This window comes from Canis lupus, chromosome 18, assembly GCF_048164855.1.
Source record: "Canis lupus baileyi chromosome 18, mCanLup2.hap1, whole genome shotgun sequence".
Classification (NCBI taxonomy): Eukaryota; Metazoa; Chordata; class Mammalia; order Carnivora; family Canidae; genus Canis; species Canis lupus.
In genome coordinates, this window is record NC_132855.1 from 26,100,271 (window position 1) to 26,244,449 (window position 144,179).

Genomic DNA, 144,179 nt, shown 5'->3' on the forward strand with positions numbered 1-144,179 from the left:
ACTCTCAGGATTAAAACAAATCTTTTATCTTTCAGATAGGGCTATTGAGAAAGAGAGTAATAAATAGACTTGTTAAAGGTGTTGAAATAGTAGCACACCAAGGGTTCTAACCCAGGCCTCTGAAGAATTAGTGTAGGGCTTTTTGTACTTTGTTCTTCAGTTGGTTAGGCATATACTCAGCTGCCTGTGGAGTAACTTGCAATTTTTAGCTTTTGAAAATTATAATCTTAGAGCTAGAAAAATGTTAAGAGTTATCTAATGCAAGCCCTCCATGCTATGTTAATAGTGTTTTTCCTACTGTGGACTATGATCATTAGTTGGTCAAGAAATTGATTTAGCAGGCAACAACCAGCATATATATCTTTTAAGATGAAAGAGAATAGGACAGAAAATATCAAAATGCATATTGTGTGGGATAAGACTTAAGAGTTTATATGTCATAAAACCTGTACATAAGTGTTTAAAATATATATATACACATGCATATATAAAAAAATTCACCAAAAATAAAAAAAATTCATACACAGATAAATACATATATATGTGTATACACACACACACACACACACATATATATATGTGTGGTCATAAATAAAATAAATGTATTTCTCACTATGGACATGGTCAAAAAAGTTCAAATATCACTGATACATAGGAACCCCTTTACCATTACTCTAAGATGAAGACTCCAATAACAGAGTCACAGAGCTCTCATTCCTTCATCAGGCAACCATTTCTAGTCCTATTAGATCAAGATAGCCATAAAACATTATCCCTTGATCATGTTATTATTATTATTATTATTGCCAATTAATCATTTCATATTTCCTCAGTACATCCCCCTGTGTTAATTTCCAGAACTGATTTCACACCCTGGATGTTGCCAACGGCTTTCTCAGAATGAGACATTCTTAATTCAAAATAATCCTTTTGCTCAAATCAGCTACATAACGAAAATAGGGAGCCTTCTGTTCAAAAATTCTTAAGACTTTTAGAACAGGGACTACAGAACATTAAGACAAGCATGGAGTCCTTATAGGCACTGGGCCCACAGGTAGCGTGTCTATGAAGTTGGCCCTGTCTAGAGACTACCTGCCTCTCACAAGGTAGCCTGGGTGTTTGTGGCTGGTGTTTCAAGACTCACTCCTCTATTATCACAGCTCTGACCACTGGAGCTTATTATTTCCAGAGTGAGCAGTGACTGTAAATGACCCTTGCCTACGAAACTCCAGCTAGTCTCCTAGCACACTGGGAAGAACTCAGCCTGCTTTGTGCATTCTCATTTGCCTTGGCCATACCACCCCCTTGCATCCCTGTTCCTCCAGCATGGAGGTCTTTGATGTGAAATTTCATGCTCAATCTCATGGTAGCCAGACCCATGAGTTATGCTGTGCTCAGGGTTCCAGAGACAGCAGTGTTTAGCATGCCTGGCTACCAAGATCAATTAAAAAATGCTCTGTTTAAGTACTGAGTTGCTCATTAAAATGCCCTAAGTTGATAAGATATCCTTAAAATAGATGTTGTGTAAAAAATCCCAGCAAATCTGTGAAAGCTGAATACTTAATGAAAACTAAATGTGATATTACTTAGAAAGATGGCTATGAGAAGTCTATCTCACATTAACAAACAAGCCAATTAAGATAATTTCATCCTAAGATAATGAAAGCAATCAGGTCTTTATTTTAGAAGGATATCATGAGTAAGAAGTCTCAATCTTTTATTTTAGAAATATTCTTCTAAATTGCAAATATTTTAAAACACAGGTCCTTTGAAATTTTAGGATAAATATTCATTGAATATCAAAATAGTATCTAGGGACCAAAGTTAAATTAACTATATTCTTTCAAAGTCATTATTATGAAATTTCCCTTATATCTCTTAAAGCGAGTAGAAATAAGTATTGACATATGCAATTTAATGTATTATAAGTATTGGCACACTTTTTAGAATGGACTGTTCTAGGTAAAGTAAGTCTCTCTTTAATATAAAATTCTGTTCTTGGGTCTGTAATTTTTTGCTTTTGTTCCACTCTCATTTAAACAGAGATTGTTCTAGGGATACCTGGGTGGTTCAGTTGGTTGAATGTTCAACTCTCCATTTTGGCTCTGGCCATGATCTTGTGATTCTGGAATCCAGCCCATGTGCATGAACTCTTTACTCACCTGGGAGTCTGCTTCAGGAGTCACATCCTCTCCCTCTGTCCCTCCCCCCATGCTCTTTCTTGCTCTCTAAAATAAATAGATAAATCTTTAAAACAAAAACAAAAACAAAAAACAGGGGGCAGCTGAGGTGGCTCAGCGGTTTAGCGCCACCTTCAGCCCAGGGTGTGATCCTGGAGACCTGGGATAAATAAATAAATAAAATCTTTAAAAAATAAAAAAATAAAAACATAAACAGGGACACCTGGGTGGCTCAGCAGTTGGGCTTCTGCCTTCAGCTCCTGGGTTCTGGGATGGAGTCCCACATCGGACTCCCTGTGGAGAGCCTGCTTCTCCCTCTGCTTGCGTTTCTGCCTCTCTCTCTCATGAATAAATAAATAAAACCTTTTAAAAAATAAACATAAAAAATAAACATAAAAAATAAAATAAAATTTAAAAATAAACATATTATTCTCATGTTAATTTGTTTAATTAAAAGAAATTCATTATTTTTTAAAGATTTTATTTATTTATTCATGAGAGACATACACACAGAGAGAGAGGCAGAGACACAGGCAGAGGGAGAAGCATGGTTCCTGCAGGGAACCTGGTGTGGGACTCGATCCCAGGACTTGGGATCAGGCCTGGAGCCGAAGGCAGACACTCAACTGCTGAGCCACCCAGGCGTCCCAAAAGAAAATTATTTTAACGCTGCATTCTAAAAGAAGTCTCTGTCATAGCTGACCCAATGCATGCCACCAGACTGTGAGGCTCTTAGAGAGGAGCTGTGACTCTCACTACATATCCCCGCAGTGTTGGACTTGCAAAAAATCATCAGCAAATATTTACTGAATGACTGAGATACTGAATGCATTCCTCCACCCAGGCCTCCACAATTTGGAGACTCTCCTTACTGAGAAATCATCACTCTGATTTACACACATTTTTTTCAGTGTAAGGAAAATAACTTTGCATTTTGGTTTTTGGAACTGCTTCCCAAATAGCTCAACATGAGTGGAGGGCATCTCAAACATTTGTCTCCTTCAAGATCTTCTTGTACAATACATATTAAATAGAATGAATGTCTGTATCATTCAGGAATTAGGCAGAAGTAGTAGGTTTAATTTGTTTTAGGCTCCATCTCCCTGGATTTTAACAGCCCTCTCCCTCCTGAGTCTTGCCATTTCTTTATCTGCTGCTCAGCTAACTGAAGATGAGCCCTTGAGAAATTCACCTTAAGGGGCACCTGGGTGCCTCAGTGGTTGAACATATGCCTTTGGCTCAGGTCATGATCCTGGATTTCTGTGATTGAGTCCCATATCAGAGTCTCTGCAGGGAGCCTGCTTCTCCCTCTGCCTATGTCTCTGCCTCTCTCTCTCTCTCTGTGTCTCTTGAATAAATAAATAAAATCTTAAAAAAAGAGAAATCCACCTTAAGAGAGAGAGAGGAGATATTTCTATGTACATGGCTCTATTAATAGCCTTTTCTTAGGTGGAAATCTGCTTATATCAAGATACCAGTACCATCTACTACACCATTATGTGAGTGACAATAATGCTTGTCACCCAGAAGGTGAAATGTAAGGAATCCTTCACTGATCAAGAGTCAACTGAAAAAAAATTGTAAAGACAAGAATTATACTGATTCCCAGGGAAGGACATACTTCTGTAAAAAATAATCTCACAGAAACCTATGGAGAATTCTGGAGGCACCTGCCTGGCTCAATTGGAAGAGCATGCAGCTCTTGATGTCAGAGTTATGAATTTAAGCCCCATGTTGGTTGAAGAGATTACTTTTAAGAAATAAATAATTTTTAAAAAGAAAAAAGAAAGAAATCTATGGAGAATTCTAAATCCTGTTGTGCATGATCAGACACTCAGGCTTTCCCTTCCTTTCCCTTTTCTTCCTTCCTCTCCCTTCCTCTTTTCCTCCCTCCCTCTTCCTTCTCATCGTCCTCCTCATTTAGTGGGAAGGCAATAATAACTTGCAGACTGTCCACGTTAGAATCTCAGATCCACCACTTACAAACCATCTGATTTTAGAAATCTTGCTTAATCTCTCTGAACCTCAGATTCCTCTTTTATTAAATGAGAGTGATAATAGTATCTACTCACACAGTTATTGGGACTATTCAATGGATTAATAATGTCAAAAAGTACAGTGCCTGGCTCATAATAAACCCTAAATAAGCATTAAACACTGTTTATTATTATTACAAGTATATCAAATACCTATATTCTCCCTCAAACAAACAGAGCCAACGAACTAACTCAGAATTGTCAATCCTGTTCCACAAATTTCATTAAGTCTTCTCTATGGCATACTATTTCCATCTGTTCTTAAATTATACAACCATCCTGAGGGTGAGCCACAGTGAAAAATTATCCATTAATTGGAAATTAGAGATGTGAACTATTTTTTGTGGCAATGTTCCACAGTTTATCTTCTTGTAGAGAAGGAATGAAGGCCAAGTGAACTCAGAGAATTTTCTGCTTCCTTAGGAGTATCATCAGTGGTGAAAGTGCATTGCATCATCATACAGGCTATAAAAAAAACAAAAACAAAAACCTTAGTCTCTATGAGGGGTCAGTTAGTACCACAGGGTTCATCTAGTTTATTCTTTATTCCTGTTTGGAGCGAATGGATGCTATCTGGTATAAGGAGTATGTGATGCAAGAGGATGAATGACCCCCAGGACTCAAAAGCCCACAGGAGTGCAAGGAATGGCTTGTGGTGGTGCTGCAGCACAAAAGGGCACATCGAAAGAGCTAGATTTCTAAGCTATAGAGCAGACTGAAAACTTTAAATACACTATTTTTTGTTCATAAATGAAAGAACATATTAAATCCACTCAGGATATTTACTAAAGATGTCATAAATTCTCAGGGAAATGACCCTTTCATATGGGGATATTCCCCACAACCAACCTCAAATCCTTTTATTCAGCTTTGTGGTAAATACAGAAATTGGTATATGAGTCTGTATAAAAGGGAATATAAGGTGCTCTCCAGCCTCTTGCTTTTTTCCCCACATTTTCCCCACATTTTGGTTATTGGGTCTTATAATATGAACCCTCAGAGATAGAACACATGGTTCATTGTCATTTAAAAGAATCAGGAATACACACAAGTGTCCACTAGCTACCCATGGCAGAGTGAGGATTGGGATATCAAGCAGGAAAACACCTAGGTTTTGCTTAAATCAGTGACACATGTCTCATATACAATCTCAAAAAACATTTCATTGTGGCTGTAATTTATTTGCAGATCACTTGAAGTGGAACCAACAACTCCTATTCCCCCAACCTTATTCCAGCCACTCCCCCAAGCCCCGCCCTGCTCATTACAGGAAGGAATCTGTTCATTATTCTTACTGCAATTACTTTGAAAGAGCTTTGGACTACAATGAGGTGGTTCCAACCATCAACGAACTCCAACAACAAACCCAAGAGTATATCATTTAACAGAGGAATGAGCTGGACTGGGTGGATATTTACTATACTTAGAGTGTTTAAGAGCCTTTCTATAGGAAGGAAGAAAAAAAAGGAGAAAGAGAAATAGCTGCCGGAGCCTTTGTGAGCATTGGCATTCATAAGAATTCTTCCTTCTGCAAGGAGAAGTTGAATTCGAACACTTGAGTTTATCTTAGAGTTTTGCATGTAAAACATGAACATCAGTACCAGAGCCTAATCATGTATAAAGAGATGAAAGAGTGAAAGATTCAGGGACTGTGGGGCACACTCCATCCAGTTCCTCAATAACTGCTTAAAATATTCTGGAAAATGCAAGGTGTCTGCTAGCCAACCAGCTTTGCCTCCACAGCTTGAGGAAGAAAAAGTAGAAGCTTGGAAACAAAGCTCTTCGGGTAGCAGGTCACAGGCTCCAGAGCTGGACAGCTAAGGTTCATATCCCAGATGCATCTCTGGTTCACTGCGTGCCCTTGTGTCAGCCTCTAAGTCTTCTCAGCCTCAGTATCCTCATCTATAAAATGGGAATACTAGCAGGACTGCTGGGAGGAATCAATGAGATGAGCCAGTTACAGTGATAAGCATACTACCTGGGAATTCATAAGCCTGAGCTACCTTAGCTGACGTAACTACCATCCATTTCACCATCATGAGAGTCAGTATTGGTTTAGAAAGATGAACGATGGGCAGCCCAGGTTGCTCAGCGGTTAGCGCTGCCTTCAGCCCAGGGCATGATTCTGGAGTTCCAGGATCGAGTCCCACGTCGGGCTCCCTGCATGGAGCCTGCTTCTCCCTCTGCCTGTGTCTCTGCCTCTCTCTCCTCTCTGTGTATTCTCATGAATAAATAAATAAAATCTTAAAAAAAAAAGAAAGATGAACGATGAGAATGATGGTTCACAACCAACCTCTGATGGTAACATTTCCAATAACTGCAGTGTGTGCTAACCCATGAGCTTTTCCCCTCTCATAAATCTCCACTGCCCCCCATCCAACAAAAGTAAAATCATCTTAAGGGTCTTTCACGATAGTTATTTAACAAAGTCCCTCCACAAGATGAAAATTTTTCTGGGTCCTGCACCCAATTAACGACACACTCATTTTTAAGTCCCATGGTTTAAAACCCAATAAAATACCCCAGCAAATGTCATTTTGTCATCTATAAACATGTGACTATGTTTAAAGTTAGGAAATCGAATCAGGGGTCTAATTGTTCCAAAAGAATATATGTTGCTGATAGAAAATAATAACTGTATTAGACCTCAATATCACAGTAAAATTGGTTGTTATGAACACTTTCAGAAGCAGCAGATAATAAACACATTTCTTTGCTTTCAAAGAATAAGATGCTGTGCTGTAAATAAATCATTACATTACATCAAAGGTACTAAAATCAACAATCACCTGATCATCATTGGCAAGCCTGGTCTGAACTCCATTTTTTTCCTAATTAAATGAGAGAAGAGAGTAAAAGAAATCTTTGCAAAATGTCCCTCACACAATAGAGTTTCTAACTGTAGGGGGTAGAACGATGCATCCATTTCCACTTACTGTATTAGAGAATGACTAAATTACTTGAAGCTCCCTTTCTGCACGTACGCCTAGGAGTAATGATATAATTTTCTAAATCACATAAAAATACGTAAACAGGATTCACTCCAGTTCCATGCCCCATCTTTATGAGAATCCATGTGGGCGTTAATTTTATAGGCTGTTTCTTAAGGGAACTTTAAAAAGAGGCTGTCTTAGTTCTGTTGCAATTCAGGCTACATGTCTGGATTGTACATATGTTAAGCTTTGCATGTGTAGAATGGTGGTGTTTTGCTGTGTTTTGGCATCTGTATGCAGAACCTGAGATCTTAAAAATTCACTATTTCTCAGCTCGCTTACCACTTTCTCTTATAAAATTAAGCTTTCATGCCAAGTTTTAATATTTGAGTTATTTCAAGCTCTTTTTTAAATGCTGAGTGACCATAAGACCAGCAATGTGAATTTCGTTTTAATTGATTTTGTATCTTCATCGCCACTCCTTAAAAAGAATCTTGTCTTATTACTAGAGATAATGTATGTGTCAAAAAAGAAGCCTCAAATGCACTTCCTGTGCACTTGACAGGGTGACAAAATATTTCTCCTATCCTTTCCTAATTGAGCTGCAGTACAAAGGAGGACATTATAATAATATTAATAATAGTTACATGGATATTTGTAGGTACTGTGTAACCCTTCAGTCCATTTTCCCAGACAATAGTGGCTACAAAGAGGCTTCAAAATAGAACATCGCACAATATGAATGCCACTTTTTTCTATCTTACATTTTAAAAACATCATTGAAATCAGAAAGTTCATTTACAAAGGACTGGCAGTTGCAATCACAGCAATAATGTAGTGCTGAGAAAAAAAGGGTAATTGGTTTGGTAAAGATCGCTTTCCATTACACCATAAAGCACTACACAATAGGAAAGGTCGCCAATTAAGCAATCATGAATACCAAGTACTGAAGCTGATGAAAATAGGGCAGTGGTTTAAATAGATTTGCAAGCAATTTACCTTTTCACAATGTTGGCAATCTGATGCAATTTGCTTGCAATTTTGTCTGCTTTCAGTAGCACTCGCCGCTGACACTACACAGACCAAATGGCAAAGAGGCCCTGCATAGAAAATGTAAAACTATCTTGGCTGCATCAGGAAACCAGAATGGTGGTTCATCAGGAAAATTACAACAATTAACATAAGTGCTGCAAAAATCAACACTTTAAATGTCACACTCACTAGTCTGTCCAAAGACTGTAAAAGTACCATCCCCATCGCCGGACTAACAGTAAATATGAAGCAATCACCACCAAACCTTGGGGCTGATGGCTTTACAATTGATGTGACATTCTCTGAGTGATAAAATAGCCTCTCATTTTACAAAAGTAAGTATTTTTCTTTTTTAGACTTAACCTGGATGATGTCAACACAAAATTTACGTTAGTTTTTTTTTTTTTTTCAACTTTTTCGACAAAGCCATTCTGTGCTAGTGTGGGTGTAGTTGGTCTTGACATTTAAAAAAATAACTTTATATTTCAGAGAATTAGAGCCAAGTTGATAAAAAATAATCCCTCCTCAACTATTGATCTGGTGCTTTCAAATGTAAATCATGTTCTAGATTTATGTCGAAAGCTGTTAGACTGTGTGAGGTACAGTGTGTCTGACCAGAGCCTGTTTTATTATCTTAGAGAGGACTCCAAAAAAGCGTCTGTGGATATTCCCATGAGGACTGGCTGGAATTACAGATGCCATCACATATCTATATCAATGTTCCCAGCTAAAAGTTAGACACCTTGAAAATAATTGATAACTTCTACTTTGGCATCCATGTTTTGAGAAGCTATAAATTTGTCAGGCTTCGAGGAGAATTGGCTTATAGTGTACACCTAATGATTTCTCAGTGAACTGGGAGGATCTAGTAGGGAGAAAACAAGAGTGAAGTGTCAGAAACTCTAAGTTTAATTTTCCTCTCTTTATTGGCTGACTCTGGGCCATGTCTACAGAGGGCCTATCTTCTATTTTGAGTGAATTGACTGATTATTCAGCTTAAGAACAAAGTTGGACTCTCCTCCCCACCCCCCAAGAACATCTCTGTCTTACTTGGGTTTAAACACCAGGATTTCCATGCCAGAAGAGAAAGAAGAGTATCACACATTCATGTGTGTGATATGCACACAATTAAGAGTAAATAATTTTATTATGAGCTTAGTGAAAAGGTCCATTGTGATAACACGCCATCCCCTGTTCACTTGCACTGCTCAGTGGGGCTCATCTTTTACTTCCTCTCAGTCTATAAAAAAATCATTCCTTAAAAGAGAATCCTGGCCTGTAGACCCCAGGTTTGTCCAAAACTATGGGATCTAACGTATTGTGGAACACCTATCTCCCCAGAAGACTCCTCTCATCATCACTAATAAGTTGTCTCATTCTGTCAAGAGTTACTTCACTCCAAACATCTTATTCCCTACTACTCTGTACTAAGCAACAGTGTCAACTCCAGGGAAAGGTTTTATCAGCTACCCCTTGCCATGATCATCTTAACGAACATCAATAAGCAGTACTCTGCTGACAGGGTCTCTGTCATCCAAGCTGCCCAATGAAGGCCAACCCCAGACACTGAGGGCATTGTCCAGAGGACTGGGGTTCAATGGTGCCATGCTAGCTCTTTATTGCTTGGCTGAAAGAGACGGCTGAGCCTCTGTAGGGAACTGCACAATTCTCTTAGAAGGGTTTACGGTTTCTGTGAAGTGAAGCTGGCAGAAGTAGGTAAGAGTTTCTTCCCCAGTTTTGGGTGGCCTGTGCGTAACCATTTTCTAAAAGTATGTATGTGTTTGACACCTATTCTCTGACAGATTCGGAGAATAAGTCACTCCAGAAAGGGAGTGACCTTCTGTTGCCATCCACAACACGACAGGGATGATTCTATGGAATGGTGGCATCAGTAGCCTCAAGAGTAAATTACAGGCTGGGAATAGCAGTAAGACATTTGCTATCTCACCAATCCAAAATACTCAGAACTTTGTAATATTGCTTCCAAAGAAACAGACATTGAGAAGAATTAGCTCCCCCCCACCGTGTGTGTGTGTGTGTGTGTGTGTGTGTGTGTGTGTGTGTAAAATGCAGCATGATCAAGAGAGTGGTATACAGGAGGGTGAGGAGAAACTATAGTTAATTTTGATAAATATAATGACCTGTGGGGTTTTTTTCTCAGCTGTTGATTGGTGCCACGAAAACAATTATTACTGGTTAATTTAGTTGCTGGCATAGTGCACAGTAAATATTTTTGTTGTATCACTCTTTATTAACTGCAGAAAAAGCATTTGGATTTTACTTATCAAGTTAGTTAAAAATCACACACAGCAACTATATGACCATAAAGCAGATAGTGTCAGAATTTTCAAAGCTATTTTCAAATCACTATTCTAGTTCCCATGGTCTATCTCAGAGAAGGATCTGAATTTAGTGTAATCATATCCTCAGAGACTTGAATCTAAAAGATAAGATTCGCTAAAGAGGAGGTTTAAAGATTTCAGAATCTTTACTAGTTTGGATTGAACTAAATACATTCATTGGTTAGACTTGCCCAATAAGTCATGTAAATTCTTATAAAACTACTCAGTGGGACTTGCCACCACCAAGCAAGCAAAATATATAAAAATCATCGCCCCTTTCAGGGAACAATGCCATTTATCCACGTAAAAATTTTTGGTCCTCAAAGTATTTTAGAAAACAATGAAAGTATTTCTAAATTTAAAAAGTATTTAAAATGTCAAAGAAGATTCCCTTGAATGGCAGTTACACAATCACTTAAAGGTTAGATATGGATTGAATTTTGGCTCTGCTACTTATTAGCTGTGGAGCCTTAGGCAAGTCACATAATCTCCCTGAGTCCAAATCTTGTCATCTGTAAAATGGAAAAAATAAACTTACAGAATCTGTGAGCAGAGACAGTACTGCATGAGATGTGTACATATTGGATATTTAATAAAGCTCTTCTGCTATTATGATTGTGATGGTTGTTTTTGTTGTGAATGCTGCTGCTGCTGGTTGGAAATCCAACCAGGTAAGCATTTAAAAGCTTCTATCTTAATGGGTTTTTTTTTTCTATGTATTTCAAATGCAGACAGTGTATCCTTGGATAAACGTGGATATAGCTACTATATTCAAATGAAGTAACCTATTAAAAATGTTTAAATGTGCAATAAAACTCAAGCAACATTGTACTATTTCTTTTTCATAAAGAGAAAAACTTTCTCAAAAGGTATTTTTCAAGTCAGAATAAAATCACATTTCAATTCTTTGTCTTTTGGTGAGTTGCTACAAGGTAGTTTTCAAGATAGAATGAACAAAATTCCAAAAGCTTGGCATATGTTTGAAAAATGTAAATTGTTTAGTTTCTCTAAAATCCACAAAGTTAAGCAGAGAGCTGTGTTCCTACAGTATTTTCTATCCTCTCGGTTCTTGATAAACCAAGAAACCAGTGCAGAAGGCTCTGTGGAATGTCAGTGGGAAGCATCTTGGGGAGAGAGGTGGAAGTGAGACAGGAAACCCACTGGGCTCCAGAGCATCTCTGAGCCTCCGAGCAAGGCTACCACAGAAATCCCAGTTCACAACAAACTGGGCCAGCCCTAGACAAGCAGGATCCCCAGTACTCTCCAGGTGTCACTGCTTTAGGGCAGTCAGACAATTCTCAATGCTTTGGGAACTCTGGTTATCATTGTTCAGAGAAGTCTGGCCACTCTTTTTTTTTTTTTTTTTTTTTTCTTTTAAAGATTTATTTATTTTAGAGGTAGGGCGAGGGACAGTGGTAGAGAATCTTCACGCAGACTCCTGGCTGACTGTGGCAGCCCAATGCAAGGCTGCATCTCACCCCCCTGAGATCATAACCTGAGCCAAAACCAAGAGTCAAACTCTTACTGGATGAGCCACTCAGGTGCCCCTGGCCATTCTTAACTTGAGTGGAATACTGGCAGATGTTTCTGACACTACCCCATACCACTCTGGGCTCCCGCCTGGCCTGTGGTAGTTGTCTCAAGGCAGCTGGAGATATCAGTCAATTCTCATCATTCATGAGTTTTTTAGTTGTAGCAGATACTTTAACCAAGAGACCTAACACTAGGTCTCTGAGCCAAATAATACAGACTCAGTAAACATTTACTAAGACCTTATTGTGAACTATACTTTATGGGATACAGAAATAATTCATTGTCCCTGTCTCCAGGGAGCTTACAGTCTAGTATAAGAGACGAAAGATATTTTATGGCATATAAATATTTTAAATAAGAGATAGAAATGGCAAGTACCATAAAAGAAATGCAGAATGCCAACTGTTGAGAAGAGGTAGATGATGTAAGTAAAGCTGTAGTATAGGATGTAGTTATTTCAGTAAATTTTGCCCTTTCTTTGAAACTAGATCAATGCTGTTATATAACAGTTAGTGCTTGAGATCACACTTAACTGCTTGACTAGGTAAGCTTTGGAAGGATAGGGGAGGTATTCCAAGGTAAAAGAAAGAGTAAGAAGGAAAGAAGGAAGAAGAGAGGGAAGGAAGGAAAGGGAGGGGGAAGGAAGGAGGAAGGAAAGGAGGGAGGGAGGGAGGAAGGAAGAAAGGAAGAAAAGAAGGAAGGAAGAAAGAAAGGAAAGAAGGAAGGAAGGAAGGAAGGAAGGAAGGAAGGAAGGAAGGAAGGAAGGAAAGAAGGAAGGAAGGAAGGAAGGAAGGAAGGAAGGAAGGAAGGAAGGAAGGAAGGAAAGACCTCGCTTAGTCCAGACAATTCAAGTCCAGTTTGGCTAGAGTGTTATAACAAGAGCATTCAGAATTCCTGTTTGAGTTCACCTGAAAAATTCTGAAGGCTCTGGGTAAATGAGTTTTCCCATTTATAACTTACACATCAAGCATTTCATAAAGCATGTCTTCAATTACAGAATTGCAGCATACATTGTAATTATACTTCACGTATGCTTGGGAATAATAATCCTGTACTTGAATTATCTTGAAAAGATGATACCAAGTTAGAAAAAAGGCTGATTTTTCATTCTTCCTAGGTCAAATCACACGCTAATAAAATCTGATGTTGTAATCTTATATATTCTTAATCTTTCAGGTTGAATCTGAACTTGGCCCCAGGCAAGCCAGCTCTTATATAAAAGGTTGTTGCAGAGCAAATGAGGATTTCACCAGCTCAGGAACAAACTGCACTTTCCAGTTTACTGCTAGTTTGAACAGGAAGTTATGATTTGTGCCCAGCCACAGGTCAATGGAAGTTTTTATTGACATTGGAAAACCCTCCATACACTGGACTAATAAATTTGATAAAATCAGAGCTTTTGATTTCACTTGCCTCCTGTAGCTGTCAATAGCCACAGGACTGGCAGGCAAATTCTGCTTTCAAAACACTCAGTTTCTTTTTTCTTGCCTCCTTTTTAATAGCCGATCCTCCAGTACCTCGACACTTTGACAGTACACTACCATGTTTCCAGATTAGCTGAGAGCTACTCCTACTTAAAACAAACAAAACAAAAATCAGTTTTTCAGAAGCTGTAGATTACCCTTCAGTCCCCCAGATGGATTCTAAGAGTCTTTCGGATGAAGATCTTGGAACCAGGATTATCAAATGTCACCGAGCTAACAGGTCTAACGGCCTCACTGCTGTTGAACTACTTGATCTCTCAGCTCCCAAGTTTGGTGGGAATAAAAATATTGCACAGATGGGACTATAAGTGACCGTAGCCTGCTCCATTGTATGTCCAACCATCTCTAATTACAGCAACACACGAGAGGAAGAGATTTGAAAGGGCAGGTGACGGGAGAGGAGAGGAACCTGGTCTGACTTAAACAGCACAGGATCCCTCACCATCAGGCCTGATGTACATCAGCCTGACAGCTAATTAGGGTAGACATGAATTTTTCCAATGTAACAGATGTTCGCTAATCAGGCCAGATTTGGAGCCCTTGCGCCAGCAACATTTCATGCACAATTTAACTATCTAAAAGGAATAAACTACTTAATGCATTGTACTGAAGGCACAGCTGTTTCACAATCAGAAAATTTGCTGTCAAAGATGTTCTCTTTAAAACTGACATGTTTTTATATAACTCTGATGGGGTGTTTATAATGTATTAATAGTTGTCAGCAAGAGCTGCTGTCATCATCAGAAGTAAAATATTTCTGAAGGTATATTAAAATGAACAGACTCCTTTCTCTTCCCCCAAAATCCATTCAGATAATTTAACTAGGTCGAATGTGGTCTGCTGGGTTCCAAAATGTATTTGAAACAAAGAACATCAACGTATTCTTTCAGTTTATTTTAAATTTAAGACAAAAATGCCTGTGCCTTGCTTTTTTGGTTAAAATGTTTAAAACAATCATAGGTCCACATTTGTTTATAAAGCCAGATTTTTTTTAAAAAATTGTTTTAGTTTAATGGAAATACACCAGGGGGAACATCATTACCACACCAAAAATGCTTTATTGGGTAAAGTGAAGGTTTGACATCTTCATAAGCACAAACTAATTTGGTTAAGAATGAAATGGGATTTCTCTTTCTCTCTCTCCCTCTCTCTTTGCACCTCCTGTGCTGACCCTCTATTATAAGAAAGGACTCCTAAATGTAAACTGGAAACTTTTTCCTTTTGACAGTTTAGTTTTGAAATTTGTTGTTTGTATTTTTTAAATGGTAAAGCTATTTGATACCTTAAGGATATTGAAAAGTTCACATCATTTATGGATTGCAAATCTTAGGAATCCATATTTGAAGTAGGTGTTATGTTGGTGACTTCAAATTCTACAATAAAGACCAGTTGTAGGGCTTTAGTAATCCATTTGTATTGCACGCATAATTTAGCAATTTGTTCATTTTTGTAACGTTTTTAGCAGGTTCCCTCACGATTTTATGATTTATAACTTGTGTGCATTATTTTCAACCAATAATGTTAACAGTATCATCAATTACGCTTTATCAGGCAAGAGAGCACTGAAAGGTAATGTAGTTTCTATGGTGACTACGTTACTACTGATCCTCGTTTTCATGTGCTGGCCCAAGAAGATCTGTGACTCCTGAAAGGTATTATATTGAATGAATAGCACCAGTAGCTCAGATCTTTTGGCAAATTCAGGGATAATATCTTTAGAATCCAGTCTCAGAGAACTCCTAGATAAAGCAGTCTAAGATTCTCTGCTGAGACTTGAGTATCCTATTTTTAGGATATGTTTTTCTGATGGGATGACTTATCCACTGGAAACTGGCTATAGACCAAATGTTTAAAAAGTCACATTTCCAGATGATGACAAATGATGCCATACCTAGAAATGAGAGTTTTCATATCTGTATTCCAAATCCAGTTAGCCCTGAGAGATATTAAAAATTAACTTCACAAAGGTTAAAAATGAGATGCCTTGACTCTGTCACTCTCTCTTTGGATGCTCTATGTAAGTAGGTTGTTTGCCATCTTCAATTCCAGTATCTTGAAGACATGAATCTTTCAATCTTTAAGCCAATTTCATAACTACCAGCAGTTCTTTCACATGGGGCACCTTTTCAACTAAATTGTAGATAAAGCTTTTAAAAATAATAAAGCTCCAGACTATCAGCCACTTCATCTTTAGGTAATTTAACTTTGCACTAAGTTTTATGGGATAATTAAATTCTTAAAAGATTATCTATAGACTTAGATTTCACTTAGAATAAAATCCATACCCTTTATCACAACCTACAAAACTCCACATCATCCAGTCTCTCCTATCTACCAACATCATTGTCTGTCACTTGCTCTATGATCTAACCATTGATCTTTCTGAGACTTCAATACACCAACGTCCTTCTCTTTCTAGGGCTGTTTTACTTGCTTCTTTCAGTCTAGAATGTCCTTTCCCCTCCTCTTGGCGTGTCTGACTCCTTATCTTCACTCAGGTGTCAGTTTAATGGAAACTATTCAGGGGTGCCTGCATGGCTCAGATGGTTGGGGTCTGCCTTCGGCTCACATTGTGACCCTAAGGTTCAGAGATTGAGCCCCATGTCCATGTCAGGCTCCCTGCTCAGTGGGGAGTCTGCTTCTCCCTCACCCTATACCCTTCCCCCTGCTTTTGTGCTCTCTCTCTCTCTCAAATGAATGAATAAAAAAAAATCTTTAAAAGATAAATAAATGGAACCTATTCAGTGAAAACTTCCCTGAAAATCCTAATTAATATTGTCACTCAACCATCCCATATATCCTGCTTATTTTTCCATAGCACTCATCAAAATAAAAAAATTAATTTGCTTATTTGTTTATTTTCTGTTTCCCCAAATCCTCAAACCCTCTAGAACTGTGAAGTCCAATACAGTAACCAGTAGCCACATATGGCTATTTAAATTAATTAAAATTTTTAAAAATTGCAAATTCCATTCCTTAGTTGGTCTCAATAGCACAGATAGAGAACATATCTCACAGAAAGTTCTATTAGACAATGTTAATCTAGAATACAATCTTTGAGAGCAAGAGAAAGCTCTGACCAGTGTCTGGAGTAGCAATAGATCAATAGTAGTTCTCAGTTAGTTAAATGGATGGATGGATGCAATGATAGGTGGTTTGAGGCATAGGTAGATGGATTGGTGGCTGTAATGGAACTTCCATTTACACATAATCACTGAGAAATATGATATTCCAGCTAATGTAATACTATGACTTCTACTCAATCTTCTATTCCTAATATGATTTCATTTCTTAAAAGATAAATTTTATTTATTTATTTATTTATTTATTTATTTATTTATTTATTTATGAGACAGAGAGTATGAATGGAGGGAGGGGCAGAGGGAAACAGTGAAAGAATCTCAAGCAAACTCCGCACCCAACACAGGGCTCAATCTCATAACTCTGAAATCATGACCTGATTTAAAAAACAAGAGTCAGATGCTCAATCGAATGAGACACTCAGGTGCCCCATATTCCTAATACTATTTTAATAGAGTGAGATAAAGTACATTGACTCTAAAGTGTATTTAATATGATTTCATCTTTTTTGAAAGTACTCTTGAAAGGAGGGGATCCCTGGGTGGCTCAGCTGTCTAGCGTCTGCCTTCGGCTCAGGTAGTGATCCTGGAGTCCTGGGATTGAGTCCTACATCGGGCTGTCTGCATGGAGTCTGCTTCTCCCTCTGCCTATATCTCTGCCTCTCTCTGTGTGTGTCTCTCATGAATAAATAAATAAAATCTTAAAAAAAAAAGAAAAGAAAGAAATTTGCATGACTTGAACTAGAACCAAGGATCATAAAGATCCCTTAGAAATAAAGAAGCCTTAAGCTTTTTTTTTTTTTTAAGATTTTATTATTTATTTGTGAGAATACACAGAGAGGAGACAGAGAGAGAGAGGCAGAAGTATAGGCGGAGGGAGAAGCAGGCTCCATGCAGGGAGCCCTAGGCGGGACTCGATCCAGAGTCTCCAGGGTCACGCCCTGGGATGAAGGCAGGCGCTAAACCGCTGAGCCACCCGGGCTGTCCAGCCTTAAGCTTTATATCACAGCTATGGCAAAAGTAGAAAGAGCAGGAGTTTGTACTTTGGTAAATGCAATCTCAAATCCTAATTCTTATAGTTACTAGTTGAGTTTTTTGTGTGTTTTGCTGTTGTTGTTATTTTGGAGAATTTACCTAGTCTCTCTGAACCCTATTTCCCTCATGTAAAATGGAAGGAGTACCAACTTCACAGGGTTATTCTGAGATTAGATGCTCTCAGTGTATAGTAGGCTCCTACTATCTGGTAAATGCCATTATAAATTTTCTTGAATTAATGGCATGAAGGTAATTAGAACTTTGGAAATCCTAGTCTATCTTGTATCACTTCTTCTCTGGCATTGTTCTTTGACTCCGAAATTTTAGAACTGAAGCCCTGCCCATAAACATAGTCATTAACTCTTGGAGCCTTGTCATAAGCATAGTACTAAGGATAGAATATAGAAAGTGTTAGGACTGTGGATTAAGGTTGTGGGCATAGGGGAATATGCTAAATCCAGAACACCTACTTACCAGACAGCTCTTGAAATGGACTGTCTTGTGTTTTAAATGTTATTAAAATCCCTGAAGGTATGGAAGGTTTCTAGGGCTCAATAAGTACATAATTATATGCAGTATCCACTGCATCACTTAGAGAGTTCAAGTAGCTATTGTTAAGCTTAGGAACCATGCAAAATGGATCCTAAGAGATCAAATGGCAGGAGATTCTAGTTGTATGTGTTTCTCTGTTTATAAAAACAAAAGGGTAATTTTATAATGTCATCAAAGACCATGAAAATCCACCACCCTTATTACATTTTCCCATAGGGAGAGGGCTTATAGAAGATCAACCTGAAGTTATCAGATTGTCCTCGTAAGCCTATAAAAAACAAAACGAAACAAAAAAGTAGATGGTACACACTTGGGAAGGACTATATTTTAAATCAGAATATGAGTATAAAATGAGAACTTTCACTACTAGTGTATTTAGCTGATTTTCTACATTTCCAAAAGGTAGCAAGGGGTGGGGGGTGTTTTTTTCTTTCTTTCTTTACAATTTCCATATTATCTTAGACCATGATCTTCTTTGAGGAAAAGAACAGGAGCGAATTCTGTCTTTAAACTCTAAAGTGATCATTCCTAACTACCTGGATTCTTGGGAATATTTGGAAGTTATTTAGTTTAGAACAAAAGTATAGGGATGCCTGGGTGGCTCAGTGATTGAGCGCCTGCCTTCAGCCCAGGGCGTGATCCTGGAGTCCCAGGATCAAGTCCCACATTGGGCCCCCTGCACAGAGCCTGCTTCTCCCTCTACCTATGTCTCTGCCTCTCTCTGTGTGTGTCTCTCATGAATAAATAAAATCTTTTCTTTAAAAAAAGAACAAAAGTACAGAGTGTTAAATATTTTCTTGAATGACAAGTGAGAATTCCTGTTCTTCCATGATGAGTACATCTTTTGGTTTTTGTTTGCTTGGTTTTTCTGAGAGTTAAGTCCAAAATAGAATGGTCTACATTGGAGGAATCAATTTTACTGTTAAGTCACACATGAAGGTTAAGAATATCTTTGTTGTAAACCTTGGTGTGATGTGGGTCCAAGAGCTGGGAGAGAGAACATATTCTTTTTAAAGATTTTATCCATTTATCTTAGAGAGAGACAGAAAGTGCACAAGCTGTGGGGGGAGCAGAGGGAGAGGGAGAAACACAGAACTGGTTCAATTCACACAGGTTCAATTCCATGACCCTGAGATCATGACCTTGAGATCACAACCTGAGCCAAAACCAAGAGTCGGAAGCTCAACAAACTAAGCCACCCAGGTGCCCGAAGAACATATTTTTGTACTAAGTGTGAGGAGGAAAGAGTTTACTAATGTTCTCCTGTTTCTGGAGTAAAATATTAAACGCTTCCTAGTCCACCACAGAGAAAAACACATAAGAAGAATAAACTGATTAAATAGCAATTTGGGGGAAGAACTCTGCCTTAAAAAAGAATATATTGAGAAAAAAAAAAGGAATATATTGAGGAATATTCTGGAAGAGTTTTTTGTTTTGTTATGTTTTGTGCGGTTACTTTTTTCTTTTTTGGTAAGATGCCTGCAGTAGAGTATATATAATATATTATAGACCTAGAGTTTCTGAGGATCTATAACACTGTATGTTAACTATGCTGGAATCAAAATAAAAGAAAAATAAAGACCCTAAGGGAGAATTCTTTCCTTTATGGCTTATAGACAATAAGAGATGATTTTTTAAAAATCTCTTGGCACCATTTTACAGAAAAGCCTTGCAATGAGAATAGTAGAGCCATGGTCACACAACTTTTGAACTTTGTTTCTCAGAACAAGCTTCTTTGGGCCTACTTCAGCACAAATAATATATTTTGTGTATGTTTATTTCATATGCATGCCCATTACTTGCTGGTATCATTTTACTTTCACTTACAAAATTAATCTCTCTCCCCACCCCCTCTTCCCTACCCTCCTCCTGTTTTGTAGAAATAGTCAACAATGATTACTCATGCTAAATGAGAACTTCCAAATGAAATAAAATGGAGAATTAGAAAGAGATACTACATGAAAATAAACAAGCAAGTAATGAACAAAACAAAACATAACAAGACGCTAGACTGGAAATCTCAGACATGTTTTTTGTAATCCTAGATTGATCTCTTCACAGTGCAAGGTCTTGTCTTCCTTTACTATAAAATGAGGACCTCTCAATATTGTGGCTTTAAGGCTTCTGCTCTACCTCTTGGGAATCTTTGGGATATTTCTCAGTCATGACCTCTAGACAAATCCATGTTAACAGTCTCATGTTATATGCATTTCCCTGATTATGAGTTATCTGCCTTTTCTTCTCCATTAGCCTTTGAGTAGATAGTTTCTTTGGACTTTCCTGGAACCTGTCTCTCTGCATGTGGGTGTTGATTTTACATATGGGTGCTAATTCTGGCATCTCTACCATCTGACTTCCTTCAAGTTTCCCTTTCTCTTTACTTCTCTTTTCCAATCCACTTTCAATGTTATTTCCCTGTACGTTTTCTAGGAATACTTTTCACCATTTTTAAAGCAAAAACATGTTGACCCTGAATAGGATCTCAATCATTTTTATGTCCTGGAACTTTCCCTCTACCCCAGCAAGGGTCAGGTTACCAAAAAGCATTGACCATAGTGCAAAGAGCACATCAAAAATGCCATTCCTCCTGTAATTTCCAATCCTATTTGGATTACAATGCATGAAACATGATATGGCAGAGGCTTTCTTAGTGATTTTACTCCAGGACTAAAGTTTACAAAGTTAACCACTGGTAAAAAAACAAACAAACAAAACAAAAAACAAACAAAAAAAAGAACCAAGTAAATGCAAATCCCCAATGGCTGAAATATGTTAATCACCATGCTAAATGAGGTGGGTAGACCCTTTGAAAAAATTCTTGGATGGCTAATATATCTTCATAATTTAAAAATCAACAAATGTTAAGACATACATGGTAAAAGCATTTGTTTCTACTGCTGTCTCCCTTTGGCAGTTCCTACAATCTTCCAAACAGTACAGTTTTATTAGTTTCTTTGTATAATTATTTGTATAAATAATGTTTTATGCAAGACAAATATACATCTCCATTTTCTCTCCCAGAATAAAAGGTAGCATATTATATGCACTGTTTGGCACATTGCACTTTTTTTCTTCATATATCTTAGAACTCTATCTATATTGATAAACAGAGAGACTGCTCAATTTATTTATTCAATTGCATAGATAGACCATGGTTAAACTCAAACAATCCCCTAGTGGTAGATATTTGGGTTGACACAGTCTTTTGCTATGAAAAACAATGCTGTAGTACATAACCTTGAACATATGTGACTTTGCATGTGTGCACGTTTATCAGTAAGTAGGAAAAACCCCTAGAAGCAGGATTGCTAAATCAAAGGACATATGCTTTTGTTACTTTGAAAGATAATGCCAAAGTTCCTTCCAGAGATGCTACATCAATTTACACTATCAGCAAAGTATGAAATGGCCTGTTTCCCCACAGCCTTGAAAACAAAATGTTAGTAAATTTCTGCATTTTGGAAAATCTGGAATTTTGATTACACACTCTGGTAAAATTGTGGTATCTTGGTGTGGTTTTACTTTGCTTTTCTTTTATATTGAGTGAGGCTGTGCATTTTTTCATGTTTAAGGGCTATTCCTTTTCTATAAAATGCTGTTCCAATCCTTTGCTTATTTTCCTGGTGGGGTTTTAATCACTTATAGGAATCTTTTTTCATATTAAGGCAATTAGCTATTTGGATGCCATGCAATCATTTTCCTGTTTTGTTATTTTTCTCTGAATTTGCTTATTGTTTTGTTTCCATTCAGAAGTTTAAAATTTATTCTTCTATAAATTTATTGAGTGTTTTTGTTACAGTCTTTAGACTTTAGTCATAATTATAAAGGTCTTTCTCAGTCCAAAGTCATAAGGGTTCTCTCATGTAATCCTCTCCTACTATTATGGCTTCATTTTTTAAATCTTTGAAATTTTTGGAGATAGTACTGGAGTAGGATAAAAAGAAGGAATTATACTTAACTTTTTTGGATGGCCTTACCATTGTCCAGCTTTATTTATTGAATAATATATCTTTCTCCCACCAATCTGAGATTCCACCTTTGGCCAATGCTAAGTTCCTTATATATACAGCTTTCTGTTTCACTGGTGTATACACTCACTTTGGATTTAGCTAGAGAGAGCTTTCTTGTTTTTTTTTTTTTTTTTCCAACCATCCATGCTCTAGCATTCAAAAGTACTCTTCCATTCCCAAGTCTTCAACAATGGAGCATCCCAGTTACATTTATGCCTTTGCACAGGCTGTTCACTCTGCATGGAATGTCCACCTTGCTCTTTTCTGTCTAGCAAACCTTGTTTGTCTGCTAAGACCCAGATAAATTATCACAGTTCCAAAGAAATGAGGAGCAGAAAATGCTTCTGTAATTATCAGGATGGGGAGAGGATATTATGTACATATGTAAACAAGAAATGATGAGAGTAGTTGCCTCTGGGAAGAGAAACTGTGACATTATATGAAAAGGAGATAGACTTTTCACTGAGTCTCCTCTGTACTGTTTGAATTTTTATCACATGAATGTATTAGGTTTTTGAATATATAGTATTTTTTCAAGAACAATTTCATGTTCTAGGAATGGCATGTAGACAGTTTATCTTTGCTGTCCAATAAAATGAACAGTGTAAAAATGTAATAAGTAAAAGACCATGAGAGAATTTTTTGTATCAGTAACATAATCTCCACTGTGAAGCACCCCTCACCATTACTCTATTCTCTACAGCAATTAAAGGCTCTGTCAGCTATGTTCCCAAAACACATCATACAAACTTCCAAATGGAAGCATATTGTGCATTTTGGTGCTATCATTTGCCTGTCACTCCATTGAACTGTTGGCTTGCTGTTCATCTTTGGAGCTCAGACTCTGAACACCAACTGCTGCCTCTTACTAAGTGTACAATGTTTGAAGAAGGAAGGGAGGGAGGCAGGAAGATATCCAGGGATGTTACATTAGAGGTACCTGGAAAGAGAAGAATGAGGAAGGAAATAGGCGTATAAATAAATAAAGCAAGTAAGTGGCTTTACATGGATCAAAGATGAAAGTGTGCCATGAACCAGAGTGTAACCACTCAAGTTCTCCCTTCTCTCATACTCCACTCCCAATATTTCTAGTCTGCATTTGGCAGCTAGAGTAATCTTGTTTAAAAGTATGTCAGATCATGTCTTTCCTCTGGATAAACTCTTAGCCACTGCCCCTGGCCAATGGAATCCGATTTTTACAGCATATACATCAATGTTACAATGGTCAGTGTGGCCCCACATAATGGTTCCTCATCACTTCTCTGACCTCCTCTCTTATTATTCTTCCCCTAAAGACTTTTTCCCCCTTCCATGTTGTCTTCCTGGCTATTGTTCCAACACTCTATATATACTCCAACACTCTAGAGCCTTTGCATTTGTCTCTTCTGCCTGGAATATTCTTTCCATTGCTAACTCTATGATTCCCTCACCTCATTCAAGTCATAGACAGTACTTTTCCTGTAAGCTGCCCTTGAACCCTGATCTGGCATTCTCTATCTACTTTCCTTGCTTTATTTTTCTTCATAGTACATAATAGCTTTTAATATACTTCATAGAGTGCCAAATTACTTTGTCTATTCCTACCAGAATAAAAGTTCATGAAGGAAGGGGGCACCTGGCACAAATTAAGTATACAGTAAATACTCACTGAATTAAAGAACAAAAGCATCTTAAGATCTATCAAGCAAAAACGACCTTGCAAGAAGCAGCAGTAGACTTACCATATGTTTTACAAACTGCTGCTCACCCCTGCATCTACCACCAAACAATGTGTCCTGAGATCTAATGGGTTTGGGCTGTGATCCTCTTTTCTTCTCACGTTCTTACTTAATAGTCTTCTCTACTGCCCTGAATTCAATTTCCACCCATATTATCAAGTCTATTTTCAAATGATATCTAAGTGGAACTCTAGCTCAGAGCTGTCTCCTAAATTCCAGATACCTTTGGACCTTTCTGCTCTGATGACTCACAGGCCCCTTAAATTCAACATGTCTCTACTGAATTCATCCTTGGCTCCTCTAAACCTGCTGCTCTAGCTTCCTTTCTTAGAGAACAACATGACATTCTTGCCAGTTGCCCCAGTCATCAATCAATCTGCATGTCATCTTGACTTCTTTCTCACCCAGACTCATTCACTCAACTGCAAAGGGCTACCAATGCTAATTTCTCCATATTTTTTTGAACAATTCACTTTCGCGGGGACCTATTTCCATTGTCCCCTTGTAGGTCATTACTACTTTCCATTTGAATATTGCAACTTGGCCTCACTTTTCCCCCTAGTTATTCAAATCTAATAAAAGTAGTTAACTATATTGGGCACGGTCTAAGCACTTTACACCCATTTAAACCCTACAGAATCCTATACAATAGGTTCTATTATTATCCCCATTTTATAAGTAAAGAAACAAAACCAAAGGCAAGTGTCTGTGTAACATCTCAAGGTCCTGTCCCTACAAAGCAGTGGATCTGAAATTTAAATCCAAGTAGTCTGGCTCGAGAGCCCATGTTCTTTACTATTATCTACTTAGGTTCTTTAGATTTAATTACCCTTGCTTAAACATTTTAGTGGTTCCCACAGTGCCTGGCTGGTTCAGTCTATAGAGCATGTGACACTTGATCTTGGGGCAATGAGTTCAAGCCCCATATTGGGTGTAGAGATTACTTAATAAAATCTTTTTAAAAAATTTTTAATGGTTCCCCATTACCTTTAGGATGAATGCTCAAATTCCTTACTATTCCCACCAAAATCTGAATCTTGTTCATCTCTCCATCTCCTTACTATTCCCACCAAAATCTGAATCTTGTTCATCTCTCCATCTCTATCTTTTACTTGAGCAGCCACCTTCACCCCCCTCCTACTCATACTTCCCTCACCATACCCTTTGCTCTATCAGTAATGAACTTCTTGCAGTCAGTTCCTTGAATGGTTTTGTGTGCTTGCATGTGTTATTTTCTGTGCCTGAGATGCTTTCATTCTACCCTATGCTCACTGGCCTGACTTCTCCCCATCCACCCTGCATGTCTTGCCATAGGCCTTTCTCGAGGAAGCTTCCCTGATCACTCTCTCTTGTACTCCCACATCTAGTTCTTGGGACCCTCCATTTTGTTTCTATGCCTCAAGATTGTGCTCTAGGACTCCTTCTTTTTTTTCACTATACATGGTCCCACCATGAATTGGTCCAGCTTTGTGTCAGTGGCTCCTAATCTGTATCTGACCTCTCTCTTCGATGTCCGAATGCTAATCTGACATCTCTTCCTGGAGATCAAAAAAGCCCTACTCAAGCTTAATACATCCCAAACAGAATCCTCTCCCCATCACCATCTATTCACCTGCCCACATCTAGAAGTTATTTTTACTGCTCTGGCATCTTAACACTCTAATCTAATCCTGCAGCAAGCCTGGTTAACTGTTTCTAAAAGATATCCCAAATCTATGGACTTCCCTCATTCTCTCTTGCCTAGAATATGTCAACAGCCTTATAACTAGACTCCATGCTTCACACTTGCCACATGGCAGCAAAGTAAATGTTTAAAATGTAAATCAGATCATGTACCCTCCTTCTCAAAACATGGCTTCCCAAAATGGCTTTCCATCGCACTTTAAATAAAACTCTACTTGTTATATGGCTTGGTCACTATCCTGACTTCATCTTCTACAATCCTCTCCCTGCTACTATCTTCTAGTCATACTGCTCTTGTTTCTGTTCCTTGTATATGCATCTTATATCTGCTATGTTTGGATTCTTCTGCAAGAAATAGAAAATACAAAATAAAGATGATTTACCCATATTGGCTATTACGCTCTCAAATAAGAGATTCAAGAGTAGTCCAGGGTTAGTACGGTAGTTCCATCATCATCAGGGTCCCAGGTTTCCTCTATCTTAGAGCTCTATTATTCTCTACACATGGCTTAAACTACATGGTCCAAGATGTTAGTTCGAGCTCCAGCCATCACATTAACAATCCAGCCAGCAGGAAGGTTAAAAGGCATATTTCTGCCTTTACAGGATATATGTGTTGTTATCCCATTGACCCAAACTCTGTGATATGGCCACAATACACTTCAAAAAAACCCAGTATCAATAGTTACTTTTCATTGCTAAGTAGTATTTCATAGTACAGACATACCACAGAGTGTTTATTCATTCGCTGTAGGATACTTGATTTTCTTCTAGATTCAGCTATAAATAAAACTACTATGAATATTCATATGAAGGTTTTAGTATAAACAAATTTTCATTTCTCTGGGATAAATTCCCAAGACTGTAGTTGTCAACTCCTATGATAAGCACTTGTTTAGGTTTTTAAGAAATTGTTATACTTTTTCTAGAGTAGCTGTACCATTTTACATTCCCATTGCAAACGTGTGACTGAATCAGTTTCTTCACATCCTCACCAGCTTTTATGGTTATCATTATTTTTTATTTTAGCCATTCTTATAGACACAGAGTAATATCTCCCTGTAGTTTTAATTTGCGTTTCTCAAATGGCTGATTGTGTTGAACATTTTCCATGTGCTTATTTTCTATCTATATATCTTTTCTGGTGAAATTCATGTCACTTCATGTCTTACAGTCATTTTTTAGTTGTCTTTGTTCATTTATCCTTGTTGAGTTTTGAGATTTCCTGATATACTTTAGATACAAGCACTTGTCAGTTATATGGTTTGCAAATGGTTTCTCTCAGTCTGCAGCTTATCTTTTCATCCACATCACAGGGACTTCCACAGAGCAAAAGTTTTAAATCCTGATAAGGTCCAATTTGTTATTTTTTTCTTTTTTGGATCATGCTTTTGGTGTCAAGTCTAAGAACCCCTTTCCCAGTCCCAGGTCCCAGAGATATTTTTTCCTATGATGTTGTCATGGTTTCCTATAAGTTTTATAGCTTTGTATTTTATATTTAAGTCTATGTAAAGATGTTTTGAGTCAACTTTTGTAAAAGTTGTGAGAATTAGATCAAGATTCTTTTTTTTCTGTTTTTGGATGTCTAATTGCTTCAGCAAGAAAATATTTGAAAATAAATCATTAAACAGATCATTGTCCATGCATAAAAAAGAAAGTGATGATTAATAAGAAAAGAAAATGGGTTCACTAAAACTCAGGCCAAATTAGCTTTTCTCTCTCTTTTTTTTTTAAACAATAAGATTTCTATGGGCAGCAATTTGGAAAATGCTGGCAAAGTAAAATAAACTTAACATATATAGACCTAGATGGAAATATAGTGTTCAGTGAGAGAGAGAGAGAGAGAGAGAGAGAGATCATTGCCCCACTATATTTGATACTTGTCAGAGCATTTCTGGAGTAGAGCTCTGCCTGCCAGTAATATGTTTTAAAAGCACATCAAGGTGTGTGTGGGAAGAAAGGCCAAATGGTGACAGGTCTGCAGCCATGACTTTTGAGGATTTGCTGAAGAACATGTACTGCTCATTTCACTTTCAATGGATAGTGAGATAGTGGGTAATGAACCTAGGAAACAGTAAGCATAAAGAAGACATGAAGTAAATTTGAAATTTTCGGCAGGCCATCTCACTAAAGGAGTGGTGGGTTATGCACAGCTTTGAGGAGGACAAGCCAGGACAAGAGGGTGGAAGTTAGAGGAAGCTTGATTACAGTTCAATGTGAGGAAAGTCTTTCTAATAATTTATGCTAATCAATCACAAGTTACAATCTATCTCAAAATATACACATGGAATAATCTACTTCAAAACATAGTGAATTCCCTATAGATAAAATGGCATGAGCTATAATGAGATGTTGACCCACATGACCTCACAAGTCTCCAGCCAGGATGAGAAACTTTGAATTTGGTGGAGGAAGATTTTCTTACAGGCTGGAGAAGTCAGGCAAGATTTCAGAGTGGAGAGTGCCTTTTAGGTTTGTTTGGTTTTTAAAAAAGATTTATTTATTCATTTGAGAGAGAGAAAGTGTGTGTGTGTGTGTGTGTGTGTGTGCACGCGCGCATGCGTGTACGCTTTTGCAGGCAAGCAGAGCAAAGGGCAGACGGAGAGAGAGAATTCTTAAGCAGACTCTGAGCAAGGAGCCAGACACGACTCAATCTGAGGACCCTGAGATCATGACCTGAGCTGAAATCAAGAGTTGCATGCTTAATCAACTGAGCCACTCAGGCTCCCCACCTTTTAGGTTTCTTAAATGGTTAGTGACTCTGTGTTTTAAAGACATGAAGGTAGGGATCGTGGTCAAGAAAGAGATAGCAAGTTGTTCTTTCTGATTGAAGCAGAGACTTTTTCTGTGGGGAGTATCATCTAAAGTCTCCTAGCTCTGAACCAACAGTTAGGTCACATCTAGACTGTGATTGTCTGAAGGAATGTTCTTCTAGACATAGACTCAACCAAATGGTTGTAATAAGGACATACATAGTAGACTGAGATCCCAGCTTGAGTTTTATTGTATGAAGTCAACATTCATACATTCTTCTAACTACACTTTAAATGGAAAAATAAAATGTTAGAAGTAAAGGGGCCTTAGATACAATCACTTCTAATCTACCCATTTTATAAATGGGAAAAAAGAAAAAAGAAAAAAAGCAGACTTAAAGAAGTTCACATTTTTCACTCAAGAAACATTTTTCATATGTAATTAGTGATAGATAGCCTAGCCTCCTTATTCCAAAGAATTGATATTTATTGGGTACTTTCTATATGCAGAGCACTTCATATGGATTATATATTTAACAATCATAATAATTCTATAATTTGGGTATTATTATTAATGCCATTTTGCAAATGAGGAAACTAAGACTCAAAGAAAAAAAATTACTAGCTCTAAATTACACAGCTAGAGAGCAGAGGGGCCAGGATTTAAAGCTAAACTACCAGAATGGCTAGAATAAAAAAGACCAGATATAACAAGTGTTGATGAGGATATGGACCAAAGGGAACCCCGTGTTCTACTGGTAGGAGTGTAAATTGGTGCAGCCACTCTGGGAAACAGTATGGAAGTGGGACACCTGGGTGGCTCAGTGGTTGAGCGTCTGCCTTTGGCTTAGGTCATGATCCTAGGGTCCTAGGATCTAGTCCCACATCAGATTCCCCACAGGGAGCCTGCTTCTCCCTCTGCCTGTGTCTCTGCCTCTCTTTGTGTGTCTCTCATGAATAAATAAATAAAATCTTTAAAAAAAAACAGTATGGAAGTTCCTCAAAAAATTAAAAATGGAAATACCATATGATCCAGTAATTCTATTAGTGGGTATTTACCCAAAGAAAATGCAAATACTAATTCGAAAAGATATATACACCCCTGTGTTTACTGCATAATTATTTATAATAGCCACAGTATGGACGTAATCAAGTGTCCACTGATAGATGAATAGATAAAGAAGATGTGGTATATACACAATGGAATATTACTTAGTCATAAAAAAGAATGAAGTCTTGCCATTTATGACAACACGGATAGATCTGGAGGGTATAATGCTAAGTGAAGTAAGTCAAACAGAGAAGGATGGATACTATATGAATTCACTTATATGTGGAATTTTAAAAACAGAACAAACAAAAAGCAGAAACAGACCCATAAATACAGAGAATAAATTAGTAACTGCCAGAAGGGAGGGCTGTGGGGGATGAACAAAACAGGTGAAGGAGAGTAGGAATTAAAGGCTTGCAACAATGGAATGAATAAGTCATAGGCGTAAAACGTATAGAGAATATAGTCAATGGTATTAGAATAGTGTTGTACAGTGACAGATGGTAGAGCATAAGGAAGAGAGTTGTCAAATCACTATGTTATCTGAAACTAATGTAATATTATGTGCCAACTCTATTTCAATAAACATAATAAATTAATAAAGCTATCAATTTCTAAGATTACATTTTTTAACATTTCTATTTTATTACTAATTTTTAGTTACAAAGGTAATTTGAGTCCAACATTACAGAGATGTATAAAGAAAAAGTTAGTAATTTGCCTCTCTCCTCTCCCCAACCACTTTCCTTGGGGTAAACAGTGTTTCCAGTTTGGTACATAAGATCTCAGAATCTTCTCTAAACACTTGGCCTTTGTGTTACATGGCCTCCTTAATTTAGCCTTATTTCTAGCACAGAAAACTACCTCCAAATAAAAAAAAATGGGAAGGGAAGTTTTAGAAATGACACAGTAAATAAGTATCAACTGCTCTTAGTAAATCGATATTTAACAAAGTATATTAAACTCACCAGAATAAGAGGCTTCACGTGGGGCTAAACATTTTCTGGTAAGATTTACTCTGATGAATGTGTGTAATTAAACTGAAATGGGAAGGTCTAACTGTGTATGTGACTGTGCTATGGACAATCATTACTTTGTCCCAATAGCAAACAATTATTCCTTGTATGAGAGCCAGATTTGGATGCTAAATTTCACTCTGGAAAATAAGTGATCATAGATAATTGTAGGAAACTCTGAAAATAAGTCTTTTCTAGTGGGGATTCAAGGGGGCCTTATCTAATGTGGTAAGATCACAGTGTAGAGCTCTCTTTCATCCTATCAAGAAGCAAGGTACACCTTTTACTTTTCAGGGAAAAACAAATTTCCATTTTCCATGGGACAACTGTATTGAAATACCTGTTTCTGAAGAAGTGACAGATTAAAAGGGACAGAATTAGTTAATTCTGTATAATCTGATGTTTAGGAAATAGTGCACAATATAATCTCACAAATAAAAACACATATTTACCCAGTCTTTCCTATTTTGATTCGTCACCTTCTGTTGCTTTTAAAATCTGGGGGGAGAAACTGTCACAAAACTATTCTGACTATATAGCACGAGTCCTCCAAAATGTGCTTTTCCCCAATCTTTTCTTATGAAACTTTCTGTGGAATAATGTCTCCCTTCATGGTTTCAAACAGCTTAACAGCAGATCAAAATACAAGCTTAACATCAGCATATTGAGATGTATCCAAAATAGGAACATTTTTCTTGTATCTAAAAATAAACTGCGACTATTTCAATTTGTGGAACAAATAAAATGGATCAGGAAGGGAGAGCCTGTAGCACTACCTACAGCTTGACTGACTATTCATTTCCTTCCTCATAAATTTAACAATGCAAATTTAGTGATGGCTTTGCCCAACGGTTGCCAATTTGGGCACCAACTTTCTCGAAGAAATAGCCTGATTAGGAAATAATTGTACTTCTTCCCCGCTACTGTTACCACACCTGCACTTTTCATTTCCTATAAGGTACAGTGGCAAAACTGCATCTTTCAACTCTGCCTCTTTTATCTGATGTAGTGGATGACAGGTAATCTAGCTGAAAGTTCCGACAATTGCACCACCAGAAAAACACTGGCTGATGAAATCTGAGCAGTTATCACACTAACCATCACCTGTCAAGCCTCTTGCTTCAATTTAAGGGCGCATCAATTTTCTGAAGAGGAAATCAAGGACAAAGAATAAAAGCGCTTCAGATAAACACTGACAAAGGCCCTTTCTGCCTTTTTTTTTTTTAATTTATGATGGGATGTACTATCATAGGTTGCTCCGTGAGGTTTTATCAACTGTCCTGATACATCCCAGATAGCTCAGAATTCTTTGGCCATTGATGAAGTGCTATACTTGCACTTACTGAAAGGGCAGAAGATTTCCAACTGAAAATTACTTTCACTAAATACCACAAAGATATTGAAGGCAGAGAGAGCGGGGAGATGGAACAAATGACAGCTGCATATAACAATGAACCTCTCAGTTCTCGAGGCTGGCAGACAAGACTGATTAGAGCAAGAACATGAAATAATGTTTTCTTAAAGCCAGGGAGCATATTGTGTAAAGTGTCAGGCACAAAGAATTCATATGTCCTTTGTGGCAAGTTGGGAGCTCAGCGCTGGCTGCCAACTGTACTTACGGTGTGTCCTGTCACAGCTTCCAGACCCAGATTGTTTTCTAGATTTCCTACAGTGTGTCTGGTTACCTCCTTCAAGAGACACAGGCAAATGATGGTATTCGGTGAGAGGCAAGATGAAGGCTAGGGAAGTAAAGTAAAGGACAGTGAAGTCGATTCTGGGAGGCACTTGGAACCTGGCCCATATTAAAACAGATCAGCTCTTCTTTGGGGATTGAAAGCCATAGGGCTGAGGTGCTGGGCCTTCACTGTAATTCTTTTGGCATATCCGTGGAGAGCATTTTCAAGAGGGGAAACAACATATTAGAGCAAAGACGAGCTCTTGATTGGTGTCGGGGTCTAAGAATGGATGTGAGGCTAACTGTGATGTCTCCCCCCCTCCTGATGGATTTGGTAACTCTTCTGCCCAATGGAAAGTGTACTTGGTGTATCCTGGAGGCTGCTGGAGTTTTCAAAGGAAGTGCCAGTTACTCACTGTTTTGATTCCTTCAAGTTGTGAACCCTTTGGGAGATAGACAAGGCAGCCAGAGATGAAGACAGCAGCTTTATTCGCAATCAAGGGAGACTAGAGAACGTAGGTGGAACACACCTGTCCCCAAGGGCTTAACCAGCAGCACAGAGGAGACCGGGCACAGCCTGCCCTCGGGCAAGTTCTGAGCGAAATCACCAAAGGCAGTGGGGGCCACCTGTGTGCACCTCTTTCCAATTCTCCCCGACATGTCAGCAGCCTCTCCTTGAAGGTGGGGTGAAAATGAGGACAAGGCAGAGAAACGAGGACAACACATTCTGGCAGGATAGAAATCTGAATTTTGTGAACTAAAGCCCTATACTCCGCAGTGTTTTTACCTGTTTACTGATTTGCTGGTGGGCCCACTTGGGTAGGAATGAAAGGAGAGTACGAAACAGCCTCTTTTGCCTTGGAGGGCAAGGCACATTCTCCAATCCAGTGCCATCAGGAGTAAAGCTGATTCTCAGCTGACGCCCACGTTTCTGCTCTCACATCTCAGAGGAGAAAGCAATGTCATTAATATGCTCAACAGCTCAGACTTCTCCAGATCTCAACTGGACAGTTTCCCAGAGGCCTATGAGAGCAAGTCTCTAGAGTAAGGGTTGAAACTATTAATGAGAAATTTTTATTTTGGAACAGTGACGCTTCAGGTCCGGTTCAGCTCTCAGTTCCCTCGGGACAAAACAATTAAAAGGGATATATTCTAAGCTCTGGTTTACCAGGGAAAAAGCAATTGTGTGTTTTTGACCTGTTGGTATAATGGATTTCTCATTTGCATTTTTTCATGAAAATCTAAATCCAAACCACAAACACACTTCGCTGTGTTCCCTTAAATGAGACTGTTTTCCTTTACCATTCACACATAAAAGGAAAGCATGGACTTCCTAGGACCTCGCAATTATAATTGTAGAGCATCCCTCCTTCTTTCTCATACCTTCCCAAAGTAGGGTTCTGTCGTAAGATGCCACTTTTTGTATTTATTCCTTCTAAGGGGCTCAAAGCACTTACAGACAGCTCCTCAATTTGTGCAATAGTCCTAAGACTAATGAATGAGAGAAGAATGAAGTTGGAATTAAAAGGAGGTGTGCAAACAGCCATGATGGTACCCATGTTACTCAGTGAAGCCATGCCGCAGTGGAATACAAGACCCCCCATCCCAACCCCAGTGCTGTGCTTTCTGCATCCACCCAAAGCATGTGGCTCTATGATTTTGATCTATCTCACAGTCGTTATGATGGAATTCCTCCTGCCTGTGCTTGTTACCCTCATCAGACTGACCAGAGCACCGAAAGGCAGAACTGATTGTACGTATTTCCCCCCAGCGCACATTAGATTGGCTAGAAATATTTATCCATTTTCACATGATAAAGGAAGCAAATTCACAAATGTACAAGTTTTTGAACAGAGGGTCTTCATCTCTATGAGGATACACTTGGGATTCTTGCCTTTTTTAAAGGTGGGAAAGGAAGAGAATTGTTTTACTTTTTCATTTTTTTGTCATTTTCTAGATATCTTTTATATGGCAATCTTGCATTTTCTGCTTATTTCAATGCCCCCTTGACCAGAGGTACTCTATGAGCATGGGGTGTGGGGGGGAGGCAATTATATTCAAACGGAAATAGATTCAACTGCCACTTCCGAGGGCAACATTCTGAATAGCTGGAACATTCAGCTCCTTGTCTGAAATTCATTAAGTTTGTTGGGGTGATTAAATAAGATGACATGATGTACATGCACCCCCCAAAAATCACTCATGAATGTTCTGTTCATCTGCTCATTTTCCCTTCTCTGAATATTCAAATTATCAGTGTTTACTCCAATTGTATTTACGCTTGGATGAATCCATCTGAAGGCAGCATTTCTGATTTTTTGTTTGTTTTGCAGGGGGATGTCTTTATTTAAAGTGGCATTGCTTTCCCACAAAAGTCATGCAGTGTACCAGTGACCCAGGGGTTGAATCTATAAATGGGAAATATTTATTTTGGAATAGTGGTGGTTCAAGTATGATTTGACTCTAGACTGTCTTCTATGATAGTCCTTGTGCCACTAATTTTGCCATAATTATTGACAAAAATAGGAATCACCTCATTTATGGGCATGAGCCATCAGAGGCAGTTCTATTCTTTTCTATACTAGAGAATTATTTTAATAGCGGTAAAGGACAGGGTGGCAGAAGGTCTTTTGTCCTCTCCAATTTACACATTAACAAAGACTTGAGAATCACTGTTTTATGGCAATGAATACATACTCTTGGTCAGAGCTAGCAAAAATGAAGGACCAAGTATTCAAGTTTGTTTGATTAGGTAGGAAAGCAAACTGACTAAATTCTTTCCCCTGGACAATGTCTTCTTTTAGCAGTCCTAAAAGAAGGGTGGGGCTGGAGATTATTGTTCTTTTTTATAATGGACATAAAAATAAGACAACTTTCTCTCCTCTGTGGATGGCAGGATGGGTGCTCTTTCCATCCAGTGGAAGAAGAGAATAGAAGATATCTCTTGCAGTTTATTTCTAGCTCTAGACAAAAGTTACTAAGTCAAGAGAATTGATAATATAACCCAAGGTCTTTTTTCCTGTCACCTTAAATTTCTGGGCATGCAAGCCAGGAAAAAATTTTTTAAAAAATTAAATTTAAAAAATTAATCTGCATTTCCACTTTTAAAGTGCCTTTCGTTTAGGGCACCTGGGTGGCTTAGTGGTTGAGCGTCTGCCTTTGGCTCAGGTCATGATCCCGGGGTCCTGGGATGGAGTCTCACATTAAGCTCCTCTTAGAGAGCTTGTTTCTCTCTCTGCCCATGTCTCTGCCTCTCTCTGTGTGTCTCCTATGAATAAATAAATAAAATCTTTTAAAAGTAAATAAATAAAGTGCCTCTGGTTTAATGTAGTTAATTCCTCCATTTGGGGGAACCGTAATATCCCCATTGTTGTTCAGGCGATTCCACATTCCCCTCCTTCAAGTCATTTGGGGCTCGAGGTAGGCCAAGCACAAAATCTGGATGCAGAGATATACTAGATTTCCTTTTCTTGATAAATGGAACTGCTCTCCTAGAAATATGAAATGTATGACTTCTTTTTTCTTCCTTAATAACATAGAGGCTTGGGTTACATTTGCACATGTGCCTGTCTCCTCCTGAGCCTATGTTACACCTGCTTGCTCCTTATTTCTCTCCTCAGGTTGCATAATTAATTCTTTTTTTTTACTCAGGGAAATTATTATATTTTTGTATTCTAAAGCCCCATTTCAAATAAGAGATGCTAATGGTGCTCAGAATTGCCTAAGCTGAGCTCTCATGCACTCTCACACAAGCAGTATAAAATGCATATATAAAAGAGTTTGCTTGGCTAGAGGTGATATTTGAATAATCGTTACCAAATCATTATACTGGGTACCATTAACATAAACTCTATTACTCGTTATTAAATATTTTTAAATAAAAAAGAACTAACATAGTAATACAACATGTTTAGACACTTGGAGACTATGTTTTAAAACCTCAAATATCTTTATGACATCATAGATCAAAAGTTTCAGTTTTATTTCACCATAGATCCATAAGATTTTTTATGAAGAGAACCTGAAATGAAATTAGTTACCTTCAAATAGTTTACAATTGATTGTTGGAAAATCATTTTTCTAAGCCTTCGGCTAAAGACTCAGAAAGGTACAGAAGAAATTCTTTCCACATTAATTTTTGGTTGAATTATATTTCACTTAGTATCATAGCCTTGCTGTTTAGCTAGAAGAAACCATCCGCCGGCTTTTAAATACACAATATTCTATGTAGATACTTAATTATCTCTAATTTCATTAAATGCCAAAGCTACTTGGAATGTGTTCCATTCAAAATCAATTTTAAAATTTACTCTTTAAGAAAAAGAGATTGCAAAACATAAACATCATCTATCCTTTAAGGGCAGAGAGCTGGTCTCCTACTGCCTTAGCTTCTACATACTCCAGGTCATTCAGCAGATACTCAATGAGTATTTCTTTTAAAAAATGGAAACAGGGAACATCATAGCTCCTGATTCCATGATTCTAAAATCTAAGGAATTCATGTTTTTAAAAGAAAAGCATTAAATTATACACCTATGATTTTCATTTGCCTGAATGGGAGAAATGAAGCAATTCTTTTAACAACACAAATAGTGAGTTGCCTTCTGACTGAATGGAATGATACATCTAAGTGACCATGCTGGATGCCATCATAAAACTCATTTGCACTATTAAGATTAATGTTTACCTAACAGAAGTTCTTGTTTTTACAAGAAAATATTATTCTAATATCCCACTTCCAATTTATAAAATTCCTCCTCAAAGAGCAACCAGACACACGGATTGTGGTACTGGGCAGGATGACAGTAGATATGAAAAGAAAAAAGGACTAGACCAAGCACCCTATATGAAAAGATAAGAGGGATGCCTGGGTGGCTCAGCAGTTGAGCGTCTGCCTTTGGCCCAGGGCATAATCCTGGAATCCTGGGATCGAGTCCCACATTGGGCTTCCTGCATGGAGCCTGCTTCTCCCTCTGCCTATGTCTCTGTCTCTCTCTCTCTCTCTGTGTCTTTCATGGACAAATAAATAAAATCTTAAAAAAAGAAAAGAAAGAAAAGACAAGAGGTCTGGGTTTAATTTGTGCTTTTTTTTTGGTCTCAACATGTTTCGTGTTAGTCTCCCTTCCACATGCACAATCACCAAAGTCATAGACAATGAGAAGGCAGTCGAGAGTTTAACAGGGATTACTAACTAGTTTATTTTTCTGTGATGCTAGTTGTGCACACTGAGTTGAGTGATGAACGTGAAATTGCCAAAAAGCACAAGAACCTTGGCAAATATTCACAGAGTAGAGCACAATGCTTAAATACAACTAAATGATTTAATGACAAGTAGGGAATTACTGTAAAATAGAATGCTGGAGAAAGGCAGCAAACAGCACCTGCTGGCTAGACTAAGAAATCCAAAATGGATTCCAGGAAGAGAGTACAATGCCCAGCTGCTGTGGTAGTTGCCTGTTCCCCCTATACTGTTATTACTGTTCAACAGTCCTGAAATCTGAATGACAGTGGCCTGAGCCCTTTCAAACAACAGAAAGAAGGTCAATTTTTGTAATGAGGAAATGGAAGTGGTGGCGCCGAAGATCACTGACCCTTACAGTTTCTTGTGCGATGAAGGAGCAGTGAAGTGCACCAGGAAATTATGGTGTAGGAAAACAGTGACACTACCATCATAAAACACAGAACCAAGGAACAAGTAGCAAATGTGCTAAAATGTGCATAAATCAAATATATGCTATCAACCCTGGGTTTATTCCTCTTCTCAAACTGTGAGAAATTGGGCCAACACTTCTGTGAAGAAAGGAAAAGGCAGAAGGCCAAAACTTAACTTCAGGAGTCTAAAAGGATACTTTTAACCAGGGGTAATATTTTAAATATTTAGCTACTAGATGGTCTAGGTACTGACCGATCAGAACACATGCTGATCAAGATGCTGGAGGTGAAGGCTTGCTGCTCTGCCAGAGGCTAACTGGTTAATTCCCAGGTCCTGGGTGGGTCTAGGACTCCAGAGAGAAGCCAGGGCAGCTCAGGCAGAGAGGTGGGGTGGGAGGACTTAGGGCTGGGCCAGTGGTTGTTTACCCACTGACCAAAAATTATTTCAATATTTGAGCATCTCATATAGGCCACCAGCTCATCAGCGCTACTCTTAACCCTGCCTCAGTCTACTGCTATACCTATTAACACAGCATTTCGTGGGGTAAAGCAGGGCAATAGTAGCGTGTTAGCAGGGCCAGTTGAAAACTTGTCTTTGATTGATATCTGATGGCCTTTCCCATTTCGTGTCCTTTGGGATTATGTTACCAAGTCATCCTCATAGTCATAACTCAGGTGTTTCTGAATGAGACAGGGGATGTGTTCAACTCACTGATAGACTCAGTGAAATTTATTTCACTGGATAATAATGACGCTTGATTATCTGATGTTTCCAAGCATCCTAGATTTCTCTTTGGTAATGAAGCAGGGTTGTGATTCTGAACAGGTCAGACCAGACACGGCAACAACGTTTACGGATTTGATGACTTTGCATTTATATTTCATTTTTATCAGTTTAGTAGGTGCAGTGATTTTAAATCGCAAAATGTGAAATATTAGCAAATGGGATATAGAAGGAAGGTTTGGAAGAATCAAAACTTCCAAACTTGGAACTTCAAACGGACACAAAAACCAAATGTTAGCGATCTTCTAATATAGAGTAAATGTGATCACTTAAAGATGATTCTACTGAGAGTGGCTGAGAATCTTAAGACACCTGGGAGATAAAGAAGCTGTAATAAAAGCAGTCACTTCTCCAAATTTATTCCCCATGTGTGACAATGGAAGAAATGCCTATCCTCATAAAGAAAAGGAGATGCCTAATCATCAGGAGGAAGCCAGGATGCTCTCAGTTTGTGCAATGCACAAGACTGGAATGTCATTCATAAATATCCAAAAGAAACATTTAATTAAACATGAATTGAGCTTCCAAGCAGGTAAGTTATTCCAGGGAAAAAAAGTTTTCTCAGGCCACAAAGAGATAAATATTTGATTCGAATTTTCAAATACAGTTATTAAACACTGAAAGTGCCATCATTGTACTGGACACTTTGACTACAAGTGCTATTGGAAAGCAATCAGCAAATACAGAGTAAGTGCAGGAACTGGTGATGAAAATGGGTAATGGGGATCCCTGGGTGGCGCAGTGGTTTAGCGCCTGCCTTTGGCCCAGGGCGCGATCCTGGAGACCCGGGATCGAATCCCACGTCGGGCTCCCGGTGCATGGAGCCTGCTTCTCCCTCTGCCTGTGTCTCTGCCTCTCTCTCTCTCTCTCTGTGACTATCATAAATAAATAAAAAAAAAAAATTAAAAAAAAAAGAAAAGAAAATGGGTAATGAAATAATGTATATCTTTAGTCTACCTTGCAATGTACCAAAAATTGAAGTCTTTTTTTTTTTTAATAGTCAAAAGGAAATAAACTGAATTCTAAACTTCTTTTAAGTGTCAGCCTTCAAGGGGCATCTTCTTTGAGGCTACACATCTAAGGAAGTGGGAGAAAATGTCCATAAATTTGAAAAACTAGGTGCTCCTCATACATTGAAGTTGACATCTTAAATTAATCATAAGTGAAAATAGTTGTAAAGGATGTAATATTGACATTTTAAAATACAACTTTACATCGCTCTTTTCAATGAATTCAATGGGACATAAATGCCATAGTGATTTTACACCCACCATCATCCATTGAAAAAGAGATTTCAACCAAGTCTTCTCAAATAGTTGCAAATTTCATATGATTCCTTTGTCTCATTGAAATTGTTTCCATTCCTCTTTTCTCATACAATTTTATCTTACTATAATAGGTGTTTAATATTTGAAAGCACTCTATTGATTATGTTCTCATACTTCTCTGCAGTCACAAAAAAAGGCATATAAATTGAATTTTTTAACGTAAAATTATCCTGTTATCACATGGTACTGAGTATTAAAAAACATTCTGAGTTTTTTTAAGTATTGGTAGTATACAATTTGACAAAATAATATAAATATTTCAAAAATATGTGATAAATATTAAATATAGAAATAAAATTTTATTAGAAATTCATCTTCTTATGAGATGAAGGAATAATTATGCAGTCTTAATACAGGAGGCTTCTTCCACACACAAATAAATTGTCCCTTCATGTAGCACTCTGGAAGTTTTTAAACCCTGGGGCTACTGGGGAGCATTATAGCGATGTCTCTAACTTTGGAGTGTAATGTAATCTCAACACTGCATAGCACTGAACTTTCCACTGTTCAGCACAATTCCCAGCACCTCATAGGTATTCAATGAAAAATTGAATTTTCTTGGTCTCATTTCTCATCCTTCCAGCGTTCAATCTTGCTTGGGCAACCAGTAACCTAACAAATTAAGCCGCCCCAACATCAAGAGCTTCGTTTTAATAGGGATCTTCTCAGATAAATGGGTATAAACAGAACCTTTTCCTGATGTCCTCACATCCCCTTCATAGCAGGAAACAAAGGTTTTTAAAAACAGGTTTATACGTGTGCATGCACATTTAATCAAATGGTTTAATGTAATGTATGCATATAAGGCTCTAAACCCAATGTTATTGAAAAATTAAGAAGTTCTATGTAAGGGCATTTAAATGGTGACATTTATTGCAAAAATACACTAACTCAAAAAGCTCCATTTCTTTTCCAATAGTAAATGCTGATAGTATGTCAAGCAAATGGAAACTGCACTTGGATACACAATACCTGGAACATTTGAGTCACTTTAAAAAAACACAGATGGTATTTTAGAAAGAGCCTACCTTTCTATTAGCATAAGTAGGCTGTGGTTTTTTCAAAAGTAATGACTTCTGTTTCTACCCCCTGCCTGAGTGTACCGCCTACTACTGAACGGTCTGAATCTACACTTCCCCACTGGTCTCCCCTACTCTTCTCACACAGGGAAACATATTCCCCAGCAGGTACTTTTTATTTTAACAGATAAAAAAAATATTAATGGCTCATTATCCTTTTTTAACCACAGATTATTTTTCACTCTTATTATTATTATTATTTTGACTAGGATATTTCTGCTTCTCTACCAAAGAAGTGTGCCAAGTATTTAAAACCTCTCTAAAAAATAAAATCTTGTTTCAAAATAAAGATTTTAGGAGAATTTCTTTGTAGAAGCGAACCATTGCATTTTAAGTGTCTTTTTTGTTAGCAAGCCCTAATATAGCAACTCAGCAGTAATTGCTATTTTATAATCTCCTGAATATTGAACTATTTATTATGCAAATTAATGCTCTTTGGAGTATGCACCCGCCTAGCCACTGAGTTCTTTTTTGTTTACATATTTTACTTTTGCAGCTTTTGCCAGTCTGGGTAAAGAGGCATCTTGATATTTACCAAATCCAGGCATAAACAGATTTCTGCCAGACACGTAGCAGCTACACTTCATGTCTTTGTTTTTAAATTAAAGAAAGACATATGGAAGATTTGCAAAATAGGAGGAAACAATATTTTGGTAACAGCTAGACATTCTCTTCAGCAGACTTTAGTCTCATCATGGCTACAGAGCTCCGGGACCAGGGTATGACTCCACAGTGCCCAGCAGAATGTGGTGGCTTAAGAAGATGAACTGGGTTGAACCAGTAGAAACTGTCATTTTGACCCAATTTTTATGGAACCAAAATGGTCAAATATTGCAATTTCATATGGTTCAAACAAACAGTTGCTGCCTATCAGCTCTTTCCTCAGATGAAGTTCCACAAGATAGACCTCCTGGGGAAAATGCTATAGAAATGCCCCCTCAGGAGCTATTTCCTAAATTTGGTACATTTTCATAATATATTATTTATTTTATTTCAATATATTCTATCAAATTATTTCATGAAGACTCGATGAACACGTGTTCTGCTCTTAGAACAGATGTCTGTTAAATCCTTCATGGCCTTTCTTCCTCCAGGAGGAATGGGCCCCATCCCAGTCCCAGAAGTCTCGATGGGGGGTAAAGGATGCCCATCCTGGGCCAAAGTAGAAGGGAGTCAACAAGGAAAAATGGTCTGACCACACAAAAATATACTGACCATCTTAAAGATTGTTTATGATCACCACACTGGTCCCAAAATCATTCTACCTTACCTTGGTATGAATACACACCCAAGGTAAGCAGGGTATACTATTATTTCCATTTTACAGATTAGGAAACTAAAGCTTCAAGATTGCAAGCAACCCAACTCAGGGGCCCCAGTGAGGTAACAGCATATCTAAATTAGAACTGCTCTGTCTCTTGGTTGATTTCACTGGGAGATAGTATTTGAACATTGAGGATACTAGGCAGAGTGTCCCTCCAACTTCCTCCTCTAGTGCCCTTCTCCTTTCCTCCTCTCTTAAGTGCCCTGCCCACAAGCTAAAGCTAATGCAGTAAGAGGACTTGGGGTGGCAGGCTGGAAAGGACTTCACAAAGAATCAAGCACTTGTCTGTTTCTATGAAGCAAGGGATTAAAATGGCAAAACAAACAAACAAACAAACAAAAAACAAAAAAAAACCCCACATATTCCTTTGGAGAGAAAAGAGGGTGAAACAGAAAGTGAGAATTTCATAGATTTCATGAGAAGAGACATCAAGAATCCTTGTGTCAGTGCAGGGGGGAAGAAGAGAGAGAAGGAAAGACCTGTCCTCTTTGGCAGAGAGAGCTGTAGGGTTATTTCTGGGTTTCATTTTCACCACAACTTGAGTTGAGCACACTCTATGGATAAAGCCCAGTGAGACAAAGGAAATCTCTCTCACGCACACACATACACTCTCTCCTTTTCTCCTTTCTCTCTCTCTCTCTCTCTCTCTCTCTCTCTGTGTGTGTGTGTGTGTGTGTGTGTGTGTGTGTGTGTCTCCTTGACTTTAAGAAATGTACAGTCTGGATAAGCTTGGACAAACAAATGAAAAAAATGCATGGCAGAGAAACATATGAGTGTTAATATGGATGCTCAAATGCTTGGAATGATAGATGCCATAAAAGATCAGCTATAAAAACCTTGAGTAGAAATTGACCCTCAAAAAGCTGGGAATTCTAAAGAGATGCTTAAAATTTCATATAATTGCCAAACACTGAGCACAGTAAGATCAATACAGCACACTTCTCTTTGAGAAAAAGCGCTTACCTGTTGAGGTGCCAAGTAGCCTGGCTATACCTAGCAACACTTGACTTTAAACTCTATTCCTCTAGCTCCACCATAACATAAGGGTCAATAAAAATAACTTGAATTTGTGTAGTTAATTTTCTTCTGCAGATGCAAAGAAAAACATAAGAGAAAATGGCAGATGTGCTTAAAAATAAAGTTCATCCCTTCTATCAAAAAATATGCTCAATATTTCCACCCCAAAGTAACTTTTTATTTTTGCAATGTTGTGTAAAATGTTCATCATGTCATAGTAATCATATCAATTTTAAACCAGTTAATCTTAAAGGCAAGAGACACTTGTCACAATGTGTAACTTTCTGTATACATAATCACTTTTCTTTTTTTTTATTTTTTTTTTCATAATCACTTTTCTTAGAATACTCATCTACTCTGAATCCTACGTCCTTATGTCCCTGACTTTTTGTGCTACATCAATTTGTGGAGCTCTGTTTGTATAATGTGGATAAACTGAATCTTACAGAAAAGCAAGATGTGAGAGAATAAGGTATATGAGAAATTTGTTTAGAATGTGTTCTTGTCCTGTCTGTAAAAACTCAGAAATCAAAGCTACCAAAGCCTGCAGAGAAAGCCACCCTTGACCTTCCCAGACTGATCTCTGAGTGGGCACAGAGTAAATGAGGGGAAAAGGATGTCCATCCCGGGCCAAAGTTGGAAGGAGTCAACAAGGAAAAATGGTCTGAACATACAAAAATACATTGACTATCTTAAAGACTGGTCCAGGGACTTCATGCAGAACCCGGAACACAAATACTAGGAAATATGGATATTCAAATATTCCAACCAAACTTAGACCAACTTCAGGGCTTAACAGAGAATGTCCAGTAACCGAAAATCTTTAATGCGTGCAAAACAGCTGGAAATGTATTTACGCTTTAAATATTTTTAAATGACTCAGTTGTCACTTCTGATTTTCAGTGTGTGCCTCCAACACTATTCCTGGCCAGAGTATTTGGGGGACTCTAAATCAGAGATGCAGCAATAAATCAGTATTCATTCTGATAGGGTTAACACAAAGGCCACCGGAAGACCAAACATATTTTATCTCACTTTTAAGTCCTTTTCTCCCTTGTCACTAGAGCCTTCCAATATGACTTTATGGGCACCTCGCTATTTCTTTGTGTATATTTTTATCCAGGCACACATATCATTGTATTTTCCTTAGTCATATCTATCTCCTAGCCTAGTGCATTAGTTTCCTGGAACTGCCATAATGAAGTACCACAAACTGGGTTGCTTAAAATAACAGAGATTTATGGCCTAGCAGTTCTTGAGACTAGAAGTCTGAAATCAAGATGTCAGCAGGGCTGCGCTCCTCTCAACCCTATACAGACATCCTCCCTTGCCTCTTCCTGGCTTCTACAGGTTTGCTGGTAATCTTTGGCATCCCTGGTTTGTTAGATGCATCACTCCAATCCTCTGTCTTTATACACCATTCTCCCTGTGTATGTTGGCCTCTGTTCACATTTCTCCTTTTCATAATGACCCAAGCCATATTGGATTAGGACCCACCATAATGACCTCATTGTAACCTGGTTAAGTCTGCAAAGACTCTATTTCCAAATGAAGTCAGTTCTGAGGTACTGGGGGTTAGGACTTCAGCACGTATTTTGGGGGATACACAACTCAACTCACAGCATCTAGAATCAAGTGCTACACTTGAGAAGTAACTCACTAACTAAATAACCTGTTATGCCAGATACTGGAAAAATTAGAAATAAGCAATATGATGGTTGAGTTAATGCAAATGACCCTTTAACACCATGGGCTTAAACTGAATAGATCCACTTATTATTTTTTTTTACCACCATAAATGTATTTTCTTTTATGATTTCCTTAGTAACATTTTCTTTTCCCTAGCTTACTTAATATACTAAGACAGTATATAATACATGTAACATATAAAACACATATGTTTAATCAACTGTTTATGTTATCAGCAAGTCTATCTGGTCAACAGTAGGCTATCAGTAGTAAAGTTTTGAAGGGTCAAAAGTACATGGGGGCCAGCACCCCAAATAACTATGCTATTAGTACAAGGGTCTACTATATCTTCATTTTTAATTCCCTCTGCCAAGTATAGTAAGTAGCACAAAGTTGTATTAGAGAATTTTATCAATTGCATCAAGAAGGAGTAAAGGGAAGGAACAAATAATTCCAATGTTGAGATCCTAAACTCAAACCCCGCGGGATGCCTCCCCCTTCCTGAATTTGGTACCAGTTCTCAAATGGGTCAATGTACAAAAGTGCTGAAGAAACAGAGCAAAATCAATGTCCTGGCCTCTTGTTCCATGTGACCTCTGGTTCTGGTAGAGGCACCAATGGTGACACCCCACAGCACTCAATAATCATAGCTACTCATCGTTATCATAGGCTTAGTGTGAGCCAACCATTGTGCTAAGTACCTACCATTTATTACCTCATTTTATCCTCACAATAACTCTAGGTAGGAGGAAATATTTATAATTATTATTATTATATTATTATTAGTCCCCCTCTTCTGATGAAGAAACTAAGGCCCGATACTTCACAGTTGGTAAGCAGTAGAGTTGGATTATAAACACAGATCAGATCACTAGTGTTCTTGCCTAATGGGCATACTGTCTACTGCATGAAAATAGCCCGAGGTTGAAATCGAAGGGCTCAGTCAAGCCCTTATCAAGGGAGCTGCCACAGCTGGTGAAAGGTCTTGTGGCAACTACAAGACAGGAATCTGGGGCGGCAGCAATGACATTCTTTGAAGCAGAAAAACTGCCGCTCTTGCCTAGTCCATTGGCACAGTGACCCGAACTCATCTGTTGTCATTTTTGCCTCCAACTCAGTTCTCTCAACTTCCTTTTTAAATCTTCAATTGCCAGGATGTGAATGGTCTGTGCACAGCCTGATGCGATTTTGTAGATGACCTCAGTCTCTGCCAGAAGTGACAGGCTGAAGACACTAGCGTCCATCTTCTCCATAATCACTACATAACTTAGGAACTAATATCAACTGTTAGAACCTCATGATGTCATCTAACTAGACAGTGCTTCTGGGGAAAGGGGCACATTCACTTCCATCTCCTTCAAAAAGGAAGGAACCAAGATTTCAAGAGTTATGTAGCCAAACTGAGGTTGACAGTGCCAGGAATAGAATGTAAGTACCCTATCTTGCCAATTCCCAAAAAAGATGAAATGCCAAGATGTCTCATCTAACTTGATCCACAAGCAGAATCAGAGGAGCTAGTATCCTTACATCAGGGCTACACACCTCCCCATCAACGAATTAATCAATATACTTTGATCACCTATTTGTTTAAGGCAACTTTGTCAGATGTTGTGGAGGATGCCAACATCAATTAGACATTTCTATCCCTGGAAACTGACTCTCCAATTATAATCCTGGGCTGGAGTCTGGAACAGTTCCCAGGATTAAATATGATCCATCATCATAGTCCACATAATCCAGAATCTTTTCAGAGGACTGGCCTAAACTAGGCTACCCAATGGGTGTCTTTCTGCTTGCCCTAGTCTAGCTTTTGTGAAGGCAATGAAAAAATGCAGGTTTTGGAGTTGGGATGGAGTATGAATTTAGAGAACTTCACTTGCCTAAGTTATTCACTTGTTTGAGAGTCACTTTTCTCATCTCCGAAAGTGAAGTAATAAATATCAGTCATGCAAGCTGGTAGGGGTTCTGAGTGAGATAATTATGTAGAAGGCCTAGCACTCAGGAGGTATTCATTACAGGGCACCTGCAGGATCATTGCTGCCATTTTCTACAGCCTGGATTGGATCATAGGTAAGGATCAAAAACATCCAAGTCTTTGAGGGCCATCAGAAGAAAAGGGAAATCCTCAGGCTTGCAGAGGCTTGAACACAGACTCATGGCTGCCTCTATGGCTGGCAGGAGCAAGGAGTAAAAACTATATCCTTCTGTGTTCATGGCAGAGGGAACACTTTGGTGGCAAGTTGTATTAGGAGGGATCTTGCACCTCAAGGCTGGGCAGCAGTCTTTCTTGCCTCTGGGCGGGGTCCAGCTGTCATTACATGCTCTGGCAAGTGTTAGTCTCCCTACTAACTAAGGCACGGTGCCTGGCCAGCTCAGTAGGTGAAGCATGCCACTCATGGGTTTGAGCTCCATGTTGGGCCTACAGCTTACATTAAAAAAAACAAAAACAAAAACAAAAAAAAAACAAAAAAAAAAAACCACACACATAGGACAGGGGATCATAAAAATATTTGAGATACAGAGAAAAAAGAGCATGCTAGTTCAATTGTGGGAATGTGTCATTGTGATGGTTAATTTTATGTGTCAACTTGATGGGACCAGATATTAGGTTAAACATTTTTTCTTTTGGTATCTCTGATGGTGTTTCTGGAAGAAGTTAACACTTGAATCACAGTCTAAGTAAAGCAGATTGCCCTGCTCAGTGTAGGTGGGCTTCATCCAATTCTTTGGAAGCCTGAATAGAATAAAAGCCTGAGTAAGAAAGAATTCTTTTTCTTGCTTGACTATCTTTGAGTTAGGACATTAGTCTCCTGCCTTTGGGCTTAGACGTGGACTAGTATTAATTACACCATTAGCTCTCCTGGGTCTCCAGCTTACGGACTGCACATCTTAGCACTTTGCAGCCTCTGTAATTGTACAACTTGATTCCTTATAACAAATCTTTCTCTCCTTCCCTCTTTTCCCTCTAATAGTTCTGCTTCTCTAGAGCACTCAAAACTAATACAGTCACCTATGAAAAATAGTAGAAACTATATCCCAGGAAACAAACAACCAGTGGACTTGCCTGTTAGAGAAGGGGAAAAGGTATGCATAGGGAGCAGTTACACACCATGTGGAAGAGCAAGTGGGTATAAATGCCACAGGCTAGCCAAAAGAAAGAGACCTGGCAGTATGGGTGATTAAGGACTGCAGCCAGATCACAAGGGTGGATGAAGGACCCAGTTCTCATAAAACTTGGAGAACAGCCTGAATAGCCATTTTTCTTGAAATCTGGGGAGATCTTGCCTGGAGGTAGAATTTGGGTTGAGTCACTCCATAAATTTCCTTCTCATACCAAAATGGGTTTATGTGACTATTCAGAAGTCCAGAGGAACTTCTAGAAATTAGACGTAGGTGGAATTTAATATGAGCAAAAGAAGGAAACACTCATATAAATAACAATCTGGGGCTCAAATTGTTATTACTGACCATGATTCTTCTATGTTTATACATGATTATGTGCATTGCTCAAATCACATAAATGCTCAGCTCTACTATTTTTTTAAAATACACCATTTGTATCCTATGCTTCACTATTAGGGATCTGTCATGGAGGAAGAGAACTTACACTGAATTAGTTTCCCTTGTGGAGAGGCAGGGTTAGCATTCCCCTTGGGTCTTCTAGAATTTGCATAGAATGACAAGACTGAGGATAAGAAATACCCTTGGCATAGCAATTTTCAAGTTCTACTTGTAGGACAGTAGGGTTGTATTTTAAATTTTTCTAATAGACTAGCTCTCCTAACCACCTTTGTCCATTATTCTATTCATGCAATCCATCATCAATGAATATATGAATATTTATGTGTAGCTCTAATATGTATAGCACTTTAGCAGGCAATCCCCTTAAAGACCACTGCAGTGCTCTGTGAACAAATTTCAGTGGGTTCCAGTGACCCTCTTCCAGGCCAACTTTTAACCTGATTAATTGGAATTATGATATCACCTGACAAGCAATAGTGGGGAAACAAAATATAAGGCAGATTAACAAGCCAGTAAGTTAGAGATGCAAGTAGGAGCCAGAATTCCAACTGACATAACTAACTGATGTTTGCGGACCTGGCTCAGTGGAGAGGAGAGTCAAGAATGAAGGTGTCCAGTGAACTCAGCCTTGATATTGCTTGGCCATTCCAGGAAGTTCTAAGGACTTCTTTGTTTTCGTTTTCTATGTGAATGTACATTTACAAACTTAACCCTGCCACAATCCCCAAAGCCTAAAATTCATGCTTCCTAACGTTTTATGTACTTTCATTATGCTTCCCACAATTATATGTTTTGTTAACTGTTGCATGAGGACACCACAAAATGCTTATACATGTACCCTCTGGTCCCATCCTCCTTCCCCAATGCTGAAGAACAAGACAGAAGTCCAAGTGACTGAATTAGGGCATCTCAGTAAGGAGATGGATTTAATGAATTATTCCCCTTTCCCATCCAAGGGAGTATGGCAGGCAAAGATCAAATATTCAGCTTCGTGCCTAATCAAACTCTGGAGAACAATGCTTATATGTGAGCACTGTTGGATTCTCATGACACAGTCTAGAATTTGGCTAGACTCACCACCAGATACTGGTGTGGGAGCAGAATGCTCTGCTTTACTGTAGAGAATGGCTGAATGTACCCATCCTACAGAAGGAAGAATTCAAAAAAGGTATTAACAGGGATGAAAACACACGGGCCTTCTCCTTGTCTATTGTTTACATTCCTGCATGTCCTAGTTAGCCATGCTTCCTTCCCTTGGGAGGAGTCAAAGGGTGAAGAGAGGCCAGGAGTGTGTCTCTAAACTAACAGTTCTTCAAGTATGATCCAAAGACTAGCATGATCAGCAACTTCTGGGAACCTATGAGAAAGGCAAATTCTGATGCCAGGATAGAGGCCTAATGATCTGTGTTAACGGGCTTTCCTATAATTCTGATGCTCACGAAGGGTTGAGGACCACTACTCCAAAGAGTAATCTCAACATGGAACCACCTGAGGCGTTTTTTAAAAAGATTTATTTACTTATGGGAGGTGGGGAGAAAGAGTAGGGTAGAGGGAGTAGAAAAGGGAGAAAGAGAATCTTAAGCAGACTCCGCACTGAGCATGGAGCCAAAAGGGGTTTGATCTTACGTCTCTAAGATCAAGACCTGAGCTAAAACCAAGAGTCAGATGCTCAACTGACTGTGCCACCTAGGCAACCCTTGAGGTATTTTTTAAATGTCAGGCTGTCCAGGCCCTCCTCCAGACCAAATAAATCAGAGTTTCTCAGGTGGGGCTAGGCATCATTTTTAATATTTATTTTTTTAACTCTTTGAGGAACCTCCACACAGTTTTCCAGAGCGGCTGCACCAGTTCACATTCCCACCAACAATGTAAGAGGGTTCCCTTTTCTCCACATCCTCTCCAACATTTGTGGTTTCCTGCCTTGTTAATTTGCCCCATTCTCACTGGTGTGAGGTGGTATCTCATTGTGGTTTTGATTTGTATTTCTCTGATGGCAAGTGATGCAGAGCATTTTCTCATGTGCATGTTGGCCATGTCTATGTCTTCCTCTGTGAGATTTCTCTTCATGTCTTTTGCCCATTTCATGATTGGATTGTTTGTTTCTTTGGTGTTGAGTTTAATAAGTTCTTTATAGATCTTGGAAACTAGCCCTTTATCTGATATGTCATTTGCAAATAAATATCTTCTCCCATCTGTAGGTTGTCTTTTAGTTTTGTTGACTGTATCCTTTGCTGTGCAAAAGCTTCTTACCTTGATGAAGTCCCAATAGTTCATTTTTGCTTTTGTTTCTTTTGCCGTCGTGGATGTATCTTGCAAGAAGTTACTGTGGCCGAGTTCAAAAAGGGTGTTGCCTGTGTTCTTCTCTAGGATTTTGATGGAATTCATTTTTAATATTATTGATGGTAAATGCATACGAGGACTTTGTGCACATAGCAGATATGTTTAAAACTAACTCTTTCGGGATCCCTGGGTGGCGCAGCGGTTTAGCGCCTGCCTTTGGCCCAGGGCGCGATCCTGGAGACCCGGGATCGAATCCCACATCGGGCTCCCGGTGCATGGAGCCTGCTTCTCCCTCTGCCTGTGTCTCTGCCTCTCTCTCTCTCTCTCTCTGTGACTATCATAAATAAATAAAAAAAAAATTAAAAAAAAAACCTAACTCTTTCATGAACATGTTTGTGAGTTTAGGGAGAGCTTCCCCCATCCACCCACCCACATTGCTTGGGATTTCCCTCCTATCATTATCTAGAATGGTAGTTCTCAATGCAGGGCGATTTTGTCCCTCAGGAATATTTGGCAATATCTGGAGACAGTTTTGACTGACCCAACTGGGAAGGGACATGCAAATGGCATTTCGTGGGAAGAAGCCTAGGATGCTGACAATACCCCACAATGCACAGGAAACTCCTCACAAGAAGAATTACCATGTACACAGTGTCAATAGTGCTAAAGTTGAGAAAACCTGCTCAGTAGCATATATTTCTGAATCTATAGTATAGTTGTGTACACCAATAATAAAGCTATATTTTAGAACAATTTATAAAACCCTTTCCTATAAAGCATACTATTTTTTCTCTTTCCCATTTTGGGTAAATGGGGGAGATTATGGATTCTTGATCAACATTTCTTCAAGCTATCTCCTTTATGATTCCATTTCAGTATAGATGTCTACATTAAAGGCTGACAAAGGCCATCCGCCATGTTTGTTTTCTCACTTTGTGAAAACACTTGGCACAGTGTTCCATGTACACAGGCACTTGACAGATGATATTTGATGATGACTGAATTAGCTTTCCCTAGTTGGGAAACGCAACTTTTTAAATGCAAGTGCCACCTTACCTCCTCAGTATAATTTCAAAGGCATTTTATTACATGTAACCTTTGTATCCTACAGCTCTATAACTCTGCAGCTAACATTTCTTGCCATATCTTTGGAATTCCAGAGTGGCCATCTATCAAGTATGCTCAAGTGATCCCACTGTGCTGGGCTTCTATAGCATACCCTTTTCCTCTCTTTTATTTAACATCTTCAGTAGGATACTGATACATTTCCTGCTAAATATTCTATTTAGGGTCACCACATAGCATACAGGGCTCATAGTTAAATCTGAATATTGGATAAACAACAAATAATATGTTAGTATAAGTATGCCCCAAATATTTCCTGGGACATACTTACACGAAAAAAAAAAGTATTTGTTGTTTATCCAATAGTCAAATTTCATGGACATTTCATGACTTTCCCTTTAATATATGTATCTATCATCCCTTTGAGGAAATTTAAATATTTTTCAGTATGATTACTAGGTAATTCTCCATTTGCATGAGGGCTGAGGGTTCAATGGCATACCCAGAACAGTCACAGTATTTGCTAAAATATTAATATCTTCTGTACATGTTAGAAAATGCACACTGCTCTGAGCCCGGGAAGTGACTTTCCAACTTCCTGTCACCTTCTCTTGATTCAGCAACCAAAGCGTTAACATCTGGCCCCTGGCTGGGGTCTTCAAGACCTGGCTCCAGGTTATCTATGCTGACATCTGTTCTGACTGGTCCATGCCTGGACACACTGCTATTAAATATTTTTAATACCGGCCCTAAGTACAACTCTCATTTCAAAGCACACAAATGATTCCCCCAAAGAATCCAAACCCGGATCTAATTACATCCTGTGTATATATTTGAATAAACACATCTAGAAAGTCAAGTATGCTTTCATCTCATTTTCCAATCATGTCTTCTCCCATCATTCTCCTTCTCCTAAGTAAACACTGATGGTGCCTCCTTTTTTGAGGTTGCTTTTGCTACCATAACAATTCTCCAGCTTTCCCAAGGGATTAGCCATGGTGCGATTTACTTTTCAAGGAGGGCCCATTTATCTTCCCCCTGACAAATTTCAACACATGCACAGCTCTAGCATGAACATTTCTGCAGATTAATCCCTCACCCTTCTCTAAGAGAAGAATTATTCTTAAACAATCTATTTCAATACAGAGTTCCTGGTGTGAAGTTAATTTCCACAAACCTTGTGAGCATGCTACCAAAACACCATCTCTGTTATTCACTGAGAACAACAGAAGCCCTCTGGCTTGTAGTTTTTCATCCTTATTGTTTAAATGTAAACAGGAAAGAAAAGCCAATGTGTGTTTTAAAAAAATCAGTATTTCGTCCAACCTCTTGGAATGGTTTCTGTGTGCAACAGTCTGTGGTCATTAACTATCGATAAATATTTATCCAGCATCTACTCTACTCTACAAGCACTACATATATACAACATGCTATGAATGGTGATCTTTTACATGTATGCGTGATTGGACATTACATGGTTTCGATAAAGAGCGATGCAAAAGCAGCTATGTGTTCAGATCAGTCAGCTAACGACCCAGAGAGATAATAGTGCTTTATAAAACATACCCATATTTTGCCATAAAAAGAAAATAATTCTTGATTAGATTATTAGGAACAGCTAAAAACTATTTAGTAGGGCAAGTACAGAGTAATATACCCAGGAAAAATTACCAGGCAGTAACACATACATAATGGGGAAAAGCAAGTATGAACAAATAAAGCAGAAAGCTAGCTAGGGGACAGCCACAAGCCGAATGTGAATCAGCAATTCAGTGCTATTGTGATAAAAGTCAATATGATACCAGCACAAATCAATAGGAGTAGAGTCGGCGAGGCTCAAACATAATTCTTCGTCTCTCCTCCCCATTAGTCAGAGGGGAGAAAGTATTCTGTTTTGGACAGCACACTCGAAAATCTGTGAGGAACCCAACAGCATTCAAAAAGAGAAAGCCAACTAGGTAAAGGGGTGGGAAAGGAGCCTGAGCAAAAAAAGGTGAAAAAAAAAAAAAAAACGCTTTAAAAAAGAGGCTCTAGGATGACGTGAAAGCTGTTTCTAAGTATCTTCAGGTTTTCAGGATAATTCTGGCCAGTGACTCTGATGATGAGAGGTTCAAATAAGAAAAATTGTCATTCTAACATGAACCTTAGAGGCATTTCTGCTAGACATAGACAGAAGGAAACTCTTGCCTGCCCACCAGGACAATAAAACAAAAAGGGAGGTGTTGTCCTGAGACAAAGATTCCCAAGTGTTTAGAGCCTAATTTTGTCAAAAATTTTGTATGCAAGCCTCATGAATTAATCACTCACATGAAGGTTAGGTGAAACCTGATAGTCATCCTCACCTATATCAAAATTACACAGAGAATATAAGACTGACACAGCTATACTTGAAATGAACATTTTATTATAAAATGCTCAGAGTGCATGCAACAAGGGTCAGCTGGGAAAAGTGGTAATATACTATACAGCTACTTCTCAATAAACACATCACTAATATGAAAGCAGGCCATGCCCCTCTCTCAGGAACACCCACAAACACAAATCCCCTGTTTCTTTTTCTGACTCAGGCACAGAGCTATACAATAATTGCAGAAGAGCTAGATAGAGTTTTAACTATCTTCTAGACCATTCTTGATTATTGCAAATTTACTGATCAAGGAAATCATATGGGATAAATATTGATGTGTGGGGTGCACATTTTTGTTATTGGATAATAGAAAAATTACACTCATTAATTTGACTAATAATATGGCTATTTTTTTAAACTTCAATTTTTCAGTTTCATGGATATAAAGACCACATTGAATTGGGTATTAAGGGGGTAGTCTTTTATGATGAGGCTATAGTTTTTCTCTTTAAAAATCTCTTGTAAGGAATTTTTTTTAGATTTTTTTTTTTAAGTAATCTCTACACACAACATAGGGCTCAAACTCACAGCTCCATGATCAGGAGTCACATGCTCCACCAACTGGGCCAGCCAGGCATCTTAAAAAGATAATAGCACTTTCATCCTTAATTTCACTTTTCAGTCTTTCTTGAAATTGCCTTACTTTTCACATTTCTGTTTTTTAAAATTTATTTATTTTGAGAGAGAGAGAGAGCAGAGGGAGAAGAGAGAAATCTCATGCAGACTCCCCACTGAGCACAGAGCCTAACATAGGGTTGATCTCAAGACCCATGAGATCATGACCTGAGCTGAAGTCAAGAGCTGGATGCTTAACAACTGAGCCACCCAGACACCCCACTCTGCACATTTCTATTATGCTCATCTAAATATTAAAATACTCATAGAAGGAAGAACCAGGCTCTGTGGTCTGGATTATATTTTTAGGAGAAGGGAAATTACTTTGGTACAGATTACAATGCTAATTATGCACATAACTGCTTCCTAAGAAGTTTTAGCATGAACATACTACCTCACTGTTTAAAGTTCTTTTGCAAAAAAAAAAAAAAAAAAATTTTTTTTTTGCATTTAAGTACTATTGCTAGTGTTGAATGAAATAATTGTCCATATTTCTTAAATTGTAGCTGCATTAATGTTTTAGCATGAACCTGTTCAGCTATTTTGTCAAACAAGCCCTGTTCTTGCAGTGATCTCACTCATCCTCACAAGATGGTCCAAGTAACTATCTCTCCATAACCTACCCCTCCCCACCAGTGGGATATAGAATGACTGAGTGTGAAGAGGCAGCACAGCAAGAAATGTCCTGTTTTTCTCCAATTTATATTTCTACTCTTGTCTTCCTGGGACTTCCTAAGGAAACATCTTGACAACTCCCATAAGTCAGCTACTCAGGAGTCTCAAAGAGGACTCAGAACTAAAACCAGTGACTATGGGCATAGTGACTACGTATTTGGAGCAAATATGGAATGCTTATCAAGGATCAGACATTGTAGTAGCCATTCTGTGGGAATGTATAGATAAATCAGAATCGTATTCTAAAAAAAAAATTAAATAAAAATAAATTTTAAAAAATCGTATTCTACAGGGAAAACTCAAATTCTTGGGATTTGCAATATTGAATTTTGAAATTAGCCTTTCTTTGACCAAATTTGTTGCAGAATATTTGAATCTTGAGATAGCTTTAACTCTCATAACACAGAGACTTTCTTTTTTTCTTTTCTTTTTTTAGAGGTAGGGGAGGGGTAGAGAGAAAGAAAGGAGAGAGTCTTAAGCAGATTCCATGTCCCAGTGTGGAGCCCAACTCAAGGCTGGATCTCACAACCCTGATATCATGACCTGAACCAAAATCAAGAGTTGGGTGCTCAACTGACTAAGCCACCCAAGTACCCTTAACACAGAGATTTTGATATAGTCCAAGTTCAAGATCTATATATTAATATTTAGAAAACACTATGAGGAAATGATACTACATAATCTTCTGGTAGGTGGAAATATTTTTTATGCAGAATCATAGTGTGCAATTGTATTGATTGGGAGAGAGATTTACTTTCTTGCCAACCTTCACCATTGAGAATCTTAATTCAGGACGTGTGTAGCCAGCAATCAGGCTCATGTGTCAGGCTTCTACCTGAAAAACAGGTATTAAAGGCAGCTTAACATGTTTTTGCATCAATGTATAAAAATTGCCAGAGAGGTGTCTTGATATGTATGTGGTCTTATATCATAAGACAAAATGACTGTGGGGACAGATGCTTAATACAACCGAGTTACAGAATCTCGATTCAGTGATTCAAATGTGACTTCTTTTTTTTTTTTCTAAGATTTTATTTATTTATTCATGAGAGACACAGAGAGAGGCAGAGACACAGGCAGAGGGAGAAGCAGGCTCTATGCAGGGAGCCTGACGTGGGGCTGGATCCTGGGTCTCCAGGATCACACCCTGGGCCTAAGGTGGCGCTAAACCGCTGAGCCACCCGGGCTGCCCCTGAAATGTGACTTCTTATCTCTCAACACTTTTCTTTATCTTTGCATTTTGTCTCATTCTGTGTCACTGGTATATGCTTTAAAAATCAGGTACAAAATCGTATTTTGGGGCTCAGTTTCCCTAACTACCCTTTGTTAGACCTTCTTTGGAAAACTCTCTTCAATATTGAAGTAAATAAGATGAAAGTTCTGGTCAATAATTTCATATATATTGATTTTCAGGAAATAAAATCATACGTTGTCATTAGGCAGCCAATTCTAGGTTCTATAACTCTGGATTTGTTAACTTACCTGTGTATGACACATTGGTAGTCCTAAAATTTGAACTTGGTATTCTGTATGTACAAAATGGAAAGAATATGACCTCCAGATGAGTTAGAAGAATCAGTGGCACTTCATAAATGCAATGTTCTAAACAAATATTTCAAGTTCTAAACTGATATTTCAATTTCTCAGTCCAAGTAAAATCCTTTCCCCTGTTTTTAGCAGTTCTAATATCAGATCCCTACTTAAAACCATTTCTCCCAGGACACCTGGGTGGCTCAGTTGTTGAGTGTCTGCCTGTGGCTCAGGGCTTGATCCTGGAGTCCTGGGATCGAGTCCCCCATCAGGCTCCCTTCATGGAGCCTGTTTCTCTCTCTGCCTGTGTCTCTGCCTCTTTCTTGCTGTGTCTGTCATGAATAAATAAATAAAATCTTTAAAATTTTTTTTTTCTCCAGAAGCCAATTTATCTAATCTCCATGTATGAGTTTCCTATTGATGCAGTGACAAATTATGAAAATTTTCATGGCTTCAAACAGTACAAATTTCTTCTCTTAGAGTTGTGGAAGTCAAACGAGTGTGATGGGCTAACCTCAGAGTGTTAATAGTGCTGTCTTCTTTCTGGAGGCTCTGGGGAAGAATTCATTTCCTTGTCTTTTCCAGCAAAAGGCTGCCTGCATTCCTTGATTTATAAACACTTCATCTTCAAAGCTGATCGCTTCAGCCTCTTCATTTAAATGGTGTTGCTCCAAATGGATTTGTATTTGCCTCTTCTAGGAAGCACAGACCATCTCAGTCTGGATACCTTTCAACTATATTATCAGTCCAAGTTGTTTCTGTTTTTTCATATAATATTATAGTAGTTTGAATTCTGGACCCAAACTCAGGTGAACTGGCTTTGAGGATCAATCCACAAAGGAGAATTAAAAAAAAAAAAAAAAAAAAAAAACCCTTTACCCAGAGCTGAGGTCAATATGGACAAGTATCTGCACACTCTCACTGTCTAGGGGGAGCAGTTCTAGGTCACTCTCTGAACGTCTTTTTGATGTCCCTTCTTCACCAGTCTCCAAACAAACTCTCATACCATTCTAGAGTTTGCTGCAGATTTTGCTTACCATTTCCCTGCAGATATAACCCACTTTCTAGGGTTTCAGCACTTGCTTAACTCCACATTCTCACCTTCTCCTTGTTTCTGGCCTCCAAGAATTTCCCTTATGTTCCAGTGGGTTCAGTCATGCATTTACATTAAAAATTTTTTTTATCCAGCATTCTTGAAACTTCTGTATTGAGAAAGTTTCTCTAAATATTTAGTCCTCCTTAAATAGACCTCCTTAAAGTTAAACTTTGAAGAATGGGTCTTTGGACTTTAAAAAGCTAACATGTTGAAAAACACAGTAGGTATTTTTAAAAATAAGATACCATAATTGTATAAAATAATAAAACAAAAAAACCTTATATTTTTAAAGTGATAAAGTTAAGCAGAATTACCTAAGTCAATTAGGTTATGTTTCTCTGGTTTTAATTCTAAAAGAGCCATAGAGATGGAGAGAAAGAAAAAGAGACAACACTCAAAGAATTACAAAGCCGATACAAACTGCTCAATAGATAAATTGATCCTAAGATAGACTTGTTTTAGACAATATGGTTGTTGCTTAATTGACACAGAGCTGTTCTGTCCAAAGGTCTCTGTTACATCTCTTTCTACAATTTTTATCTTAGTTTTTTTTTTAATTTGTATAATTAAGCTGGCTTGAATGACATGTGGGCATGGCTCAGCTTTCTACTGAATAAAATATGTCATTTTCTTCATCAAATACAATAGATACTTGGGAAACCCCACAAGGAGATGATTAATGAAACAATGGGATTGAAATATTTTCCTTTTCTTTGGTTTATATACCTGACAATTACTGCCTAATAATATTTCAAACAAATCAGTTAACTTCTATAATATTTAATTTAATGATAGCATTGTTAGAAATATATGATTGCCATCAACAGAGACATATTAACTTTCTCAATAACCAGCATCATAAAACAACTGGCCAAGTACCTATGCTGTTCAATGATTCTGGCTCCTTCATTTTGAAATTGCATTTGAGTACTCAATGTTGAAAGAAAATTGACCATAAGAGACATTAAAATCTAAAAATGCATAATGCAGTTGATTCATAAAGCCAAGGTTGCTAATTGGGTAATATTGTGCCTGCCCATGAATTGGCTATCATAAATTTGACTAAGGTATCTTAGGATATTACATGGATTCTTTCACACATAAAATATATTTCATTAAATTGGACATTGTCTGGCACATTATGTATTTATAGTTTAAACAAAACTATTATACTACCACAAAACTGTTTCTTGAGTCACTTAACTAGGCAGCACAAAATCCATGGACACAAAACAGGAGTCATTACAATAGGAAATAAAAAACTAATTAAAATCCCATGGTTGTGTGCCAAAATTTTTTTTCCTAATAGCAATATTAGAAACCTAACATAATTATCTCTCATTTGTTTCAAAAGATTTTAAATTTCCCTCTTACCTGCTCTGGCATAAATGAAAAATCATTTATGTCTTCTATGCGTAAATTATATACTAGTTTAATAGGATATTCTGTTCTCTTTGTTCATTCTGGTTTGTATACTAACTTATTCTTTTTTTTTAAGATTTTATTTATTTATTCACGAGAGACACACAGAGAGAGGCAGAGACAGAGGCAGAGAGAGAAGCAAGCTCCATGCAGGGACCCCGACATGGGACTCGATCTCAGGACTCCAGGATCAGGCCCTGTGCCGAAGGCAGACGCTCAACCACTGAGTCACCCAGGCGTCCCTACACTAACTTATTCTTCTGTGCCAAAGGAAACTATGCACCAACAGCCTATGAACTGGTCAGAGATACGGCATTTCCATGTTACCAAGTTATTTCTATAGTTAGTGACTGTTCAAAACTGTAAGTATCTCCAAATAAGGAACACTATTCTATTTGTATAACTATCTATTTGTATATATAACTATAGCTATACAAGTAACTTAATGTAAAAAAATAAGAACAGACAATATAAATCCAGTACACTATAAAATCCTTGAGGGAAAGCTAAGACTGCTTCCTTGGCCACGCCCAGCAGAGTTCCTTATACATAGTGGACATGCAATGCATATAATTTTTAAAAATATTTTATTTATTTATTCATGAGATACACAGAGAAGAGAGAGGCAGAGACCCAGGCAGAGGGAGAAGCAGGCTCCACGCAGGGAGCCTGACATGGAACTCGATCCCAGGTCTCCAGGATCATGCCCTGGGCTGCAGGCGGCGCTAAACCACTGCGCCACCGGGGCTACCCAATGCATATAATTTTAACAAATTTTGTAATGTTTAGTACAGAAGAACCAGTTTCTCTAAAGCTCACAATATGCATACACATACATGCACACTTACACACCTATGTCTCTTTTGAAGAGGAAATACGATCAGATCCAGATATTTAGAAAACCTACTCCCTGCCTCAATTTCAGCTAACCTTCTCTAACTAAACCGAGACTGAGAAACATCTCAGCAATTTCCCAAAAAAGTAAACACCTAAATCCATCTTTTAAAAAGTGAGTCCAAATTCTTCAAACAATCTCAATGCGACATAATTCCTAGTGTGAAAAAAAGATGAACAGAGTTCATGTTCTAGTGAATGTCCTAAGGCAGTGTGCCTGTGGCTGTTCTATATTTTACTTCCTTGCCTTTTTATTTGGGGAGGGGTATTCAGTGATGACCAGAACCACAGGTCTAGGGACAAATTGAAGACATGTTATTTCTTCCTCACAGAAGACCTAGTCATGAAAGATTTTAGAATAGTGCTGTGAGAATCTACTTTGAAAATGAAAGAATATTTATTGAATCTTCAATATAATAATTATGTTTTTTCTACCAGCTCCTCAACAGTGAGGAGTGAGTACCTCTTAAATTCAATGCTTGTGTCCAAATGACTCATGAGTCTAGAGACAAGAATATCAGTATCTTAAGAACCACTTTTTGAAAGTCTCCCTGAGGCTATCCAAGTGTATTAATAGCCAAGACATGTGCTGGGATACTGTCAAATGAGCGTTTAAGGTGAAAAGGACCCTATTTATCTTACCTGAAAAATGATTTTAGAAGACGAGTATTTAGCTTCGTTTATTGACTTTTTGAACTTTCTAACAGCTGGTAGACTTCTTGTGCCTAGTTTTGCAATCTTCTGCTCTTTCTCCCAACCTTCTAAACACTATATTTTTATAAGATTATTATTTCTGTGAGCTGAGATTGGAAAATGTTTTATCGAGAAGCATTTTCAGTTGCCTACAACTTGGTGAAAAGATACTTACTCTTGTTGCTGAGATTTTGCACCGTTATGGTATTTGGAGAAATATTGATTAATATGAGCATATTTTAAAACTGCTTATAGTTCACCAGTCAACTTTTAACCTTTCTTTAGACTGCAGTCTCCTAGCAAGATGCACGAAGGAGTGTTTTTGTTACTAGTTCTTCATCTTTCCTCTACCATTTTTTTTTTCAATCTGTTCTAAATTTTTCCACTTGGGAAAAAACTTTACATTTTTATGCTCAGAGGCCTAAAGTGATTTGAAACAACAACCACCAGAAGCACACACACAGACACACACACACACACAACAGAAAGATGACAAAACGTATGGGAAGACATGAATGTATTTCAAGCATTCCGGGCATACTAATTTTCCCATGGTTTAACAAATACCCAAGTGAACAATATATGTATAAGTCAGGAAACAGATACAGGTCATTCCTATTTATAAAATCTCTGGAAATCTTAATCACTATTATTGCCATTCACCAAGGGACTTCATTCTTATGATTCCCAAAGAAAATAATTTTAGTTTCTACCACTAAAAAAATATGTCGTACAAAGTACATTTGCAGGAACAACATGGACAAGTTAGGAATGATATATGGACATTAATCTTGTAATTTTAAACACTGTACTGATTACATTATCAGCCATTAACTACTAAGTTACTTACGTCACTCTATATCAGGGAATTCAGATCCTTCCCAAATACAAAAGGGTCTAGAAAAATAATGCGTCCCTGTTCTTTATCTTTCTATACACTATCTCAACAATCTCTCTTGAGAAGCTGTTTCCCCGGTTACCCTTTGCTGCACAACAGATTACCACAAAACTCAGTGGACTGCTTTAATAAAACAATTCCTACACTGATTTTTGCCAGGCTCATTCATGTGACTGAGTCGGCTGGAAGATAAGAGCGACCAGAAGACCTAATGTGGCCTTACTCCCAAGCCTGGTACTTGGTCTGGCTGTCACCTGGAAGCCTCAGTTCACCAAATAGCTTCGCATCCTTCAATAAACAAGTCTCTTCCAGTAGAGGTCTCAGGGTAGCATTCTGGGAATACAAAAGGCAGAAATTGCAAATCTTCTGAAGAAAATTCACAAAATATCATCACTTCTGTCACATTCCGCAGGTCCAACAATTTTCAAGATCAGCCCAGATTCAAGATGTAGAGAAAAAGACTCTATTTCTGGATGGAAGGAACAGCAAAGTAATATTGCAAAAGATGCTGGAGGAATTTATGGTCATTAAACCACCTACCACACCTGGTTAGAAAGGCCAACTTCCCAGTTCATGGAGCAGGGGGACATTTCATCGCAGACATTGGACTATGTGTGTCAAGCATTTAAAAAACATGTTGTACAATACTATAAATATTAAATATTCCACACAATTTTCAAGTAGAGTAATCTAGAACTATGGCAAATAATTTTCTCCTGGTCAAACCAAGAACTTGATGTCACAAGACTCAGGCTTCAATCCAATATTTCCTATTGTGTGACTAATAAGAAAATTCAGTGGTCAGAATTCAGCTCAAAATAGGCTTATTAGGCCACAATTTCTAAACTAGACAGTGTTTTGAATGCTCTTTTGAACAAGTGCTATATGCCAAGAGATATGAGATAGGCCTATATGAGCTAGGCTTTGGATGGCAAAAACCAGTAAGGGCATACTGAAACAGTAGAGATTTGCCACAGGTATTTTGAAAGAACAGAAGAAAGGAATCTCATCCACCTTAACCTAGAAGACAATTGAAATAATGATTTGACCACCATAAAGATACATCTCTGTTTTCATCCTTTGTATTATACTTTTCAAATGTCAGATTATGTCTACAGAAACTATAAGAAAAGCATCAATTTTTTTTTAAGCCATGTAAACAAAACAGGTTGGGTAAAATTCAGATCCACTTCACGTTATTTAAATCCCAGTGATAGCATCTACATTATACAGGCTAGTAAACTTTCACCAGCTATGCCTTGATGTATGTGAAGATAGATAAGGACACCTGGGTAGCTTGGTGGTTAAGTGTCTGCCTTCGGCCCAGGGCGTGATCCTGGAGTCCCGGGATTGTGTCCCATATTGGGCTCCCTGCATGGGCCTGTTTCTCCCAATGTCTCTGCCTCTCTCTCTCTGTGTCTCTCATGAATAAATAAATAAAATCTTTAAAAATAAATAAAGATAGGCAAATAACATAATAGTATTTATTCTATGTAATTCAAAGATCTCCATCATATATGCACTATAAATAACACTGGTCGTTAATACTATAAGTACTTTTTAATTTTACCTCATTATAGCAAATACTTACAAAACACAGCTTCCTGTCCCTTTCCTTCTAGGTAAAGAATCTCTAGATTACAGAGAGGGTCATTTTCTACACATATGCATATGTCTTTGTGCACTGGAAGTAGAAGATTTCTTTCAATTTTAAATGTTTCCCTTGGACAATGATCAATTTTTTGTGAGTGGTATTTTATCTTTTAATTTATTTTAACTGCTTGAAATGGACCAGCTGCAGAGTGGGAAGTGTGTTGACATTTATCTGAAGTCTTATCTTTATTAAATCACTTGTATTATTGCACTACATAAACAACTTAATAAACACAGCAAATACTTATCTAGCTAGAGTCAGTAAGTCTATTGAGCCAGCCAATTTACTCTTAATTTTCTGAAAAAGATAAAACGTCTGGTATCAGTTGAGTCACTGGGGAAATTAAGTCTTCAGTTATCAAATCTGTTACCAAATCCAAAGTACCCCCCATGAGTACTTGGAGGGCTTTTGATTCTTTCTTTTCTATAGACACTCAATGGAACTGTATAGTGACCTTTCTACTCATTCCACTTGACAAATGTAAACAGTCAGAAAGGCTTCTTTTTTTACCCTCCTACAATACCCCAATAACTTTCAGTTGCCCTTTGCCATACTTGATATTAGCAAGAGATTATTGTTTTTTCTTCAAATATGCACATCCACAATCATCATGAAGAACAGTTAGATAGGGTTTTCCCAAATGAAGTCAATGTAAGGCTTATAATGTTCTTTGTGGTCTGTGCTGTCCAGTATGGTAGCCATTGGCCATGTTAAAATTTAAACTAATTTAAAATTGAGATTAATTAAAATTACATAAAATTTAAAATTCTATTTCTCTGTCACACTAGCTATATCTCAAGTGCTTAGTAGCCATATGTGGCTAGGGGCTCCTGATTGGATATCACAGAGATAGAACATTTCCTTCATCAAAGCAAGTTCTATGGGATAATCCTGGTCTAAATAGCCGAAAAAAATGACCGATACATAGTATAGTCTGAAAAATTCCATTTTCTTTTATTCTATGGCTATTATTTCCAATCATATTTTAAGGTACTTTTTATTGCATATTTTTAAAATGCAAAACAAGTATATTGAAGACTATCTGTCCCACTTCTCAATACAATTCCCTTCCTCCCCTATGGAAACCTCTATACTGAAGTTAATGAGCAACTCTCCCACCCGTTTTTAAAATGCATTTTTCCTAAATTATAGTAGCATTTTAAAATTTTATATTAATAACAATCTGATTAAAAATTTTCAGACACTTGAATTTAGAAATTTATGCATGTTAATAGTTTGTTAAGTATTCCATTGTACATAGGTCTCAGATCATTTTGTTTTCCACTCCATGAATATACCCTATTTATTCAGGTATATTTAACCTTATATTTATTTTTAAAATATTTCCCTTCTCAGGAACAGCCATTGATGTGGTTAGGTGATCAGGATAGAAAAAGATAAGGGAATAAAAATTAAATTTAATTTGACAAGTATATCTCTTGCTACTCACAGCCAGGTAAAGACCTGGGTAATCAGGTGCTATTAAACATAAAGGCTTCTATGCTTCTCTCCCCCAAAAACTATTTATTTAAAAGACAGCAAACATTTGCAGAGATTAAAGGTATAAAATAATGAAACTTCTCAGTGAAAAAAGAGAATTCATAATGTTGTCTTTTCATAGTTTCGAGTAATGCTTCTTATACTTACTTTTTTGCTCTACTAGAGGAGAGGAATATTATCTGTCATGTGGTGAAAGGTGCTTGAATGAACCCCCAATGGCAGGCTCAAGTAGTAATCATCCTGTAACCAGTATGATCCAACTCATCTTCCTGACAAACAACAACATAAAAAGCTAAGTATTTATCTTTAATATTCAAATTAGTCACTTGAATTCTTACCGCATTTGGGTTAGACGGCCTCCTTCCTGTGACATGCAAACGTCAGATTTCTTAGTTTGAGGATGGAAATTGTATTTCCAGTTCTCTCCAAGACAGAACTGGAGAATATGTTAAACACATCTCAGATCCTTGTTGTCCTCTGCATGTTCTGTCTCCAGGATTTGGCAGCCATATTCAAAATAGGCCATCCATACAATCAGAAGCTATCTGTCTTGAGTTATTGTATGCCAAGTACTTTACACATATTTTATCTAAGCCCAATAGAAACCCACAGAAGAATGCATATTTTTTATAGATTTTTATTTATTTATTTGAGAGAGTGAGAGAGAGCATGAGCAGGTGGAGGGACAGAGCGAGAGGGAGGAGCAGACCCCTTGCTGAGCAGGGAGCCTGATGCAGGGCTCAATCCCAGGACACTGAGCAGATGCTTAACCGATTGAGTCATCCAGGCCTCCCTGAAGTGAAAGCTCCTTTAATACCAATTTTCCAATAGTTATTGAGTGATATATTTAATTAAATAATTCAGAAAAATAGATTCCAGCCCATTTTGACCAAATTAGCTATGTGAACCTGGCAACAATAATAATGACCACAACTCTTTGTAGTATTTTATTAAACAAAACAACTCCATCACTTACAGCCTCCATTGTCTCATCTATACAACTGGAAGATTAAATTAGATGATCCTTAAGGTTTCTTCCAAGGCGGGGCAGCCCCAGTGGCTCAGCGGTTTAGCGCTGCCTTCAGCCCAGGGCATGATCCTGGAGACTCGGATGGAGTTCCATCAACCTCCCTGCATGGAGTCTGCTTCTCTCTCTGCCTGTGTCTCTGCCTCTCTCTCTGTGTCTCTCATGAATAAATAAATAATTTTTTTTAAAAAAAGTTTTCTTCCAAGGCTAAGATTGTGTGAATCTAAATGAAAAAAAATCATTAACAAGTGTTGAATAAGATACATTTGTTATAATAAGGCTTCTACCAAAGAGAGAGAGAGAAAACAAATCCCTATACACAAGAATCCAATAATCTAAAGTACCAGCAAGTCACAAATACAAAAGATGAAATAGAGGGATAAACACATATGACATACTTTTTAAATCTAGTGAATGGCAAAAGTTCAAATAAAGAAATACTGGAAAATGTGAATTATAATTCAACATTCAGTTATATACTGATATAGCCTTGTTTTTAACAAGAGACTGAAAGCGCTATGAGAGCAAGAACTATTTCTTTTTGGTTTGCACCTCACCACGTGTACACCTAGAATTGTGATTCACAGCAAATAATCGCTCAATAAACCTTCTGACCAGATAAATGAATGGATTAACAGACATTATTAAATAAATTGAGGGGGGAAATGTTGGGTAGCAGGAAGAGCAGCAGCCTCCATGCAGCCCAGCCTCACAAAAGCCCTGGGCACCAGGCATCTGGCATGTGCCCTCCTCACTGCCCACAGGTCCAAGGGGGAAGGTCAGTGCAGCCAAAGGGGCCATGAAGGAGGAACTCTAGAGATCCGCAAGGGTGTCAGCTAAACCTGCTCCTGCAAGAGTGGCAACAAAACCAAAAATGGCAGCAGCAGGGAAGGTTAAATCTTCAGACAAAAGAGTGAAACAAAAAAAAAAAAAACAAAAGAGTGAAACAAAAGGGAAGAAGAGAACAAAGGGAAAGCAGGTGAAGTGCCTAACCAAGAAACTCAAGAAAACAGAAGTAAAAATGAGGAAAGTCCAGTCCCTGACGAAGCAGCAAGGAAAGAAGCCAGTCTGATTAACATCACCCAGCACGGGATCCCTGGGTGGCTCAGTGGTTGAGGGTTGAGCGCCTGCCTTCGGCCCAGGGCGTGATCCTGGAGTCCCGGATGGAGTCCCATCAGGCTCCCTGCATGGAGTCTGCTTCTCTCTGCCTGTGTCTCTGCCTCTCTTTCCATTTCTCTCATGAATAAATAAATAAAATGTTTAAAAAAAATCACCCAGCATGTCATATCAGTCCTTGTCTTGTCTCCTTGTCTCCCTTTCTGATGATCCAGAGGAATATTCTTATCAATTATTTTGTAGATGGGTGTTCTTTAGTGAAAACACTTTGAATAAGGAGTGCATCCAACATCATCCTACTTTTGTAAGTGCGAGCACTTTTTTTAAGAGGCAAAATCATTTGCTTGTTGTTTATGTTTTGGTACAACCATAACATAATGACATACTGAATTATTCCAGGCTTTGACTGTCTTGCATGTCAGCTTAACATTCCATACATTAGGGGAAGGCTAGTTTTTACACCTGTAATACAAGCATACTGAAAGGCAATTTGGAGTTGCAGTGTGCATTTAATAGGTCTTGAACATGTTAAGTCAACTCTATTCCCATGTGGTTTTTAATAGAATTACTCCAGAAAGAAAACCTCTCCTTGATCTTGGCTCTCCCTGTCAGAACTGCGTATCCTCTGTCACACATTCACTGTCATCATAGTCCAATTTTTCTAATAACTTTGTTTATGTGCCGTGAAAGCCTGAAATTTGGGGCATGTAGTATACATATTACATTGTGAATTAGTGGGACCTATAATGTAACAGCTAATCAATATGTGAAGACATTGGTACTTGATATCCTCTTGAAGAAGATCTGCTTATAAATTTTGAGCTGGAAAGTCACTCGAATCACTGTTTAGAAAAGAATCACAACTACAGGACTTTTAAAATTTTCAATATGACTTTTAAGAAGTGTATAAATTGAAATATCTATGTACTAGTCCTCAAAATAACCAATAAAACCTCAATTATGAAAGAAAGGACAGAGAAAGAAAGAAAGAAAGATCCTTGATATCTCCACTAAGCACCTTGTGGGGCCCCTATGCAGCAAGAAAAATAGTAAAAGTATAATTTACTGAAGCCAGTTTACAGAGGGTGAGAGATGGAGCTTAACATCTGTTCACTTATTACAAGGGAGCTAAGAATACCTACCTATCTTAGTCTGTTAGAACTTCTATAACAAAATGCCATCAACTAGTGGCTTAAACAACAAACATTAATTTCTCAGAGTCTGGAAGCTGGAAAGTCCAAAATCAAGGTATTGCAGATTCGGGTCTTGGCGAGGGCCTTACTCCTGAATTGCCATCTTCTTGTATCCTTGCATGGCAGAGAACAGAGGGAGAAAGCAAGCTCTCTAATGTCCCTTTTTATAAGGGCACTAATTTCATCATGAGGACTTTACTCTCATAACCTACTTACCTCCCAAAGGCCCATGACTAATACCATCACATGAGGGATTAGGATTTCACAAGATGACTTTGGGGTGCAGAGCAAACATTCAGTCTAGCACTAGCTCAATGGGCTCTTGCTATGTAGCTTCATTGGTATGTTTGTTATTAAAAGGTCATCCTCCTCCAGCCTGACATTGGCAGGCTGATGAGAGAATGATGGTGGAGGACCGGAAGAGAAGGGATGTTTCTGGGTGGGGGCCCATTGGGCAGATGCACTGGATTAAGTGCGATCACCAGAAGTGATGAGCACTCTCAGTGCCATGTGGATGTCTTCCTGCGGGCATTTCTTCAGGCCATCCTCAGGGACTGGCAGCTGTCCTCATCAGAAGTTTTCACCATTGTAGACTAAGGACCCATTTTCCCAGCTGTCCACCGGGCATTGCCCAGTAAGACCTGTAACCCTGCCTTGAGACTTAACTAGGCTCCATGCTAACTGCCCAGTGTACAACTAGCAAGCATCTTACAGGAGAGAGTGGGTGTGATAGTGTCAAGGCAAAAGCCCACCCCCACTCCATTGACCAGCCAATCAGGGAACCTATCTCAGGTATGAGAAAGTTTTTAAATCTAAGATACTTCAACAGATTATCTATACTATGTGTTTCCAAAAGAAAAAGAATCCATAGCCATAAAAACTCTACATATACATTCACCATTGACATTAAATATGTTATTATTAACCAAAAATTTCCATCACCAACACAACAACAACAAAAACCAATTAGCAAATCAGAATAATGGTGGGTGTTTATTCTAAATTGTTTATTTGCTCTTATGGCTAATTGTAGCTAGCATTTTAAAAAATGTCAACACTGTATGGAAGCTTTTTAGAGCAGTAATTTGACACAGAAAACATTTAAATAATCTTTACTCATTTCCACATTTTATGAATGGGAAACTGGGGTCTGGAGGGGTTAAATAACTTGTGGCCAGGCTGGGAACATACCTCCCTTTCACCACAGACTCAACCATTTTTCTGGCAAGCAGTTTTTTCTATTGCCCAAGAAAGAAAGGTGTATGATTTTTCAAACAGCTGGAAAATTTCTGACTGTGGAGAATATTTTGATTCTCTGTGAACTCATCAAGCCATGTCTATTTTTCATAACATGCTTAAATCATAAAAGAAGGGGAAAAAAGCAAGTACTTCTGTACTTCCAAAAATGCATAGTAGTACCACATGGCCTCTAAACATCTAAAAAAATTTTAGCTGTGTTGCTCTGACTACAAAAATACACGTGCACATGTGCACACACACGTACACACAATCTGTGTATAAGAAACCTGAACCAGGAAAATTTTGGTAGCTTTAAATAAATTAATGAGACTTTTAGAACCACATGAATGTGACCAACACATTCATTTAGAATGACCCCTTTGTCTCTTACTGCCAAATAAGGTTTAAGAGATGATGTCCTTAAAGCAGTTCAAGAACATCTTGAAGGAGAATTAAGAAATGGGTGATAGAAGTCCCTTATCTTGATTCTTACTAAATAAAGCTCCAGCTATAATTATCACTATAGACAGATGAAAAAGATGAACTCACTTCCATCAGAATTAATGTGTGGGTGCAGGAGTCATCAGGCCTCAGTAGCAATTATGGAATCCTGGTGCTAATCTAGCTCAGTGACCTCAGGCAATAATACCATTTCTCTGAGTCTGTTTCTTCAACTGCAAAATGAGGGTAATAACAGTAACTTCTTCCCAGGATTGTTGTAAGGATTAAAGGAGTGATCTGTGAGTACTAAGAGTCTGTGTTCCCCACCAAAAAAAAAAAAATATATATATATATATAATATATATATTATATATATATTATATATATATATATATACTGAAGTCCCAATTCCTGGTAACTGTAACTGTGACCTAATTTGGAAAAATAGGGTCTTTGCAAATATAACCAAATTAAGATGATGAATTAAGGTGGGTCTTTAGCCATTATGATTAGTATTCTTCTAAGAGGAGAAGACCTACAGAAGGAAGAAATGCCTGTGAAGACAGAGGCAGAGATTGGTGTTATGCTGCCACAAACCAAAACACCTGAGCTACCAGGAACCAGAAGAGACCAGGAAGGATCTTCCCCTAGAGTCTTTGGCAGGACCTTGGCCCTGCCAACAACTTTGGTTTAGGCTTCTAGTCTCTAGAACTTTAAAAACATAAATTTTTGTTGTTTCAAGTCTCCAGTTTGTGGTATTTGGTTATAGAAGCCCTAGAACACTAATTCAGTAAGGTTTTGACATAGTGCTTGGCACTGAGTAAGAGCTCAGTATATTATTACTCAAGAGTGATGTGTATTTTGCTTTATACAGGGAGTGATAAATCATACATTATGTTATAAATCATATCATAAGCTTCAGGGTATTCCTTTAGCAAAGATCCCCAGGGACATTGCCTTTCCAGCTTCCAGGGCTCTTAAGAGCTACCGTGTCCTATCAAGGAAGTACTACCACTTGTTACATAGTAGGAAAGTCTGTGGAATCCCTTCTGGTCCAAGGTCCAACCCAAGGTATTTATTTCTAGCTCATTCTCAAATCCTCACAACTGCAATTTCCCTCAGAATTACCAATGGCATCCTACAAAAAGTGTTGGATTCCCATTGGTGTGTGGAAAATCCACACATCCACTTGTGGCCACAAGATTCTGCTTAAACAAATTGGCTTTTTTGTTTTGTTTAAAGATTTTTTATTTTATTTATTCATGAGAGACACAAAGAAAGAGAAGCAGAGACATAGGTAGAGGGAGAAAGCAGGCTCCATGCAGGGAGCCCGATGTGGGACTCGAACCCAGGACTCCAGGATCACAACCTGAGCTGAAGTCAGATGTTCAGCCGCTGAGCCACCCAGGCATCCCTACCTAAACATACTGAAACACACCTTCCGCACACCCCCTGCCCACCTTTCAGAGTGCCCTTAGACATTTTAAATTAGAGAAAAGCCTTCAGAACTAAGCAAATGTATATAGATTCTTCCAATTATTAGTTACTCATAGATTCTCAAAAGATCATTCTTTGCAAAATTCAGGTTAAATCTGGATTTCCATAAATTGGATTTTCTTTTTCATTTGAAATTTTATTTATTTATTTAAAGAGAGAGAGAAGAGGGGAAAGGGAGAGGGAGAAGGTCAAGCAGACTCAGTGTTGAGCACAAGGCCCTACACAAGGCTCGATTGTGCAACTTGTAGATCGTGACTTGAGCCAAAACCAAGAGTCAACCAACGCTGGATCAACTGAGCCACCCAGGTGCCCCTACATTGGGTTTCCTTAAAGCAGGTTATGTCTGTGCAGCAGCTGTGAGGAGAAATTGTTCTGATGGGCCTATCTAGTTCTTTCAGCTTATTATAGGAGCATGCATGGATTCCATTTAAAAAAATACCTAAGAAGGCATGAGCAGGCCAGTTGTTAATTGTTTCTTCCTTTACTTTTTACAGATCAGCATCACACAAGGCAGCAATCCTAGGCTGGGGAGATCAAGTCAAGCTTGGATGCAATATTTCGAGGAGATTTCAGTAAATCAGCAGAGTTCACCAGTTAACACAGCTGCCTCTTGACCATGCGGTCCCAAAGGAAACTGCATATGGGGAATTCAAAACTTTTCACAACACTTTCTATGAAAATCCTTGGAAACTGCTAAATCTTCTCTTGACTGTTGGAAAATGGATTCACCAAAAAGCTTTATTTGGTTGGGGGGGTGGGGGGTGCAGGCAAGGGAGAGGAAGGGATGGGGGAGGGGAGGGGAGACTAGGGCTTCAGCAGGATAGTTTGGGGGTAGAAAAGCAGGATTCTAGAAAGGGTTGGAATAGTAATTTATCTTTATCCTAATCCCTCCGTATTCCATCACATCCATAGCGAAACTCACATTTACCTCATGTGCAGAACTCACTTTTACTTCAAAGGGAATTCCACCTTTTCCAGGAATAAAAAAGCTATGAGGCACACTCGTTATGAAAAACAATCCTAGAAACATGATGTAAACCCCAGAAGTAATGCAAACTTGATAGCACTGGTGCATGCATTTCCATTTTAGGTCAGAACACCAAGATGAAGTCCTAATCGTGTTCCAATTCATTTTGACCTGAAGTAGATTAGCAATTGGATTTTGAAAAATGTGTGCCACGCTACATTGTTAAATCACTGTAAATCAAGGGATGATGAACTAACCTGATGTTAATTGTGAATATTGCTTCCAGGCCTCATTTCTTTAACAATGTAGAACTATGCTTTATTTTCAATAGCTTTTCCAATATGCTTAATTGCATATTATAACTGAAGCTCTTTGTAAAATTCTAAAGCCTTATCTATTAAAGCCTTATCTATTAAACATTCTTCCATTATTATTTAACTACATTCAATTCTTACACAGAAAATCTTCCCATTTACTACTCTCAAATAAAACTTTAGTAATTCTGTTTTTCTGAAAAAGAAAAAAAGATCTTTACAAAGCCCAATAAACTCCTCTCTTCTCCCTTTGATTGATAGAGATTTTTATCTGATAACACAACTCAGCAAATATCCGCTTTAGTAAGTACTAAATATAAAACACAGGAACATTTATTATTGGAATACCTCTAAATCCTTCATTGAATAGATCCTAATACTAAAAGCATTTTCAAAGTAAAAGGGGAAAAGACATAATAATCTTGTTATTACATTCTTTTCTTTACACTGGACAAAAAATTCCATCACCCACTGTATTAGCACTTTTCCAAGCCAAGTTGCTAATGATTTCTGACCTCTGCCCTTGGGTGCTTTCCAAGGGATTTCGAGGGATATATCACCTTGACTGGTATGCGATGTAACTATTTAGTAGAGCTATGAAAGTAACTATACGCTCCTTATCCTGGGGCTTAATGGGATCCAGGCTTGATATCATGAGCATTATTTAATAACTCAACATTCAAACTCTTTGCTTTATGAAGTTCAGCACTTTATTTTTTTTTCTTTTTTTTAAATTTTTATTTATTTATGATAGTCACACAGAGAGAGAGAGAGAGGCAGAGACACAGGCAGAGGGAGAAGCAGGCTCCATGCATGGAGCCCGACGTGGGATTCGATCCAGGGTATCCAGGATCGCGCCCTGGGCCAAAGGCAAGCGCTAAACCACTGCGCCACCCAGAGATCCCGAAGTTCAGCACTTTAACACATGCTGACCACTTGTTGCTTTTGCTGAGAATCTCCATAGCCTCCCAAACACAGAATATGCTTCCTACTCATTCAACAAATATTTGTTGAGTACGTACTATGTGCCCCGTCCTAGAATATGATGGTGAACCAAATAAACCCACTCCTTGTGGAGTGTAGAGTGAGAGCCTTTCCAGGAAATTGCACAGCATTCAGGCTCTCTTAAAATTTCCGTATAGACTCCCTACTACATTTAGCTACTTTTCGTTCACCTGAAATTCTGGGCATTTTTTTTTTTTTAGTCATTTCAAGTCCCTGTGCTTATAACACAGTATTACATTTATGTGGGAGAAAGGCTGAAGAAGTCCAAATAATTCAGTTTGTTGTGAAGACGTTGTATTATACATGAAACAATATTTCTAGATCATACTTTTCTCAGACAATTTAAATTTATGAGAGAGCACTGAATTCCATGTTACCACTGTAGTGTTTTAGAACCATCATCTTGTTACATGACTTTACTTCATTGTTTCTCATGAATTGGAGGTGGAAGGGAGGCGGGAGAGAATTAAGAAACTTAGCAACTCTGTTTTAAGGTATCACAAGCATTTTTTGCTATGTGTCCCCACAGTACTCAACACATACATCTATATATTGCATATTATTTTCTATAACCTGCCTTTTCCATTCCAATTTCCAATTTCTACCCTGTAATTTCTAAGTACACATAATTACTACTTCAGGTGTTAAATTCTACATTTGAAAGTATCTACACCCCAGCCCTCCAAAACAAAAGACATCCACTAGCTAGATACAATTACCACATTATAAAATGTGCAAATTTTAGCAATAATCATGATCTAAGAATATTCAAACATAGACACTCTTCTTCAAGGAGCTTAATTTAAAAGGCCTAATGGTGAAATCCAGGCTTTGTTTCAACAATTTTGACTTCAGTGTATATCTTTAATAAATGACCAATTTCCAAATGTTAAGAAACAGAAAATATTTAACCAAAAAAGCAAGTGTTACTATGTGAATATTTACAACCTTTCAGCATCCTTGTAGGGGAGAGTCTTTATCTCCCTGATTCTCAGTTCAATGTCCATTTATTTAATCAGTAGGGAAATAGATTTTTTGCACTCTGACTACCACGAGGCATTGTTCTAGGTGTTGAAGATAATGTTGCAGGAAATAAAAACAACTTACTGCCCCATGAAGCTTACCTTCTAATGGGAGAAGCAGACCGGCCCTTTGCTCTTCTCACTTAGTTACATGGGCAGGGACTCCTGCAAGGCATTAATGTTGATAGGCAATGCTGAATTTGTCTTTGTTATGAATAGTTTACTACATTTATTTTTTTTTAAAAGATTTTATTTATTTATTCATGAGAGACAGAGAGAGAGAGAGAGAGAGAGAGGCAGAGATAGAGGGAGAAGCGGGCTCCATGCAGGAATCCCAGAGTTCCAGGACCACACCCTGAGCCAAAGACACACGCTCAACCACTGAGCCACCCAGGCATCCCAGTTTACTACATTTAATATGTAGTTTGAATATGGCAATTTACCACCGCCATCTACCAGTGGTCTCCAGGTAATATTTTGTTGGCAATAATGTCCATACAAATACTGTTGAGATTTAGTAATTCTATAAATGGAAATAATAATGGAAGAGCATGGTATGTATTCTCATCAACCTGATTTAAAGGAAACCAATCAGGCAGCCTGGGTAGCTCAGCAGTTTAGCTCCACGTTAGCCCAGAGCCTGATTCTGGAGTCCCAGGATTAAGTCCCACATCCGGCTCCCTGCATGGAGCCTGCTTCTCTCTCTGCCTGTCTCTCTGTCTCTGTCTCTCTCTCTGTGTCTCTCATGAATAAATAAATAAAATCTTAAATTAAAAAAAAAAAAGGAAACCAATCAATTACATCGGAGGGGCAGTTTGACAGAGTTCACATCTGATATCCAGCCTTGACCAGTTGCCTGCGGCTGGCATCCATTCTGACTGATTACAGCCCGTGCTGTGGCAACTGTTAAAGATTTAAATATCACCCTGGCAATGCTTGCCAAAACTTCAGTTAAACATGCCCTTCGACCCAACAATTCCACTCACAAATATAACCTATAGATATACTTACATATATAAGAGAAATAATCTGTGAAAGGATATTTGTTGCAATGCTATTCATACAGCAAGGTATTGGAAAAGACCTAAACGTCCAACAATGGAGGTCTGATTAAATAAATCATAGAACATCCATAGAGTGAATTATTGTGCAGTTTTTTTTTAAAGTATGAGACAGGGGATCCCTGGGTGGCTCAGCGGTTCGTTGCCTTTGGCCTGGGGCGTGATTCTGGGGACCCAGGATCTAGTCCCACATCAGGCTCCGGCATGGAGCCTGCTTCTCCCTCTGCCTATGTCTCTGCCTCTCTCTCTCTATGTCTATCATGAATAAATAAATAAAATCTTTTAAAAAAAAGTATGAGACAAATGTGTGTAATGACATGGAAAACTCTTTTAAAAGCATCGTTTAAAAAACAACTCAAGGTGGTGAACACTGCAATGTGCTACCGTTTATGTATACATGCACACATACGTATATACACACGTAGCTGTAAGTGCAGGAATGTGTTTCTAGAAGTACATTCAAAAAACAGGTAACTAGTTGCTTGCAGGGAGGTGATTAGGTAAATAGCTAGCTACTGGAGAGTAGAGGGAAGACTTTTCACCTCAAATCCTTTTGCTACTTTCTGAATTTTATAATGTGTGTGTACAGCCTGCTTATACTAATTTTTGAAAGAAAGCCAAATATACAGTGTCCCTTATTTTCTTTACATCCAGGGAATAATTTACGCTTATCATGTATTTTAAAATGAGGGACGTAAAAATCAAACATTCTCAGGTAACTTCTACTTTAACCACAAAGTCCACCATGCATATACCTGCTGTGTTTTTTTTTCTTTTTCCCTCTTTGTCTTGTCATTCTAATAAAATGTTACTAAACTGGATATTCTATATTTCTCATGATATATGATTCAGAAGACTGATAAATAGCTCACACGGAGTTTAGAACCTATCCCTGATTTTTTTCTTCAGGCTTAATTTTGTTAAATAGGATGGAAAGTTACTTGCAAGGCCAGCACACTCCATGATAGAAGCTAGTTCTTAGGGGCTCTGGCTCTGTCAAGATCAAGCCCATTATTCATCCTCTAGCACATTACTTGTCAATTTCTACTCATTCATAGGCATACAGAAAAGACTCAAACCTATTGAACTTGACATTTTGTTTTTAGAAAATTCAGAATTTCTTTAGAAACCACCAAGGGAGACACTTGCAATCTTTTGGAAGGAAGGAGGGAGGAGGAAGGGAGGGGAGAAGTAAGAAACTCAATTTAATTATTTAAGGGCAATGTCTTTAATTTTTCACTTTACTTATTGTCAACCGTTGATGCATATTGACATAAGTACAAATAGATTATTTTCAAAGGCTGTCAGGGAAGATTTTTAATCTATAATAAACAAAGAAAAGTTTGCATCTCCAGAAAAGTAATGAAACTTTGTGTCAAGATAAATTTAGCACTTAACATTTGCTACAGATTTAAATCAATGCAGATAGTGCTAAATAAAACAAAACAAAACAAAAAAAATACAAGGGAAGATTCAGAAACATTGATCACGGCCAAAATACGCCCCAACACTGTTAAGAGGTTTACTTCGGTAATATCTGTGGTCATTGACTAGATCAATGAAACTCATTCTTTCAAGAGCATCCAATTACGGTTTACTGTAGAGTGAGCAGTCTAATAAATCAGCATACTTTACATAGAATTAGACAAAGCTAACATGCAAGTTAATAACACAACATGAAAAACCTAGGATCAACTCCCCTTAGGCCCAGAAAAAATAGTCTTCTGATAAATTATTTAAGTTTGATTCATAGATGCAAACATTTCAAAGCCATGTCTTTCTGATGGTTTACGGCCAACAGTATTAATAGAGTTTGATTAAGCACTTAAGAGAGAAGATCAATATACTTCTGTCATATTTACACAGTAAAAAAACGGCATGTTCAGTGAGTGCAAACCAACATGAATTGAGGTACTATATTATTCAGAAAGTTAACTGATATTTTTCACAACTACTTTGGTCATTTGGAAAATGGGCCATCTTAATAGAATTCAACAGCTTAGATGCAACAGACTGAAACATAAGTAAGAAAAATACCAGAAACAGAATAAATCAAGTCAGTTAATATTGGCTTGAGAATTTTTTTTTAAGATTTTATTTATTTATTCATGAGAGACAGAGAGAGAAAGAGAGAGGCAGAGACACAGGCAGAGGGAGAAGCAGGCTCCATGCAAGGAGCCCGATGCGGGACTCAATCCCAGGACCTGGGGACCACGTCCTAAGCCAAAGGCAGATGCCCAAACGCTGAGCCACCCAGGCGTCCCAAGAATTTTCTTCCAAAGAAATATACACTGATTATGGGTAGAGAATATTGGTTGACAGCCAAGAAAAATACTAATAATAACAAATGACTTAGGGCTTTTGGCCTCTGGTGGTGAAAGAAGGAATTCAGACCTTAGGCTCTCCGGCAAGATGTATTAACAATTACAGCTCAGGGGTGCCTGGGTAGCTGTCTATTAAGCCTCTGACTCTCAATTTCAGCTCAGGTCACGATCTCAGGATCATGAGATGGAGCCCTGTGTCAGGCTACATGCTCAGCAAAGAGTCTGCTTGGGATCCTCTTTTTTTCTCTCTCCCTCTGCCCCCTCCCCCTGCTTGTGAGTACGCTCTCTCTAAAATAAATAAAATCTTTAAAAAGAAAAAAAGTTACAGTTCATTACAAGAATGTTTCACTACAATTGACATCTGAGTTTTACCCAGACAGCTGAGTGTAGATGGCTAGCCCTGATCATTAACATCCCAAAAATGACGACACAATGTACAGATGATTTAATTCCTGATGACTCACAGCAAATGTTTGCACAAGTGGAAAGCCGCTTCTAAAAGTGCGTTATCTAGAAGTTCAAAGCACTACCTGTTGTTCCTCCAGGATTGGAGGCACTGGAAGGCTCCTAGCAGTTGAAGAGTGTAACTTCAGGATTTGAACTAATAGACACAGTCTTGATCCCAAAAAGCAGACCAGTAGGGCTGGGTCATGACTGAACTGAATATTAAATTTAGGTGTTAGAGCATTAGGGTGGAGAGTCAGAAATGCTAAGTCAGTGTCTTGGATTTGTATTGAAGAAGCAGGGAATAGGAACCAGCTATTGGGAAGTAAATGAAAAGAGAAAGCTTTTTTTAAAAAAAAAAATATTTATTTGGGATCCCTGGGTGGCTCAGGGGTTTAATGCCTGTCTTCAGCCCAGGGCATGATCCTGGAGTCGTGGGATTGAGTCCCACATCTGGCTCCCTGCATGAGCCTGCTTCTCCCTCTGCCTGTGTGTCTGCCTCTGTGTGTGTGTGTGTGTCTCTCTCATGAATAAATAAATAAAATCTTTTAAAAAAATTGTTTATTTAAATAGTCTCTGCACCCATCGTGGAACTCAAATTCACAACCCTGAGATGAAGAGTCACATGCTCTTCCAAGTGAGCCAGCCAGGGGCCCCAAGAGAAAGCTTTTGAAAAGCAATACATTAGAGTGGAAAGATTATGAAGTTTGGAACCCAAAACATCTGAATTTGACTCCACTGACTACCTCCCTGCTTAGACTCAATATTCTGATCTATAAAATGGGGATAGTAATGGTACTTTTTTGTAGTGTTGTAAGAATTTAATGAGAGCATATGGAAAAATACCTGTGACAGGGCTTAAAAATGAATATTTAAGCAGGTGCACATGTTTTCTAACTATAATTCAGAAGTACAGGGGAAATATAGTTTCCTGATTTTGTCTTTAAATATTCTTATATCAGGGATGCCTGGGTGGCTTAGTGGTTGAGTGTCTGCCTTTGGCTCAGGGCATGATCCCAGAATCCCTGGATCGAGTCCCACATCAGGCTCCCTGCATGGAGCTAGCTTCTCCCTCTGCCTATGTCTCTGCCTCTCTCTCTCTGTATCTCTCATGAATAAATAAATAAAATCTTTTTTTTTAATTTTTTTTAATTTTTATTTATTTATGATAGTCACAGAGAGAGAGAGAGAGGCGCAGAGACACAGGCAGAGGGAGAAGCAGGCTCCATGCACCGGGAGCCCGATGTGGGATTTGATCCCGGGTCTCCAGGATCGCGCCCTGGGCCAAAGGCAGGCGCCAAACCGCTGCGCCACCCAGGGATCCCAAATAAAATCTTTTTTAAAAAAATTTTTTATATCAAAGAGTGTGACTATTATATCAAAGAGTGACTATTAAATATAGTTGATTTGTTTTAAAATTTAGTGACTTCAAAAATTTAAGCCAATGATTTTCATCCATAGCTGCTGTTGGGCTTTCACAAATATTAATATATACTATAATAATATACATGGTATAAAATAAATATAAATACTAATGCTCTGTCTCACTCACACCCCAATTAAATCAGTATTTTGGGGGGTAGAGGCCAGACTTCACTATTTTTTTAGCTCCTTAGTTGAATGTAATATGTCACCAAATTGGACAACTGTTGATTTATACAGTCTCTTTTGAGCACTTCTCAGTTATTTTAGATTACTGTGATTTACTTAAACCCTCAAGTTTCACCCCTTGAGGCGTGAAACTTTTGGCAGCACAATGGCTGCCTCAAAAGTCTGAATTCTGTTAGCAAGATTAGAAGGAGGGAATAACTATTAAGGAGGCAACCCACACTGTCTTCCACATTTGCTAGGTTTCTGGTGTCCTCTAGTAACCAAACTTGGTTTTCAAGACTCTTCCTAATCCTGTTTTCTCCTGCTTTGGAAAAAGTAATCTCTTGACACAATCTTAGAGGGGTTCACAAATATGTGTTTAGGAGGAAATTAAAGAATATCAATTTGATATTTGCTAAAAATGTATTCTCTATGCATTATTTTGTTATCAGAAATGGGCATCTTGCTCAAAACCATGACAGTTGGAGCCCATGTGTTTGTGTCCGAGTGTGTAAGCAAACACATATAAGCACAGTTTTGCCACATCTCTCCTTTATTCTGCTCCCCGACTTCTTCTGACATACCATGGTGGCAGGGTGCTGTTTGTAGGTACAATAGCTGCTATACAGTAATATGCATTTAGAAGGGGAGTTAAAATTACAGGGCATCAGACCCTAGTTGTTACTCTGACAAGCATTAGGGAAGAATGCCAATTATTAAAAACCTGAATCAATTAAAATTGATCCTGGTTTGCTCCCCATTGATTCTCTGGCTGGAACTTGGACACTTGGACAAGAAGGAGGGCCTCTAGGAGACAATAACTATGAAGTAAAGTTCTTCCTACCATATCCCTGGGAGCTGCGGTATATCGAACTCCCTTTGCAAGTGGCAAGTACTTGAAGATGCAGATCATATAAATGTGAAAAAATTTTATGTGGAAAAAAATACAAAAAAAGGAAATGTTTCCTATGAGCCAATACTCCATAATAGCCTACTCTATTAGCAATCTATCACTATTATTCATATTTTCAGAGAAAACTAGATGTAACATTACTGACTGAGAAAGGTGTAAACTGATAGAAGCTGATAATTAACTAGTTCAATGTGTAACTGACCTATAGATTGTTATTCTGTAAAGAAGGAACTTGGCTGCCAGTTAAGCTTCTTACCATAGTGGCTTCTTCTCTAGGCTTAGGTGCTCAACTCTGACAGCCAAATTCCACTAGGAACACCTTCAGCCATTACGCTTTTTTTTTCCTTCTCTATTGTACTACTTTGACTCTCCTTGGGTTAGTCTCTGTAGACTACCTATTGCCACCCCTACTGTAGCCAGTACCCTTCACCTGTCCTTATAAAAGCGACCTAACATCTTATTGCAACCTCACCTTTCATTCAAATGGAAGGTGCCAGTGTAATTACAGTGAAGTGTTCTTCAAATCCAGTAGGCCATTGATTCTCAAAGTGTGGTCTTTGGACCAGCATCATCAGCTTGTCTGTGCATTTAAGAAAAATACAAATTCTTGTGCCCTATCCTAGACCCACTGAATCAGAAGCACTGGAGATAAGGTCCAGCAATCTGTTTTGACACATGGTTCTCACACATACTAAAATTTGAGAACCAATGCAGTATAACAATCTTTGCTCTGAGATCCTTCTGTCAGTGGCCATCTTCTTCTATTTGAGGGTGAGTATGGATGGCTTGGTGAGTTCTGATCTTGTTCTTAAAAGAGATGTTGTTGGCAGTTCCCCAATGTCATAGCCACATGGTAAGTTGGCTACAATTGCCTCTCTGTAAACCTTTACCTTAGGCTGAAGATCAATGTCAAATTAATACTATATTCCTCTATCTCATGCTCCAAGGAACATTTTGAACTTCTTAAAGAAAATTTGTCTTTTACTACTAAGCATCATTTGTCAGAGGATGGATGACAAGTAGTAGGTTTAGTAGAGAGCTGACACTCCTGATTTGCATGTCTCCTTACATAGGCAGATGAAAGGTCTGAGTTATTAGTGAGCAGAAACTTCCAGATGATTGCCTCTAGAACTGTTCTTTTTTTTTTTTTTTAAGATTTATTTATTTATTCATTCAGAGAGAGCGAGAGAGAGGCAGAGACACAGGCAGAGGGAGAAGCAGGCTCCATGCAGGAAGCCCGATGTGGGACTCGATCCCAGGTCTCCAGGATCACACCCCAGGCTGCAGGCGGCGCTAAACCGCTGCGCCACCCGGGGTGCCCTAGAACTGTTCTTGAAGACTGTGACATGTAGAGTGAAAAGAGTTTGCCAGAGGATGAGAGGCAGATTCAAACAGGACTGTCAGGTAACTTGGTACTTCTTCAAGTAAGCTGCATAAACTAGAACAACTAGAACTGGGCCAAAGAACAATGTGGTCATCTCATTTGCTAAGAAAGAAGGGCTTTGATGAGATGACAAACAGGAATCCAACCAGCCACATCTTTAGACAGTAGCCTTTGCACCTGGGTGGGTCACCATCAACTCCCAAACATAAAATCAGGGAATCTGAGAACTAGCAGAAATTTTAGTTAATATAGTACAAGTCCCTCATTCTGTAGACTAGAAACCTAAGGCATAGAGGTGTTAGTGCAGCTGAGGTCATACAAGTAGATTGTGGAAAAGTGGAGACTAGAACCCAGCAATCCTGTATTCTCCTCAGTGTCCTTGCACTATTCGTGCCAAGCCATCTGAGACCTGCTAGAACTAAAAATCTATTCATGCCAAGGGATGCTATCATTAAGTAATGACAACTCTTCCTGACAGGAATTCTATGCATTACGATTGATATTAGGACAAAAGTTATATCCCCTATACTTCCTGATGGACTTGATCATCTCAATTAAGAGTAGGGGTGACAGAGCAAACACAGAGCCAAATGGGCCTTAGTAATTTCACTTTTGGAGTATGGCCTGAGGAAGTTACCTAAAATGTGAACAACAGTTTATACTTTAAAAATTTATAAAGAGCATAATTGTGAGACAACAGAGGAATGATTGCATAAATTTTGCAATTTCTAGATGGAATACTGTGAAAATATTAAAACTGTATCACAAAGAATTGTTAATGATCTGGTTTAAAGATGCTTAATAAGCATAATGGCAAGGGAAGAAAAGCAAGACAAAAAACACTACATGTAATATAAGTTCAACTGCATTTCAAATTATATAAATTTCTATTTTATATTTAGAAAAATACTGAAATGAAATAAATCAAAATATTAATAGTGTTTATCACAGTTGCTTAGGGAAAGATTTTATTCTTTTCTTTTTACTACATGTATGTATGATCTATACTTCATAATCTGAGCATGTATTAAAGACTGTCATACAGAATAAAAAACTTTATATACAGAATAAAAAACTTAGAAGGGAGAAAATGTGATCGATTATTCTTACATTGGTGATTTCTTAAATTCCCTTATGAACAGGGAAATAGGGCAAATGTATTTTCACCTTTCATGTCTCTATATCTACCACAAAAACAGCTTCTTTAGAAAAAATAAATTTCAATCGCTCTCAAGAATGTCTTTTATAAGTCCACTGGAGAGTTTAGTTAAAGTTTAGCTTTTGAGATAATTCACATTCCCAAACTCAGATGGATTAGAAACCATGATAAGATAAAGGCAGCCTGCAGGAGCTTCTGATTAACCTTAGGAATTACATTCCTATAAAGAGGCATGTAAAATTTTATAAGCCACATACTATGATTATCTGCTTTACTGAACATGACTTTTTCTTCCCTGAACATGCTTTTTAATTTAGTAATAACACACAGTATATTAGCAATTATTTCAATATCAAAATGCTTCTGATAGGTTTGCCTGATGTATATGTAGGAGTTTTTATGTCCATAATTAAAATCCTTCTCCAATATTCTGGTCAGCCACTAGATAACTATAATATAGTCATAGTTAAGTGGCTAGAATCCCCTCTGGAATGAAATAGGGTATAAGTAAATAGCAAAAAGACATTTCTTTAAAGATAGCTTCATGTCATAACTGAGAATGGATGAGTTATTGAGAGAAGTGATGCTGGAGAAGAGAACCTTTAAGATAGAAAAATCTCCATAACCTGAAATCTATTGCCATCCAGGACTATGGGGAGGCAGGATCAGATATGCTAGCCCGATGAGGATGATGAGGACAGGAGATCAAAGAGAAACTGGACTCAGAAAGCAGCAGATTTAGAGCAGGAAGAGATAAGATTATTGTTAAGGTTATCCAGGCTAAAAAACAAGGGGCAAATCAAGAAAGAAAAGATGGGTCTTACCTTTAGAGTTTCTCTGTGAGTAAAATGAAGGAAACCTCATTGCTGCATATATTCTAGTCATCCAACATTTAGTGAATGCCTATTCCAAGCAAGACCAAGTGCTGAAGCCTTGTATGTGTGGCAGAAGGCAATATGGACAAGAAATGAGGAGGTGAACCAAAAAGACTGGACTTCTTCAGAAGCTAAGAGAACTGAATATGAGAAATCATGTTGCAACTAAAAAGAACTAGGAGCTCTTTTCCTCTCCAGGGGCTTGAAACTCGGCTGCCATCATGAACGACATAGTAACTATCTGGACCCGGAAATTCATGACCAATTAGCCATTTCAGTGGAAACAAATGGTCATTGATATTCTTCACCCTGGAAAGGCAACAGTATCTAAGACAAGAAATTTGGGGAAAACTAGCCAAAATGTACAAGACCACACCAAAGATGTCATCTTTGTATTTGAATTCAGAACCCATTTTGGTGGTGGCAAGACAACTGGCTTTGGCATGATTTAGGATTCCTTGGAAAATGCAAAGAAAAATGAACCCAAACATAGACTTGCAAGAAAACAATGAAAGGAATGCAAGAACAGTATGAGGAAAGTCACAGAGACTGCTGGCAAAAAGTAAGCTGGAGACTGATCCCAGGGTCCTGGGGTCAAGCCCCGCATCAGGCTCCCTGCTCAGTGGGGAGCCCACTTCTCCCTCTGAAGCTCTCCCTGCTTGTGCTATCTGTCTGTCTCCGTAAAATAAATATATAAATAAAATCGTAAAAAAAAAAAAAAAGAAACTATGGAAGAATAAGCCAAAAAACAAAAATACTTACCTACCTGGGATAAGAGAAAAAAAGAAGAGGACTAAGACAAAAGTTAGATCTCTCTGAGCTATTTTATGGTTTTGACTCAGAAACTATTTAACTGTTTTACATAATTTAAAACAAGTTTTTATAAAGGGGAATCCTTTAAAATTGGAAACATATTGAAAATGAATCTAGTTATTTATTAATATGGAGGCATAACCATATTATTTCAAATGACTTTAAAACGAAGAATTTAACTATACAGTTCTAGCAGTAAAAATCAAAAAGACAAAGGAATCACAATGAAATATTAAACTGCTTTCAATTTGAGTCTCTTACATAGAGCTGTGGGTAAAAATATCATATATATTCACATACCTGTAAACATACATATTCATATGCAAATGGAGAGAAACAGAGAAGGATAAAGCAAATAAATGATCATGGATTATGTTAACATTATTGGGAAGCTAGATTTTCAGTTAAGAGAAAAAAGATACAAATATAAAAACAAAAGTATTAAATAAAAAAGGGTGTAATTTTGTTTTGGGATTGGAAATATTAGTGCATGTCCATGATTTATTTCTCTCTTTCTTAAAAACATATCATATCTGCCAAATAAAAAGATTTCGAGCCAGTGACAACCCAGTAGCAATAAGCACCCCTAAAGCCCAGATCAGGACCTTTAAATACCATTCCCACTAAAAAGGAACCAGGGCTGATTCCAGGGCTGGAGCAGAAATTACACAGAATGTGTCTAGGATATCTGATTGCTATCAACGTCTAATAGAGTCACATCAAATGAACAGAGCAATCAACTTGAAGCAGTTCTTCAAGTTGAAAATGGGACAATGTAAGAAGAAGAATTATGACTACAAAAAGAAAAGTGAATTTTCTTTAAAGATTATCAGGACATCAAATTCATTACTCTGAAAATTGATAGGAGAAAAAAACCCAAGCATTTTACTATATACATTAATTTCAGATTAAATAGTTGATGAGCAAAAGTTCTCCTACTTATAGAAGAAATGTGGTTAATAAATGCAAAAGGAAGAGTTGAATTAGGATACCACTATTTTGCAAATTCTGATGACATAACTGATCTTGCAACAATCTTCAACAGCTAAAAGCCATTAGGTGAAAGGTTGATGGGAAACTTTATAATGGAAGTTTCAGAGTGGCGACGTTTGACTTCACTGATCATTTTTATCATCCTTAAAAGCTGGACAACCAGGTATTACGTTCCTCCTGCTGTGGTAGGAAATACAAATATTTATAAAGTATCCTTTGTAATCAGAGTCCCTATGTAATCAAGGGTCTAGATCTTAAAAACCATTTACAGGAAATACAAGGAATAGAAAGTATGCTAAAGAACAAAACACAATCAGTTAAATCTAAAATGCAGATAATTCTAGGGGAACCTGGGTGTCTCAGTGGTTGAGTATCTGCCGTCGGCTCAGGTTGTGGTCCTGGCGGGGTCCTGGGATAGAGTCCCATATTGGGCTCCCTGCAGAGAGTCTGCTTCTCCCTCTGCCTATGTCTCTGCCTCTCGCTCTCTGTGTCTCTTATGAATAAATAAAATCTAATAAATAAATAAATAAACAGATAGATAAATAGATAAATAAAATGCCGATAATTCTATAGGAGAAATGTTGGAATTACACCAGTGGTTGAACAGACAAGGCATTCAGGAAGCCCTCTGTCTGTGGCTGTCAGGACCAACCATGATCACAGTTTGATTTATTTGCAAATGTAGAGACCTGGGATCTATTGAGTTTGACTCTTTGGCATTGAGAATTGGTACCTGAGCAACTGCTTCCTGCCAAAGGACTGTTGGCAAGCTTTTACAACCTTTAGAAACTGTGGTAATGCGCATCTACAGGAGGTGGGTGGGAAATGGCTCCCTCTTCAGGGCCTAGAACAGGACTTAAAAGGTTGACTGTACATCAGAATCACAGGGGGTGCATTTGAAAGGCACCCATGCCAGGGTCCCACCCCCCAGAGTTTAATTCTTCTTTTAAAATACTCCTTACAGAGCTCCTGGGTGGCTCATTGGTTGAGCATCTGCCTTTGGCTCAGGTCATGATCCTGGAGTCCTGGAATCAAGTCCTGCATCGAGCTCCCGGAGGGAGCCTGCTTCTCCCTCTACCTATGTCTCTGCCTCTCTCTCTGTGTCTCTCATGAAATCAATCAATCAATCAATCGATCAATCCCCCTTGAGTGAATGTAATGAAAAGACAGGATTGAGACTCACACTGACCAAAGACCTAGGAATACAACTATCAGTCACTATCAGCCCCCTGATAGACACCATGGTCCCCTCCAGACACCATGGTTAAGAACTCAGCTCTGGGGTCAGACCACATCAGTTGAATCTCATCTCCACAACTCAGCAGTTGTGTGATCTTGGGCAAGTTACAGAACCTTAATTCCTCATCTCTAGAATGGAGATAATTGAATAAATACTAAAAAAATTTTTCCTCATCTGATTTTTGGGAAGATTCACTGAGTTAGGCATGTAAAGTCTTTAGAACAGTGTCTGGCATAATAAGGGCAATCCCTGGGTACCGGGATAGCTCAGTGGTTTAGCACCGCCTTCAGCTCAGGTTGTGATCCTTAAGTCCCAGGATGGAGTCCCACATCGGGCTCCCTGCGTGGAGCCTGCTTTTTCCTCTGCCTGTGTCTCTGCCTTTCTCTCTCTGTCTCTCATGAGTAAATAAATGAAATAAAATCTTTTAAAAAATAAGGGCAATCTTTATATCTCACAGTATTTTCTAAAAAAAGAACTGCCTTTGAGGCCCCTTTTACTTATTTAGGTACTTAACTCAGGATGAATTTTAATCACGCTTACTGAATTCTTTGAGTCAGGCAGGAAGACTACTCCTCAACTTTCTAGGATGCTTTAACTGATCCTCAGATTGGCTGAATGTCCTTGCACTCTGAATTCTACAACTTGCCATTGCACTTGTCACAATATCCCCAAATATTTTTTTCACATCTAAATCCTCCCACTACACTAAGTTCTTCATGGCACTCTACAGTGAACAAATTATTGATAAAATCCTAAAGGCAATGATGTGGGAAACTGTGCATGTTAAAATCAACCATGGACTCCTTAGCTACCTGTCACTCTATCAGAGAATGGAGAGATTGAGGGATAAATTATAGAACATGTAACTTTTAATGGCAGAAAAAGAAAATAGAGTGGGAAGAATGATTTAGGAAAGAGACTAGTGCAAGCTAGCTTAGGACATCGCCAGAAAGGTGGGTGGGGTTGTACCCAGAGAGGATGATGTGGGCAATAGGGATCCAAGATTAAACCTCGGGGCAGCCCGGGTGGCTCATCGGTTTAGCGCTGCTTTCAGCCCAGTGTATGATCATGGAGACCCAGGATCAAGTCCCACGTCGGGCTCCCTGCAAGGAGCCTGCTTCTCCCTCTGCCTGTGTCTCTGCCTCTGTGTGTGTGTGTGTGTGTGTGTGTGTGTGTGTGTCTCATGAATAAATAAATAAAATATTTAAAAAAAAAAACAAAATTAAACCTCAGATTCTCCATAGTACTACAAACAGGTAGAGATTCCATGTTTCCTCATTTCTTAGCCAGAAGGATAGTTAGAATCTGCATCTTACACAAAATGCAACAGCCTAAAAATGGTGGAGGATTAAGAAGCTAATGAATCAAAACATACAACCAGTAAATTAATGCCCATCTTTGATTATCTCAACTAGGAATGCTGTCATGGAACTGTGATGTTCAGAGGGAGCCGCCCATAAGCAAAAACCACAGAGACACTTGGTACTAGAAAATGCAATTTATATTGCATGCTTCTTACTTAGCTAGCATTTTACCCAAGTTTTTATTTACCCATCAGCATAGCTCCCGTATAGAAAGTAGCATGTTTGCATGTAATTGGCACCCTAAGTTTCACTATACACTCAACTGGAATATTTCTTCTTATTTAGGCAGCTGCATAAATGTTCTGCTTTTCTTTTCAATCATACTCCAGGCTTCATCTCATCTCATGCATAAAAATATTGTGTGGAAACTATGAGTTCATTGCATACACATTTTTTTAGTTTAAATGAATTTAACTTATATCTGAGTGAAAACTGGACTATTCTTTTGTGAGAAAAAGATTTAACAGCCATCAATACAAATGACTGCCTGATAAGGATTTTACCATTGATCATCTGTTGATTTCTTATGTGGTTTGTTTATATAACACTCTGTAGCATGCTGGGAAAGGATCTAAGCAATATCATTTTCCTATAAAGAAGGCTGGCTACACTGAATAGAGCATAGAGCACCTTGATAGTTGCCTGCACATCATTAGCAGAAAGCAGTGACTCTACAGAAGAATAACTAGGAAGAAGAAAATCAGATTAAATAATTAGTGTCAATTAGCTCCAGCAAAATCATTCTATAAACAATTGGTCTCCAGTGCCCTGCTTAATTATGTGAGACTTCCATGTTCCTTACCAAGACTGTTTTGATTCATGTTGACTCTTGAGCTTCCCAGAGGTATAATTAATTATTGTCTTGTAAATAAACCCTTGCCAATTAATGGAAGCAGAAAACAATCAGTACTTAAAAAAAAAAAAAAAGTGTTCAAGGAGAGGACCTTGACCATATGAATGACCTTAGCAGTATTTTTTAGGGGAGACCCATCTTAGAGTTACTGGGACTTGTGAATGAAAGCTGTAAATGACAATGCATCCTTCCTACTTTACATACCAAGAAGGAAAACACTCTATGTTGTGTTGCTTTTGAAAATATTTGGTATTCACTAGACACCATTCTAATTTGATCTCGGACCTAATTAAAATACATTTTCAAACACCCAATTTAAATAATCGAACAGTTCACTTTGAGGATATTGTAGGTATTGCATTCAGAACTCACCAAAACAAAAACAAAACGCAGACATGAAAATAACATTCCATTATTCAGGTGTGCCTTCAAAAGCTAGCACTTGATTTCTCCAGCTCTTAAATGGTATTCTAATCTCCTCCCAAGAATGGTAGATGCTGACGAGGTTATCACCCCCAAGAAACAAAGCTCAATATTTTGCACATCAGTCATGGAAGTTTCTTTCATATATGTATTTAGGCCTAACTGTTAAAAAGCATTACAATATCACATGGGAATCCATTTTAAAACAAACCCTTGAAGATTCCAACTTAATAGGACATTAGCCAAGTTCAAGCCATGGTCATCAGTATACAGTTGTCATACTGGGATATTTTAGGAAGTTTTAGGACTCTGCCCATTTTACCAATTGGCATGCACAATTCACAGGATTACTAAAAGTTACATGACAAGTAACCTAGTCTCTAAATTCCTGCTCAAAAATTTTAATATTAAGACTACATTCTATGTGGTCATATTTCCCTTGCCATGTACTTCTTGCAACAACCATTGATGTTATGGCTGAGATCCTGGCCTCTAGTTCATTGCATCTCATAAATCTTCAGTGATGGGGAGAGTCTACTTTTAAGTGAGAGTGATAAAGCATGATTATATTGAATTCCATGTATTAGATAAATAAGTAATGTGGAATGATTAATCATAATTTTTTATTCTTTCACAAAATTTTTTTCTTTAATAAGCTGTCAAATCCCATTCGATATTAATAACATTGGCAACTTTAATTTTATAAAGTAAAGAAAAAGATTAAGTAAAACTAGAAGCCAAAATCGCAGTTCTATACTTTTAGAGAAAAGCTTCATCACATCTAGAAAAATTAAAATCATTGAAAAGTAAACCTCTGAAACCTGATATTTTAACTACAACACACAAATAAGAATATTTTAAAAATAACAGGGATTGAGTTAATGATTTCAAAAGCTTTTTCCACGTCACATCAGATTTTAAGGCATATCTATGATCAAGGAAAAAGAAAAATTCCAAAGAAAAGAGTTTTCTAATAAGTTTTATTATATAAAGTATGAAGGGAACCCATTAAAGAGCCAGGATATACTTTTGTCCCAAAACATATTAAGTAATGTATATGAAACGCTTCACATGTTTAAAAAAATAAGTGTGCATAATAGAAAATGTACAGCCAAAGAGGGAGGCTTCTGTGCAGAACTCAGTGGCATCAGGATACAACTTTGAAACTCAGGGCCGTACACACTCAAAGCAGACAGCAAGCACAATGACATGTTAAATTACCCACATGATGTATAGCTTAATGAACCCCCTTGTGTTGATCACGCTTGGCATTAATCAAGAACCATGAACAGATTCCCTTATTTTCTCAATGCTGCTCTGATAAACTGCAATTTCATTTAACCTTGGACAGCAACTTTAATAGCTTCTACGGGACAACTGTCGATACCTTCCTGGGTATACAGTGATTAAACCACAAGCCAAGATGCATGTCATGAATTTTCTTCATTTGAAATTAGAATTTTTATTCTTAACAACTATTTGCATAAAATATGCTGAAGACACTGAGATGTGTAGAGATTTGCATTTATCTGAAGTCAGTATTTGCCACACTAAGTTAGAAAATATTAATTAATACCATATTCACGAATGTGTTTCCTGGTGTGTTTATCTTACTCCTTCCAAATAACCCCTACCCTGGACAGAAGCAGCAGGAAGAAGAAATTCAGAGCCAAAGTCCATTTGAAGCAAACCTCTTCAACTGTATAGCACGTGTACCTCAGGTACACCCTCCAGTGGGAACAAACGGGCAGATCTTCCCATTGGGTCCAATGGGGAAGTGAGTGATGTTCTCCCTTCATTAAAACTGCACGTGTAATGGCTACATAATATGACTAAATCTGACTAAAGATGGATTGCTAAATATAAAAAAAATCATCCAGTTTCAATTTCTTTTCTTCACCTTAAATGTATTTCTTTGCTAAACATATCTGATGGCTGGTCCCATTTCCTAAACTTTAAAAACAACAACTAGATGAAAAATATGATTAGGCCATTTTCTTTACACATGATGATCCACAAAGCTAAGACACTTCTACCCAGCCAATTCTCCTGAAATTAGATTATGTAGATCTTTCAGATGTGGATTTTATTTCAAGAGTTCATAACATCTCTAAAATCAGTAAAAGGTATATTAAGAGTCCAAAATTCATCAAAGGATAAACAATGACAGAATTTCTTTGCTTCTGAAAGGAGAGAAATTAATAAGACAAGAGGCATAAGAGTGAGCATGATGAAGAGTGGAGGGGTGGGCAGGGTGCATAGGAAAGGTGCAGATCTGGTCACATAACATAGGCAATCCTCTATTTTATGAGAAAATACTCATGACAATCAATGTGATACAGCCAGTATTTTCAAAATTTGAAAACTGGCATCAGTGGCTACAAATTGCATTGCAGGTATTCAAAATGGTAGCTTTTTAATAAGGTACCTGAGATTAGATATAATCTTATGAATCATTTTGTATTAAATGTATTTTTTCTTTTTTAATGTTGATACATGAATTTAGTTATTTGGGGGTCAGTAAGGCCTAGTGAGAAAGGCACTGGACTAGAAATTAGAGTACTTGAGTCTAGACCTAGCTCATCTCTGACTATCTGTGTGTCCTGAAGCAAGTCATTTCATGTCTTTCCATAGATAAAGAGTCACTTCATCTCTCTGAGATTCCATATCTATAAAATGAGGGAATTTGGATTCTGCATTCTTTGAGCTTTTTTCTGGGACTCATAGTCTATGATCTATGACTAACTTCTGTGACTTGGGTTTGGGTTGGGAGTTACATTTCCTTATTGTGAGAGAGATGACTATCCTATAACAGAGCCCTAACTTCCTCCTGGGGGCATGTGACTTCCATTGTTCCATGTTTGATTTCACATATACACTCAAAACCTAGATCATTCCTACCTCTGTTTAAGGCTGTGGCTGGCTGGTTGGCAATTATTTAGAGGACCACAAAGAACCAAACACAATTTTCCTCTAAAGCTCAATTGCTATCTCGAAGAGAGACTTTTTTCTACCATTCTTTATACAAAAGGAAGGAGGTATTGGATGGATGGCCTCTTTACAATACTTTCACTAACTTTTCATTCTATGCCTCAAATTCCTGAGCTGCTAAGGAGAAAACCCAGGAAGTTTTTACTAAGATAACAAAGTCATTCTTTTATAATGTGATCAGCACATATGCCAGCCAGATTCCAATCAGAAATCCCATAAGAGCAGAAATCCCTGAGTCAAATGCTATGGAACAGCATATACAATTTATGTATATAAACTGTCTTCCAAGCATACACATTTTGCTCTGCCAATCAAGTCTGCATAGAAGCCAAATCACAGCTTTGCAGGGCACAGGCAAATAACCTACCATAGACCAGGCAGGTTTATGATTTGGCCTGGTCAAAGAGGCCAGTATTTCTGGTTTTCATCCATATCCTCGAATATGCCAAGCTTTTTCTTCCTCAGGGTCATAACACATGCTATTCTCACTGCCTGAATTGCTCTTTTTCTTGTTCTTGGACTAATTAATCTCGTCTCAACTTTCCCATCTCAGTTTCAATTGTCATTTCCCTAAAGAGGTCTCCCCCCAACAGACTCCTCTATTCCAATCAATGAAATCTGAATTATGTTAGTTACAAAACAAATAAATTTTAAAGAAACATATCAATGGAAAAAAAAAAAAGAAACATATCAATGAAGTGTCTTCCTAGAACCTTTGAACAATGTACTATAGACAAGTATCCTAAGGTCATTTGTTTACAAAGGAATGATACTAAATCAACTCGGGAAATGTTCACTGAGTTTGTAATCATTGATAGTTAGTGGAAGATATGTATTAGTCCTGCCTTTAGGTTCATATATTATTATAAGCAGAACATCAGTCTGTTTCATGGTACAGAGATGTGCTTTGTTTCCAATGCAGAAAAAAAAAGAAAAAAAAACCAATATGGTGTCCAAATTAACATATCAGTTTTTGTCAATTGGGCCAGGGCTTTCTATTTGACTCAAATATTTAAAATACATGGGGATCCCTGGGTGACTCAGCGGTTTAGCACCTGCCTTTGGCCCAGGGTGTGATCCTGGAGTTCCAGGATCGAGTCCCACATCGGGTTTCTGCATGGAGCCTGCTTCTCCCTCTGCCTGTGTCTCTGCCTCTCTCTCTCTCTCTGTATCTCTCATGAATAAATAAATAAAATCTTTAAAAATATGTATATATTTGGGGATCCCTGGGTGGTGTAGCGGTTTGGCGCCTGCCTTTGGCCCAGGGTACGGTCCTGGAGACCCGGGATCGAATCCCACGTCGGACTCCCGGTGCAAGGAGCCTGCTTCTCCCTCTGCCTATGTCTCTGCCTCTCTCTCTCTGTGTGACTATTTAAAAAGAAATGTATATATTTAAAATACTTAATAAAAGTTGTGGCCCATTTTATTTGAATAATAATTTTGATTTTTAGCTGGGGCCAATCAAGCAGCAAGTTATATAAGTTATAATAGATAAGTTCAGAAATTTGGATGCTTCTACAAATACTCAAGTTAAAATGATAATTATTCCATGATAATGAGAAAACAAAGATACCTTTTCCAATACAAAAGCTTAGATTCCTTGAATATAGTATTATAAGCACAAAGTGGTTTTTTTTCCCAAAAAAGATGAAACCTCAAGAATCTGTGCTTAAAAAAAAAAAAAATCAGAGCTAGAGAAGAAATTTTTAAATTTAAGTCCAAAAATAACAGGGAAATGCATATTTCAATAATGTAAGATAAAGTTTAAATAGCTTTTATTGGAGGAATCTATGATATATAAAACAAGAAAACTTTCTACCATCGTTAATATTTGGTCTTATCACCATAAAAAACTCTTATTATGTAGGTAACATATGATGTAAATGTATCTCTCTCTCTCTCTCTTTTTTTTTTTTTTACAGGTTAGACAGATTTAAGTTATCTTTCTAAGATCACACTCAGTACATATCAGAGTCAAGATTTCAGCCTGTGTCAGTGTCTCCAAAACCAGGCCTCTTAATAATAAGCACCTATACCAAATTACATCTATTCCACTATTGGGAAGTGGAGTTAAAGGGAAAAAAATCAAATAGAATTTAGAGAGTTACCTAAGTTGTTACACATTATGATTTAGTGAAGTACAAATCATATCAATGTGCTACCCAACTAAAATCAACAAGTGAAAATTTATAAGGCAAGATATGATACCTCAAGAGTCAGAACATAGAATTTCTGTTCTCATTTATCCCTACTGATTTATGAATTAACCTCAAAGAGTTTGGCTTACAGTCTGTGTATGTGGTTTTTCACACACCCAGTAGGAATTTTGACAAATATCTCCAACTTACTTTATAGGAAAGTTCTTGAAATCAGCAAGATCTGAAAAGCTTTCATATCTCTTAAGAAAGAAACTATGAAAACCTTTTCTTATCCCAAACAATCAGAGAACAATGAAAGTTCATTTTAAAGGATTAGAATTTTCACTGTTTTATAGCATATTAAAAATTAAAGGATAAAATTCATAATCCATCAGTAAGAGGTCCTTGATGCTGGGCTAGCAAAGCTTAAATATCAACCACACCCATAAAAAAAAACTTGAAAAAAATCTACTCAAAAAGCTGTCTGCTGCTACAATTTAATACCCTCAAGCTATAGATTTTTTCTAGTATGATATTTACTCATGACCTATATTTGTCCTTTCTTCGTTGACTCTATTGAGATTTTAGCAATTCCTTAACTTTGTTAACAAAGGAAAAACACTCTATAAAACAATACTTATATATTCCTACATAATTATAAGAATATGACTATTCTTTCATGCTTTATTGTAATAAATAACTTAATAATTTTAACTTATTTTTCCTTCTTTTAAAATCTCTATTAAATTTGAAGCTCTAGAAGTGCCTGGGTAGCTGTCAGTTAAGTATTCAACTCTTGGTTTTGACTCTGGTCATGATCTCCTGGCTGTGGGATGGAGCCCCCACGGGGCTCAGCTTTGGACATGAAGTCTGCTTCAGATTCTCTCTCCCTTTTCCTCCCCGTCTGTTCTTTATTCATCCAAATCTTCCCCCCTCCCCCACTTGTGTGCTGTCTCTTTCTAAAAATAAATATATAAAATCTTTTTAAAAATAAGTTTCGAGCCTTAAAGAAGGAATTTTACATCCAGATAATGGAATGCAATTAAGTGCTAAAAAGAAATGATCTATCAAGCCATGAGAAGACATGGAGTTACCTTAAACGTATAGTACTACAGGAAAGAAGCCAATGTGAAAAGGCTACATATTGTATGATTCCAACTATACGATATTGCAGGAAAGACAAAAACACGGAGGCAGGAAAAAGGTCAGTGGATGCCAGAGGTTATGGCAGAGGGAGGGATGAAAAGGCAGAGCACAGAGGATTTTTAGCACAGTGAAACTATTAGATATATTTAATGGTGGGTACATGTCGTTACACATTTACCAAAACCCATAGCATGCACAGCACCAAGAGTGAACCCTCATGTAAACTATGGACCTAGAGTGATAATCACATGTCAGTGTAGGTTCATCAACAGTAACAAATGGGACTCTGGCAGGAGATGCCCTCAACGGGGGAGGCTGGAGAAGGGGGCGGAGTATATGGGAAATCTCTGTACCTTCCCCTCAATTGTGCTATGAACCTAAAACTGCTCTATAAAATAAAATCCATTTTGAAAAATTTTTAAAGGAATCCAAAACAGGCCCTGTGCTCCTTGTTTAGAAGATTTCTCTTACTTTTCATTTCTATATCTATTATTTTAGCTATTATTTTAAAAAGGGGCACCTGGCTAGCTCACTCTGTAGAGCACACGACTCAATCTCGGGGTCCTAAGCTCAAGACCCACATTGGGTGTTGAGCTTACTTAAAAATAATAATAGGGACACGTGGGTAGCTCATTTCTTTGAGTGGCTGGCTCTTGATTTCAGCTCAGATCATGATCCCAGAGTCATGGGATTGAGCATTGAGCCCTATATCGGGCTCTGTGCTCAGCAGGGCGTCTGCTTCAGGATTCTCTCTCCCTTTGCCTCTTCACCCCCTACCTCTAAAATAAATGAATAAATCTTTAAGATAATAATAATAAACAAAAAATAAAAATAAATAAAAGTGAATAAAAATGCTTCTGGTTCTGAAACTATCTTCAGAAGAGGTGAAAAGAAATGGATTTTTCTAATTCTTTTTATATTTAGTGAAAAAATAAAGGAAAGAAAACGTACTATCCATCAAATGAATGTGTCGCTCACCTTTTAAGGTGCAATCATTTGGCCTGGTCACTGGGGATCCACTTAGTGTCCTGGAAGAAGTAATTAAATAAATGGGCCCTTGTGGCCCAAAGAAGCTAATAGCACTGCCTTTTCAATAATAAAACATACCATTTCATCCTGACAACATAGCAGTTAATTTCTAATCTGAAAAATAGGAGCTGCCAGGCTGGGCTGTGTTGCTCCTTTCAGATATGCTGTTGATGACTCAGAATTATAGTTTTTTAGCCAACTTACCTATATTCAATTTTAAACTCTTCACTGAGTTTAGATGAAATGGAAAATGTGAAGATGCAAGAGATGTTTTTCTAAGCTTCCGACTCCATTCCTTTAATACCCCACATGATCATTTTCTGCTTTTATGTCTCTACGTGTTTAATTGACTCTGTTTTCAGGAGGGACAGCCATCCCTGCGTCCTGGGCGTGGCAAATGCAACTTCGGGCAAGTAACTTGAGCTTTGGGGGACTCAGGTGGACTACCAGAGCTATAGTTTCAAATGTAAAATTATCAGAAAAGTCATATTAAACTCTGAAGATTGTTTCCAGAATAATATTCCATGCCTTTTTTACATGTTTGATTTCTTCTCATTTTTCAGGCCTGTATCTCACCCTCGAAGGAGGACTTCCCTGACTACTCATAGTATCGCATACTTTAACATACACGCACACCCACATACACACACACACACACACACAGAAAACATACATACATATACATAAACACACACACACAGGGGCATATGCCCCTGCACTTAATTGCCAAAAACAATAACTCTGGGTACTTTTCCTTCATGGCACTAATCAAAATATCTAATTACGTTTTTTACTTCTTTTCTATCTCTCCCAAAAAATATAAGCTCCTTGAAGGGTGAGAATCCACCCATTTTTTTTTAAGATTTTATTTATTTATTCATGAGAGACAGAGAGAGAGAGAGAGAGAGAGGCAGAGACACAGGCAGAGAGAGAAGCAGGCTCCATAAAGGGAGCCTGATGTTGGACTCGATCCCGGGACTCCAGGATCACGCCCTGAGCCAAAGGGAGATGCTCAACCGCTGGGTCACCCAGGCATCCCAGAATCCACCCATCTTATCCATAGATATATTTCTGGAGCTTGATACAGTGTCCAGCTTGTGGAAGGCCCTCAAATAGATATTAAATCCATGACATAAACATGAAGCCATACTGCATGTATTACAAAAACAAAATTTAAATCTCAGTCTATGATGACTCCATGTTAGCAATACATTTGCGTGGACGTTTGTGGATATACATAAAACATTAAAAATAGGGATACCTAGGTGGCTCAGTTGTGTGTCTAACACATGATTTTGGCCCAGATCATGATCTCAAGGTCGTGAGATCTAGCCCAGTGCCAGGCTCTACACTCAGTGCAGAATTTGCTTGAGATTCTCCCTCTCCCTCTCCCTCTGCCCCTTCCCACCCCACGCAGTACCCCCCTGCTCCCACTCTCTCTCTAAAAAGAAACATTAAAAACATTATAATGTCTGTTAATTGAACAATCTCTATGTGCCAGCACTAAATAAATGTTCTAGATGAATGAACGAATGAATCCTAGATTTTCAGTGCACCACCATAATAAGGCAAACTAAAATAGAATTCCAAAGACTAAGCTGTAATCAAACCATGCCGCCCTAATTTCAACTGAAGTTTTTTATCAAGAAGTCATCAATTATTGCCTTTGTTTCCATTCATGTACATTATGGTATAAATATGAGGAAAAATCTACATGGTCCTAATTAGATATCTTATATTGAATATAATGTGTATGGGCCATTCTCTTTAGTTGCACTTTTTTTGCATATTTTTAAGGCTAAAATTCTATACTCATTTTAAAATTATCTAATATAAATTTAAAAATTTAAAATGTATGCATAAATGAGTAAGCCAAAAATGTCAAGAGGCTGAAAAAAATCTCAGAAATTGTATGGGAACAATTATTATTAAACCATCAACATTACATAACTTTATATTCTGGGTTACTCTCACAAAGATATAAACAAAAAGGAAAAAATACAACATGGTGAAATAATGAATAAAGCAGAGGGCACTCGTTAATTCACTGATTTTTCAGCCCATCACTAAACTGATCAATAGCTGAATACACAGATTCACTGGTTACTTTATGTGCACTTTAAAAAAATCATTAAAAATATTTTTATTGCCTTATATATCAGCGCCATTTTGTAGAGTAAAGAGAAGACACCTATGGTCTCCTACTTTTCATATCATCCTTTACAGAAACAAATCTCTTTCTATCCTATTTTTGCTTCCAATGAGAACGCACCTGTCTTTTATTAGAGATGTTTAACTTACTGACTCTCTATATGTAGAGTTTTACATGCTTAACAGAAGATTTTAATACCGTTTTAGCTGCTGCTTGAGATAAATCAAACTCAAACTGACAAATAAGCAACTGTGTCTGCAGGAAGTGGGGGGTTGTCTGATTTAAAACTCCGAGAAGCTTAGAAAGCTTTCAATCTCAGGTCGCACAAAATACACATTTTATTCAGCAAGACATGATAGATACTTTATTGCAGGGTTGTTCTTTTTTAAATTCACTAGATGCAACTGAGAATAATCGGAAGCTATAGTATATTAATAAAATTAGCCAGATATGGAGAAAGAAAAACTAGGAATATGAGTAGCATAATTTATCAGTTGCTTTAGAAATTTTACATAAACATTTTCTAATCTTAAATGCCTTACCTGCTTCCCTTGTTTTCATATTTCTCTTCTATTATACTTGGTGCCAAGCTTTTTGTGTGTGTGTGTGCATTCCAAATATTTTCCTGATTATTACTGTGCATGATTGTGTATAAATGCAAAGCAGTTTAAGATTATGCAGGAGAAAATGGTTGATGCATGCATTTTACTTCATATATCTAACTTATTACCATCCTGCTGCTTGATGAAAAACGCAGAGCATTTGTTGCAATATCTTTGTTCTTCAATGGGGTTAGTCTTTACTTTTGCCTTTCCAGATTAATCACCTGTGATTATATTGCACCCTTCTGATTGTCTACAGATGTATTAGTCCCCTAGAATAATCTCCTTTTTTACACTTAAAAAATCAGTAAAAATTTCTGCTTGTCTAAAATTAAAAAAAAAAATATTTGGTAGCTAACATAGTAATAATTAATTTAGGCAAAAGTTATCAGTAAACGTTGCAACCTCTGGGCAAAAGTTAATAGGAGAACAGGCTTAAAGCATTGGTTTACCTATTAAGTACCAAAGGGAATGATATCTTTAAATAGAGACAGTAGCCTACACTTCCTGAAGAAAGTGGTAAAGTCAGCGTCACCAATAATGGGATCCACTGGCACTGTGACACGGCATGACAGGCTTGAGAAGGACACAACACAGCGCTGTTAGTACTCCTGACAAAAATGCATAACCTGAATCTAATCATGAGGAAACAATCAAACGCAAATTTAGGGATGTTATACAAAATAACTGACCTGTTCTTTTCAAAATGTCATGAAGAAACAAAAAAACTTGACAGGTTAGTCCAGATTAAAGGAGACTAAAGAGACACAATAACTAACCACTGTGTAATTCTGGATTCATGCCTGGATAGGAAAAAAAAAAAAAAAGGTTTCGTCTGTTTTCTCCTAAAGGACATTATTAGGACAATTGGAAAAATCTGAATATAAACTGTGTATTAGGCCATTTGTGTTGTATTAATATTAAAGTTCCTGAATGTGATAATTAGACTACATTAAATTAAGTTATAATTATGAAATTGATCATCTGTACTAAATTAATACATGAAACTGTGAGGACATACGCTTTAAGTATTTAGGGATCAAGGGTCATGATGTCCGCAACTTATTTTCCAAAAATTCAGCATAACAGATCAATAGAGATAAGGTATACATATTCATGAAGACATATAACAAATGTGAGAAAATATTGATGAACTGAGAATCTAGAGGAAGTGTATATAGGTGTTCTAAAATTCTATAAAGCTTCTTCTAACTTTTCTGAAGGTCTAAAATTTTTCAAAATTAAAAAATAGAACTAAGAAAATTTTCTGCAAGTCATATCACAGTGATAAACGTACTTTATAAAAATACTTTATTTATTTATTCATGAGAGACAGAGAGAGAGAGAGAGAGGCAGAGGCACAGGCAGAGGGAGAAGCAGGTTCCATGCAGGGAGCCCGACGTGGGACTCGATCCTGGGACTCCAGGATCACACCCTGGGCTGGAGGCAGGCGTTAAACCGCTGAGCCACCCAGGCTGCCCGATAAACGTATTCTTAAAGGAAAAAAATCAACATTATAAAACATAAAGGAAAAAATCAGTATGCTTAAAGAAAAGGAAAAAAAATCGACGTTAAAAGACTTAAGTAGTCCACAGTTGAGTGGACTTGTTACCGTTTCTTCCATATTGAACTCTACTGTTCATACTGAATTATTTTTAATGTGCTTGATTTTCTGTAAGTATGTGAGAATTTTCCATCTGTTCAGTCTGGTATAAATGCCTCCATGTCTAAATTAATGTACTACCTTAACTGCTGAAGTTTTTCATTTACCTTTGCCATAGTTAGCCAGAAAATCTGAGACATTTTTCAAATTTTCTTTTCTCACTTATAATTCAACTTAAACTTTAAAAAAATCCCTTGATGTCAAAGAGGAAAGTACTGCTTCCAAAATAAAGAATTTAAATATAAAGTTTGAGTAACAATTTTATGTCTTTACAGACTCTTCTTTCACCCATACCCATCATCTCTCAATCCCATTGTGTGTGTGTGTGTGTGTGTGTGTGTGTGTAAATGTTGAAGAGGTTTTGTTTTTTTTGAAGAGTTTTAATATTATTATTTTCTATACAGTTAGAGAAAAGCCATTAACATATTCCTGGTCTTCCTCATTTTTCCATCTTTAATCTTTGCTTTGACCTAAGATTCTGAAGAAAAATACCTTTAATTATAATTTTACTTCTTGACTCCTGTCCTCAGGTCTAACTATTTTCATTTCTTTGCTAACGTGCCTGTGAGTCCTTATAAACTGCCTTAACTGTGAAAAGCAAATCTTTTACTCTAGGAAAATCTCTGGGTTTTTTCCTTCTTTTGAGTTTTGGGGGTAATAAACAATGGATGAGCAATATGCAAAGGGAATCAAAATATGCTCTCTTCCTGAGAGCCAATTATTATATTAGGATATTCTACTTGTAAAAGCAATGGGAAAGACTTCAGTTTGAGCTGCGTTCATTACAAAGATGGAAACTATGAAACTATCTCAAACGGTAATATGTATGCAATTAGGAAACTGGACAAATGACCATAAGATCCCAAAGTCTACACTGTACTATAAACTCCAACCTCCAACCAGCAATGTTTGAAAAGAGATACCTTCATCCTTAGCAACGTTACAATGTAAAGCTTTCATATTACATAGAGTAGGCCAAGCTCCCTAGATCTAAACAACAAAATTTTTAGATTCTCTTAATGCTAATTTTTCTGTTTTTAAAAGAGATAATGATATAATTCATGACAAGCTACTAGCATAGTGTCCAGCACATAATCCACACCATCTAAATGTTAAATATTAAATTTTGTCATTTTTTACTCTCTGCCTACAATCAGGACCATTTTTTCTTTTCTTTTTTTTTTTTTTAAGATTTTATTTATTCATAGAAAGACACAGAGAGAGGCAGAGACATAGGCAGAGGGAGAAGCAGGCTCCGTGCAGGGAGCCTGATGTGGGACTTGATCCCAGGACCCCAGGATCACGATCTGAGCCAAAGGCAGATGCTCAACCACTGAGCCACCCAGGTGCTCCATCTTTTTTTTAATAATGATTTTTATTTGTTTATTCATGGGAGATATACACAGAGAAAGGCAGAGACATAGGCAGAGGGAGAAGCAGGCTCCCCACGGGGAGCCCGATGGAGGACTTGATCTGGGGACTCCAGAATGATGCCCAGAGCCAAAGGCAGATGCTCAATTGCTGAGCCACCCAGGCATCCCAGAATCATTTTTTCTTTTCATCATATGCATTTTTGATCCTCAAGCTCTAAAAGCACACTTCAGAAATCTATGTACTCCTGATATTGGGCAAGTTCAATTTGCCAAATTTAGAGCCATAACGTGGATTTTCCATGTTTTTATCAGCTAGCTGAATAACCAGTCACTCAAAACTTACACTCCCCTAGAAACATAGCAGGCTTTCTGTGTGTCAGATTATAGTCTACTCTATTGAGCATAGGACTAGCAGATTGTTGCAACAATAGCCCCAAATTTGTTCATACCTTTCTGAATTCATCACCTCCTTCAATGTAAGCTTTTGGATAATCCCCTCCCACACTCACTCCAGTCTGGCCCTGGCCATATGATTTGCTTTAAATGATGTGACAACAACAAATGTGACATAACAGAGACTTGAAAAGGGATTGCACATTGGAGCCTGCCTTCTCCAGCTGACCTTGGAAACCCTGCCAGCATTGCCATGTGAGCAAGCCCACACTAGCCAGCTTGATCATAAGAGACATGCAGCCCTGTCTCCTGCTGCCCTCTCAGTAGCCAGCGAGGATCTGAAGTCAGGCCTCTGCTAATTGTCCAAGACCACAGATGCATGAGTGAGATTGGCCAAAACCAGGGAATCTCTGTCCTGAGTTCAGCTCAAATTTCCCAACACACACATGTCACATGTTAGAAGTGACACAAATGATTGCTTTAAGCCACTAAGTTTTGCAATGCTTCATTTTGGAGCAACAATAACTGATAAAGAAATTGATACTTAGAAGTGGGGTGTTTTGGTAACAAAAAACAAAATATGAGGCATTGGCTTTGGTATAGGTGGCTGGTGGAGGCTAGAAAAGCTGTAAAGAAACTACGAAGATGGAAAAAATTGACTATACTGTTATAAGATGCTACGAAAGTGACAAGGAAACTGCTATGGCAGGCTAGAAAGTACCTGAGTTAGGTAGTTCTGAAATAATTAGTAAATATGTTGCTTATAACTAATAAACTGGACTTGGATAGGGAGATTGCCTCACAGAAAATTAAACTTGTCAATTGGCTTCCTTTAGTTGTCAATGATAAGGTACATCAGGAAAGATGAGCTCAAAAAATTGTTTGTAAGCAGAACTTAGGGAGAATACAAAGGAACCAGGACATGCGGGGAAGTAAACTGTTCCTTATCTCCAATCCCCCCCCCCCAAAATCATCAAAGTAATAAATGGCTTCAGGGTAAAGATTAAATCAAAGTCTGACTGTAAGTCCCTTGTTAAGAACTCTAAGAAGTTGGGCAGCCTGGGTGGCTCAGCGGTTTAGCACCACCTTTGGCCCAGGGCCTGATCCTGGAGACCTGGGGATCGAGTCCCATGTCAGGCTCACTGTGTGCCTGTGTCTCTGCCTCTCTCTCTTTTAAAATTCTCTTTTAAAATTCTTTAGGAAATTTCCCCCAGCCGCCTGACACACTCAAGTAAAAAGAAGTTTGTCTCGGGGATCCCTGGGTGGCTCAGCGGTTTAACGCCTGCCTTCGGCCTGGGGCATGATCCTGGAGACCTGGGATCCAGTCTCCCTGCATGGAGCCTGCTTCTCCCTCTGCCTGTGTCTCTGCCTCTCTCTCTCCCTCTCATGAATAAATAAAATCTTAAAAAAAAATTCTCAATAAGAATTGTGGATCTAGTTTCTGGACCAGAATTAGATCCATAGAAAGCTTTCTACTGTTGCAATTAACTGTATTGATAAAAGCACTGCCATCTTGGATTGAAAGAGATCATGTCAGCTCAAAACAAAAGGAGGTCTCTAGGCCACCAACCCCCAACAGAAATGAAGAAGGCTAAGGAAGATGTTCAGCTGCACACACAAGCAGTATCTTATGAATAAGAATGACACTTGAGAGGGTCAAGTCAAAAACCGTGAAGAACAACGGACTAGGGCACCACTGCCAGAGAGCTGTAGAAAACAATACACTGGACAAATACTCCCAGGAAGCAGAGTCTCAGCTTAATCAAGGAGGATGACCCTGGAGTACGGGAATCTGCCAACAGATGCCAGGCTGAATTTCAGAATATGTATGGACAAGTGGCTGCTGAGTGTCCCCCATTCTTTCCCTTTCAAATGATTCTCTCCACTATAATTATCAATTTCTTATCACTGTATGTTATAACTTATCTTTCTAGTGCAATTGGATCAAGAGAAGCTACATCTAAAAAGTCACGTCCAGCCATGATTATATATGAAGAAATCCTCGACTTTGAACCTGATGTTGTGACTAGATAAAATGTAGGGTGCCTTAGGAGGGAGAGAATATATTTTATGTGTGGGAGAGATATAAACCAACAGGGCAGAGGCCTTCTGTGGTGGGTTGTGGTAGTAATAAACTAATTATTCACAGTTGTCTGGATCCATATCTTAGTCCTCTGCTACACTGGAGTTGGTCATGAGACTTGTTTGAGACAATAGCAAAATGGAATTAGCAGAACCTTGAAGAATTCTCATACAATGGAACTTGCATGTTTTGGCTGCTCTTAGAACCACCATGTGAATAAGCACTGACCAGCCTGCTGGATGATGCAAGACACTCGCCCAGTCAGCTTGCTTACTCCACCCAATAGCCAGTAATCCTTACAAGCAGAGCCAAATAGATGACCAACCGCTGACCACAGATACATGTACGAAACTAGTAAAGAACCACCCAGTTGATACATAGAATTGTTGAATCACTATACTGTACACCTGAAACAAATGTAACATTGTACGTTAACCAGACTGGAATTAAAAATTTTTTTGGAATTAAAATTTTAAAAAGAAATTAAATAAAATTAAAACAAAACAACAACTACAGCAGCAGCAGCAGCTGTTATAAAGCAGCAATAAAACAGATAACTGGCTTTTCATATGTGGTAGTAAAATAGACTTAAGCTTAAAACAAAAAACCAGAACTACTCAGTTGAGCACATCCCAAATTACCAACCAATGAATGGTAAGCTAAGAAAGAGTGTTTTAAACCATTAAATTTGTGGTGCATCATAGCCGAGCAAAGAATAATGTTCTAGTTTTCATCCAGCAAATTACAGCCTGCGGGTCAAATCCAGCCCACCCCCTGTTTTTGTACAACCTACAAACTAAGAAAGGTTTTTACAGTTTTAAGTGGTTGGAAAAAATCAAAAGAATATTTTATGAGACGTGAAAGTTATATAAAATGCAAACTTCAGTATCCATAAATAAATTTTATTGGAACACAGTCACACCCATTTGTTTATATATTACCCAGGGCTGCTTTTGTACTTCAATGGCAAAGGTGAATAGTTACAAAAAAGACTATATTGCCTGCAGAGCCTAAAATATTTATTATCTGGCCCTTCAAAAATTTTTGATGACCCCTATTCTAGCTATAGCTCATGACGGTTTACATGTGATCAAAATTGCACAGCTGAAGTTTGGCATTAAGAAGGAAAATCTGTGGGGCGCCTGGGTGGCTCAGCGGTTGAGTATCTGCCTTTGGCTCAGGTTGTGATCCCCGGGTCCTGGGATTCGGTGCTGCATCAGGCTCCCTCCAGGGAGCCTGCTTCTCCCTCTGCTATGCCTCTCCTTCTCTCTGTGTCTCTCATGAATAAGTAAATAAAGTCTCAAAAAAAAAAAAAAAAAAGAAGAAGAAGAAGGAAAGTGTGTTCCACATCTGGGCAGCCCAAGCATGAGCTTCAGGTGACCATCCATACCCACATGAGGCCATCTGTGAGTTCAGTGAGATCCTGTCAGAAAAGCGAGTGTACTACTGATCACCCGGACCCTTCAGCAGTGAATGAGAAAGGAGTAACAAGGCACAAGTGACCTAGGAGTCGATGAGAAGAATCTGTTTGCTGTCCCTAGCTCTTTTTGCCTCCTTACAATATTGAGGTTGAGCAACTAGTATGAGCAGAAATCCAACTGTAGCAACTCAACCGCTTTCTACATCAAAACAAACAACCGACTAAGATTTTAATCTCATTATAAATATTCCACAAGTGTAGACAGGGTGAGAGAGGACAGAGAATTGGAAGCAAAGGACTAATGTAATTTCCATGGCCTTACTCTAATTATTCCCATAACAGTGTCTTTGCTCACTCATTCTTCCTTATGTTCTCTTTTTTCCTCTTTCCATGGCCCCAACAAAACAAACCTGATCATTGAAACTCATTAAACTTGAGTTTGACCAGTGATACAGAAGAAAGAAACGAGAATATTTACCAGTGGATACTCTATCTCCCTTCATACCTTCACTGGTCTCTGACAATCCACTTGGCTATAGGAATGAGAGCCAGCAAGAAAGGACAGAGAGAAAGAAAACAAGAAAAAGCAAAAGAAGGGGGAGATGAGAAAGAAAAGACAAAAACTAAAACAAAAACAAAAACCCATTCTCAGCTCTTTATACATGATCAAAAATAGTACAAAGGAATTTCAGCTGTCAGAAGAAGGGCAGGGATGTTACTCCCTACAATCCCCATTTTGGGAACTTTCAATCTATAGTACAGTCGGATGGCCACAAATCAGAACCAAAGTCACCAGGATTCTGAAGTGCCTTGGCCACTTAACGTACCTGCAGGATCTTCTTAGAATACCTGGAGAAAATAGTGATAAGCTTCTGATGGAAATTCCTACAACATTCGCCTGACTTTAGAGCTGTTGGGGGATTCCAGGGTGGCTCAGCAGTTTAGCCCCTGGTTTCGGCCCAGGGTGTGATCCTGGGGTCCCAGGATCGAGTCCCGCATCGGGCTCCCTGCAAGGAGCCTGCCTCTCCCTCTGCCTGTGTCTCTGCCTTTCCCTCTCTCTGTGTGTGTCTCTCATGAATAAATAAATAAAGTCTTTTAAAAAAAATAGTAATAAGAAAGCAAGCAAGCGAGCTGTTGGCTTATTTCTAACAACAGAGCAAGGTGGGAGGGTGGGAGGAGCAGTCTGCCTAGGTGTCTGCAATCAAGTGGCACATTCACAGCAAATTTTAAAATGTAATAAAAGTTAATAAAAACTAGTCTTTTTAAAATCACCATGCACAGAAAATTCTAAATGATGTCCCTAATAGAATACTTCTTCCTACCTGAACGAACCACCCGGCCACACTTGGCCTCTTACTATATCCCCGCTTCTGTTAAAACTCTGGTTTCCACTCTTTCATATCCATTGACACTTTAAAGCCACATACATACATACAGAGTCATAAACAAATAGAAATCCTTCAAAAGCACAGACCAACAACTGAATTTTACTCAAGGTTTTGTGGGGTTTTGTAGGGAGAGAGGAATTACTCAATAGAGGACACAACAGATCTTAAAAATTCTTTCCCTCCTCTCTCCTATCCCTTTTCTCTTTTTTTGAAATCGCCCAGACTCTCTTTTCAATTCCTGTCACCTGAACCTTCTTCCTTTGTCTTCTCAAACTTTGATCCCCCTGTAGTGTCTCTATCCCTTTCTTGTTTGAAGAAATTTCTCCAATCTACATCTTCACCCATGAGCCTCTCCACAAAGCAAATAATACATATGTTCCTGGGATGATTTATCTCCTTTGGCCTAAAAAGACCTGAGGGAAGAGGAGGGTATAAATAATTAACACTAATTTAACACACCTAGTTGATAAAATAACGTGGGGGACTAAATTAAAATTTAAAATATATATAGGATGAACAATAACACCTATTTAAATATATTATTTAAAAAACGACAAAGGTCATAAAATATAAGGGAAGTATTTCCTAAGGGTATTTCTTTTCATTTGCACCACATCTACTATGAAGTTAACGTATAGCTCATCTATATTAGTTTAGCATTTGTGGTTTTCAATTTTATAACATGTACAATCTCAAGAGAAAACTCCTGATAAATTAAAAGAAAGCAGGCTTGCATTTTGAAACCATATGAGCCATCTAAGGGCTTACCACAGACGGTGTTTTTCTGTGGTATCCCACTTTGTAAAGTTGCTTATAGTAAAATTCCCCAATAGTGAAGTGGAATAAAAGGCCTAAATTACCTCAGCACAATTCAGAGAGGTTTCATTCTACTTACTGAAGTATACTTTTACCCACAAGTACGCACCGCTGTTAAGTGATGCACTTACACGCTGCATGGGTGAAAAGTGCTGATACTGAAATGCTCCCTGTCTGCTTTCCTGGAGAGCAAGAATGTGAAACAAAAGTAGGTTCTCTTCTGGGAGGCTAACATGACCAGGAAACTCTGCTGGATGAAGTTCAGCTTCTCTGCATTAATGCCTTCCAACATTAGTCTAAAAAGAAAGGGGCGGGGGGAGGGAGTTTAATAAAAAAGATTCAGTTTCATCAGGTATTCATTGTACCTTGGTCTATTTTCAAGATGGAGAACTAAACATCAATTCTAGATGCTAGTATCTAGATGATAGTATCTGACCTATCCAGAAGCATGTTATCTTTTGCAGTGTATGATAAACAGAATCCTTGTAAGTTGCCATACATGCATAGCTATGTTATTTTAGAATAGATTCTAAAAGTATCAGATGCAAGTGATCTACTAGACAATAAAACTAAGCCAGGATCCAATTCTCTTATCTATGAAGGACCAAAGCTATGTTCCTGCTCTAGAGGCTTTTCATCAATGGACAATCAGATATGTGTTATTTCCCACACAGTAATATGCACTGATGATATTACAGAATAGCCTTAATATTCTAGAATGTCCAAACTTGTTTCAGATAGTACACTCCATCAATAAAAAAAATGTTCAAGGGGTGCCTGGATGGCTCAGTTGGTTGGGTGTCTGCCTTCAGCTCAGGTCATGATCCCAAGGTCCTGGGATTGAGCCCAGCATCAGTCTCCCTGCTCAGTGGGGAGCCTGCCTCTCCCTCTCCCTCTGTACCTCCCCCTGCTTGTGCTCTCTCTCACTCTCTCTCTCCTTCTCACTCTTAAATAATAAAATTTTTTAAAGATAAAAAGGAATAAAAAATGTTCAAGCATGAACTGCAAATAGTCATATTAATGTACTTTGAAAATATATACTATTATAAATGTATACTAATATATACATCTAAAACACCAAAATAGAAGAATTTACAGAAAAAGATAATGAAGCATACAATATCTTTAAATCTTTTATTGGCCAACAGTATTTTTTTAAAACATGATTCTCACTAAAAACGTAATGTTAATTAAATTATTACCTAATAATATGCTTCAAAAGTTTCACAAATTGTGGTTTAACACCTTGTGACAGGATTTGAAAGTCTGCTTCTAAGTTCAGGTTCTTTTGAGACATGGTTTTTATAAATGCAAAAGATTTATCATAAAATATCATTATCCTAAATGAAAAAAAGCGCATCCCTTGGCTGCACTTACTACATCATGATGCTCATTTTTCAATCCCACCCAAAATTATAGGAAGGTTTTCAGTGAAATTTAGCTAGTAAATTTCCACCTTCTCTTATATCCAACAGTCATTGCAAACCAATCACAAACTCCAACACATGGAAACTCAAGTTGAAAGATTTTTAAACAGATTTTTCAATTGTTTCCAAATTAAAGAGTGCCAAAATAAGCATTTTCTTAGGAAACAGATCATTTTCTGCACTACAATCTAACAGTGGAAATATTTCCCAATATCTGTTTTTAAAATACTTCTTTAGGGATCCCGGGGTGGTGCAGCGGTTTAGCGCCTGCCTTTGGCCCAGGGCGCGATCCTGGAGACCCAGGATCGAATCCCATGTCGGGCTCCCGGTGCATGGAGCCTGCTTCTCCTTCTGCCTATGTCTCTGCCTCTCTCTCTCTCTCTCTGTGACTATCATAAAAAAAAAAAAAAAAAAAAAAAAAAAAAAAAAAAAAAAAAAAAACTTCTTTAAAAAATGGAGTTTTCTCACTAATTGTGAAAACTACCTCTATTTTGTTGGTAGAGAGCAACTGAGTGTTGGTGTCTATGATAATTTCTACTAGGTAGCGTTCTACTCACAGTTACTTATCACAGAAAGGTAAGAAAACTTGGAAATTTATATTTTGTAAAAGAAAAACGCACTATTCATCTTGAAATCTGACAATTCCTCCAAGTATTTTGTCTCAAACACTGAACTTCTGTAAGACATAGAGATGTCCATGGTTACTCCCTATCTTAGTAAACATGAAGATTCTTTTAGGATAAGACACCATAATCTATAAATCTACTTAGAAGGGACATATGTAAACCGCAATGCTCTGAAAGAAATAAAAGAAGACAAAGGCAGCTCCTCCTTGTGTTAGAAGTTCCTCCTAGAAGACAAACCATGACAAACTCCTAACTCTGGGAAACAAACAAAGGCTTGCAGAAGCGAAGGAGGGTGGTGGAATGGGGTGACTGGGTAACGGGCATTAAGGAAGGCACTTGCTGGGATGAGCACTGGGTGTTATACTATATATTGACAAATTGAATTTAAATTTTAAAAAGAGGAAAAAAAAAGAAGTTCCTCCTATTTGAAGAATAGTATGCCCTGTGAATCATATGACTACCAAATATAGAGGATATTAATAGTCAAGCAGTGTTTATGATTTTTTAGAGCAAGGAAATATATAAATAAAAATTCAGACATTTTCTTCATACTTGATAATAAATTTCTTAAGCATTCTCTGGGTGTGTTTCAGAATAATGATCCCAAAAGGTGGTTCTGAAAAATACTACCTGACATTTGAATTACTCCAGGATTTTGTCGAAATAGTGATCCCTGGGCCTTATCCAAACCGACTGAGCCTGAAACACCATGGAAGATGCTAAGCTGTCAGCAATTAGTAACCAGTAGGTTATTTATTGTTTATTGTTGATAACTAGCCATTCGAAGACATAGTGGCACAAATGATAACTGATTTATTTTTCTTAGAATTCTGTGAGTTGGCTGTTTTGTGTGCCACATGGTATCTGCAGATTTTACTTATATCGCTGCATTCAGCTGGAAGCTTACTGGTCTAAATTATCCACCAATGTCTCATGCAGTTTGGGGCATCCCAGGCCTTATTCATTTGGCATATCTTTCTCCCATGGTCCCTCACTAGTCAGTAGGCTAGCCTGAGCTTCTTGACATGGCAGCTGGTTTCCAAGATCATAGAAGCAGAAATTGCTGGATCCCTTAAAGCCTAATCCCAGAACTCAGAAACTCTTCAGCTGCATTTTACTGGTCACATGGACTACCTAGATTCAAGGGGGAAGGGAAATAAGATTCCACCTTTTGATGGAAGGAGCAGCATGTATGTACAGAGATAGGAAGAACTATTGATGGCCACTATTGGAGATAGCCTTTACACAGATCTTACAATTAAAATTTGAGAACAGCTCTTATAAAATGACAAATCCAGCAAAGACTGTTGAATTTAACCTAAGAATAGTTTTTAGCATTTATTATTAGTTGTTACATAGTTTTTGCATCAAACTAGCTAGCCATTACTGGTAAAAGTAAATACCCTAGATCAAAATATATGTACACACACAATACAATATTCTAGAAAAGGAATTTCTCATGATGCTAAATTATATTATTATTTCCTAAGATACTTCTTTTATCTTTGCCAAAAAAATATAAATAAATACACTATTTGGGTTAAAAAAAAGTTTATTAATGAAAGAAAATACAAATTCTTTCAATGCCATGGTTTTACCTAAACCAAACCAGCCATGTAGATTGACAAAGTTGGCAGTGGCTGCCCTCAGTGCAAAACCCTGCCATTTATGGCCAAATAGCAGCTGAAATTCTACCACAAGAAGATTAATCTCTTCATTAGGTTTTTAGAGGTAGGCCATGTGGGCACTGGACAAGAATAGAAAGGTCTAGAGAGGGTCACAAATACAGAAGTTACTTGGCTTCAAGGATTTGATTCAAAGTTTCCATTAGAGATCTTAAGATGCAGGCTTATAGGACTATGTCATTTTCCTAAATCATGAATTTGAATTATATAGTCGTGCAGAGGAGCATTTAGACAGCCTGGCTGATTGTCCAGCATCTGCTCTCATTTGGGCATTGTTGCCCTCTACTTGTAATGAATAAATGTTATAGGAGGAAACTGTATGCTTCAGATCAGACGTCAAAAATTGAAGACCCATAGGCCAGATAATGACAGATTTGTAGTTTGGTCTGAACATTTTTTTTAACCTAGAATTAGTTAAATTCATTAAAGAAACTTTAAATTTTAAAAATGATAATTTTAAAGATAAAAAAATTATAACTAAAAAATTATAGGAACTTGCATTATGGGACTTGTATTCTCCCACAGGCACACAGAACTGGATCTGATTACAGACCACCTTCTAGAGACAGAGCATGTGCTTTCCAGTGTGTCACAGTCCCCGCTGCCCTCTATTACTTACTCCAAGATGCTTTCCTCATTTACATTATCTACCTGGCCTTTGGAAGTTTTTTACCCCCATTATGGTTTTTAAAAACTCAGGAATTTAAAAGTGACTGGAAGATACCATTTGTAAGGATTTATGAATATAAAAGAGGGCAGCCTGGTGGCTCAGCAGTTTAGCACCGCCTTTGGTCCAGGGCCTGATCCTGGAGACTCAGGATCTAGACCCATGTTGGGCTCCCTGCATGGAGCCTGCTTCTCCCTCTGCCTGTGTCTCTGCCTCTCACTCTGTCTCTGTGTCTCTCATGAATAAATAAAATCTTTAAAAAAGGGATCCCTGGGTGGCGCAGCGGTTTGGCGCCTGCCTTTGGCCCAGGGTGCGATCCTGGAGACCCGGGATCAAATCCCATGTCGGGCTCCCGGTGCATGGAGCCTGCTTCTCCCTCTGCCTGTGTCTCCGCACCCCCCTCTCTTTCTCTGTGTGACTATCATAAATTAAAAAAAAAAAATCTTTAAAAAATAAAAAACAAAAAATAAAAATAAATAAATATAAAAGATTAGTTATATTTAAGAGCAAACTACTCTGGGGTGCTTGAGTGGCTCAGCTTGTTAAACATCCGACTCTTGATTTCAGTTCAGATCATGATCTCAGGATCTTGAGATTGGGGCCCATGTTGGCTCAAAGCTGGATGTGGAGCTTGCTTAAGATTCTCTCTCCCTCTCCCTCTGCACCACCTCTCCTCCCTCTCCCAACCCTTCACTGCCATCCCCCACTCACACACTCTCTTTCTAAAAAAAAATACCCCTACTCTGATATACATCTTAGTACATGTTTGATACAGTAGTATGTATGCTACAAATGAAAACTTTTTATTTGTTCTTATCACACCAAAAAAAACCCGGAATATTACTTATTAGGAATAATAATGGAATTTTTAGAAAAATAAATCAACCTAATGAAACTTAGTAGCATTTTTTTTTTTCCAGTTGAAGAAAGAAAAGGGTGAGGGTGAAATCCTGAATTATGCAAAGGGCAAAAAAACAGAAATGTAAAGTATGTGGAATTTTTCTACAAAATAACTATCCTACTTAGTCATTATTAGGAAATCTTAAAAGAAAAACCTGGGACTCTGTCTACTTCTGTGATGGTTAATTTAAATATTTGGGTACTCAAACATTTGGTTAGACATTATTCTGAGTTTGTCTGTGAGGATTTCTGGATGAGATCAGCATTTGAATTGGTAGAATGAGTAAAGCCGATAGCCCTCCCCAGCGTGGGTAGGCCTCATACAATCCACAGAAAGCCTCAAAAGAAAAAGTATGAGTAATGGGGAATTTGCACTATCTGCCTATTTTCAAACTGGGACATGGGAGTCTTCTTTTGCCTTTGGTCTCAGACTGAACTAGAACTTTTACCACTGGCTCTCCCTGGTTCTTAGGGCTTTAGACTCAGACTGGAACTCTACCATCAGCTCTCCTGGTTCTCCAGCTTACTGACGGCAGATCTTGGGACTTGTTAGCCTCTGTAACTATGTGCACCAATTCCTTATAATACATCTCTTTTTGTATTACATATATATCTCCCTTTGGTTCCATTTCTCTGGAAAATCATGACTAATGCAACCTAATATTTAATATCACTCCAAAGGGAATTAATATAATTTCTGTGCTTACCAGAACTGTCTTGCCAACATATAATTAGAATAGCACCCCACCACCACCACCACCACCACATCCAGTTCACTGTGGCTGAAGTTTCCTGTGATCCTAAAGCAGGTGATCCTCCTTCTGACACATCCTCAGAAGGTCAACAATAGCCTAAAGCTACCTCACAATGCATATGTCATTTGCCTCACCTCATCTCATCTGATCCCACAGACATTTTATCATCTCATATCATCATCACAAGAAGTATGAGTACAGGAAGATATTGAGAGGGAAAGACAGAGACTACATTCACATAACTTTTACTATAGTATATTGTTATAATTGTCTATTATTATTAGTTATTATTGTCTCTTTCTGTGGCTAATCTATAAATTAAACTTTATCATAGTAATATATTAATAGGAAAAAAACATAGCTCATCCACAGTCTGTTACTATCAGCGGTTTCAGGCATTGAGGAGGTCTGGGAATTTATCCCCACAGATAAGGAGGGACTATTGTAACATATTTATCTCAGGGATAGTACTAACAAATAAAGCATTCCGATCAGAGTAATCAGAAGACCCAGATTCAAATTGTAACTTTCCCAGTTATTGTCTGTAAGACCTTGGGCAAATCAATTTTCCTCTATTGATCTTCTTTCTTAGTGATGGGACACAGCTGGGGACTCAATATTTAACATCCAACTAATTCTTATATTTTAAGATTGTATAATTTATTATCCTAAATAGAAACTTTCTCCCAGTCCAATTTATATATGAATCGCCAAAACAGTTTCACTCACATTTGAGGAACTAAATGCTCTTATTGACCTCTTTTAACTTCCTCTAAGAGAGCTCTCTCTGTAAGTTAGTGTTTCCTTAAAAAAAAAAGGGGGGGGGCAGGATATTTGAAAGATATGGCTTTGGGGAGCAAGCGCTGCCATTAACATAAAATAACATTAAACTCTAGAATGAGATTTGAAAAGCCTAGTCTGGGTAGAGTTTCCAGTGAATCTTAGCTGGAATAACCAGTCTTCAGCATTATCAGCTTTGTACTGACTGAAGAGTCATTTGGCTACATGTGACTTTTACACATCTGTCAACTAAATCAGAGCTCCAAATGAAAAATCTGGCACCTAGAAACATTATGGGGATTTGTGAGTCCCCCTGGAGAATTTTGGGTCCATAAACCAATGAATAGATTACTATGACACATAAATAGAGTATTTTCATCTGTGACAGATATAATCCTGCTCTGGTACTCTCTGTGTCATGTTGTAGAAAACTATACTTGCTCTCTCAAACCAGGTTTAGAAAAGGTTAAAAGATGAGCAACAACACTGAACACAGAACAAATCTACAGGAGAAAGAACTGAGCCACGTTTGAGAAGACCTATATCCAATCTCTATCAACGCCACTAACTTCAATCTTCGAGTTAGGCCACTAACTCCAGTATAATGTAAATACTTAACAAAACACTTCAACAGTTAAGATCTCATTTACCATTCCAAACAATCTGTGACATAGTTTTACTAGTAAGAAAAGCAAGACTAACTGAGTTTGTAACTTACCTAAAGTCACAGAGATAATAAACACTTCCCTATTCAAATCTAGGTATTCCTTCACTATGTCATAAATCTCTTTAATCTATAAAATGAGAACATAGTAAATCTTTATTAAGTTTTAGATTTTGTTTATTCATTCAGAAAATATGTTATTCATAACTTGGATGGATCCAAACATGGGTATATAAAAAGAGGAATATATGTGTGTATGGAAAGCAAAGAAAAGGTTGCATGGGAAAGACTTAATGTTGTTTGGAAAGCACATTAGTATCCATCACTGCAGAAGCACTCCTGAATGTGGTTATATAGACAGAACATGCACCCCAAGCTTTCAGAACACTTTTTTGGGTAATTTTTTGAGATCAGGGTCTAGAGAACTCTGAATTCACTGTGCAGAAGAGTGTTTAACATGTGTACATTGAGAACAGTGACATCTCTTTAGAAAGTCTCTGTAAGTATGCCCAGGGTTCCTGAAGATAGATGAAGTCTGTGTACAAGTTTGAATATTATGAGGGTGCAAATTACTAGTATTTTAAAGTAGAAATTTTACATTTGTATATTTGTAACTCCACAAAGAGATAATGTATGGAAAAGCCATTGTTTAAATTTGTTTTTAAATTAAACAATTAAAAATAAAATCCTCCCATCAGAAATATTGGGATCTTGATTTTTGTCCTTTTGCCAATTTAACAATGATTGACACAGCTTAGTACTGACATACAGGTAACAGCACATGGCTCATGATGTTACCTTCATCAACTCAGCTCTCCCACTCCAAAGACAAAAACAACCTATTTCCCAAGTTATTCATCCTAATTGGGGGCTAATTTTTTTCTACTTTTTTATTTTATTTATTTATTTATTTATTTATTTATTTATTTATTTATTTTAAAGCTTTCATCTATTTATTCATGAGAGACACAGACAGAGAGGCAGAGACAAAGGCAGAGGGAGAATCAGGCCCATGCAGGGAGCCCAATGTGGGACTCCATCATGGGTCTCCAGGATCAGGCCCCAGGCTGAAGGCGATGCTAAACCACTGAGCCACCCGGGCTGCCCCTCTACTTTTCATTTTAAAATAATTATAGAACTACAGAAAGTTGCAAAATGTTGTTCCCTGGCAACCACTCATCTCCTCTTTATCTTTATAGTTTTGTTATTTTGAAATTATAAAAATAGATTAATTCAACATACAGCCTTTTTGTTTATAACTTATTCTCATTCAGCGTATTTTCTTGAGATCCACTCAAGTTATACATGTACTCCAGCAGGTGATTTCTCTTTGTTGGTATTCCAGGGTGTGGATGTGACACACTTTAACCTTTCACTTACCCATTGAAAGATACAGGATTCATTTCTAATTTTTGGCTATACAAATAAAGCTGCTAGGATCATTCACATAGACATTTTGGTGTAAACGTAAGTTTTCTTATCTCCGAGATAAATGCCTAGGAGTTTCATTTCTAGTTGCATGGTAAAAGTATGTTTAGATTTTTAAGGTTAGTGCCAAAATATTTCCCAAAGTGGCTGTACCATTTTTCACTCTGACCAGCAATATGTGAGTGATTTAGTTTAGCTGCATCTTTGCCAGTATTTGATGTTACCACTATTTTTCTATTTTAGACATTATGATTCTAACTGGTTTTTTTTTTTTTTTCCACTGTTGAGTTTTCAGAGTTCTTTGTCAGATACAGGGTTTGTAGGTCATTTACAACTGTTTTCAGTCTGTAGCCTGCCCGTTTATCCAGGGTCTTTCACCAAGCAAAAGTTTTCGAGGAGCCTAATTTCTTGGCTTTTGGTGTCAGGTCTAAAAACATTTATTCTAGTCCTAATCCTGGAGATTTTCTCCTATGTTTTCTTCTAACATTTACACATACACTATATCCATTGTACTAATACATTTTTTTAGGTTTTTTGTTGTTGTTGTTGTTGTTGTTGTTGTTTTTAAGTAATCTCTACACCCAACATGGGGCTCAAACTCACAACCCTGACATCAAGAGTAGCATGCTCTACCAACTGAGCCAGCCAGGTGCCCCCAATGTACTAATCCTTTTATCCTAATTTATATCCCATGTACCGAGGGTCTCAGCAAAAACAAAATGACACAGTTGAACAGATAATTGCAAAAGCTTAATAAAGTGATATTTTACAAAGGTGTAGGAAGACAATAGAGAAATCCACAAGGGTGAAGCACTCCAAAGGGTAGCAACAGGGGAGCACTATTACCACCCCCAGGCCTGATGGGTCAAGAGGGAGAACACATATTAGGACCCAAAAGGAGCAGCTGCAGAGTCCTCATGGAAGGAGCTGTGGCCTATCTAGCGACTTAGCAGGGAGGGAGCTAGGAGAATACATACCTGAACTTCACCCTCTTCCCTCCTACCTGCTGATACCAGAGGCATGGTAGTAGTCCATAACGGACATAGTGTCAACTCAACTTGGATTTTAGGAAAAGTATCAGAATTCCTACATTTAGATTCTTAAGGTGCATAGATAAAAAGTGACCAAAAGAAACAGAGAAATGAGAAATTCCAATGTCAATTAGACTTTTCTCATCAGATCAATGCTGTGTGTATTCACTGTGTTTAAAATAAAGTATATGCAGGACACCTGGGTGGCTCAGTGGTTGAGTGCCTCCCTTCTGCCCAGAGTGTGATCCTGGAGTCCCAGGATCAAGTCCCACATCAGGCTCCCTGCATGGAGCCTGCTTCTCCCTCTGCCTGTGTCTCTGCCTCTCTGTGTGTCTCTCATGAATAAATGAATAAAATCTTTAAAGAAAAATAAAAAATAAAGTATATGCAATACAAGAAATGCTTATCCCAAAAGCAAAGCAAAAACTCAAGCTGTCCTGAAAATATTCACTATCTACTGTTTTCATTCTCTCCAAATGCAAGCAATTCTGACCAGGGTTGAGTAATGGCATTGCTTTCCCCAGCCTGCAGGCCCGTTCTGCACTGCCAAGCAGTAATTAACTTGAGAGGGGGTGGGATGGCATAACTTGGTAGAAAGTTAGAGAGAGCCAGTGCATGGCAGATGGTTGTCAACTAGGTATTCCGTCCATGTGGAATGAGATCTTCACCAAGGATCATGTTGGATCCCATGCTACAGAGACAGGGGTGAGGCATAGGGTGGGAGGTAAGAGAACCAGCAGCAGCACTCTTGGAAACTGGGACCAATGGAGCATAACTGGCCTGGGACCACTGCTGAGTCTCAAAGTCATTTGGAGACACAGCAGTCCATATCTCAGAGCAACCAACAAAACTCTCCACCCTTATCAGGAGTGGGGTCTGCAGAACCCAGGGCTGGGCTCATGACCACTGCATCCTCCATCTGAAGGGAAAACTAAAGATGTTTACATTATACCCATTTATGTTTAGATTGGTCTGGAAACTGGATGGCCGAAGCATGTAAGATCTCATATGACAGCTGAGAAAAACAACGATGTGGCATTTACCTGGAGTTCAAGAGTGTTACTATGAATGGGAACTCCTTTTTTTTTTTTAAGATTTTTAAAATTTATTTCACTTCGAGAGAGAAAGCGCATGCACAAGTGGGGGGAGGGGTGCAGCAGGCCCAGGGAGAAGGAGAAGCTGGTTCCCTGCTGAGCAAGGAGCCCAATCCCAGGACACTGGGATCATGACCTGACCCAAAGGCAGATGCTTAACTGACTGAGCCACCCAGACACCCCAGGGAATTCTTTTTATTCATTCATGAGACACATTTATCCAGTTCCAACTAAGTGCTAGTTACAGTTTTGGGTGCTGGGAAACAGTATTAAGTAGTCCAGCTTTCACGGAGCTTACATCCTCATAGGGAATGTAATCAAAGAAAAAAAAAAGGGAAAAAAGATAATAGAGATAATTTACAAAGAGTGATAAATGACATGAATAGAGCAGAGTGTTTTGATCATAACCGACAATGAGAGATAAAGGACTGCCATACTAGTTGCAAAAGACCTCTCTGAAAAGGGGACCTTAGAGTTGAGACTTATTGATGGGATGGTGTGAGTGATGCACAGGAAAATCTGGGAGAAATGCAAACAGCAGGTACAAAACGTTGGCCAACTTAAGAAACAGAGGTAGTAAGGCTGGAGCAGAGTGAGCCAGGAGAAAATCATATAATACCTGAAAGGAGAAATGTGAGCGGCTGGCACCAGATCTTCCTCTAGGAAGGGCTGGAAGGCTCCCTGCTCCATCTCAAACCTTAGCTGCAGAGCACAGCCTCGGTGCTGATTAAATGCAACCCATTGATAATAAAGTCCTGTTGCTTCTGACAATTACTGCAGCCAAACTGATGAATCTGTAGTCAAGAGCCTATCTGAACCAACACCACCAAACCCTATTGCCTTTAAGCCAATCAGTGTAAAAGGACATTGAGACCATTAAGATGAGCCAACACAGGTTTTCTAGATGACTGCTCAAGATTTATCAGGCTTTGTTCCTCCAAGTCGATCCACAGGAGCCTGTCCCATTTGATTATCATAGGGGATCTTAAAAGTTTGCTTACATCCTGACCAAATTTATCAAAAGTCAGGATTCAGTAAGACTATACTCTGAAATGCTGCTCTTAAGAAATATTATCTTAAGGGGGACCTGGGTGGCTCAGTCGGTTAAGCATCTGCCTTCTGCTCATGATTCCAGGGTCCTAGGATTGAGCCCCACGTCAGGCTCCCTGCTTAGGGGCAAGTCTGCTTCTCACTCTTCCTCTCCCCAGGCCTGTGCCTCTTTCGCACTCTTTCTTTCTCTCAAGTAAATAAATAAATAAATAATCAATCTTTTAAAAAGAAAAAGAAAAAGAGGGGATCCCTGGGTGGCTCAGTGGTTTAGTGCCTCCCTTTGGCCCAGGGTATGATCCTGGAGTCCCATGATCAAGTCCCACATCAGGCTCCCTGCATGGAGCCTGCTTCTCCCTTTGCCCGTGTCACTGCCTCTCTCTCTCTCTTTCTCTCTGTCTCTCATGAATAAATAAATAAAATCTTAAAAAAAAAAAAAAGAAAAAGAAAAGAATTATTACCTTAAGACTTCTCTTTGCTGGGAACTTCTACTCATTCTGAGTAGAGGGTATGAGAGTCACCAGCTGTGGATAGCAGATGTACTAGCATCAAGTTGCCATGTTAATCTCTTCTCAAGGCATTCATTCCAGGGAGACATGGGGACACACACAGAATCACATGATGCACTACCTCTAGAGTTCTCAGATGGGATTTTCTTTCATTTTGTTTTGTTTTTGTTTTTTTGAACAGACTTCCTGAGGACTATGCAGAAGAAGGAAGAAATAGATCTCTGACCACCAAACTGCTTACGTGCTTTTACATGGAAAAACTGCTTACTGCTTTTACAACCACTGGGCAGCCTCTGAAATATGTACTCTTCTAATTGGTTAAAAAAAACCTAGGAGAGTTCTGGTTTTGCATGTAACTTCTGAGAGTTGTCACTTGAATAACAAGTAAAAAGCTGAACAGACTGGAAAGAAAACAACTCTTCTGGGAGCCATAAGAGAAGGGAGGACACAGAGCAAAATGCTACCCCATGACCAGAGAGCCAGATGAGAAGTCCCACCCTCCTGGAGCAGAGATACACAAGCAGAAACCAGTGCTAGGGGAGAAAAATTAGAACCATAAATGACAAATTGCTAGAGGCTCAGTATGGACAAGTCTGAGATTTAAAAACTTCAGGGGAACGCAATCATAAACAGGGTCCCACAATATTCTAAGACTTACCTCCAGGAGCTCCGCCAGATTCCCACAAAAAATACTGGATAAAAACGCCCTTATGCTTCTAGAAGAGGGAGGGGAAAAGGAACCGTTTTGAAACACAAATACAACAGAGCACTCTATTCTTAACAATGCCTGCTCTCAGGGGAAACTAGTTAACCTAAAGCCTAATCTGTTGGAATATTATCAGAGGCTAACTAACCAAAGGGAAGTGAAATAGCCAACTCCAGCCCACTCTAGCTATCCTATTCCACCTAATGGGGGAGAAAAGAAACTCAGAAACTCTTGTATAGTTCGTAGTCCAGAGGCATACCCTCACTAAAAGATTAAGACTTGGGGCACCTGGGTGGCTCTATCAGTTGGGCATCTGCCTTCTGCTAGGGATCCCGGGGTCCTAGGATCAAGCCCCATGTCAGGCTCCCTGCTCAGTGGGGAGCCTGCTTCTCCCTCTCCTTCTGCTGCTCCCCTTGCTTGTGCTTTCTGAATCTCTCTCTGTCAAATAAATAAATAAAACCTTTTTAAAAATAATAAAATTTTTTAAAAGACTAAGACTTAATCATAGGAATATAGAATCTTTCCCCTCCCCAAATACCTCACTACCACATTACTAAATATCTGCTTATAGTAGCTACTTTTACCTGGTAAATCATATTAGGCTATCAAGAAATAGTATAAGACATACCAAAAGATGAAGAACACAACTTAAAATTTTTTTTTAAGATTTATTTATTTTAGAGAGAGAGCATGTGTGCAGGGGAGAGGGCAAGAAGTGCAAGGAAGGGCAGAGGGACAGAGAGAGAGAGACTCAAGCAAACTCTGTGCTAAGTGTGGAACCCCATGTTGTGCCTGATCCCATGACCCTGAGATTATGACCTCAGCCGCAATCAAGAGTTGGTCATTAGGGACGCCTGGGTGTCTCAGGGGTTCGGTGTCTGCCTTTGGCCCAGGGCATGGTCCTAGGGTCCCGGGATCGAATCCCGCATCAGGCTCCTGCATGGAGCCTGCTTCTCCCTCTGCGTGTGTCTCTGCCTCTCCCTCTCTCTCTCTCTCTCTCTCTCTGTGTGTGTCTCTCATGAATAGATAAATAAAATCTTTTAAAAAATATTTAAAAAAAAAGAGTTGGTCACTAAACCAACCACACTACCCACGTGCCCCAAGGAACACAATTTTAAAGAGACAGAGCAAGCATCTGAACCAGACCTGGCAATGATGTTGCACTTATCAGACTGGATATTTTAAAACAACTGTGATTAGATGCCTGGGTGGCTCAGTGAGTTGAGCATCTGCCTTCAGCTCAGGGCGTGATACTGGGGTCACAGGATCGAGTCCTGCATTGGGCTCCTGCCTGGAGCCTGCTTCTCCCTCTGCCTATGTCTCTGCCTCTCCCTCTCTCTGTCTCTCATGAATAAATAAAATCTAAAAAAATAAATAAAACAAAACAACTGAGATTGATATACTAAAGGTTCTAATAGATAAAGATAAACAGCCTGCAAGAATAGGCAATATAAGCATAGAGAGGGAAATCCTAAGAAAATATCTTGCTAAAGATAAAAAATACTGTAACAGAAATAACACCTTTGATAGGCTTATTAGTAGACAAGACACTGTTGAGGAATGAATTTCTGAACTTGAAGATATATCAGTAGAATCCTCAAAATCTGAAGCAAAGAGAACAAAGACTGCAAACAGAAACAGAACAGAATATCCAAGGACCATGGGAAACTTTAAAAGATGTAACATACGTGAAATGGGAATGCCTGAAGGAGAAGAAAGGAACAGAAGAAATATTTGGGATGGTAACAGAATTTCCCAAGTTAATGTCAAACACCATGCCACACAGCTCCAGGAAGTTCAGAATAAGTGCCCCCTTAAACATACCTAGTCAAATCATTTTCAAACTACAGAAAACCAAATGTAAGGGGAAAAAAATCCTGAAGGAAGCCAGAACCTTTCCTATAAGTATTATGTCTGACTTCTCCTGAGAAATCATGCAAGCAAGAAGAGAATGGAGTGGAATACTTAAATTGTTAAGAGGAAAAAAATCACTAACCCAGAGCTCTGTACCCTTCAATTATCCTTCAAAAGTAAAAAAGAAATACTTTCTCAGACTAACAAAAATGGAAGGAATTTGTTGCCAGTGGACCTGCCTTGCAAGAAATATTAAAAGAAGTTCTTTAGAGAGAAGGAAAAAAATACAGATCACAAACTGGGATCTACATAAAGAGATAGGATCAAAGAAAGAATAAGCAAAGGTAAAATAAAAATGTCTATTTCTCTTATTCTTAACTGATCCAACTGATAACAATTTGTACACAATAATAATAGTGTACCCAATTATGTATGCTTATGTATAGCCTCATGCAAAAAAAAAAATGAATCTTGGCACATGCCTTATGCCCTTCACAAAAATTAACTCAAACTGGATCACAGACCTAAAACTATAAATTCCTATGCTATAAAATACAAATGGATGCAAAACTATCAAACTCCTAAAAGATAACATGGGAGAAAGCCCAAATGACCTTAAGTATGATAATGACTTTTTAGATATAATCACAAAGGCACAATCCACAAAAGAAGTAATTGATAAAATGACTTCATTAAAACAAAAAACTCCTCCTCTGTGGAAGACAATGTCAAGAGAATGAGAAGACAGCTGCAGACTGGGAGAAAGTATTTGCAAAAGACATAGCTGATAAAGGACTGTAATCCAAAATATACACACAACTCTTAAAACTTTACAATAAGAGAGACGCCTGAGTAGCTCAGTTGGTTGAGCATCTGCCTTTGGCTCAGGTCGTGATTCCAGGGTCCTAGGACTGAGTTCTGCATCGTGTTCCCCACAGGGAGCTTCTCCCTCTGCCTATGTCTCTGCCCCTCTCTGTATGTCTCTCATGAATAAATAAAATCTTTAAAATTTTTAAAATTAAAAAAAAACTTTATAATAAGAAAAAAAATCTGATATAAAAAATGAGCCAAAGACCTTAACAGACACCTGACCAAATAAGATATACAGATGACAAATAAGCAGATGAAAAAAAGTTCCACATTATACGTCATCGGGGAAATGCAAATTAAAACAGCAATGAAATACCACTAAACTCCTATTAAAATGGCCCAAACCCAAAAACTCGACCAGAGCAAATGCTGGCAAGGATGTAGAACAACAGAAATTCTCATTTATTGCTGGTGGGAATGCAAAATGGTAAGTCAACTTTGGCAGACTGTTTGGTGGTCGCTTATCCTTACTCTTAAATTTTTACCGTACAATCCACCAACTGTGCTCCTTGGTATTTACCCAAAGAGGTTTAAAATGTATGTCCACAAGAAACCTGCACATGGATATTTATAGCAACTTTATTCATAATTGCCAAAAGGACAACCAAGATGTCCTTCAGTAGGTGAATGAGTAAACAGTAGTACATTTAGACAGTGGAATAGCATTCAGTGCTAAAAAGAAATGAGTTATCAAGCGATGAAGACATTGAGGAATATTAAATGCACATTACTAAGTGGAAGAAGCCAGTCTGAAAATGCTGTGTACTTTATGACTCCAACTATATGACATTCCTAAAAAGACATTAAACAGTAAAAAGTTCAGTGGTTGCCAGGGGTTGATCGGGAGGGTAGAGAAGGGATAAATAAATGAACAAAGAACCCTCTTGCACTGTTGGTGGGAATGTGAGCTGGTGCAGCCACTCTGGAAAACTGTGTGGAGGTTCCTCAAAGAGTTAAAAATAGACCTGCTCTATGACCCAGCAATTGCACTGCTGGGGATTTACCCCAAAGATACAGATGCAGTGAAACGCTGGGACAACTGCACCCTGATGTTTATAGCAGCAATGTCCACAGTAGCCAAACTTTGGAAGGAGCCTCGGTGTCCATCGAAAGATGAATGGATAAAGAAGATGCGGTGTATGTATACAATGCAATATTACTCAGCCATTAGAAATGACAAATACCCACCATTTGCTTCAACATGGATAGAAGGATACCCACCATACCTTCAACATGGAGGGTATTATGCTGAGTAAAGTAAGTCAATCGGAGAAGGACAGTCATCATATGGTTTCACTCATACAGGGAATATAAAAAATAGTGAAAGGGATTATGGGGGAAAGGAGAGAAAATGAGTGGGAAATATCAGTGAGGGTGACAGAAGATGAGAGACTCCTAACTCTGGGAAACGAATAAGGGGTGGTGGAAGGGGAGGTGGGAGGGGGGATGGGGTGACTGGGTGATGGGCACTGAGGGGGGGCACTTGACGGGATGAACACTGGGTGTTATACTATATGTTGGCAAATTGCACTCCAATAAAAAAATTTAAAATAAATAAAATAAAATAAAATAAATGAACAAAAGGTTTTTAGGCACTTAAAATACTCTGTGTGATACCATAATGATGGATACATATCATTACACATTTGTCCAAACCCGGAGATTGTACAACACCAAGGCCAAATCATAATGTAAACTATGCACTTGGAGTGATTACAATGTGTTCATGTGGGGTCATCAGTTGTAACAAACATGACACTGGTGGAGGATGCTGACAATGGGAAAGGCTGTGCATGTATGGGGCAGGAGGTATATACAAAACCCCTGCCTCTTGGTTTTGTTGTGAATCTAAAAAATTGCTCTAAAAACAGTTTTAATTAAAAAAATATAGGAGATAGTCATGCATATAGATATAGATATATGTGGCTGTTAAGGGTCTCAAAGTTTTTTGTGTGTTTTTTGTTTTTTTTTTTTTTATCTGTAGAGTCCTTTTTGTTGGTGACTACCAGTGGAGCTGCTCTCATCCCTACCCCAAAGATCCACTGTTATTGAAGGACTATGTTTAACCTCTTTGCTGCTGTCTCAATCCTTCAAAATGATGTTGTAGGACATTAAAATACCATATGTTTTTATGAATTGGCTTCCATTAATGTATTCTTAAGCAAATTATTAGCAAATTTCTCACATTGTTTTAAAAAAGAATAGATTTCTCACCTCTACAATCAGCAATTATCCATAATAAGAATCTTGAATATTTGTGACAATCTGTTATCTAAATTATAAGCACTAGAAATAGCCTCATAACTGTGATTAGTAACAAGTCTATTAATATTTTTTAAAATTCAAAACTATAGGATTCTCTAGCACTGAATATTTTTACATGTTCATGAAAAAAAAAAAAAAGGATACACAATCTAATATGACCAAAACACACTTCAAGATTAAAATCTTTATTTAAATGATCCATGTTGCCTGACCTTCCTTCAGAAAGTTCAAGGCTTTTTGTGGAAAAGCTCTTCTTAGAAAGCCCTAAATTGAATAGCCACAGCTGAATAGCAATTTTCTACATTCCACTAGAAGTCATGTTGGCCTGCCTTTTTCAGACATCATCAGCTTATCTGGCTGAAACTCCAGCCTCTTCTGATTGCCTCTTCCTACCCCATGAAAATGTAAAGTCAAAGCCATCTTTTCAAGAAGCTTCCTTCTTTGGAGAAGTTGGCCTGGTCTCTTCTCTCGTGACATGGGGGATCATCCATTCTCAGGAAGAAAGATGGAAGGAGATATGAGTGTGAAAAAGAAATTCCCTGCCCAAGGCCCTACATGTAGACGGGAAAATTTTCTCTTTTCTTAGCCATTCAGAGATCCTGACTGGCATCACCTCCCAGGACTCCAAATGCTTCCTTTCTTGTTATAATCCTCTTAAGTTCTTTTTTTCCTTTCCCCCTGCGATTCTGTCAGTGTTTCTCACTCATTCTCCGCTGGGTTTGATGCCCCTCCTCCACCCTGCAAGCCTCACCCAGACACAGGGAAAGAGGCTGAGGAGGCTTTCAAGTTTATGGCCCATTATAGGTGAATGCTGGGAGGTGTTCAGCGGGGCTGCGGAACTAATCAGTTATCTTAACACTAAGGACAGTAGGGCCAGGGTTTGTCGATGGCTAAATGTCACTGCTTATTTTAATTGTAAGGAAAAAAAGAAAATCAGTTTTATGAATCACTGATCAGTGCTTTGAACCAAAAAAAAAAAAAAAAAAATCCACAAAATCACCCACCAGAGCAGACCAATTAAGAAAGAAAGAAGTGGGGGGTTTGGGGGGGGGTGGGACTCAAAAGAAAATTCTTTGCTTAGCGAACAAAACTAAAGTGAGGTAAATCAATGCAACTGCAGAAATTTTAAATGAAACAATGAGACGTACTTTATGTTCAGATGAGGCTTATATGAAACCGACACTAAGATTCCATATTCAGAGTTAATCACAAAACCATAGAATGTGGGTTAAGCTACTGTGAAAGGTAAAATACAAAGCGACAGGACAGAGAAATTTTAATCAGGAACAAAGATTACCATAATCCCCAAATGGGCTTACTTTTGAAAGAGGAGACATTTGTAGGGGACAAACATTCTTAAAACAATAGGAGTGGTGTATAAAATTAACCCAAGTAAGGTCTAAACTAATGTTTTGGTGCATCAGTAGAGGTACTTTCTAAAAGCAATATGTTTTTCCAAGAGAGACAAAAATGAACTTTTTCTGGTCAGCGTAGTCTCATTTTTCTAAGATTAGAATGTGAGCTTTTTGAAGGCAAGGGTATCTTCATGCTTCATGGCTTCTAATATGCAGGGATTACCTAATCAATAAAAAATTAAATAACTCACTCACCTAATACTATTATATTCTTGGGCACTCTTAAGGAATAATTATTACTGTAAAGCTCCTCTCCCATTTTCTTTTGGAGAAAATTGCACGTAAAGAGTACAAAAATGCAAATCATAAGTGATTATAAGAAGTCATTACTGTTTGACAACAATCATACCATTCAACGATGATAACAGAGTACATTACAAGAAAAAATAAATTGGTTATTTAAAAAAAAAGAATTTCTTTTTTCTTTTCCTAAGAACTAGCAAGATGTTTACAGGTTTCTTCTTACCTGCCAGAAAAGACACCCAGCTACAGGACAATCAAGCTCCTTTTGTTGGGAGACCAGTCTATGGAATGACTGCAGGAAAATTAAGGGTTACTTCTTCAAAGAACATTCTAAACAATTATGAGAATCTTGGATGGAAAAGCCAGTATCACAGTAAATAAAGGTAAATTTTAATGAAAACTTTTCTTAAAAAGAGCAAATCATAAGAAATAAACTTAATTTGTGGGAAACTAGTATACTAACAATACCGGAAATTTTATGAGTTCAGAACAAGAAGGTAAAACTGCATAAATACATAGATTATGATCATGAAAACAGAGTTTCACTATATTATTCATTTCTTTTTTTTTTAAAGATTTTATTTATTCATGAGAGACACAGAGAGAGAGGGGCAAAGACACAGGCAGAGGGACAAGCAGGCTCCATGCGGAGAGCCTGATGTGCCACTGGATCTGGGACTCCAGGATCACGCCCCTGGACCGAAGGCAAGCACTAAATTGCTGAGCCACCCAGGGATCCGCTATTATTCATTTCTGTAACCAAGTCTTTTCTATTTATCATCATATTTTGGTCATCTTTGCCGAGTACACTTAACTCTGGAGGACAGACTAGTCAAGTGAACTGGGAAGGTAAATAACAAAATGCCTTTCTTTATATGGAGTTCAACTTCTTATTGACCCAATACACATAATAACCCATAAAGAAGAGACCACTAATACTTACATGATAATAATACTTTAATAATAACAATCTTTACATTTATACAAGGCTTTACACTTTCCAAAGTACTTTTACATTTGTTCTATCTTTTTGGACATTCTCAAATAGTAAGAATTCATCTTTGGGCCCTGAGGAAAAGGTATCATTCAGAAGATTTTTGGGCTATCTGGCTTTGTTTAAGGAAATTCAGCCCAAATTGAAAAGTACTTTCCTCCCAAGCATAAGTTTTGCTCTCCATATAGCATGATAAAATAGCAGTCCAGCGAAATATGAAAGCAGATGTAAATTGCTATGAATCAAAGAAAAAGTTTTTGAAGTAACAAAGTATTTATATTGGAGATATAATTCTGCAAATCAACAAAATAATACATTGAGTAAACACTGCTAGCAGTCTACCAAAATCTATTTTTCTTCTTTTTCTGGCACATGACTACTGAGCTAGACCACAATTCCCAACATCCCTTGTGGTGAGGTGTGGCCATAGAGCGAGAAGAAAAGCGACAAATGGCACAACTTGGCCTGAGCCTTAGGATGCTGGACATGTTTCCTTATGTCTTCTTTGCCCTTTTCATTTGAAGGAAATTGGATAGATGGCAATCCTACTTTGACTAAAACAGATGGCAATAAGCCCTAGGAGATGCTTATGTAAGCTAAAGGAAGGCACTTGGGTCATTAAATGATTTCATGTAGCCGAATTGCCCTCAACTGTTCTTCTTGTTATAAGAGAGAAATGTGAACCTCTATGTTCTTTAAGGCATATATTTAGCATCTGTTTCTTATGTTGGTTTATCTTTAATAACATTTCCCTTGAAGATGCAGGGTTTTCTCATGATAATGAATGTCATGTATTTGTGAGGACATAGGTAATGGGTAGAGGCTCCAGGCCATACCTACTACATGGGGCAAAGTTCATACACCCATAGTGGTATTCAATCATGATCAATGGTAAGTAATTAAGTTAACCATCCACGAATGCTTATATATTTTAGTAATATTAACAAAAGAGTTTTGGTCATCTTAAGCAATTAAATACATAGCTTATTAAAGCAATCTAAGAAACAAAGGAAATAAAATGCCATTAGCATTTCACATACTGAAGAGACCTGGGTCTTACCTGAAAATTGTTAATATTTGATAAGTGTTCTCAGAGTTAACTATTCAGTCTTATTTTTACAATAACCTCCACTTTTGTCCAGAAAGTAGGTTGGGAAGATATAACACCTTTTTTATATCTCGACTCTGACATCCATGCACTTATTGAGGTAATTTGCCTCCTCATTCATCTATTGCTGGCTCTGCAACAAATGACAGCTCTAATTTTGTGATATGGTAAGTCTTTGAGCCTGCTCATCTAACAGAAATGTTTATATTTACTTGTGAAATGTTTATTTACTCGTGTAACCTGTTTCTAGTTAGGAGAGAGAGGGAGAATACTGTAATTTTTTAAACAGAGAGGGGTTTTTGTGTTTTAAAAACCCCAGAAATTTATTTATTAATAATAAATTTATTTTTTTATTGGTGTTCAATTTGCCAAAATACAGAGTAACACCCAGTGCTCATCCCGTCAAGTGCCCCCCTCAGTGCCCGCCACCAAGTCACCCCCACCCCCCACCCTCCTCCCCTTCCACCACCCCTAGTTCGTTTCCCAGAGTTAGGAATCTTCCATGTTCTGTCTCCCTTTCTGATATTTCCTACCCATTTCTTCTCCCTTCCCCTCTATTCCCTTTCACTATTATTTATATTCCCCAAATGAATGAGACCATATAATGTTTGTCCTTCTCTGATTGACTTATTTCACTCAGCATAATACCCTCCAGTTCCATCCACATCGAAGCAAATGGTGTAAACCCCAGAAATTTAAAAGAGAATGATGCTACCATATAAGATTACTTCATAAATAATAGTAACTAATATTTAGGGGTGCCTAAATATCTGGATTTTGGCTCAGGTCAGGATCTCAGGGTCCTGGAATCAAGCCCCAGGTCAGACTCCCCGCTCAGCAGGAGAGCAATCCTGCTTGAGCAGGATCAAGTAAGTCTGCTTGATTCTCTCCTTCTGCCCCTCCCCCCACTCATGCAGGAGTGCATGTGCATGTTCTCTCTCTCTGAAATAAAACAAATCTTTAAAAATAATCATTATTATTTGTTGAGTGCTTATTACGTGCAAGCACTGTCTTGAATTTTACATGTATAAACTCATTATCCTCACAACAACCTTGTAAGTGGCAGAACTATGATCCAGCCAAGATAGTCTGGTTCTTCTCTTAATCACAACCCTACTCAGTCTAGGAGGGACTAGAATAGTAAAAGGAACAATAACTACTAACTTGTTAAACATTACAGAATGTTTTCGTGTACATTATTAAACTGAATCTTCACAGCTTCATGAGGTAGAAAATATATCTGTTTCACAGATTAGGAACGATTTGAAAAATTCTATCACTTACCCAACATTATACAACAAGAGATTGACAGACTAAGGGCATAGGACAGGGATCCCTGGGTGGCGCAGTGGTTTGGCGCCTGCCTTTGGCCCAGGGCGCGATCCTGGAGACCCAGGATCGAATCCCACGTCGGGCTCCCGGTGCATGGAGCCTGCTTCTCCCTCTGCCTGTGTCTCTGCCTCTCTCTCTCACTGTGTGCCTATCATAAAAATAAATAATAAAAAAAAAAATTAAAAAAAAAAAAAAAGAATTACATATTTAAAAAAAAAAAATAATAAGGGCATAGGACATGAACCTAAATTTTCTGATTCTACTTCATCCTCTTATTTCAACAAGTTATCAGAATTTTATTCATCTAAAATATAAATAAGGCCTGCTAATAACTGTTTTTTACTTTTACTATTTCCTGTTGCATATCCAGCATATATAGCACAGTGCCTGGCACATAGTAGGGATTGATCAAATATTTATGCATAAAGTGAATGCATAGAGTGAATGCATAAATAAATAAAGCAGACCTTGAAGACTGAGTAGAATTTGGCTTTACCTGTCAGGCTTGGCAGCAGGAGCTCATAGAAATAACCCTCAGAACTTACAGAAGGGCCTTAGCCTATATGCGTGAAAGCTATTTGCCTGCTGAGCATCTGGAGAAAAAGAGGCCTAGGGATATATTCCAAATAAATAAAAACATGGGTACTCACCTAAAGTTGAACCTGAATACTCAGAGTAGCATTATTCACAATAGCCAACAGGTAGAAACAACCCAAATGCCATCAACTGATATATGGATAAACAAAATGTCATATATCCATTCAATGGAATATTATTCACTCATAAAAAGGATGAAGTATTGGTATGAGCTACAACATGGATAAAATTGAAAACATAATGTTAAGTGAAAAAAGTCACAAGGGCCACATATTATATGATTCCATTAATCTGAGATGTCCAGAGTAGGAAAATGTACAGAGCAGAAAGTAGATTAGTAACTACCATGGCCTAGCGGAGAGGGGAAAACAGGACATTTACAAGGTGATAGGGTTGGAGTATCTTTTGGGGGTATAGATATAAATGTTCTAAAATGTATTGTGGTAATGGTTGTACAACCCTATGAATATACTATAAAATGTTGAATTGTACACTTTAAATAGGTGGATGTTTGGTGTATATCTCATTAAAGTTATTATTTAAAAAAAAAAGAGTTGATAAAGTCCCAGAACAGAGTAGAAGTAGAAACAATCCTTTTTCTTTTTCTTTCTTTCTTTTCTTTGGGAGGGTTAGGCAGGGAGGCCGTCCTTTAAGAGATCTCTCTTTTGAAGAAATGCCTGATTTGTTTTCCTTTATTTCACAATCTCTTGTAAATCTGATGTCCTCTGACCTCTCTCTGACAGCTTCTAAATCCCAGGAAGTTAATTTCCTTGGTGGAAAGATTTTTAATTAGCAGACTCTGTTGATATTCAGTGGGTTCTCTAAGAGGGGACAGTGGAATCTGATGGTTTTCGCATTGGCCAATTCTTTCCGCCAGGTATTAAACAAACAGGGCCTACTTATTTCACAAAAGAATATAGTTCACGCTTATATGCAACTTTTAAAAAAATTTTTAAAGATTTTATTTATTTATTTGAGGTAGAGAGAGAACATGAGTGGGAGGAGGGGCAGAGGGAAAAGCAGTCTCCTCACTGACCAGGGAGCCAGACAGGAGGCTCAATTCCAGGACCCTGGGATCATGACCTGAGCTGAAGGCAGATGCTTAACCAACTGAGCCACCCAGGCACCTCTATATGCAATTTTTTAGCTGAAAACCCTTCAGTTCTTTTTGTGTCTCTGAAGTCATCCAAATAGCTATTCTGAGTATCATTTCACTATAAGAACATTTATCATGTGTTGATTCTGTGTCTCCCACTGTGTTATATGCCAATATTATAAAAATTAGGTTTCTTCGACAAGGATATCTTAATTCAGGAACAAAAGTAACCATGAACTAACTATACACCATAAGAGGAATATGTTGTAAGAACCCAGAGGATAGGGCTGGCAGTCTCCAGAGACTGAAAGAAAAGGATGAGAGAAGGAAGAGGCAAGCTGAGGAGGGTGTTAACACACAGGGCCTTTTTCTTCTTTTTAATATTTTATTTATTTATCTGAGAGAAAGAGAGAGCATGCAAGAGGGGTAGAGGGAGAAAATCTTCAAGCAGACTCTCCACTGGGCATGGAGCCTGTCTGGATCCCATGACCCATGAGATCATGATCTGAGCCAAAACCAAGAGCTGGACACTTAACCAACTGAGCCACCCAAGCACCCAAAAAAACAGGTCGTTAAAAGATATACAGGATACCACTAAGCAAGACAGGAAGTAAGGCATTCCAACATGAGAAGAACAAAAGCAAGGGCCAAGGGTTGTTGGCATGTTCCACTACAAGAAAACGTTGGTTACCAATGGTCTAATGACTTCAAGTCCTTCTTCCATGGGTATTTATTTTGTCTATATTCCACCCTTGCCCTTCACCCCATTATCAAACAACTCAAAAAGGAAACTCAATAAATGGCTTCATGCTCTACTTCATGTGCTCCTCATTTTCACGTACACACAGTTCCACTTAAGACGTTGGCCTAAAATGGTGGTTGTAAACATGTAAAGGCAGGGCTGGGGCAGTTTTAAGCTCATGCTAGAGCTGGTGGGATAGGACTACAGCCTCCGCTTATACTCCAATGCACTAGTCAGGTAGTGATGGCATATGCTAAATTCTACAGCAGCCACGCTCTTCACAAACATTCCTCAACATCAGGGCAATGAAATTGTGTTACCTAAGACCCTGAGGCCTCTGTCTTTGGATCTTTGGTAAATTTGCTGGCACTAATTCCACTTGTACTCCCCCAAAGATTCTTGCTTAAGGAAAACCATTTCCATGTTTACTTTGTTTGGTGAAGTTGGGGATGCCTAGTTAAACCCTGTATCTGAGCACCTTCTTATTAGCTATACTACTGGGTCAGATGGTAGATCCTTAACCAGTAATTAAACTCTTATAGTTTAGACTCTTAAAATTTAACAATGATTGAATATTAATATAAAACTAATAATTATAAATATTAATATTAAACAATTTTGATAGATTCTTTAATTCAATTTATTAATTTTTCTTATACTCTGTTGAACTTGATTCAAACATGCAAAATAATTCTTTTTCCAGTCAGGAAATTCTACACCCCAATCACATTATTTATCATTCCTTCCACAGAAATCATCACATGTAGAAGTTAAAGATTTATGGAATCCTTTTAAAAAATAAAGAATTCATTGAATACATTATCTGAAGTATTGTAAACTTCATGAAAATCAGCTGTACCATTATCTCCTCTTGCTCATATGATTTGAGATGCTTTTAGTTCTTTAACAGTTTGATGGAGTTATGCTTCTTCATCAGTGGAGGGATAACGGGACAAAAATAAAAGATATAAAAACACGGCAGAAAATGACTTATTGTGCTAAACTGATAGTGAGATTAATATTTAAATGATATTGAATCAAAGATTAAATAAGTTAATGAATTCATTATTTTAAATTTTAAAATGAACAATTGCAGAATAAATTGTGTTGAGTTTTTTAAATGTCCTGATTTGCTTTTTCAAGATATTTCAAGTTCAATGATCAGAGCATGACATAAAGTATGTAAGTCAAAGTCAAGAGCCATTTAACTGACCACATAAACTGGCTTCCAGCAGCTGTGAGGACATGAAAGGGTTAAAATGGATTGTGATGAACTTGTACATTCCATCTGAAATGACAATATTGTGGTTAATGTGAAACCACAATGTTCATTGACTTCTATAGGTCACTTTATAAATTCAAACTATTGGTCTCTCAGCAAAAGATAGATGGTATAGTGAAAATAGATCAACACTCCCTCTGTGTCACTGGATGAGACAGGAAGTTCCAATATTCTCCTCCAAAGGTCTTATGAATTATTTGGTTGAGATTGCAAAATCATAGCCAGGAATCTGGCAGTAATTCAAAATAGCTTTAAGAAAGATTATACATTGGGACCAGGCTGAATTTTTGAAAGATTGTTTTTTGATCCTGGGATTTGCTCAGTCACTTTAATCTAGTATCTATGTCTTGGAATTTGATTGTTGTAGTTGTTGCCACATCATTATAAATGTGAAAGGTATTCAGTCATGCTGAATGAGGATATTTATATGTAAATAGAAGATGTTTTGCTTTGGCAATACTACTATTCCTGGGATTGAAGTGTATATGATTTTCTAAGTGCTACAATAGCCACTGGGAAAAAAAAAGAAAAGAAAAAAATGATTTTATTTTTTTTAAGATTTTATTTATTTGAGAGAGAGAGTGAGCAAGAGAGAGAAGGCGCAGGGAGTGCATGAGAGAGAGAGAGAGAGAGAGAAGGCACACATATGCGAGTGTGCACAAGATGGGGGGTAGGGACAGAGGGAGAGGGAGAAGAATACCCACCTGAGCAGGGAGCCTGATGTGGGGCTTGATCCCAGGACCCTGGGATCATGACCTGAGCTGAAGGTAGACGTTTGATTGAGCTACCCAGGCACACCAGAAATGATTATTTTAAAAGAATTGAAGATACTACGTATTTTGAATTTTAATTTCTATTTTATGCACAATATTTATGTTCAAAAAACCACAAAAGAATTAGAAGCAGTCTACCCTAAACTAATGATTCCATGTGTTCGTCCAAACTATTATTTTACAATGATTATTTAAAGAAAAACTTCTTCATCAAAATATTTTACTGAGTATATCTTATCCACAATTCCAGTATTTTATTAGTTTTCTTTTTTTTCTGAATGACATGATAAACCTGGTCTACTTTTGCAAATTAATTCAAAACCTGATCTTCTAACCACCTAACCAGAGTGATAGAAATTAACAGTGATACAGATAAGAATTATTAGAATCAGATAAACTATTAAATTGGAGTTTATTGCATATATTTCAGATTTCAAGTTCATGAAATGTTTGATGTTCATTTAATTCATTTGAGTATTCACATACTATTTCTATGTTCAAAGCAAGATAATGTAAACTAGAAGGAAAATAGAGGCCTAAAATATGGTCAAGCTCTCAAAGAAATTTCAAACAAATAGGAGAAGCAAACATTCGATATTCTATGAGGTGATTAATTTTAGCCTCCTAGCATGCTGCAAACACCATCTTTGACTCATGTTTGTATAACATCATTTGGGTCTCACATTGATTCCAGATCTACTTACACAGGCAGCAAATATTTCAAGTTTCCACCAAATATTTTTCCTTTAAGAGTTCACTCATGACAAATTCTGTTTTAAAAAAACTCATAAAGTTTAAAACCACAATGGGATATCACCTCATGCCTGTTAGCATGGCCATCACAGAAAGACAACAGATAACAAGTGCTGGTGTGGATGTGGAACAAAGGGAAGCTTGGGCACTATTAGTGGGAATGCAAATTAGTGCAGCCACTATGGAAAAGAAGATATAGTATCCTCAAAAAATGAAAAATAGAACCACCATATGATCCAGCAATTCGATTTCTAGGAATATTTCCGAAGATAAAAAACACTAACTTGAAAAGATAGCTAACACCCATCTTCATAGCAGCATTATTTACAACAATCCAGACATGGAAATAACCTAAGTGTCCATAGATGGATGAATGGATGGATACACACACACACACACAAACACACGTAGAAATATTATTCATTGATGAATAATGAATGATGAAATAATAATGAGTTGAATGATATTCCATTCATAAATAAATAAATAAATAAATAAATAAATAAAGGCAAGAAAATCCTACCTTTTGTAGGAATATGGATAAACCTTGAAGGCATTATACTAAGGGAAATAAATCAAAGAAAGATAAATAACATATGATCTCACTTACATATGGCATCTAAACAAACAGAAAAAAAACAAAAAACACTACATTCATAGAGAAAGAGATCAGATTTCAGAAAGAGATCAGAGAGGGTAGGAGGGAGGAGACAGGGAACTAGAGGAAGGTGTTCGAAAGGAATAAACTCATAAATAAGTACTAGGGATGTAATATATAATATGAAGACTACAGTTAACACTGCTATCTGATATACAGGAAAGTTGTTATGACAGTAGTAGATCCTAAGAGTTCTCACCACAAGCAGAATTTTTTTCCTTTTCTTTTTATTGTATCCATATATGATACATGCTAACCAAATCTACTGTGGAAATCATATCACAATATATGTGAATCAAACCATGATGCTATACACCTTGACCTTAAACAGTGATGTATGCCAATTACTTCTCATATAGAAAATTTTGCTTGCTGATTAAGTCTTTAATAAAATTACATAATTAATAAAAATTAAGTTTAAAAAATTCTTAAAGCAATGTAAAATATCTATTATCAAATAGAAATAATCAAATGTTGATAATTTTTAGCTGATACTTAGAGTTAAAATGCTGAGATTTTTATGGAGTCTATGATTAAGATATATATTATGATTCAATAAAAATATTCCATATCTGTATTCTTACTTGCAAAAAATTACTTTTGTACTTTTAGAGTCATAACATTCTATTACTCTGTTATGCAATAAAGAAAGAATATTTACCACACTTTTAATTATTAGATGTTCCATACCACATAAAAATGACATGTAAATATACACTTTTGGGAAGGAAATTACAAACTATTTACAATTTTTTCCAGATTTTATTTTATTTTTTAAAAATTTGTTTGAATTTGCAATCCCCAAGATGAAGAGTTGCATGCTCTACTGTCTGAGCCAGTGAGGCACCCCTAACCAATTCACAATTTTTGAGGCTCTATATAAATATTTCCTTGGTGCTGGGACAAACTGTGGGTACGGTTTGAAATAAAAATATAGAAGGACATTCAGAAAGTAACCACCAGGCTGGTTAAATTCAACCAGTTTCCAGTGTCCCAACACTTACTGATAAAAATCTCACAGTAGCTACAATTTCAAGGATGGAAAGACAGTAGAAAAGCTGTCATTTGCAAATCCAGGCTCTGAAAGTGAGCCAAACACCAAAATGAGATATGCTGAAGAAATAGCAAAATCCTCTGAGAGATCACACTAGAAGGAAGATGCAAGGAAACTTCTAGAAACCTCTGCTTCCTGTATTCTCCTTAAACATGAATGCCTAGCATATAGAGAGCAAACAGTAAAACCAGTCTGTTTTAGGTACTTACGATGGTTTATTCCTCTCAACCACTTGCATTTGACACTACTATATTCTCCTTTTATAGATGAGAAAACTAAGCATTAGAGAGTTAAATAACTTGCCCAAGGTGACCATGAACAAGAGCCAACACTCAAATCACTGTACTTTTAGCCAGTACACTCCACTTTAGACTTTTCAGGAATGTCAGTCATCGTGGTCACACTATACAACTCTGTGGCATTCCAATATCAGGAATTCACAAGGGAAATGAACAGACAGGGCAACACAAGCTAATGAAGAGTCATTATGGGCTCATTATGGATATCTCATATTCTTCCTGTTAACAAAGATACTGCAAATATGTTGTCAGAGGTAGTATAGTATAGTATAGTAATGGAGCATGGAATTTGTAATCATGTTTCTAAAGTGCCTCCAATGATGTGGACCCCAGAAAATTAATCTCAGTCTACTATTCACTTGGAAATTGGTATCCAAAGCCAACAAGCCAAGTGCCCTAGTAATAGAGTCTCATTCATTAAGATTAAGATTGAGATTAGACTATTGGAGGCTAGACACACTGAGGGGTCTCAAGAGAACTACTGACAAATAGGAAATGTCATTGCCCTTTCAGTGAGAAAGTTTTTCATTTTATTAAAAAGATTAATTTATTTATTTGAGAGAGAGAAAAGAGAGAATGAGCAAGAGAGACAGAAGAAGACAGAGAGAATCTTAAGCAGACTCTCCACTAACCATAGAGCCCAACATGGAGCTCAATCTTACATCTCTGAGATCGTGACCTGAGCTGTAATCAAGAGTTGGACACCTAACTGAATGAACCACCCAGGTGTCCCAGTGAGAAAGTTTTTTTTTTTTTTTTTTTAAGGTTAATGTCAATGCAATCTGCTTAGGGTCATCACTCAGAGAGAAGAAGGCAAATTCCAGATGAGAGGTCCTTTTCTCCTGCATAGTCTAGGATGAACTAACCTACACCAAGCCTGACTTTCTCTGAATAATGTAGGTGCTTTTTCTTCTGAGAGCCCTGTTCACTTTTGCATTATGTCCTTAATAACACAGTGTTAAAAATAAGTGAGAATAGATCTCCCCACTGAATTGCTTGAGGGTAAGGACCAAACCTTTTCTTTTGTTTTTTCTTTATCCTCTCCATTTTAATTCTTTTCTCTTCCCTTTTTCAACCAATTTCTTATTTTATCAACTTTAAAAAGTATTTTTTAATTTTCATTTTTATAGTTACATTCTATCCTTTCATTGTATTTATTTTTGTACATATATATGTTTTTCTTTCTTTAAAATTTTGGGATCTAGTTTTCTGACAAACAGACCAAAATACACACAGGATCCAGTGTATATTGGTCTGCTCTGTTCACCTGTCCAATTATATTCTTTTGTTTCTTCGTTAATTTTTTTTCAGTTTTGGATATCTTCTGATTTGTTTAGTGTATATTTCTCTGGCTTTGTTATTGCCATTTTAGTATTTTATTCTCTTGTTTATCTATTCTTCTCTGTACAGAATGACAAGACAGACAAACTCACCTCAAAAAAGACAACAAGAGGCAGTACTGACTGCCAGGGACCTAATTGGTATGGACATAAGTAAGATGTCAGAACTAGAGTTCAGAATAATGATTATAAAGATACTAGCTGGGCTTCAAAAAAGCATAGAAAACACTAAAGAGTCCCTTTGTCCCTTTCTGGAGAAATAAAAGAACTAAAGTCTAACCAAGTCAAAATAAAAAAGGCTATTAATGAGATGCAATGAAAGAATGGAGGCTCTAACTGCTATGATAAATGAGGCAGAAGAGAGAATTAGTGATATAGAAGACAAAATGATGGACAGTAAGCTAAGAAAAAGAGAGATAAACAACTACTGGATCACAAGAGGAGAATTTGAGAGGTAAGTGATATCATAAAGTGAAACAATATTAGAATAACTGGGGTCCCAGAAGAAGAGGAAAGGGGGTATAGAAGGCATATTGGAGCAAATTATAGTGGAAAATTTCATTAATCTGGGAGAGGATACATGCATTCAAGTCCAGGAGGCACAGAGAACCCCCCTCAAAATCAACAATAGGTCAACACCTCAATATATAATAGTGAAACTTGCAAATCTCAGAGACAAAGAGAAAATCCTGAAAGTAGCTCAGGACAAGAGGTACATAACCTACAAGGGTAGAAATATTACACTAGCAGCAGACTTATCCACAGACCTATCTACCTGGCAGGCCAGAAAGGACTGGCAAGATATAATCAGGGTGCTAAATGAGAAAAATATGCTGCCAGGAACACTTAAAACAGCAAGGCTTTCATTCAAAATAGAAGGAGAGATAAAAAGCTTCCAGGACAAACAGAAACTAAAAGAATCTGTAATCACTAAACGAGCCCTGCAAGTAATATTAAAGGGATCCTTTAAGCAAAGAGAGAACCCAAAAGTAATATAGACCAGAAAGGAATAGAGACAATATACAGAAAACAGTGACTTTATGGGTAATACAATGGCACTAAAATCATATCTTTCAATAGTTACTCTGAGTGTAAATGGATTAAATGACTCAATGAAAACACACAGGGTATCAGATTGGATAAAAAATCAAGAGCCATCGATATATGTCTGCAGGAGACTCATTTTAGACCCAAAGACACCTCAAGATTGAAAGTGAGTGGATGGAAAATGATTGTGACCATTCTGTAGTAATTTAATGAACAAATGCACAATCAAAGCATTCAGTGAAGAAAAGTCTTACTGACCCTGTGGCAACCAAGAGTAACTCTATAGCCACTTAGGATTCAAAAATGCCTTCCAATTTGTGTCACAAAGTTATCACTGACTATATATTCAAATTTTGAAATACTTTATTACCTTTTCAGCAGCACTTATGATAGTACTAAAATGATAAAGTTAAAATGAATTGAGGCATATCATATATTACAATAGAACAGAATGAAATCCATTTTAAAAACATAAACTATATAATCTATAAAAACGCTTTTCAAATCTCAGTTTTCTCATCTGCTAAGTGGGGCTAATAAATTACTCATAATTCATCAAAGGCTTAATCAGATTTTACATATAGCAATTTAAGCTTGACAAATGAAAACTCTCTATAATTAAATTATTATTATTATTATTTTTAATTAAGTTAATATTAAATATACTCCCTCAGAACATCAGAAACTAGTTCCCTGTTCTTGTATAATATATAATAGATATTTATTAAGAAATTAGTTCAGTTGTAGAGCATACAATAGCCCATAATTCATTGGTTCATAAAAACAGATGTAGCTAGAGATAATGAGATAACCATCTAATAAGGCAAGTTCAAAAGCATCTAGTTATCCAGTGGTAGAACACAATGCATGTTAATAGAGCTGTTGGAGAATATTCTGTTTTCCAGGAAGGAGGGAAAGGAAAGGAAAAATAATAGTTAAGCATTTAAGAAATCTTGTGATGTTCCAAACACTTTGCTGACTAATATAATCTCATTTTATTTAGATCTCACAACTATCCTGTGAAATAGATGCCCTTATCATCTGATTTTAAAGAAGAAACCAATCTTTAGAGAAATTAAGCTACTGGCCCAAGATCACATAATGAGTGAGAGTTTTTTCAAACCCAGGAATGTTGACTCCATTGCACTTTGCACGAAGAAATCAAAGAGATTGAATAAAAATAAAACATTTAAATTATTTCCTTTATTGTTATAACTTGTATTTTTTTAATAGTTTGACTGGAATTCTGAGCCCAGAGAACTGAGTTTCTGAGGACTTTAATTTTAGCATTCCCCTCAAATAACAACCTGAAAAAAATATTTTGATCTGGAAGCCTTAAAATAAATCACATATGTATACGTTGACTGCTTTGGAAGTGAAAGAATAGTTTGAGGATATTTCCTCAAACCACAAGTTTATTTTCTTTAAAAGTATTTCTTTAAATTAATTT

General features: G+C 37.8%; 2 long non-coding RNA genes across 6 annotated transcripts; both read right to left on the reverse strand.

Moving 5' to 3' along the window:
* Positions 1-4,375: 4,375 nt before the first annotated feature.
* On the reverse strand, positions 4,376-32,780 carry LOC140609493 (uncharacterized). The gene is made up of 4 exons (XR_012011313.1): positions 32,530-32,780; positions 32,058-32,177; positions 6,220-6,459; positions 4,376-4,681 (listed from the first exon to the last, which is right to left on the reverse strand). It is a non-coding gene; the product is annotated as an uncharacterized lncRNA (long non-coding RNA).
* Positions 32,781-32,823: 43 nt separating this feature from the next.
* On the reverse strand, positions 32,824-115,812 carry LOC140609494 (uncharacterized). Of its 5 annotated transcripts, none has more exons than XR_012011318.1 (5): positions 115,701-115,812; positions 109,820-109,984; positions 75,161-75,223; positions 65,385-65,506; positions 32,824-33,056 (listed from the first exon to the last, which is right to left on the reverse strand). It is a non-coding gene; the product is annotated as an uncharacterized lncRNA (long non-coding RNA). The 5 variants fall into 5 exon arrangements; XR_012011316.1 differs by lacking the exon at positions 32,824-33,056 and adding an exon at positions 62,002-62,416; XR_012011317.1 differs by lacking the exon at positions 32,824-33,056 and adding an exon at positions 62,002-62,416 and having other exon boundaries at positions 109,798-109,984.
* Positions 115,813-144,179: the final 28,367 nt, after the last annotated feature.